This window comes from Meles meles, chromosome 15 (genome assembly GCF_922984935.1).
Source record: "Meles meles chromosome 15, mMelMel3.1 paternal haplotype, whole genome shotgun sequence".
Classification (NCBI taxonomy): Eukaryota; Metazoa; Chordata; class Mammalia; order Carnivora; family Mustelidae; genus Meles; species Meles meles.
Genome location: NC_060080.1, coordinates 68309554 through 68431449, shown reverse-complemented (window position 1 = coordinate 68431449; position 121896 = coordinate 68309554). Strand labels below are relative to the sequence as shown.

The following is a 121896-nucleotide window of genomic DNA, read 5'->3' as shown; positions in this document are numbered from 1 at the left end:
ACCCTGAGATCATGACCCGAGCCGAAGGCAGAGGCTTTAACCCAATGAGCCACCCAGGCGCCCCAATATAGCTTATTTTAGAGAAATCTGTGGTTACTATATAATGTAAAGCCTCACAACTTAAACTGTGGTCTCAGGGCCAGGCATCAATATCATGAACTACCAGCATGAATTTAAATTCACATTTTAACAAAGTCCCCACGTGATTCTTAGGCACATCAATTTGAGAATCAATGATCAAGACCAGTGCTATCCAACAGAACTTTCCGTAATAAAAGCATTCGTCTGTGCTACTCAGTAAGGTAAACCACGAGCCGTTAAGTAGCTAATGAGCACTTGAAATGTGGCTACTGAGGCTGAGGAAATGAGATTTTAATTTATATGTAAATAGTAAATAGTAGCTACTGGCTACTGTACCGGACAGGTCTGATCTAGGTAATGTGGTTTGGTTGGAGGGCATATGCATATATGGATCCGGGTCTACGGATGCAAAAGGAAGGCATAAGAGTCACTGCCTATAGAACTGTCTTCTCTTCTTAATGAAGACAAAAGCCAGGTGTTAAAAACAATCCATTTATTGGGTTTTAAACTAGTTACACAATTGAAATCATCAGTTTGGCACTACTCTATACAGGGATTACGCCTGTGCACGCTGACAATTCAATACTGTACCAGGACCTCTGCTGTGCTTAGGTCTGTATGGAGTCATTCAGCAAGTAGATACTAAAAAATATACTGTAGTGTTCCTTTAAGGAAGACTGTACAGGGTGTGTTGCAAGATGACATTCACCAGCTTGTGAATTACTTTAACCTAGAAGATACCTTGCATTCTATAAACTTGTCCGAGGCAAACATGTGCTGTTTGCATTTAGGGATGCACACAAAATGTTACATAAAAATCCCGACATTCTAAAGATAAATGAACTCAAAACCCCCACACCTCAGCTTCTGTAACATGAAGAGATAGGGAAAATAATTTAAAAACACAAAAAATGGCATTCAATTGGTACAAAAGCCAAAAAGTCACTATAATAAAGAGCTACATGTGAATCTTTACAAATTAATTACACAATGCTGCTGTGTAAAAGGTTGCATCTGTACAAAGTCTTGCCAGTGCTATCTCTACAGTTTATACAGTCTTTTACATCTATATAACATTTATTAATAAACAAGTCAATTAAATATAAAGACTTATTAGTCTCTCAACGATTCTGCAGGCAAAAAAAGAAAAAAGAACAAAAAAAGAAAAAAACGTACAGAATTTCCACAAACACAGCAGTCTTCCATTAGGTGAAATATAACAGTTTTCAAAGAGGGTTGATCAAACAGTATATGTAACGAATACAGGTAAAAATCAACCAGTCAGGGTTTTTATTGTTGTTGTTGTTTATTTTCAAAATCACACACTGTATACACACACAACAATCAATCCAAAATTTATTCACCAAACCCCCAGTTTTTCAGCAACTGCTCTTTCTAACCAGCACCAAAAACTCCAGTCTGTGGGAAGCACGTGGACACAGCCTTCACTTCTGTGTCTTGGTGGAGCACTCCATCAGGTCCTTGGTTACATTTGAGACTCGCCCTCTTTTCCTTCCCTCTTCATGGCTCTCCAGACCCAAGGCTCTCAAAGGCTTCGATTTATGGCTCACAGCCCTACTACCATCTACACCCAACAGCCATTTGGAAAAAATTCAAAATAATTTGAGATGAATGAAATGACAGGACCTGTGTTACAGATAGGTATTTTCCATTACAAGTGAACTGTTTCTTAATGAGTTCCTAGACTCTGTTTGGTCTTGGATGCCATGATCATATTGGGTAATTATTTCTAGTCTGAGACATTGTGGCTTTATCAGATGCCTCAAAGAAAAAGTGATCAATACTCTGGAGACACTTCCAGACAAGTTAGGTAATCAAATGGCAGCTGAGAACCTGTGGAACGGAGACTAATGAGACCAAACACAGAAGCCACCAAAATGATGAGAGCTCAGCGGAGGCAGAGTTTTAAAACCTGCAGAGAGCCGCCACAGATGGCACCTGAGGATCTGGAATTTTTGATGAAAAGAGCTTGAAGTGAGGACTACTCATCTGTATCAGGGAGGGAAAAAAGTCTCCGTTAGACAAAAGGACATGCAACTCTGAAGCTCAGTAAGTGAAATTTCCTTTCCTCTTCTTCACCTAGTGGAAAGGTTTCTGGGTTCTCTTTAGCTCAGGATGCAAAAGAAATACTCAAGAATCCAGATGAAATGTTCTCAAGACTGTATACAGCCTAAGGTCCTTAGGGCAACTAAAATGCCCAGGCCCCACACCGGAGGCAAAGACGAGTAAGATTTCTTTTAACTAACCACTCCCAGGCTAATAAGCACTCTCATCTATAAAGGTCCAAAAGCAGTCATATCAACTCTCTGCTTAATACCTGAAGCAGGGAAAAATTCTCTGGGAACTTATTTACAATGGCCATAGCAAAAATCATATTAACATTTTTAAAAAATCATCTAAATAAGGACATCTAATAATGTCAGCAAAAAGAAAAAACTTATGAACACCCACTTCTCAGTCATCAAACCAAAGATATCTATCTGCCTGAGGATGTCAGACTTCTTTAAACTCAGCATTTTGCCAACTTACCCTTCTATGCATAATAGCACGGGGACACAAGGAGATCGGTGAGAACAAGCAGCTGGTCATCTGTGAATTGCTGTTTGTGTTCCTGCCAGTTGTCATGGTGTGTCCTTCGGAAATTGGATAAGGTCTTTTTTACAGTCATCTGTAGGGTAGGCAACCCACATACATTTTATTTTAACCTCTGCAAGATTAAGATTATATTTAGGATAATCTGAGCTATGTAAAAATCTCTCCAGACTCAGATCTCACACTTCACCGGGTGCTGCAACTTCGCAAAGCCACAGAGCTCACTTTAAAATGACTGGCTGCACTTTAGGACAAGCTCCTGGCATTTGCACTGTATTATTATACCAGTTTCAAGGGGTGCCTGGGTGGCTCAGTGGTTTAAAGCCTCTGCCTTCAGCTCGGGTCATGGTCCCAGGATCCTGGGACTGAGCCCTGCATCGGGCTCTTTGCTCGGTGGGGAGCCTGCTTCCTCCTCTCTCTCTCTCTGCCTGCCTCTCTGCCTACTTGTGATCTCTGTCATATAAAATAAAATAAAATCTTAAAAAAAAAAAAAACAGTTTCAATACACAGCCATGTCTATTTCCCAAGTGAGAAGGACAAAGCCATTGGTCTTTGCAGTGATTTAGACACAGCTGTTCTCTAATACCATCACAATTTCCTATTTAGTATTAGCTCCCAGTTAAATACTTCCTATATATAAAATATTAGTAAAATAAAAGTATAAAGATTAATTATCCGGACAACACTGACAATATTTTACTTCCACTGGGCTGGGAGAGACAGAAGCTTTATTAATTTCCTTGCTACCAAAAGATCTCAAATATACACGAAAGCAAGGCCTCCACAAGATCACTGTTGAGTAGGCTTAGCCCTGGACGACATACTAGTAGCAGCAGCTTTCTCAAAAACATCACTGATATAATATGTGTGCAAAGAAATTAACAAGGAAAAATTTTACCTCAATTGGCTGCGGATCATTCAGGTGTGCACTGAGATTCATGAGGAGCTGGGGCATCCAGGTGGGAACATCGTAGGGACTAGAAAGAACACATGCACCAAGTCCTAGCACCCCAGCATGACGTTTGACCAACTCTGAAAACAAAAACAAAAACAAAAAAACCCCACCAATATATGTGCAAATATTTACAGGACTCTACTGCACATGTCACAGTGAAATAAAATTAGTTTTCGATGAAGCTGTTGTTGATATGTGAATTTCTGCATTTGAAATGCATCTGTGTGTACACACACCAAAGGACATGATTTTCAGGCTGAACTAAAGACATCCGATAGCTGTCCTTCAATGACAATGGAATTACATCTAAGTCAGAAATGCGACACACATTTGTTAGGACTTACACAATAATAGTTTCAATCAATTCATTTCATATGCAAAAGTGCAATTCCTGATCTTAAAACAATCAATTAAAATCAGATCCCACTTTTCTGGATAGATCCACAGAATGGATAGATTCATGAGGTAAACATACTCTATATGAGGAATGTCTGCTTCTCAGAGCTGCAGTATGTCTGTATTCTACAGAGTCTCCTATCTTTCCTTCTTTCTTTCTTTTTTAAGATCTATTCTTTCTCTAGTGACATAAGTTACTGCTTTCAAATTCTCCTGTTTTTTATTAAAGTTGTATGTGTGTATTATATGTGTATACATGAAATATGGTGCCTAGGGAATTGAAGTTAATAAAAAAGGAATACAAAACAGAATTATAAATCATGCCATTTGGGATAACAAAGGTCTAAAAATAAAACTATTTTGGTACTTAATTATTAAATTATTAAAAAACAGTTCTCAAGCAAAGCAACTAGAACATTCATTGTATTAGGTCATTATATGACTTAATTAAAACCCTTTTATAATCAGCACTGAAGAGCTTCACATTCCAAGCACTTCCTGCAAATCCAGTAAGCTTCCTATTAAGAGTTGTTCTATATGTTTTCCATTCTTCCTGTGACTATAGATAGCAGTGGCAAGATCAAATGGCTCTTTGCAACTGTTCATTATTATTTTTTAAAGATTTTATTTATTAATGAGAGACAGCAGAAGCAGGTAGGAGGATTAGAGGTAGAGGGCAGAGGCAGAGGGAGAAGCAGACTCCCTACTGAGCAGGGAGCCTGATGCCAGGCTCAATCCTAGGGCCCTGGGATCATGACCTGAGCTGACTACAGACACTTAACCAACTGAGCCACCCAGATGGCCCTACTTATTTATTTATTTATTTATTTTTAAGATTTTATTTATTTGACAGACAAAGATCACAAGTAGGCAGAGGAAAAGGCAGAGAGAGAGGAGGAAGCAGGCTCCCTGTTGAGGAGAGAGCCTGACGTGGGCTCGATCCCAGGACCCCAGGATCATGACCTGAGCCAAAGGCAGAGGCTTTAACCCACTGAGCCACCCAGGTGCCCCTATTTTTAAAAAAAGATTTTATTTTTAAGTAATCTATGTACCCAACATGGGGCTTGAACTTACAACCTTGAGATCAAGAGTTGTATTCTCCACTAACCGAGTAAGCAAGGCGCCCCACATTTAAATGTCTCTTTAAATATGAGATAGTAGGGTGCCTGGGTGGCTCAGTTGGTTAAGTCACTGCCTTTGGCTCAGGTCATGATCCCAAAGTCCCACATCAGGCTCCCAGCTCTGCAGGGAGCCTGCTTCTCCCTCTGACCTTCTCTCATGCTCTTTCTCACTCTCTCAAATAAATAAAATCTTAAAAAAAAAAAAAGTGACATAGTAATCAGGTCTGATTCTCCTGTTTATCTTCTTGCTTAATTAGAGCAGAAGCTCCTGTGAGGACTTCTCTCACCCTCTCTCCAAATGCCCAAGGAAGTAGTGAACAGTACCCCCTCCAAATAAAAGCAAAGCTTGTTTTGTTTTCTTAGTATTTTTCTTGTACATTTACACCTAAGCTATAAAATCTAAAAACAAGTATTTTACGCTCTCCAAAATAACTCATTCTACACCCCTCTGTATATAAAGCGATTTCATGTGGCCAGGCAGACCTGATTCATTTCACAGGTGTATGCTGCAGCACACAGGTTCCTCTGTGGCTCTCAGTTTTCGCTCTTCTCTTCCAGGCCTGGCCTGCTGTAGGCAAAGCTTATTGAAAGCAATGACAACTATTCCTAGGACCTAGCAAAGACCCAGGTACATACAAGTATTCAATAAATATTTGTTGAGTAAGCCTGGTTAATTCCCAAAAGGACATGCGTACTTTATACCAGCACTGTTACCTGCAGAAGGAATCGTATCTCCTACGGAACCAGGGTCTCGCTTTCTTTTCTTCGGTAGTTTCGTTTTGCAAAGTTGCTCAAAATGAATCTGCATAGGGCTGTCCATGGTAAGGAAGTTACACTGTAATAGACCGCTTAAGGTGGTAGCAGCCATTTCTCGAACCTGTAGAGAAAATCACTTCTTAATTTAGAGCGGAGATCCTCACCCTCAGGGAATACTGGAGGCTGGGAGGGCGGTGGGAATCGGCTAGGGGACTCTCCCAGACTTCTATATGCAAACTGTGAATGCTCTCATGCTGGTTCTTCCGGGAGGTTTCATCAGATTCTCAACAGGTCTGTGACCTCAAAATAGATGAAAGCCACTATATTAGGGCTGCACCAAGTAAATGCTTAACTATTTCATAGAAAATTAAATTTCTCCATAAATTACTTTCCTACTGACCGGCAGCTGTCCTCAGGGCTGGAACTGTAAGCGCAGTGCCAGAGCCCAGCATTAAAATGAATTTTTCCTGGACTCCACACCTCTTATAACTGCTGCTGTTGTTTTCGTTGGGAACACAAATACAGAACAGTCAATCTGCACAACTAGCATATGTTGTAGAGATTTATATCCAGTTTACTTCTTGGGAATTTCCCAGGCTGCCGTCAGACTACAAACACAGTTTACCCAAGTACCAAATGCAGAGTGGAACACAGTCCATTTCAAAATGGAATGGGAACTCATGTTTTGGGAAAACAAAAGACCCCAATAAAATGTTGTCATCTTATAGACATCATAAAATTTCTGCTAACCTTTCATAAAGGTAGGCAATAATAATTTGGGGGGAAAAAAACTCCGCCTAAGTATTTTGCTGTTTATTGCTTCAAAAGGTTTTTTCTTAAATGTTTTGACAGTTTTGGGGGTACTTAACATTTTCATTATACTATTAAATGAATTACATTATAAACTGTTTTACTACATCATACTTGGTTGCATTATTTCCTTTCATACCACGATTCTTTCTTATAGTCAACTATTGATTAGAATGCTTTCATCTTCTCACTACCGTGCTAAAAATATTCTTAATTTATATATATATATTTTCCCATATTGTAATATATTTTTTAAGAACAGATTCTAAGAATTGGGATTACTAAATTTTAATGTACGAACAACTTCACTGTTAACTTTGTGGCTATCAGTTGCTTTTCAAGAGCCAATGCTAACGGACTACGACACAAGACTAAGTGGAGTACTCGCTGCATACCTTGCCAACTCCGTTATCATCATTACACATTTTAAGCAGGCGCTACACCCAATGTGGGGCTTGAACTCACGGCCCTAGAGATTGAGTCACATGCTCTGCTGAGTCAGCCAGGCACCCCTAAACATTTTCCTTCAAATCTAACAGTTTTCTTTAAACATTTCTCATTTAGATTACAAGTGTTTCAGTATTATGAGGTGCTCTTGCTAATTATTACTGATACACAGTATTCTGTTTTAAAAATATGACAGAGGTGCCTGGCTGGCTCAAATGGTAGACATGGTACTCTTGATCTTAGGGTTGTGAGTCTGAGCCCTACATTGGGTACAGAGATTACCTAAAAAAATAAAAAAATCTTTAAAAAAAAAAAATGATAGCTTTGGGGCGCCTGGGTGGCTCAGTGGGTTAGGCCTCTGCCTTCGGCTCAGGTCATGATCCCAGGGTCCTGGGATCGAGCCCCGCATCGGGCTCTCTGCTCGGCAGGGAGCCTGCTTTCTCCTCTCTCTCTCTGCCTGCCTCTCTGCCTACTTGTGATATCTGTCAAATAAATAAACAAAAATCTTAAAAAAAAAAAAGATTAAAAAAAATGATAGCTTTAATGGTTGTCATGGTTTTATTTATAGTAACAGTTATGCTTAAGCCTACTACATGGAATATAAATATAATTCATGAAAAAGTTCTACAACAAGGTCCAGCAAACAATAAATGCAATTTAATGTCACTGATGTAATATGTAAAATTAGGAAACATTGATTTTCAAGATTTCCACCTCATTTCTACTCCTTTAGTTATTAAAAAATACAAGTTAAAAAAATTGCAGATAACTGTAAATATTGTAAGCCTTTTGAAGCTGTTATAACCATATATTGTATATATGGTTATATGTAATACATATATATAACCATATATTACATACATACATACATATAACATGTTATATGTGTGAGTACCTACGGGGCTAACAATATCTACTCCCAGAACACAAGAAAGCTGGATTCCAAAATGAATAGGCTCATTAGGGAGCTGGAAAAATTTCCATTCTCAGTTTCCTATGGATGCAATCTATTTTCAGTGCTCTCAAATAGAATATATAATTACTGGGAGTGCTCCACTACATAGAAAACCCATACAATTAAAAAAGTACAAATTTCACAAAAATTTCAATTACGTTTTCTTTACCTAAGGTCAATTTCAAAAGTTGTAACTTATTCCTTATTTATTATAACACACTTTTCTTATATTATACTATATTGACTAAGAGATTTATCTTTTTGTACAAAATATCAATGTAACCTCACCACAAAGTTGCCTTTAATTTCTCTACCAAGGAAAATAAAAAGGGGCAAAAATTCTAACTTAACTGGATAACAGCATCTGTGGGTAGACTTTTATTCAGAGAGCACAACTGTGTATAAGAGTGGAGGGGGTAGGGCAGAGGGCAAGGGAGACAGAGAATCTCAAGCAGGCTCCACACCCAGCTCAGAGCCTGATGTGAGGCTCAATCTCACAACCCCGAGATTATAACCTGAGATGAAATCAAGAGTCAGATGCTTGACCAAATGAGTGACAGAGGCACCCCTAGATTTTTATTCTCTTAAAACTGAAACTGCCAACATGCCCATTCCTATTAGTCCTTTAGAAATTGGTAAGGTAAGTAAAATATTATCACCTGCAATTTCACATAAGAAAACTTTGGTTCACAAATATTACTTGCCCAACTGCAAAGAGACACCAGAACAAGAACATGCCCAGTGTTTGTTTCATTTGTAGGACAGGAAATCACCATTAGGGTATTAAAATGAATAACAGAGGTTAATGTTAAAATTAAAGTTACTTTTAATAATTTATGCTTAAAAAAACTCATCAACGCATAAATACTTTTTAAAGGGGGGGGAACATGATGCTTTCTCTAAATTAAATTTTGATTTGCTAGATCTTAAATTTTACCTCTAGTTGTTCATCCTCCAAAAGACTTATAACCAGCCACCTGATGTCTTTAACTGCATCTTCATTGTTTAGGAAAATAAAGAGGTTATAAAATACCATGGTCTGGAGGTAGGTCAGCACTGTATATCTAGCATGCCAAGAACTGCTTCTTGCTGTCTGTGAATGAGAAGAAGTAGAAACACTGGGAAGAGTGCTGCCGAGAGCAGGAGGTGACAGACAGGAATGACACACAAATCCTATCATCTTCTCTGACACCTCTACTTCACAGGCACGGTTAGAGCAAGCTCGTGTTACAGTTCCTTCTAAATAGAAGGTTGCACGAACAAGTTCAGGTACAGTTAGTTCTTCAGAATGGTTGAAGATAAAGGGTAAGGAACAGACAGACAAAAGTCAACTTCAGAGAAAATTATAGTTCATACTCTGACTCCTCTAAGAGTTGCACATTATTTCCTTTTACTTCATAGCAGGTAGCGTAGCGGACTGAAAGCAATGATTGAGAATTGCTAAATTCCATCACAGAAAAAACAAACAGACTGAGTTGTTAAAACACGTTTTGCAGGGATAATTCAACTTAAAAATCTGAAGACCATGGGAACAGGTCCACTTTTTATGTAACACATGTATGACCTGGGTAAAGGCTAAGCATATGGTATACTAAAAATGCAGCCAGAAAATAGATAATCACTTAGGTCTTTTTTCCGTCTTTCTTTTTTAAACCAGAGATTGGGAAACAGAAGTGAATAAAATAAAGGCGAAATGGTTAAAGGGAATGACTACCCCTCTTCGCTCATAAGCACTCTGCACCCAAGATGCTTCAATAATTAGCTCTTTGTGTATATAGGAAATTTGGGGGGTTGAATGAGCTCCCCAAGCTCACAGAAGTTGGTGGCAAAGGCAGGTACAGAATCTAGGTCTGTTTCTTTGGTCAATAGATATCTTTTCTCAGACTAAGAGAAAAGTCAAAATGAAAAATAAATTTCTGGTGCTGTGTGCACTACAGCTGACTTTGTGAAATTCTTAGAAAGGGCAACCAAATTCTAGCCAAAACACAAAAATATCCATTAGTCACTCTTACTTGTTTTAGCACCTGAAGTACCAAAGGCACTTGATGAGGATAAAGCAAGCCCTGAGACATTAGCGATAAACATAACTTTGCATCTCTTTTCAGCTCGTCATAGCTATTGTCATTTTCCACTGGGGCAATCTAGAGAACAATAAAACAAATCAAACACATAATTGAAACAACAGCCAGTAAGTACAAAGGCATCCTTACATAAAAGAAATCACATTTTTAATTTTAACAACTTCTATGGGAATTTTAAGATGCGTACAAAACTAGGGAAAGGACAAGGAGTCCCCATGAATCAATCACCACTTCTCCCAGCAAAATCCTCCCATTTCTTGCCCCCCATGTTTCCCCATCCCCTAATTAAATTATTTGAAGCAAATCCCAGACGCATTTCACCCATGATTATCTTATTATGTATCTCTAAAAGATAAAGTCTCTTACTTTAAAAACCTGGAATGACATCAGCCATAAAAATTCATTGCAGTTAAAATATAAAATATACAGTAGTGTTCACATTTCCCCCATTATTTTGTAAACTGGTTGTTGAAGTCTGGTTGAACGTGATGATCTCACACTGCATTTGGTTCATGTGGCTCTTAAGTGTGAAAGGTTCTGTGAAAGATGTATTTTTAAAAAAAATCTCTAAATTCTCCCTACTCTCTTTTTAAATTCCTTGCCCTTAAAAAAAAAAAAGAAAGAAAAAAAGGAGAGGGGGAGGGCCTGGCTACTTGGTTTTGTAGTGTCCTCTACAGTGTCCTTCCTTCTCTGACCACATCCCTGTGGCGGCATTCATTGGCTCCAGTATGTCCTGTAAAGTAGCATTACATCTAGAGCCTTGATTTTATTGAAGTCTAATTCTTTGAGCACAACGTAAGTGGTGTGTACTTCCTTCACTTATGGTCAGTTTTCTCTTTCTGTGATGAACCATTACAAAAAAAGGTTTGCAAAACGGTGACACTCATTTCTTCTTCATTATTACATGGAACAGTTCATACAGAAAAGCCTTCTATCCCTCAGAGGGTTTCCTTCCTCTGATAGTGGCTTCCTTCCTATCCTCCAAAAAGTAAACAATGAATTTTTTAAAACAATGGTCATTATGAGCTAATGAATTTGGACAAACTTAATGGTTTTAGTCTTACTGGTGCTCGAAATGGCTCCTGATTTTTTTTTATTTTATTTTATTTATTCGACAGAGAGAAATCACAACTAGGCAGAGAGGCAGGCAGAGAGCGAGGAGGAAGCAGGCTCCCCGTGGAGCAGAGAGCCCGATGTGGGGCTCGATCCCAGGACCCTAGGATCATGACCTGAGCCGAAGGCAGAGGCTTTAACCCACTGAGCCACCCAGGCGCCCCTAAGCCTATTTTCTAAAGAATTAAGCAGATCATGAGATCATACTGGTATTTTCAAATTTAGGATTACTGAGGTTTTACTAAACTGCTGGATTTTAAAACAGATTGAGCGAGAACACACATGTATGCACAAGTAGTGGTATGGGCAGAGGGCAGACTCTGCAAGCAGACTCCCAAGATGAATTTGGAGCCCGACACCGGCGATCCCACAACCCCACCAGCCATTACCCGAGCTGAAAACAAGTGGATCAACTGACTGAGCCACCCAGGCACCCCAAAACCTGGATTTTTATATCCTGTCACTCATGCTAAAAATTTTAGTTCCTAATGTTAAAAAAGGAATAGGGCCAAAATGAAGTCACTTGGCCCCAACTCTGCAAACTAAGACTTAACTGTAGTTTCAGTCGTTATGGTTCTGAAAGAATGCGACTTCCAACCAGTTAATTAGGAATTAACTGATTAGTAATAGTAAAGTATACCACATGGTAGACCCCTGCTTTGTCTGAAATAATCTTTTGTTTGGCCTTTCTTGTCCCACCCCATTTCTGCCTTTAAAGACCTTCCATTTTGGGAGGTACCTGGATGGCTCAGTCAGTTAAGTGTCTGCCTCTGGCTCAGGTTGTGATCCCAGCGTTCTGGGATCGAGCCCTGTATTGGGCTCCCTGCTCAGAGGGGGAGTCTGCTTCTCCCTCTCTCTCTGTCCCTCCTCACCCTGCTCATCCTCTCCCCCTACCCGCACTATATTTATATACACCTTCCATTTGGTACAGATCCCTGGAGTCCTTTCCATTTTTCACATGGTACTGCCTGATTCATGAATCACTGAATAAAGCCAGTAAGATCTTCGAATTTACTCTGATGAATTTTGGTTTTTTAACACTACTAACAATTATCACTTATTTGCTCTTTATTATTATATAATAGACATGATAGCTTTATTCCAATATTACGGGATGCAGTCCCCAAAGGCATGTGTGATTTTCTGTTTTAAAAGTCAGTGCTTTGTATATTTATCCTTACAACCAGAAACATAGTAAGGTGAAGTTCATTTGTTTCATTTTGCTTTTTTTTTAAAGGCAGAGGTGCCTGGCTGGTTTAGTCGGTGGAACGTGCCATTCTTGATCTCAAGATCATGAGTTCGAGCCCAAGACTGGGTGTAAAGTTTATAAATATTTTAAAAAGTGGGGGGGGGAGTCTTCATTTAATTTTGTTTTATGATCATAAAAGTAGTTTTAGGGCTCTAAAGACAAATTGGTAAAAAGTATGCTCAGCCTTCTTTGTCCCCAGCCCTTAATAAGTATCCTCTAAAACAGTCTATTTTTTTTAAACTTTTTAGAAGATTTTATTTATTTGACAGAGAAAGATCACAAGTTGGCAGAGAAGCAGGCAGAGAGGGCAGGGGAAGCAGGCTCCCCGCTGAGCAGAGAGCCCGATGCGGGGCTCAATCCCAGGACCCCGAGACCACAACCCGAGCCAAAGGCAGAGAGGCTCAACCCACTGAGCCACCCAGGCGCCCCTCCTCTAAAACAGTCCCAATACATTTTCTTGTTTCTTTTTAAAGTATAGTTTTAATATGGGGGTCCCCGGGTGGCTCAGTGGGTCAAGCATCCAACTTTTGATTTCATTTCAGGTTGATCTCAGGGTTGTGAATTCAAGCCCTGTGTTGGACTCTATGCTGGGAACAGAGCCTACTGAAAAACAAGCAACAGTGCCCCTGCTCCAACCACAGTTATAGTTTTAATATGGAAAGAAATTATTTTTCTCTAAAACACTAAGGATTGTATCAACGGAAGTGAAATATTCAAAGCTTAGTATTACCAAATTTCTTTGCATACCCATAACCAATGGGCACTTAACATTGCGTTTACTTTTTTTTTTTTTAAACCATGCCTTTACTTTAACTATCCTTGTTTACCAAACATTAGCCAGGCTCCTCTGAGCCCTCTTTTCTTTTCTTAAAATATTTTATTTATTTGACAGAGAAAAATCACAACTAGGCAGAGAGGCAGGCAGAGAGAGAGGAGGAAGCAGGCTCCCCGCAGAGCAGAGAGCCCGATGTGGGGCTCGATCCCAGGACCCCGGGATCATGACGCGAGCCGAAGGCAGAGGCTTTAACCCACTGAGGCACCCAGGCGCCCCTGAGCCCTCTTTTCATCCGGACCTACTGAGTCCAGTTTTATCAAGAATCCTGATATCTGAGAGAATCTCTCACCTCTGTATCTGATCCAATTTCTCACCTCCACTTTTCGTATGTGATCAACATGGAATGCTTTTGGAAGAGTCCTGTCAAGTTAGTTTACCAAGAATCCCCTATACTTGATGTCTCTCCTATTAGTCATTTTCTTCGCTCTAACACCTCCCCACCGTTCCGCTCATTGGCTAAATATCCCCAGCTGTCTTTGCTGTATTCAGTCTTGACACCTAACCAATAGTTCCAAACGAAGTCTTCCTCACAACTGACATGTGTGAGAATAATTTTTTCTTTAGCAACTAAACCTCCAAGCTCAATATACTAACTCACTGTGATAATCTATCCAAGTTTTATGGAAATAATATCTCTTAGCAGACTTTACTGAAACAAGTATATGAGATTTCATCTCAAATCAAAATGGAGAAAAAATACTTCTTAACATCACTTAAAAATAAAGAAAATTATAAAAATGGAACTCCTTTATAACACAACAGAAAACTTGCAAAATACAGATAGCTGGCAAAAAAATACAAATAGCCAATGTATAAGGAGACATCCTCACTAAAGAAATACAATAATTTTGTTTTATATTTTTATTTACTTATTTATCTATCGTAAGGAAGTACCAAGCCCAGCGTGGGACTTGAATTTACAGCTCTTGAGATTAAGGGTTGCATGCTCTACTGAGTGAGCCAGCTAAGCATCCCAAGAAGTATAATAATCTTTAAAAAAATTTTTATTTAACCATCAAAGATTTAAGAAATGTCCGGGTTAATGGGAAAGAGATAACATAAGACAGGCTCTTTGGAGTGCAGTATCCACTAAAATTACAAATCCAAGCAGATCTTTTACATGGTGATTTAATATACAGTATTTGCCCTACAAATATATGCATATTTACAAAAGACTATTAGTTTTTAACAGCCAAAAACTGGGAATAACCAGTGACTACCCATAGAAAATGGACTGAATAAATGATAATACAATGTAGTCATTAAAGAGGGAGAGGCAGTTATGTGAGAAGATGGTCATTATCAGACTCTAAAAAAAAAATCAGGAGTGCCTGGGTGGCTCAGTGGGTTAAGCCTCTGCCTTCGGCTCAGGTCATGATTCCAGGGTCCTGGGATCGAGCCCCGCATCGGGCTCTCTGTTCAGCGGGAAGCCTGCTTCCCCTTCTCTCTCTGCCTGCCTCTCTGACTACTTGTGATCTCTGTCTGTCAAATAAACAAATGAATAATCTTTAAAAAAATTTTTTTTTAAATTAAAAAAAATCCATTTGTAGAATGAAACATTTCTGTATTTTTATACAATCCGACATCTACACTAATGCAGCATATGGCACAGATGCGCTCACAAAGATATAAAAAAAGACACACACCAAAGAAATTGAAGATAAAAATTATTACAAATACTGAACAGTCCAAATCTCCAGGCAATGTACATGGAATTGTTTTGTCATTTAATTCACCCGTAATAAAAATGTGGTTATTTAGAGTTTGGTTAGTTGAACTCTAGTATAAAAAAAGAAGATATTTGGGGCACTTGGGTGGCTCAGGGGCTTAAAGCCTCTGCCTTCGGCTCAGGTCATGATCCCAGGGTCCTGGGATTGAGCCCCGCATCCGGCTCTCTGTTCAGCAGGGAGCCTCCTTCCCCATCTCTCTCTGCCTGCCTCTCTGCCTACTTGTGATCTCTGTCTGTCATATAATAAATGAAATCTTAAAAAAAAAAAAAGAAAATAAGATTTTCATTTGCTGGCAGGCCTACCATTATCACCAGGAAAATTTAAGGTGACTCACTCACCTATTGAATCAGCAGTCTTTCTTCCTACCATTCTTAAAAAAAAAATGTGTTTTATGAATGAAATTAGGGCATAATGTTCTCATGCTAAGAAGAGGTTAAAATGTTCTACTAAAACCAGCAAAATCCTGAAATCCAATAGGTAAACTTCACTGTAAGGAACAGTATGTTCCAAAGCAGCAAATTAACCATTATTAATTACTAGCACAGGACAACAATCTGTTTGGGCTAGACTACTTTTATGTGCCACTAAAATAAAAATCTCTTAGATATTTTGAAGTTTTTATTGATTTGGTTAAGTAATCTCTACACCCCATAACCCTGAGATCAAGAGTTGCACACTCAGGGCACCTGGGCGGCTCAGTGGGTTAAGGCCTCTGCCTTTGGCTCGGGTCATGATCTCAGGGTCCTGGGATCGAGGCCCGCATCGGGCTCTCTGCTCAGCGGGGAGCCTGCTTCCTCCTCTCTCTCTGCCTGCCTCTCTGCCTATTTGTGATCTCTGTCTGTCAAATAAATAAATAAAATCTTAAAAAAAAAAGAGTTGCATACTCTTCTGACTGAGCCAGCACGGTGCCCCAAAATCTTGGAGATATTTTACTTTGCAGTGATTTTATCTATTAACAACATTACTGTTTGTGGAACGAAAGCCTTTTCTGTTACAAAGCAAAGCTTCTAAGTTTGGAAAAGTACTTTCATTAGTTCATCTCAAGGAATAACCTCGGTATTTCTTGATCAGCAATAACTCTGTAGTCTAGTTTATCTGAATCTTACCAACTCAAACTTTTTAATTTTCAACTTTTAATATTTTCTCAAAAGCATTATTTTTCTTCCCAGATACAACCTTTTTTTTTTTTTTTTAAGATTTAATTTATCTATTTGACAGAGATCACAAGTAGGCAGAGAGGCAGGTTGGTGGTGGGGGAAGCAGGCTCCCTGCTGAGCAAACAGCCTGATGCGGGGCTTGATCCCAGGACCCTGGGATCATGACCTGAGCTAAAGGCAGAGGCTTTAACCCACTGAGCCCCCCAGGAGCCCCCCCAGATACAACTTTTAAAAGAACACATGTGTACACTGTCATAATGTTCCAACTACCACAGTAGTTATAGAAAAATTAAGATTCAGACAACCTTAAAGTTTGGGAATGTTCAACTGGCATTAAGGGTGGTAGATTACAGTCTCTTCATAAAAAGACAAGCTGTAATCCACTTGTATGACATTCCTGAAATGACAATTATAGAGATGGAGAATAATCTCTCCATTGGTTTGCCAGAGTGGTTGCCAGAGGACAGTGGTGCTGAGGGAGAGGAGGAAGGTTGACTATCACGGGGTAACAAAGTAATTCTGGTGATAATGGGAGTACTTCTGTATCATGATTGTGCTGGTGGTTGTAGGAATCTGTGCGATAGAATGACAGAGAATTATACACATGTACTGATTTTAATTTTCTGGTTTTGAAAATGTAACTACTAGAGAAAGATAAGTGAAGGGTACATGAGACTGCTCTGTAGTACCTTGCAACTCCCGTGAAGACTTTCTAATTCAAAATTAAAAGTTTGGGGAAAAAAGTCAATGCCAACGAAATCTAGCGGCTTTCTTCAGGTACTGCCTATTTTTATCTTTTGCTTTCTGGCCATACCACAGGGGAGACTGACATACAGTGATTTGGGTTTTCCTTAAGACCTGAAGTAATAAGGGTGTTTTAATGTCTGTTTTTAGCATTTCCTTGCCAATATCCATCCCTCTTGCTGAAAACAAACATTTTGATTAACTTTTGGAAAATCATTCTTTTCTGTCATTCTGGTGGGTCCGTCAACTGAGGGATCATATTGCGGAGCCAAACTGTATTTCTGGGCATCTGAAATCTTGAAGAGAGAAATGCAAGAAGATGGCACCTGCTGAGGCTGTTTAGCTTCTGTTACCTGTGTCCCTAGGCAGCGAACTGCCTAGATACTTCTACGTAATCTAATTAATTTCCTCCTTCCACTGTCGCAGACATTTAGTTTTCAGTACTTGCAATTAAATATCCTTAACTAATACCGCGATATAAAAAAAGGAGATCTTAATCTTTCTTTTGCTTTGTTTTCACATAATTTATTAATTTTGGTACATCACAGTTAAGATTTAACTGACATTAAACTGTGTTAACCTTACGAAATGCTGCTCTGTGTTAATCTGTACAAAAATTTAGTTAGCAAAAGAACACTCTACAGGGTTTTCCTAATATTTTTTTTTAAGATGTCATTTCTTTATTTATTTGACAGTGAGAGAGGGAACAGAAGCAGCGGGAATGGGAGAGGGAGAAGCAGGCTTCCCGCTGAGCAGGGAGTCTGATGCAGGGCTCGATCCCACATGACCTGAGCCAAAGGCAGATGCTTAATGACCAAGCCACCCAGGTGTCCCTGCTTCCTCTAATTATTAAGAAAAGTAGTTTTTCTGCAGAAATCCTATCAATGGTATGTAATTCTGTACCAGTTGTAACAACATCTGCAAGTTTTTCTCTGAGTCTGACATATACAAACTACTATTCTACAGTAGTGACTTCTGATGAACACTCAAGGAAGTGTGAAACTTAGGATACAACACGTCCTTTCTTCCTCCTCCCTGATCATTGGCATCTGAACTCTTTACTATTCCTAATTAAAATGCAGTTAAAAACTAGTAACAAAACTAATATGCAATAATTATATATAAATATTTTGCACCGTGCTATCTGCTTTACAGACATTATCTCACTTCATCCTTGCAAAAACTTGGTGAGGGACTCTTCAACTAGAAAAGGCAAATTACCTGCAACCTTCACTTTGATATAGATGTCAAGGTGGGTTTTTTTTTTTAATTGATATAAAACTGCTTTTTATGTGATATGTTATAATAACTTCATTTAGAATTTATGAAGCACCTCAAGTGTCCGAAACAGATTTCTGATCTCATCTCCAACTATTTCTGAGTGCGTTCCACAGTTTAATAAGCAACAACTTGCTTTTAGACTCCTTTCTTTATTCTTACTCTACACAGCTGACTGCCTGGAAAGTAACTGTTCATCTATGCTATGGTGTCTTTGTACCCCACACTCCATTCACCATGATGGCCTAAAGCAGATTCTCAACCTCACTATCTGTAGATTCAGGTGAAATGTTAGGCCTGTCAGAAGCAATTCACACAATACAGCTTTCTAATGATTAAAGTTTTTATAAATTTCATGTGGATTCAAAACCTCCTTCTATCAACCTCACTCTCATATACCTTTCTGTTTTTTTTTTTAAGATTTTATTTACTTATTTGACACACTGAGATCACAAGTAGGCAGAGAGGCAGGCAGAGAGAGAGGAGGAAGCAGACTCCATGCTGAGCAGAGCCCGATGGGAGGCTTGATCCCAGGACCCTGAGATCATGACCTGAGCCGAACGCAGAGGCTTAACCCAGTGAGCCACCGAGGTGTCCCTGACTTTTTTTTAAAAGATTTTATTTTGGGACACCTGGATGGCTCAGTCGGTTGGGCGGCTGCCTTCAGCTCATGATCCCAGCGTTCTGGGATCGAGTCCCACATCGGGCTCCATGCTTGCCGGGAGCCTGCTTCTCCCTCTGCCTCTGCCTGCCACTCTGTCTGCCTGTGCTCGCTCGCTCTCTCTCTCACAAATAAATAAATAAAATCTTTAAAAAAAATAAAAGATTTTATTTTTAGGTAATCTCTATTTCACTCAAAAGAAAAGAAAAAATTAGGGGCGCCTGGTTGGCTTAGTCAAAAGGGTGTGTGACTCTTGATCTCAGGGGCGTCAGCATGAGTGGAAGAAGGGGATACAACTCCAACTATACCAACACTCATTTCACATTACCCATTTATGGACATATGAGATCATGTTCTGTATCCACTGCATACGTGGCAGTGGAAAAGTTTAAGCACCACTGCCCTAAAGACAGACCCCATCTACACCAAGGACCTACAAGTAACAAGGATCTATATACACTAATAATTACTGTCTGCTCTTATATCCTGAAAGATTCCAGAGGTACTCATGGGTATCAGGCCCTACACAGCATTCCTGAAAGTATTTTAGTGGTGGATCCTTTGAATATTACCAGTAATCTTTTTTTTTTTAATTTTATTTGAGAGAGAGCACGCGCGTGCGAGCACCAGCAGGGTGATAAGCGGACACCTCTCCCCAAGGGCATCACGACCTGAGCCAAAGGTAAATGCTTAACGACTGACCCACCCAGGTGCCCACTAGAGTTATCTTTTTTTTTTTTTTAAAGATTTTATTTATTTATTCGACAGATAGAGATCACAAATAGGCAGAAAGAGAGAGGAGGAAGCAGGCTCCCTGCGGAGCAGAGAGCCCGATGCGGGGCTCAATCCCAGGACCCTGAGATCATGACCTGAGCCGAAGGCAGAGGCTTAACCCACTGAGCCACCCAGGCGCCCCTAGAGTTATCTTTTTGAGATTTCTTGAAGACAGAGTATACTGTGGCAAATCCAAAGTTTAGCAGACGATTTGCTGAGACACAGTACCAAGGGTGTTCCTTCCAAAATAATATCTGCACCGAACAGTAACTCTCAAGCAGCGGTGACGTTTGTGCCAACCTTTCCAAATGTGCCATAAGACCAGACTGTTTCTGCTAACCACAGCACGACTGCAAACTAGAACTGCGGCAACCAATATACTGATCTGTGACCTTAGTTTTATCAGCTTCATCACCTGCCTAAATGAGGAATTAGACCCACGCAGGCTACACCTTCCATCAAATCAAATCATACTTCAGTGTCTTTGCAGGATTGACTGCTAGAAACAAGCTACTTCTGCAGGTTTTTGTTAAAAGCAGTTACAGTCCCATTTGATACCATAAATACAAATATTGTATGTATAAATATAATACAGCTTTAGATTTCATATATACTGAATAAAACAAATCAGAAATAGCTATATTAAAAAAAATGTCACTATGGCTTTATTTCTTTAGCTGTCAATATTTTCCTTAACTATGCTTGGAAACTGGTTATCAGTATAACAATGCTCTGTCTGTAAACTTTTCATATATCTGTTAAGATACTAGCCTTACCTAATACTGAAAAGATTATTTCAGCAAATATTAAACTGCTATCACCTCATGATTCTCCTATGACTATTCTCCTTAGCGAACCAACCAAGTCACACAGAGTCTGAAAAACTATCCACTATCAGATGATAAATATAAATTCCTTGTGAAGGTCAGAAGGGGATGCATTCTTTTTTTTTTTTAAGACTTTATTTATTTATTTGTCAAAGAGAGAGAGAGAGAGAGAGAGAGAGGGAGAGAGCGAGCACAGGCAGAGGGAGAAGCAGGCTCCCTGCCGAGCAAGGAGCCCAATGCGGGACTCGATCCCAGGACGCTGGGATCATGACCTGAGCCGAAGGCAGCCACTTAACCAACTGAGCCACCCAGGCGTCCCAAGGGGATGCATTCTTTTTTTCTTTCCAGGTTTGTATTTAAATTCCAGTTAGCTGGGGTGCCCGGGTGGCTCAGTCATTAAGTGTCTGGCTCCCTGTTCCACAGGAAACCTGCTTCTCCTTCTCCCACTTCCCCTGCTTGTGTTCCCTCTCTGCAGTCTTTCTGTCAAATAAATGAATAAAATCTTAAAACAAATAAGTAAATTCCAGTTAATTAACATAGGGAGACGCATTCTTAATTTCAGCCATAAACTTACCTTAAAAAACAACGGTAGAAGCTGAAGTTGCTCTGTGACCGCTGTAGAGAAGGATCTTCCTGCACTAGCCATCAGCCATTTCAATACTATTTGAAAATAAACAGGTGGAAATCAGTCTGAGTCAGAGTCAGAGCAAAAACAGAGTAATACTATAGTGCTAGTGTCAGAGAGCCATTATGACAGCTTTGCTAACTCTTCAGTGTTAAGAAAGAGATCATGATGTTACTTCATAAATTTGACACTAAACAGCATTATGACAGGAATCACAATAAAGGGCATCAACCAACTAGGGTACTCAAGTCACTCAAAAAATGAATCAACAAATTAACAGCCTACTAAATATCAACACCAACTATGAATTAACCTACAATAATCCTAATGTAGCAAAAATGTTAACTAAGTTAAGCTGTGTATACTTAGAAGGCTTGAAAAAATTTTAAATTTCTAACAGGACACCCCCAATAATCAAAACAATTTTGAAAAAGAACAAAGTTGGGGGACTCACAGTCCCTGATTTCAAAACTTACTACGAACTACAGTAATTCTCACAGTGTGGCACTGACATAAGGACAGACATACAGACCAATGGCGTACACTGGAGTCCAGAAATAAGCCCTCACACATATGGCCAAGTAATTTCCAGAAATTGCCAAGACTACTCAATCAAGAAATAAGCCTTTTTTAACAAATCGTGCTGGGAAACTGGACATGCTCGAGCAAAAAAATGAAGATGACCCTTAACTTACCTTATATATAAAGATTAACTTAGGGAATTAAAAAGATCTAAACCTGTGAACTAAAAGTGTCAAACTCTGGGATGCCTGGGTGGCTCAGTGGGTTAAGCCTCTGCCTTCCGCTCGGGTCATGATCTCAGGGTCCTGGGATCGAGCCCCGCATCAGGCTCTCTCTCTCTCTGCTTCCCCTCTCTCTCTGCCTGCCTCCCTGCCTACTTGTGATCTCTCTGTCAAATAAATAAATAAACAAACAAATAAATCTTTTTAAAAATAAATAAATAAAAATATAAAACTCTTAGAAAAAAACTTAAGGGAAAAATTTCATAACACGATTTGGCAATAATTTCTTGGATATGACACGAAAAGCAAAGGCAACAAAAGAAAAAATAAATTTGATTTCATCAAAATTAAAAACTTTTTTGCATCAAAGATACTATCAAGACAGTGAAAAAGACAACTCACCAAATAAAATATTTGCAAACCATTTATTAGACAGGGGCTGCTATTCAGAATACAAAAAGAACTGTAACTCAAAAACAACAACACTAAAACCTAACTCAAAAATTGGCAGGGGATGTGAAGAGACAATTCTCCAAAGAAGATTAAAAAAAAAAAAAAAAAGGCAAATAAACAAATGAAAAAATGTTTAACCACTAATCATTAGAGAAATGCAAATCAAAACCACAGATACCCTCTTCACACTCATTTGGATAGCTGTTAAGTCATAAAAACAGAAAAAAGTATTGGCATGAGTATGAAAAAAATGGCAACCTCCTTGTACTACTGATTGGAAGGTAAAATGGGGCAGCTACCGGGGAAGATAGTTTGGTGGCTTTTAAAAAAGTTAAGCATAGAATTACCACATGGTCCAGCAATTCTACTTCCAATAGCCCACAGAAGTGAAAACAGGGGACTCAAAACGGAACGTCTACATCACTTCTCACAGCAGCACTAGTCACAGCAGCTGAGAGGCAGAAACGACCTAAATGTCCATTAACAAATAGATGGATAAATACTGAAAACACAATGCAGAATTAAAACGTCCAACTTAAAAGGACGAATGTATGATCCCACTTATATGAAATACTTAAAATTGGCAAATTCTGAGGCTAAGTAGAACGGTGGCTGCAGGGGCGAGGGAAGTGTAGAACAAGGTCATTACAGATCTTCAGTGTTGCAATTTGAAGAGTGCTGGAGATGGACGACGGTGATGGTTGTACAACAATGTGAATGTATTTAATGTCACCCAACTATAAACTCCGTTATCATGTGCGTGTTACCACAATAAAAATAGGAACAAAACATCCCAAAGGATAATCTAAATAAATGTCTATTTTGTTTTTCCCTGGTAATAAATGTCTGTTTTTAAGCAAGTTTCCATTAATTTTTAGCCACTCACTAGTTTTTAAGAGTTTAATGCCCTGAGTTCGTTCATCTTCTTCACCAATTCCATTTTCTTCCATAACATGGTTCTGAATTTCTTCATCTACATCCATAAGGGGTTTCAATCTCTCTAGAATTCGAGCGGTAAACTCAGGGACTCGGGGGGATGCTGTTGGCGCAGTGTTTGGCAAAGAAACATCGATCATAAATATGTAGGTCAGCACGCTATAAAATGAAATACACGCAGGAGTAAGAAGAGATGCCACGTTATCAATAAAACTAAGGTTCAAAAGCAATGACCCAACCAAAGTAAATATTTGAACGACTCCTGGAGAGTTTCTTGTGCTGTGCCCGTAATTCGGAGACACTGAGAACTGGCCAAATGCGCACCTCTGGCTCGTGAGCTCACTGCTGCCCTGTTTTACATTAGAGCCTCATGGACTAGTGTCCCAAACACAATATAAAACAAAATTTGAAGACGAGGATCCACGAAACCCAACAGTAACATAACCAGTATGTACTACTAAATATTAAAATATAAAAGAACTCAAGAACTGTACCATACCACAGGGAAGAGAATACCAACCTCCCTATTCTTTCCCTGACATTTTTGTAAACCTGGGTGAGTTTGGGTTCCAAGTACTTCAGTAGTCTGTGCAACAGCTCAGGTACTCTCCACTCTTGCTGGGCGAGGCCACCTTGCAGTACATAGAGTCGACTAGAATGAAAGCACAGCAGAGTTAGAGCCCTTCCCTGCCTTTACATATGACAGTGTAGACTAATGGAGTCTGTATACCACTTAAAACTGCTACATTTTGAGCCCTGCATCGGGCTCTTTGCTCCACAGGGAGCCTGCTTCCCCCCCTTTCTCTCTGCCTGCCTCTCTGCCTACTTGTGATCACTGTCAAAGAAATAAATAAAATCTTAAAAAAAAAAAAACTGCTAATTTTCTCACCCAATAAATATTAAAACTGACAATTCAAAACAGCACCTTTATGAAGATCTTATTTTTACTGCATCATTTTCGCTGTATTCTCATTCTCTCCATTCCCATACAATCAAGAGAAATACTGACTTGAGAATACTCATTGATTTCAAAGCATCAGAAACTTCTCCACTATTTACTATATAGTAACACTAACTTACTATTGTTGTTAACCGGATTACCTTGATTCCCTTCTCTAGCCTACTAATTCTTTCCAACTCTTTTTATCCCAACAAGAATATTTTTCCTTGAATGGATTACTGGTTTTTTCCCAATAAGGAAGAGTGAAAAAAGAGATGATGTGATGAGAAAGTTAGTACTGTCATGGTATAAAAAAAGCCGCTCCAAGAGGGAGAAGGTTAAATCTAAATTACGTTTGACTTGCTCAGGTTGTCTCCATTTCTACTGCTTCCCCACTGAGAAATAACTCTACTTAGTATCATAAAGTGTACTGAATTGGATCACTCATCTCTCAGAAGAAAACAGTTACATTATCAGTCCTTTAGGAGTATAGACAGTTCACTTCTATTTACACATCAAGAGCAAAGCTGTTATCTTTTGTTGTGAAATCTTTCCTTAACCTTCTAAGTTTTCTTTTTATTTACCATGCATCTACAAAGGATCCTCCTTCACCACTCAGTGGTGATTCTAACAGCAGCTCAAAAAGCCAATGAAGTTTCCGGGGATCTCTGCTTTCCTGTGTTGAAAATACAAAATAACAATTAAAACAGGGGTCCTATAATTCTGTATATAAATCAGATCCTGTTATTTGAGTATTATAAATAAATATAAGTGAAGAAAACAAAAAAAACCACCTCGTACTTTACTCAAATCCAAGTTTTACAGTTCATGTGAGAAAGGCAGATAGTAAGAAACTTTGTTAGCTAAAGGGATTATCTTTAAATCAAAGTATACAAGCTATAGACACATTTAGTGTAGAAAGTAACACCTACCTTATATCATCTGGCTTTTACTACATGTAGGTTACATTTCCGGATATATACATGATTTGCATTTAATATAAGAATGCATTATCATGACAGAGAAGATGTAATAATCACTTAAGAGGTACCACTCAAGGCTTATTTGAAAGGCTGAACAGAACCAATTTCACTTATATAAGATGACAAAACTATGAAGAAAATTGCTATGAAGAAGAAAAGACTCAAGAGGTATGAGATTTCACAGATTTTGAGAAAGGGTATGAAACAGTTTAAGTAGATGAGTAAACACAAAAAAGAAATAGAACTTACACAGGATGTTGCTATACAAGTTCCCCAGTCGTTGTAAGTTTCTACTGTAATGTTGGACAGCGCTATTCTAAGCAGTGGGCAAAGAAGCTCCCAAAGCTTCTCCACCTACTCAAAACAAAATATATGGGGAAAAGTTAATGATACTCACATTTTTCTTCAACTGCCTTTCCCTGGAAATACACACATACAAACACACAACCCAATACTTACTCAAATTCTTTCTTAGAACACCCAAATAATCCAGGAAAGTAACTTCACCATATTATCATCATACCCACATATAAAAGTGAATTTTTTCCCCAAAAAATTATTCAGAAGAGAGGAGACACCATATATGGTTCCTTACAAAATCTCATACTACTGAAAAAAATTTTGAAAATGCTGAGTAATAAAGTACACTGGAGTCAAACAAAACCTCATTTTATAAGTTTCACATGCTTATTAAGGTCACTTGAAGTCCCAATATAGGAAGCAATGACTTTTTAATACAATTTAGTATTAGCCTGAAGCATAATCTTCAAATTCCAAGTTCTGCAGTTCCAAATACACTACTGAGCTATAACCTCCAAATTCCAAGTTTTGGATTACTATAAATAACCTTTTAAAAGTGTTTACCTATACAGAGATGTGAATCTATGTGTATAGATGCTTTTCACAGTTTACTGAGAATACAAATCATCTTGAGATTTTCTTAAAATTAATAAAATGCAGATTCTGATTCATTTGATCAAGGTGGGACCTGAGATCCTATTTTTCTAACAAGCTCTCAAGTGATGCCCATGCTGGAGGTCCATGGACTGCACTTTAGTCAAAAGGACTTATATAGGACAAATGAGGAGGGAGGGCTTGGGATAAAATTTCCAGTGGTAACGCCAGGTGTTGAGGAGGAGGAGGAAGGGAAGAAGGGAGAGAAGAGGGAAAGGGAGGCGAGCAGAAAAGCTATATCTTAAACAACATATAAAGAAAGGAGAGGTGGAGAGGTATTCTGGAAAAGAGTTAACTTAATGACAGAGACTAGATGACAAGGATACGTGTGACTTCTTTAAACCAAACTGTTCATGTTATGTGAGGAAGAAAAAGGTAATATTACACATCAACAAATACTTTAATAAGTGATTTGAATATGTATAACTAGGGGCACCTGGATGACTCAGTGGGTTAAGCCTCCGCCTTCCGCTCATGTCATGATCCCAGCATCCTGGGATTGAGCCTCATATCGGGCTCCCTGCTCTGTGGGAAGCCTGCTTCTCCTTCTCCCACTCCCCCTGCTTGTGTTCCCTCTCTCGCTGTGTCTCTCTGTGTCACATAAGTAAGTAAAATCTTAAAAAAAAATGTATAAAAAAAAGAATATGTATAACTAAATTAATGTATTAAAAAGTGTTCATAGTCCAAAAAGAATGTGTAACGAAGTCTACCAAAACCAGTGTCTGTGCCTTTTCTTTGAGGAAATGGTGGCCTACCTTGTATTTCGGCATTCTGGGTATTTTCAGTCCAGTTATTTTCAAGCTAGTGCATTTTGCTAAGAAACTAACCTTAGGGTAGGTGTGTTAAAACTAAGTCTTACAATTAAAGAGGGATACTTAAAAAAAAAAAAAAAAGGGATGTCAAACTCAAACTATCTGTGAGGCAAAATGAGTCATGTAGATGAACAAGGAGGCAAAGAGAAAGATTTAATGAGAGGCCAGAGAGTGACTCAGGAAGGGGAAGCCCATGCGCAGCATGCTAGTCAATTGATACAGGGCAGTAATGAGGATCAGTTCCAGGATCTTCCCACTGATCAGGAGAAAATGAAATCTTTTCTTAGGGTTCTTCCCCTAATGTTGGCAAATAATTCAAATTTTGAAAGATACTAAATGTTGACTATGCATTAGTCTGTAACCTACACTCAAAAGCAGTATGGAATTTGAACATTTCCTTTTTCAAGTATTAATATTTACTGTGCTGGGAATTGCTACATAAATGGGTATTACAGCTTTAACAGGGAATGTGCTGTACAAATACATCACCTTTTCAAACGTCCAATGCTTAGAACCTCTGATTAAACCAGCTATAATTTCTGCAACACATCGCTGGGTGCTTTCATGTGAATCTGCAACCAAACGTTCTAAATGGGGCTTCAGAATTGGCAGAAACGCATCATCGAAATTTCTGAATATGCCCTATATATATACATATAAAAAAGAAAGTTCTTCAGTACTCAAATGACTATCATCTCCATTATAATTCTAATATGCTTGTGTTCATTTACATTAATACTGTGCTCACAAAACCCCAAGAGTTCTACCCTTTAGAAATGCTTTAACAATGTCTATAAGTTAAAATAAAAATACTGTTATATCACAGTAAAATATAATCAATGAAATCACAATTAATAATCTTTCTGACCTTAAAATTTCACACATCTCAAAAAACTCAAATGCATAGTCTTGTTGGTTTTTTTCCTATTGCTAATTATAAATATTAGAGCTAAATACGAAAAAGCTTCTTTTTCTTGGGCTGCCTGGGTGGCGCAGTGGGTTAAGCCTCTGCCTTGGGCTCAGGTCATGATCTCAGGGTCCTGGGATCAAGGCCTGCACTGGGCTCTCTGCTCAGCAGGGAGCCTGCTTCCCCTCTCTCTCTGCCTGCCTCTCTGCCTACTTGTGATCTCTCTATGTGTCAAACAAATAAATAAAATCTTAAAAATAAAAAAAAGCTTCTTTTTCTTAAAAACTCCTAGATCTTAAGCCAAGATCAATCTGACTGGCATAACATTCACAGCCATTTTAGATGAAGACAACAGATAACCAAACTCAAACTTTGACTTTAAAACTTATGCACCAACAAACTGATAGTCAGTAAGCTATGAAGAGGGATATTAAATAACATATTTACCTTAAAGAGGCAAAAACGGCGAGGATTAAACTTATCTTTTCCTTTTCTGTCTTCTAAAGATAGAAAAGTAATTAACTGTTCAACAAATTTAGGATCAGAAAAATGATCAAATATAATCTGTTCAGCCTATAAAGTTAAAAAAAAAAACAACATTCAGGGTTTAAGATCTATTTAAAAACATGATTCTAAAACATCAAAATTCAACTGTGAAGTTTTGATTATCAACAGTAGGCTGTTTTAAAAATTTTTATTTCTCATAGAGGCTTTCAACAACCAAAATTTCTCCTAAAAATGTTAAATCCATAAGAATTGAAAGTTTTCCTTCAGATCTTCAAGTTTGAATTCCCTTTCTGAAACTGAATTAAAACCCACAGTCTGCTTGAAGATGGTACATAAAGACAGTACCATTGTGCCATCTGGTGTATAACTGAGGAAAATATTCTAAACTGTAAACGCCAACAAATTATTTCTATATTTATAAAACATCAGAAGTTAAAAGGTAAACTTTGTTGAATTAGAAAATAAGTGCTAGGGGTACCTGGCTGGTTCAGTTAGTACAGCATGTGACTTTTGATCTCAGGGTCCTGAGTTCAAGGCCCACATACAGCACAGAGCTTACTTAGAAGTTAATACACACATAAATAAAATAAAAAGCTATGTTATTAACTTTACTGAGAAAGACACTAAAAGTCCTTAACTTTTAAAATGGTAAAGAAATAAACTTTATTGACAACTAAGGAGTTTTGACTTGAATCTTCAAACTTCTGTTTACTGAGTGCTCATCATTTATATGAAATAAAAAACTAAAAGCCAACAGCAACAACAAGCAACAAAACCCAATCTCTGCCCTCAAGAAGCTTGTTACCATAGAGAACGCATAGGAGAAACATTCAGATGACTATGTAAAGCAGGACCCAGGGAAAGTGGGGCAGTACATGAGCAACCTTAAATACAAAGACTTGTGCCAACTGGACCAAACAGAATTCAGGGGGTGGGCAGATAAAGGGGGTGGAGAAAGGGAGTACACATTTACCAGTATTTACCCAGTGCTATCCCGAAATACACTGACTGGGGGAAAAAACCATGACCTCCGTTTGAAATAAATCAGAGGCCAAAAGTAAGATGCATGTGAACCATGATTAAGTGTTTACAGATAGTGAAAATGGAATGCTTACCTCTGTCAAATCCTCCCTGCTTCTGCCAAGCTTAGGCTGCTCTTCCACACCAGCGTAAACAACCATATTCCTACAAAGAGTTTATATTTGTAATATATATAGAAAAAAAAAACAAAAACAGGAGAGCTTCATGGAGAGAAAGCATTAGAAGGCACTTTTAATGAACTCTAATCAGATGCTGTGTCCTAGTGACATAAGTTATTGGAGTCAACAGTGAGACAAGTGAGAATTTCTCTGGGCTGGTGTAGGCATATGTAATACTGATAGGTAAGCATATAATTTAGAGCAGCTATTCACAAACTCCTTAAATGTATAATGGTGGAAATAAGAAGTCTAAGGGTTTCGGTGGAAATACAAAGAATGAGGCAAGACTGAGGCATAGCACTGGCAGGAACAGAAGAAAAAGAGGAAGAGGAAGAAGAAAAAAGCTAGAGATTGTGTGGTTTTGGTGGCAGGGTCCTCCATATCTGCTTCACGTGTCTCTGAACCTCTCCACAAATCCAAAATGATAAAAAAAATTACATCAAAGATAAGCTGTTTAATAAGAAGGTGCAACTTGCAACTTACTGAGGCCAGGTGTAGTATCCCCAATGAGTTTTTTCCACGAAGCAGCTTGACTCCCATTCTTTTTTGGTTCTTGGTATACTTTTGCTGTCATAATGCAACCAATGATTATCAGGCCTATCCCCAGCAAGAATTTGGGTAGGTTTAGAATATCCACCTTAAGGAAAAGACAATTACATCTGATAAACTTAAAAATATCCATGCAATAATTGCTCTCAACTTTCAATCAATAGTACTGGTTTGACTTTGTCTTTATAACAAGATTATCAAAATCTGTTCAAAGCAAGACCGCATATGTATGATTTCTTTTGAGCTGTTTAAGAACACCAGCCACTGCTGAGATTGCCATCTAGGAAAGAAACACGTAAAGTACATGTATCAACAATGTAAAATTCTTGAATGGGATACTTATCTGGGGCAAAAAAAAAAAAAAAAATCAAGTATGATCCACACTTCATTCTTTTCACCAAAATTAAAAGGATTAATTTTGTTAAAACTCTTAAGATTTGAATTAATTTCAGGCTTAAAGAGCTCAAAGAATTCCCATGTATTCTTCACCCAGAAGCCCCAAACTTTAACATTTTACCATATGTACTTTGACATTCTTTCTACATAATATACGTTTTTTGGGAACCGTTAAACATTCATTTACTACGGGAACTACGAATGTGTCTCCAGTGAGGATACAGCAGGATTAGGAGCACATGAGTGGCTCAGTTGGTTAAGCATCCGACTCTTGATTTTGGCTCAGGTCACGATCTCAGGGTTGTGCGACCCACCGAGCCCTGGGATGCAGCTCTGCACCAGGTGTGGAGCCTGCTTGAGATTCCCCTCTCTAAAAAGGCAAATAAGATTAGTGGTAGGGCGTATAATGAAAGGCTTTCCCACATTTTGTTAACACCATTTTATCGTGTTCCCAGATAAAGATGGTGTTGCACAGCTATACTCCCCTCCCAAAGGGGGTGTGAGGTGGTGGTGGACTGAAAATAGCTGTTTGAGTATCACAGAAGGTATCGGAGATAAAAAATGTGGAAGCCAGAGGAATAAAAATGACACCCCCCCCATCAAGTTAGTTCATTATTTTTTCTGACCATTATTCTGATTAGATTACTGTTCAGAAAATCTGATAATACAATAAGGTATACAGAAGAAAACTAACCTTGCCTCTAAACCTACACCCAGAGAGAAACACTTAACATACTGATGTATTATGATAAAGGTCTCTGGTAATTATTGCGAATTTTAAGTCTCTGAAAGTCAGTCTGATAAATAATTACTGTAATTGCTTGCTTGGTGAGAGAAGTAGAAGACATGTTTGTGGAGAGTGTGCAAAAGGTACGTGTATTATAAAGACACAGTCCCTCTTTTTAATTTATATTTTTAGCAATCTCCATACCTAATGTGGAGTTTGAACACACAACCGCAAGACCAAGAGTCGCATGCTCTTCCTACTAAGCCAGTCAGGTGTTTCAGAGTCCATCTAGTTGTATAAATACTGTTTATCACTAGTTTTCACTGAGTCAATTATTTTTCCTCATATTATTCATGCTTTGTGTGCTGAGATCTATGCTTCTAAACTTTGTATAGAAAAATATTTGAGCTCCAGAACCATTAATTTATACATTTCAAAGGAGCTTTCCAAGTTTAACTGAGAAGCATAGTAATCACATTTGGTAGTACTTACTCATTTCATAGGGGCTGATCGTCAACTTTTTGTGGGTTCTTTTGAGCTGTTTAAGAATACCAGCCACAGCTGAGATTGCCATCTAGAAAACAAACACGTAAAGTACATGTGTCAACAATCTAAAATTCTTGAATGGCTGCTGCCTGCCTTGAACAAAGCAGAAGCTGGCTTCCACTTCTTTTAAAAGCAGATTAACTACCTCACCTGTTGACATTTGGCAGCATAGCCATGTGAGTGCTAAATCTAACTTGGAATGAGTCACTTCAAATGAGTACTTTCATCCAAGCTAATCTGCCTAGAAACTTTGATCCTTTCTTTATTCTGCTCATTCTTCAAATCTCAGCCTAGAATCTTAAAGGTCTTTCTCTAATGCACCAGGCTAGGTCAGCCCCATCTTGCACTCCACCTCTAATACTTTGTGACTAAAACCCAAAAGCTGTATCCTCACGTATCTTTCCCTTCCTATAACACTTCATAGCTGTCAATTAATTTTTCAAAGTCAGGATTTCCCATGAGTCTATAAACTTGCTCCCTGCTGTATCCCCAGTGTTGAAATGCATAGTGCCAGAACATGTCCTCATATACTGGTTGCTGAATTATTATCTCTGAACCAACAAGTGATAGATTCTGAATCAACACACTTCAAGGCATTTATTAAATGTATCCTGTGAAGACTTTAAAGGCTTCAGGTGGGTAAAAACTCTCGAACTCAAGACTGTAGCTACAATAAAATATCTACCTTTCGAACTACAATTGCATCATGATTGAGATTCTCAACAAAAAAACGTATGGCACGAAGAGGTAACACTCGGTCATCTCTCAAAAGTAGAGACAGAAGCCCAATGCCTATATGTTCAAATTTCCAAGGCCTGAAAGGGGAGGGAGGAAAAAAAAAATCACAAAATGTATCACTCATAAAACCACTTTTAGAAGAAAACTGTATTGAAATATTGTAAGTTTTCTAAGAATTAATATAGGTTTACTGATGAGCACCACTCCTACCATTAGCCCAAAAGTTTACCTCTCATTCTTCTAAACTCATGAATCAGACAATAAATTTTTGAGATACAGCCATTCATGGCTTTCAGGGTAGAAACCTCCTATAGTATTTAAGGTAAAAGCTTTGAGAATTTTTTAAAAATTGCACTTACAGATTTCTCTGCTCCACACCATCTAATAAAGTGTTTACCAAATTTTCATAGTTCCTTAAAAAAAAAACACACACACACACACAATAAAAACAAACACTTTAGGTGAGGTATTGTTTTAATACAGTAGTTAAGATGATCACCAAATAATGCAACAGAAACTCACATTCTAGTAAAATTCACTCCCCTCTTATGCATCATCACCAGACTATAAAAGGCCTGGTGAGAACCAAGCCAGAGTGAGAGCAACTGGTGAAGAGAGATATGGGGAAAAGAACATGAAGGGCAGAGAGAACAAAAAAAACTGCTAGGCACACTGAGCACCTCAACTGGCCCCAAGCAGGAGGCTTCCTAGCTTGATTTTGTTTTTGCCTTATGAATATGCTTATTATTTTTTTCCTAACGTGTCTATAGAAGTAATGAACTGTTAGACCACTTCTGAGTACTACTCACAGATTAAATCTGTGATTTAATCTAGATTAATTAGATTAATTAATCTTTACAGGTTAGGAAAAAATAGTAAGTATATTCACAAGGCAAAGACAAAATCAAGCTAGGAAGGCTCCTGCTTGAGTGCTATCACTGAAGCACGGAATTGGGTTCCAAAAACCTAAAACCAGTTGTCATTGTCTTCTTTTTTTTTTTTTTTAAAGATTTTTATTTATTTATTTGACAGACAGAGATCACAAGTAGGGAGAGAGGCAGGCATAGAGAGAGAGAGAGAGAGAGAGAGAGAGAGAGGAGGAAGCAGGCTCCCCGCCAAGCAGAGAGCCCAATGCGGGGCTCGATCCCAGGACCCTAGGATCATGACCTGAGCGAAAGGCAGAGGCTTTAACCCACTGAGCCACCCAGGCGCCCCGTCTTCTTTTTTTTAATTAAAGATTTTATTTATTTATTTGAGAAGAGAGACACACAGGGAACAGAGAGCGCACACGTGCAGGGTGTTAAGGGCAGAGGGAGAGGAAGAAGCAGGCTCCCCGCTGAGCAGCGAGTCTCACTAGGAGCTCAATCCAGCACCCTGGGATCATGGCCTGAGCTGACAGCAGACTCTTAACTGACTGAGCCACCCAGGTACGCCTAAAATCAGTTTTGTTAAGACAAGTTTTAAGATGGTATATTCCACTTCTGTAGCTGAAAGTGAAAATCCAGGACCTTCACAATAATGATCTAACGTTTTGTATTTTTTCAGAATCAACGTGTAAATTTCATGAGATAAATATGGGCACATCTATATCTCAGAGATATTCAAAACCTGCTACCCATAATTCTATCTATCTTGAGAAGCGGGCATTCATAATTACCTTAGGGCATCAGCATTCTTTTCTTGTTGGCGTTTAAGTCCTTCTTTAATTTCTTCTGAACTAAGCATTGTCTGGTTGGAGGAGGGGTTTTTTGATTGTTGAAGTAGTTCTGCTATTTCAACACAGGACTTTGGAATCTTATAAAAAAGAAGAGAGAGGACACAAAATGAAGTACTGACACATGCCAGAACATGGAGAAATCTTGACAACGTTAGGCTGCGTGAGAGGAGCCAGATATAAAGACCACCTATTGAGTGATTCCATTTATATGAAATGTCCATAATAGGCAAATTCAGAGATAAGGGAAGTAGATTTGTGATCTCCAGGGTCTAGGGATGCTGGGGGAATGGGAGTCACTGTTCCCTGGTACAGGCTTTCTTTCCGAGCAACGGTTGCAGAGCCCAGGGCATATACTATTGTGAATATACAATATACTACTGTATTATGTAAGGGTGAAATTTTTGTCTTGTGAATTATGAACTCATTAAAAAAAAAAACCTTTAGTTAAAAACATTAAAAAAAATTTTTTTTAAAGTAATCTCTACACGCAATATGGGGCTCAAACTCACAACCTCAAGATCAAGAGTCACATGCTCTCAGCCAGGCTCCCCACCAAAAAAACCTTAAAAAAAATTTTATTCACTTATTTAAGAGAGAGAGCGAGCAAGCATGATAGAGACAGAACCTGACTACTAATTCAGTGACTACTATGGGGGTGGGGGAGAGTGCAGAGGGAGAGGGAAAAGCAGACTCCCCTCTAAGCAGGGAGCCCAGTGTGGGGCTCAATCCCAGGACCATAACCTGGGCAAAGACACTTAACTGACTGTGCCACCCAGGCACCCCCAAAAAATCTTTTTTATTTATTTTTAAAATTTTATTTTATTTTATTTTATTTAAGATTATTTATTTATTTGACAGACAGAGATCATAGGTAGGCCGAGAGGCAGAAAGAGAGAGAGGGGGAAGCAGGCTCCCCGCCGAGCAGAGAGCCCGATGTGAGGCTCGATCCCAGGACCCTGGGATCATGACCTGAGCCAAAGGCAGAGGCTTTAACCCACTGAGCCACCCAGCCACCCCGCCAAAAAATCTTTTTTAAAGCATAAATCCGGGGCACCTGTCTGGCTAGTCAAAAAGCATGTGACTCTTGATCTTGGCTGGGGTTGTGAGTTCGAGCCACTTTGGATGTAGACATTACTTAATAAAAATCTAAAAAAAAAGCATTATCCAATGACAGTTGTAAATAGCAAGACTGTGTTTTATAGAAAAGGAGTACGTTTAGAGCAGTGATTTTAAAACCAAAGGATGGGTGTCAAACACAATTACCTTAGAGAGGAGGGCAATTCACTTGCACTCACACCACTTTCATCCATCCTGTTATGACAGATGTGGACATACACATCTGCTACATCTCCCCAAACAATGATCACTGACACAGGTATTCTTCATTTTCTCATTTGTCAAATCATCCAATTTTAATTTTTGTCACTATAAATTATGAACCTATGGCCAAACTTTTATGACTTTGGCTAGTAAGAGTGACCTCCTAAAATACAATCAACTCTTTGAAAAATGAGACCATGGATATATAGATAATCATGGTAAATGCAACGGTGTAATAGCCCTTTGTTGCCTCTTAGTAGAAAACAACCCAGCTCTCTCCTGGCCATGCTCCAAATTCAGTGATTACTAAAGTACAAATAGGAAACAGAAAGCTAATACTAATTTCCACTAAAATTTGAATTAAAAAAAAAAATGGTTTTGCTCACTGCGAAATCCAAGCCAATTGTTTCATACTGCCGATGAATCTTTTCTGCAAGATCATCAAACAGTCTCACGATTGATGGCTTTTCCAGGGACATCGCTTTGCTAAGTCCGGAAGAAACAATTGCTGGCCACGTCTGTACAATACAGTCCCAGTCATGAAGGTTTGCCAAACATACACCACTGTGATTTCCAAGGAGACAATACAAGGCACCCTGCAGGTAAAAATAATTAATGTAGGGGATAAGAGGCACTGTATAGTTGTAGCCAGTTCACTTATATCTTTTTAAATGTACTAAACACTGATTCTTTAAGTGCTTGATACTGGTTAGTAAATAGGCTCACACATTTAACAGGTTACTTTCAGAAACTTGAACTCGACATTTAACTGTCATCCAGTAATATTTTCCCTAAGTCATCTAATAAAGAGTTAGCTCAAAGAGCAGCTATGAATACAATAATATAGAAATTTAAGGCTGCTGTTTTTAAGGATACAGCTTCCATTCCAATTCTCTTCTACTACAATTGTTAACACAAAGGCCACAAACATTTGCCACTCTTACCATCTTAGGGGCATCTGGGATAATTTCTAAAATCTGATTGAGTTCTTAAGTTTTTCTCAAACTAGTTAACTATACTGTAAGCTTTTTACTCATAAAGGCTCAATTAATCAGAACGACACCCCATTTTAATGAAAAGAGCCATTACGTTACTTTTTAAACATTCACCATAACTCAATTCTGATCTGGCTTATTACCCACTGTGTGCTCTACTCCTCTTTACAGGTTCTCATAAGATCACTGGTAACTTCGATTTTACTGACCTAACAGATGTTTTTAAATTTTGATCTTACTTGGCCAATTTGATTGTGTCCATTTAAACCATTCCCAACGTGGTCAACAACATACTACCCTAAGAATCAGAAATTCCACAACACTCTTGAATTATACATCTACATTGGAGGCCAGCAAATTTTTTCTATAAAGGGTCAAATAGTAAATAGTTGGCCATATGGTCTCTGTTCCAACTCCTTATCAATGCTCTTGCAGCAGGAAAGCAGCTACAGACAAAATACAGAAAGGAATGGACGTGGCTATGTTCCGACACAACTTTACTTACTAAAGCAAGTAACTGAGCCCAAGCTATAGTTTACTGACCTGTCTTAGGAGACAACTTCCAAGAACGTGTTTAGTTGTCATCTTAACTCTCTCCAGAAATCAAATGATACTGCTAAGTCTCCCTTCTTTCAGGGAATGATCTCTCCTTGGCTTCTGTAACTCCGCGTATCTTGGTATCTTTCTGATCTTTCCCTTCTTTCCCTTCCTCTTTCTCCTCTTACTCTCCTCCTAGGCTCTCTTACCAGTGCCCAAAGATTTCAGTTATCATCAACACACACTGAAATGGTGTGTTGAGTGAAATGGTTTCTAACTACCTACTTGACATCCCCTCTTAGTTTATAGGGAATACTTCATATATTACTTACCCAAACAAATTCATCATCTATTTTCCCTTTTGTCTCCCTCTGATGTACCCAATAACCAGCTATACAATCCAGAACCTTAATAATTTTGATACCTCCTTTTTTCAGTTCCTTCATACTCAACCACCAAATCTCATCAATTCTCCCTCCTAAATCACTTTCAATCAATCCACTTCTATCTGATAGCAAAAGCATTATGTTTCACTTATACTCTCCTGCACCCCTGTGAGATATACTATTTTCCTTATCTTATTCATTTCCTTCCTTCTCTGCTCTACTCATACAAGCTCTCATTCAGTTGCTCAAACTTACATATTTCTTCCTGTCTCAGGCCTTCTAATATGCTGTTCACATTACTCTAAAGCTTTTGGTCTTGCAGCCCCCCCTCCTACAGGCCAGCTAGGCTCTTTATCCACTGGTGCTCAACTCAAACTGCAGCCTACATTTTCTCCCCATCATAACGCTAATCATAAACACAGGAAGAACAATAATAGGGAGGAAAAAAGACTATGTTTAAAGGTGTAGGACAGTGATGTCTTCAACTGATTTGAAATACATTAAAAAAACAAGATGGATATAGATAAATACATCCAAATGTATTTATTTATATGTACAAATATATCAAAATATTAAATACAGAATCTGAGTGGTGGACATATGTATATTTAATGTAAAATTCTTTCAACTTTCTGTATATCTGAAAATTTTCATAATTAAAAAAAAAAAAAAACCCTATACCTTGAACTGTTGTTGTGTGACATCTTGTCTATCAGGCCGTAAGAACTCCAAAACCAAGGGAATGATATCTCTGCAACAGAAGTTATATGCACCCAAAGCAGCAAAAAACGTTTGCTGAGCCTTATTTCTGACCTGAAGAAAGTATTATTAACAAAGAACTTTTATTATACAGTAGACACAAAAAGTTTCTAAAGAAATTACCAAAAATAAAATAATTTAAATATTGCTGTAACAGAAAAATATATTAAAGCATATACCTTAACTAAAATAAGTAAATGATTATCTTTTTACCAAAAGGAAAAGCATATTACCACCAACCACATCCATGGTTTAGGTTACAGAGGTTCAAATATTTTTGATAAAGGAGAGACTGAACAGAACTGATATGCATTTGTCCTGTAACATAATCAGCAGACTATTTAGCTTTCTATTCTGAATTACTTTTGATGAGAAGAGTTAGATTTTCTCTTGTATTTATGCAAAGAAAATCAAAGACTTTCTAAAACACAGAACTTCACCTTTTCAATGCAAATCGTAAGTAGAGCCCATATGTTTTGAACCCAGACAAAAGATTCAGTATAAGATTATAGCCCATGAACTAAATTGTAATGAATAACCAAATATAGTAAAAGTAACACACTGTACGTATTTCAAACTCTTTAGGTGAAATCTTTGAGTTAGAGACTGTGTCCTAACTTAACATTATTTATTAAAGACAGAATAATTAGCTATTCATGAATTTTGCTTTTCCAGTTCTCTGTGCTTGAAGAGATCGTCTCTTGGTCCTTTGCTTCCTTAAAGGATGAACCCCAGAATTCATATGGTAGCAGGTTGCTGAAACCCGACCATAACATCTAGAAAGAATCGTACAGCCTTCACAGACCGGCTTTCACAGTGTGATCTGATTAAGCTGTAGCAACACTGCACTTGTGCTATCTATCAACTCTGCATTTTTTAAAAAAGATTTTATTTATTTATTTGACAGAGAGAGAGACAAAGAGAGAGGGAACATAAGCAGGGAGGTGGGCAGAGGGAGAAGCAGGCTTCCTTCGGAGCAGGGAGCTTGATGCGGGCTCCATTCCAGGACCCTGGGATCATGATCTGAGCCGAAGGCAGCCCCTTCAACGACTGAGCCACCAAGGAGCCCCTATCAACTTTACATTTAAAAAAAACTTGAGAAGCAACAACAAACAGTAAACATAAACACTGTTTTTAAATGACTACTAAAATTAGCTTGAAAATATCTGTAATTTGAAAAGTGCATTCTATGCCAATAAATAATAATTATTATTATTTTAAGTAGGTTCCATGCAAAGCTTGAACTCACGACCCCAAGATCAAGACCTGAGGTAAAACCAAGAGTTGGACGCTCAACCAAATGAGCCACCCAGGCACCCCTCCAATAAATTATTTAAACTTCCTTGTATTTGAAATGGGGCTATTTAGATTGCCGAGTAGTAAATCGGGGAAAAGTAAAATGGGGAAGTGGGGCTGGGGAGGGGTGCAGAGGGGATGAGACTTACCTGACTATATGAACTTGTAGATAAACGAAGAAGATCTCGGATCATATCTTGATGTACCCGTTTGTATTCACAACCCTCAACAGTCAGTGTTCGTAGCTACAAAAAGAAAACAATGTAAAAATCAAATCTCTAAATTTTTACTGAAAAGTTCATTCAACTATGAAGTAACACAAATAATTACATATGGAAAACTGTCATTTAAAAAAGTCATCATGATTTTTTTTTTTTTTTTTAAGATTTTATTTATTTATTTGACAGACAGAAATCACAAGTAAGCAGAGAGGCAGGCAGAGTGAGAGGAAGGGAAGCAAGCTCCCCACTGAGCAGAGAGCCCAATGCGGGGCTCCATCCCAGAACCCTGGGATCATGACCTGAGCTGAAGGCAGAGGCTTTAACCCACTGAGCCACCCAGGCACCCCAAGTTATCATGATTTTAAAGAGATTTACCTCATGCTGCAACATTACTCTGTCAATCAGTAGGGCTCTGATATGTTGTTTTTTCCCATGTAGCTAAAAAACAAAGTAAAAAACAAAGACGCTCAACATTGTTCCTAATTGACCGCACCCATGGGTTCCCCTGAATCCTTACTGACAAATTTTTACTGAACTGTAGAGGTTCACACTGGGCTGGTGAGTACTAGAGGTATTTCATTTATTCTAAAGTGATCAGGCTTATGTTAAAAGATACTCTTTCAATTAATTTTATGGCTAATAGTAGAAGTAGCCCCTTTAAATAGCTCAAACAACACCATGTTTTCCTCTGGTAATTTATTAATGGATCTATGCACAGGAGAGAAACTGAGCTGGTCCTTATTCAGTCAAATATTGAAAGTACAAAAAGAGACAACTAAGAAAATTGCTTAACTCTGTTATATTTATAAATAGCCTTTCCAGGTAACTGTGTATGTTTGCTGTAGAATATATACCTTTTACTTTTCTAAAAATTATCTTTAATGGTCTCCCCTTCTACCCAATCTTCTACCCGGTCACTGAAGGCAGATACCTGGAAGTGAGAGACTGCTCCTCTTTCACACCTTTATCTCACTAGCCATCAAGTCTCTACAAAGTCTTCTTTTTCAAAACATCTTATTTCCATCCCAACACCAGTGACTTGATTCAGGTTGTGTTTTTCCATCAGGACTATTGTGATAGTTTAACTACCCTCCCCTGCTTGCAGTCTCAAACTCCTACTGCTGTTTTCTTCCTCAGCAGTGATGGAGCTTTTCAAAAGTCACTGAATATTGAATAAGCCAATATTCAAATCAGATCTACTTCAGAACCTTTAATGACTCCTCCATGCTGAATATAAAACTGAAGCACTTTCTGGGGATACAACTATAAACAACCTATGGGCGTCTGGCTGGCTCAGTTGGAAAGGCATGCGACTCCTGATCTTAGGGTCTTAGGGTCATTGAGTTCCAGCCCCACATGGGGTTAGAGATTCCTTAAATAAACAAATGAACTTAAAAAAAAACAAAACCCAAAAAACAAACTATAAATGACCCAGTTGTCACCTGCTGTTTCTGCCCTACAGCCACTGTTCCCTAACGTATGCCATGTTTGTATGTTTCCCTGCCCTTTCACATGCCACTCCCTCTAAAATATGTAGCGACCCTTGCCTAAACAATAAACTCCTACAACCTTTTTAGACTCAGTTTCCATAAAAGTTTCCTAAAGAACACTTACTATCAACATCGAATGGCTGGCCTAAGTACTCTTCTTCTATGCTCCTGAGAATACTATACTCCACAGAAGTACCGACTTCTCTTGGACACAAAGATAACGTTAAGAGGTAATTTTTCTAAGATCCATAAAGTGAGATGCTTTAAATCCACATGCGTGGACAACTCCTCCTATCTTTTATTCCCTCAAGTTCTTACGCGGCAGCCTGCCACATTACCACACTCCAAATTCCCAATGAGAGTTCAGACACTGTCCTGGAATGGAAACTCACAGAAGAGTTTGTAGGAGTAAACATTTCCCCAGCATTCTTTTGATTATACCGTGATATAATATTTGAAAATCTATTTTACTTACAGGGAAACTTTCTCCGTATGCTGAATAATCCTTAAATCAAGTGACTATTTCAGTATTACACACATTTTAAAAAATTAATTCATAGTTTTTTAGGTGAAAATACTGACCCGGTTTTCCATTGATTTCTTTACTAGGTTAAAGCTTTTCCAGCGGGAGTCAAATTCATGTTTGTGAGATCCTTGGAACTGCAAGAGGTCTCCAATAATCTGTTTCAAAGAATTTCAAATTATATATTTACAAGCCATCATGTCAAAACTAGTCACATTAATAATCATGTAACTATTAAAGGACAACTGTACCTTTATGATAAGAAATAAAGACTTAGTATCATCTTCTGAATTGTTAAGTATGTGGTCTACAACAGAAAAAAATGGATTTTGGTCAAAATACTTTGAGTTACTACAGGACTCTAGATATATCAGTTAAGAATCTCTTAGTTAAGGAAAAAAACGCTGCTCTATTTAGAATTTAAACAAAGTTGAGTAAAAGCACATATGCTATAAAATTCCTAAATATTAATTAGTAAAAATAAGTTAAATCATATATGTACTCACTAAGAAGTTTCCTTATGACCCTAGCAATTGCTTCTCGGTGGTTCTCTCTGGATAGATCTATTTTTTAAAAAAGAGAAAAGGCATTTTAGACACACTGAATGCTCCCCAGCTGTTGAAGCGTACTTATATCAACAGTTTATACCAAGAATAAATCATGTAGGGGCACCTGGGTGGTTCAGTCATTAAACATCTGCCTTCAGCTCAGGTCATGATCCCAGGGTCCTGGGATCCAGCCCCACATCAGGCTCCCTGCTCGGTGGGAAGCCTGCTTCTCCCTCTCCTACTCCCCCTGCTTCTGTTCCCTCTCTCACTGTGTCTCTCTCTATCAAATAAATAAATAAAATCTTAAAAAAAAGAAAAAGAATATATCATGTATCCAGGAAAAAAAACCAAGTAGGCCTGCCTTAATCATAGCTGGATTAGTTTCCAGGCATGATAGAGTAATTTTTAAAACCTTCACATTTACAAAGACCTGCTTATAAAACTTTCTTGGGCAGGCAAGGAAGAGGGAGAAAAAAATCTTTGCCAAAATTTCAAAGGTTCTATTCACTAATTAGAGATCTTAAGTGCACAGGATTCTTTAATTGGTTATGGGTGACCCAAACAAGCCAACAAAAGTTATACCTTAGCAATTAATCTATGCAATTAATTCTACTGTTAATCCAACAATAAGGAAATGTATTAAGTTTCTATTAATGTTAGATTCAGAACATTAAGTTAACACAATGTTTTACATATTTATATGAAATTTAATTCACTATGACAGGAAGACACAAAGATAAAGGTTATAATATTCCCACATTCACATCTAGTATAATGTGTCAGTTCTAAAACAATTCTAAAGATAAATGAACATGATGATATATGAAAAATCCGCCTTTGCACACAGAAAGCATCCAGATATTAATTTACCTGGTCCAATTTCTAACTTTCTTGGCTATTCTTTTTTTTAAATTTTATTTATTTATTTCACACACAGAGAGAGAAATCACAAGTAGGCAGAGAGGCAGACAGAAAGAGAGGGGAAGCAGGCTCTCTGCTGAGCAGAGAGCCCGATGCGGGACTTGATCCCAGGACCCTGGGAGATCATGACCTGAGCTGAAGGCAGAGGCTTAACCCACTGAGCCACCCAGGCGCCTTTGGCTATTCTTTATATAAATAATTTTCCAATTTCTCCAAGGAAAGCAAAGATAGCTATGGCATAATTTTCATTTTATATGTGAAAAAGAGACTAGGAAAATTCTAACTACATATTACTTACTCCATTTTAACTTTTTAAAAAAATTATTTAAATTCAAAAATTATTTAAATTCATTAGTTAATATATAGTATATTAGTTTCAGAGGTGAAGTTCACTGATTCATCAGCTGTATATAACACCCAATGCTCATTACACCCTGTGCCCTCCTTAATGTCCATCACTCAGTTACTCCATCCCCCCATCACCCATCCTCCTCTAGCAACCCTCTTTGTTCCCTATAATTAAGAGTCTCTTATAGTTTGTCTCCCTTTCCGATGTTGTTTCATTTTTCCCTCCCTTCCCCATAATCCTCCTTTGTTTCTTAAATTCCACTTATGAGTGAAATCATATAATTCTTCTCTCTTGAGTCGTTTCGCTTAGCGTAATACCCTCTCTTCCATCCACATCATTGCAAATGGCAGGACTCCATTATTTTGTGGCTGAGTAAAATTCCATTGTGTGTGTCTTCCTTATTCATTCATCTGTCGATGGACATCTTGACTCGTCCCCAGTTTGGCTATCGTGGACACTGCTGCTCTAAACATTGGGGTGCAGGTACCCCTTCAGATCACTACATTTGTATCTTCGGGGTAAACACCTAGTAGTACAATTGCTGGGTCGTATTTTCAACTTTTTTTTTTTTTTTTAAGATTTTATCTATTTACTTGACAGAGAGAGACACAGCGAGAGAAGGAACAAGCAGGGGGAGTGGGAGAGGGGGAAGCAGGCTTCCCACCGAGCAGGGAGCCTGATGTGGGGCTCGATCCCAGGACCCTGGGATGCTTAATGACTGAGCCACCCAGGTGCCCTGATTTTTTTTTTTAAGATTTTATTTATTTATTTGACAAAGAGAGATCACAAGTAGGCAGAGAGGCAGGCAGAGAGAGAGGAAGGGAAGCAGGCTCCCTGCTGAGCAGAGAGCCCATGCAAAGCACTATCCCAGGACCCTGGGATCATGACCTGAGCCAAAGGCAGAGGCTTTAACCCACTTAGCCACCCAGGTGCCCCAGGAGCCCCTAATTTAACTTTTTGAAAAACCTCCATACTGTTTTGCAGAGTGGCTATATTAACTTTTTTTAATTCCTTACTTTAAATTCAATTTAGTTGATATATACTATATCATTAGTTACCAGAGTAGAATTTAATGACTCGGACGCCTGGGTGGCTGTGGGTTAGGCCTCTGCCTTTGGCTCAGTTGTGTTCTTGGGGTCCTGGGATAGAACCCCGCATCGCATCGGGCTCTCTGCTCAGCGGGGAGCCTGCTTCTCCCTCTCTCTCTGCCTCTGTCTACCTCTCTGCCTACTTGTGATCTCTCTCTCTGATAAAAAAATAAAATCTTAAAAAAAAAAAAAAAGAATTTAGTGACTCATCAGTTGCATATCACATCCAGTGCTCATTATATCAAATGCCCTCCTTAATGCCCATCACCCAATAACCCCTTCTCCCCACCTACCACCCCTCCAGCAACCCTCAGTTTGTTTCCTGGAGTTCAGGGTCTCTTATGATTTGCCTTCCTCTCTATTTTCATCTTATTTTATTTTATTTTACTTTCCCTTCCCCTATGTTCATCTATTTTGTTTCTTAAATTCCACGTATGAGTGAAATCATATGGTATTTATCTTTTTCTAACCATTTTAACCCTTAGAGAGTAACTGACAAAAACTGTCCATACAAGATTTACTCAGATTATAATTTACATACCATATTCAAGTCCAGTATACAACTTTGTCTCTTCCAAGGACACCATACTTGGTACCCTGTATAAAAACAAGAGTGCTTGCATTTATTAATAATATCAATAAGAAAGATTAAAGGGAAGTGTCATTGTTAGAATGTTTAAATCAAAACAAAGATGATGTTCTTTTAACAAACAAATTTCTCATCTTCAATACTTCAACTCTCTACTCTGTCCTTCTGAAGATTAATGTTATGTGTCAGTAAGGACAGTATTGTTCATCTTAAAGAAAATGTTAATTAAATTTGATGACTTTATGGGGGAAAATTCACCAGCCAAATAAACATAATAATGACGTTCAATATTCAAGTGTAAAAGCTTAAATCTGATGATAAACTCTTATATACATTTATACAAAGAAAAGTCAGTTTTATAATGGTATAATAAAGGTTAAAACTGGACACCAAAAACTCAAGTCAAATTTTATCATAAAATACATAGCAGACAAACTTCTTTAAATAATCATTACCTCTCCTCTAAAAGCCACCCAAACTGATCTCTCCTAACACCTACAGTTAAAATGCCATGACTTTCTTTTGAATATGATCAGATAAAAAAACACTGCATTTTCTAATTAAAGATCTGCCACAAAGAATTATATTAATAGAACCAGACCCAGCTAGTTAAACTCATTAAGCAATTAAAAGCCACTTTTAAGGTATGTAAGAACAGATTTTACTAGGGAATACAAACCTTTATATCTGAAATCTAAATTTTCTTCAATGAAAAATGTAATTTTCAACATTTCAAGATATAGTATCAATTCAACAACTTTTCTAAGAGGAAGAATATAGGCATAAATGCCAAGGAAACATGGGGTAAGCTTATCTAATACAAAGCTAATTAGTTATAAAAAGAAATTTTATAGTGACTGGTTACTCATCACTCATGAACTACATAGCACTTGTAATGAAGAAAAAACTATTTTTAAATCAACATACCCCCATTTATATTATATTTTCTTAAGTTGAATTAAGCAAGTTATCCCTATCTTAACATTTGGTAGATATGAATTCTTGGATTTCTCTAAATGGGTAATAATATTAAGATTACTAAACTGCCAATGATTTAACTATGTTCCTCACCATAATCTAGGACCTAGGATGGCAACGATACTGTCTCGTGTTTCAAACCAAGCCTACAGAGTACAAACAAAGAATGGTTATATTTTAGAATATAAAATACTGATTTGCTTTTCAGAGACTTTGAGGTTCAAATTTAAATTTGTAAAATTTGGTTTTCATTCTATAAAACTGCAGCCTTCGGCAACATCTTGCAAACTTGAGCATTCTGTAAAACTGTGTATGATTAATTAATATAGAAGTACCCAGAATCTAGTCAGTTAAAAATAAAATCAGATTCCTTTACAATGAACGTCAAGGAGTCTAACATCTCTACTGAAATTAGATTTTGCCACCAAAGAGGAAAAGACTATGCTTAAACAGTAACAAGCATAAAGCATAAGATTTTAACCCCCACCCACGCATCCTTCCTTCCCTATATAGCACAGGAAAAGGCTTGCCATGAGCTATCACATGAGAGTTGATGTCTCCTCACTGCAGCTGTAAACATCAGTAGTTGCGTGAAGAATGCTATTGTACCTTACCCAGTTCATGTTCTGAATTGTTTCCCTACTTAGACAAACTGAAAATTATCACTGATTCACAAGTATTTTAAAATATCTCAACCAATATGGGATTTTGAAGTACAAAATTGAAGTACAATATGGGATTTAAGAAGTACATTTAAATAAACCCAGCTTTGGCTTGCCTTTTGAAATGTGAACTAAAACACATCTTTCATATCTCAAGTGTACAAAAGGCGTCTAACGGGTAGACATATATTCCAGCTTTATTTGTTCTTATCCATCACAAAGTCCTTTTATGTTTATTTGTCTAAGACTCAGTTTTAATAGATCACTTCTTCTCTAACAATTTAATTAAACTCTCCTTGGACTGACAGGTTTTACACTAAATGTTTCTCAGCAAGCTTAAATACATAAACTAAATATTTCGTCTAGGCTTTAGAAGAATAATTTTCTAAAAGAAATCTGTATCCATTACCCGAGTAAGACTTTATGATTGTATCTTTTCGTGGCCACACTAAGTCCATGTGTGCTGCCCTACACTTTGATACTTAAAACTGCTTGTTGTCACTTTTGTTATGCACAGAATCTGAACTGAACATATTTAAAGTGCCATCAACATTTACAGATGTGAGTTCTGATTTAAAGCTACAGTAGCCATATACAGAATTTAAATCAAATACCATCACTGCCCCACTATAACTGAAATTCATTTTTCTCATTCCCTGGTACATTTTACAAACAGTAATAATTTGACCTCAAGAACTAAATAAAATTCTAACAATTCCTACACAACATATTTTAAATAATTCCATTTATATGAAAGCAAAGTTAAATCAGCTTCAAAGCACTAGACAGCACCAGGCCACCTAATTTATAACAATATGTGTTCAATATTTGTGCCACCAAAAAAAAAAAAAAGAAAGAAAAGAAAAAAAAAAGCCCTAGAAGTTTGACAGCTATGTTATTTATACCACTAGATGGCAATCTTCTCCAGATTTGATTAGAGCAGAACTATGAAAATAACCACTTGTGGGAGAGAAAGGACGGGGAAAAAGGAAGAAATGACTAATAACACAAAAACAAAATATACAATGCAAATCCAATATGCAAACGAAGGCTAGTGAACTGTCATGAAACTAGTGTAGTCAATACTTCTTGTCTACAGCTGGAAGAACAGCCTATACTTCCCAATAACCAACCCCCCGCCCCCAGAAGAAAGCAAACATAAAAGGTATAAAACCAAGCCACTAATACTAACATTTTGTTTTCCAATCAAGGTTACAAGTGTTTTCACAAGGAACAATTGGCCTATTTCTGTGTTCTGTTATCCAATTCAAACCTAGGCATCAATAATAGCTATAAACACAAATGAAAAACTGGCTCTTGCTCTACCGTGTGAACAAAAGGTTGCTAGGTTTAAAATTAACTCTGAGCATAAGAACTATTTCCATGTCTGACACACAAGCTTTAAAAAATCAATGAAAACAGTCAGAAGGTGAAATAAGGAGAAAACAGGGTTACTCACCGTGGAGTAGTAACTGTTTCCTTTTCTGTGTGCAGCTCCCCCAGCAGAGCTGGGTAGTTTCCTGGAGGTGCCAAGAGAGGTTAGCTAGCCCTGCCCCTCATCGCAGAACATCACATCCTTTCACATATTAATGAAATGGTCTCAACTCTTAGACCTTAACTATGAAGTTTTCTTTGCCTCAGAGGTTAGTATAAGCTGAGATCCTAAGAATGATTTTAACTAAGAATGGCTTAACAGATCTATCAGAGGAAAGGGGCACAAAGTAAAGAAGAAATATCGGAGATGAAAAATGATGACTCCTCTACCTTGAGTAACCCTGTTTTTATAGATGTTAGTTTTTTGCATCTTGTGATAGCTGGTTAGACCTAAAAGATTATAAAGAGTGGACTGCAAAAGGAGAAATTAATGACGATTTCAGGATTAAAGGCAAGTGTCCAAATTCCTGTATGACCCTGAAAAGACATAATCCAACTTCCACATCTATAAAGGTAGAACTAGGAGTGTAAACTATACCACACATATTTCTATTAAGTCATTAACTAAAGGTTCCAAAAGCAAAATGGAGAGGTTCCATTTTAAGATTAATTCAGCAACCTTGGTATCTGACAAAACTGCCAAAAAGTCAAATTGTACTGAAGAAATTTACACTTAATTACCCTCAAGGGACCCTAGTTTACCCCTCTGAAAACAGTAAAATTTATAATATATACAACAAGATATTTAGTAATCCTATATTGCCAAAGGCCAAAAAAAATACTATGAAGATACCATGAGGTTCATCATTACTTTCTACTTACGACAATCAACTCAGATATCTAAGTTTTTATATTTTGTCAGTCTCTAATACAATGCAGAGAAAATTGGTTTGCACATTTAGTAGCCATTTACCTGAACAATGGGATTCTAAGACTATGCCATATACTCTACTAGGAACTAAATTAGATTTTCTTACAGGAAAACTCAGAACTGAACCAAGTTTCCAGTTTCTCATTATTGCAATTTTCTAGAGGACAAATACTACTAATACATGTGCAAGGCAAAGTTAATAATGAAAGGTCTGACCAAAAAAATTAAGCAGCTAGAATATTTTTACTTAACTGAGATTTATATATAAGAAAAATATAAGACTAATTTTAAAGAAAACTGAGTTGCTACATGCTTCCAAAAACCGGTCTGGTATTTCAGAAAATACATACTATCCCACAATATCCCAGCCAAATTGTTTGTTATTAACAAGAGTGACTTCCTCAGGCACCTCAGGCATTACAATAATTAGTGAACTTGTCACAAGTATATGTTTCCTTTTCTCCCCCACCTGGTATATTTTACTCTATTTTTTATGGAGACCTGCTGCTAATAATCTCCAAGAATTATGCTACAGATATTCCTTCTTCACACTAGGATGGATGTATGATATGTTATCACAGAACAGTGGCACCACTGATTGAAATGACTTGATTAGTTTTGTCTTTTTTTTTTTTAAGTTTTATTTATTTAAGTAATCTCTGTACCCATGTGGGGCTTAAATTCACGACACCAAGGATCAAGAGTCACATGCTCCTCTGACTAAGCCAGCCAAGAACCCCCAATTAGCTTTTTCAAATCAATTTACATTTAGAAATCTTAACAACTATAGACCTATATTAAAATAAGCATTTCTGAATTTAATTTAAAAAGCTAACTTTATTTTATGATACTTTAGTAAGAACTAATTTGCTACCTGCAAAAAAAGTTGAGATTTATATAAAGAAAATGTAAATATAAGTTAAGATTTCAGATGAAGGAGGTATCAGTTAGAAACTGGTTTTAAAGGAAGGGATTCTGGTAAGAATTATTTAAAAGTCCAGGAAAGACTTTTTAAACCCTCTCTTTGACGATTCAAAGGCAAAGGGCTGCTCATTAATCTCTGATTCTACTTCATATAATCATTATCCCTGCCTAGATGTAACTATATAAAAAGAGTCCTAAAAATGTGTATTGTTCAATGATTAAAACAACTGAAGTTTTCGTTCTGTATTTATTATGCATTATTAAATACACCAGAAAACATTTCATATTTATACTTGTAAATTATTAAAATATATTAACTTTATATATTTATAGTGAATGTAATTTTGTATTACCTCATTATGTCTTATTACATTAAATTTTCACCCTAAAAGTGAAAATTCTGAAACACAAAACTTTTCAGTCTAAATTACCTTTCTTTCTCAACTTTTCTGGGAAAAACCTACAAAGGATACTCAGGATCAATTTTAAAGCTAATAACGTCCATTCATAAAATATTTGTAACACCATATTCTTTTCCTTATTTACAAACCTAACTGGTTTCATCATAACCAATTATAAGGAACTTTTGTCCCAATGCACTTTTATTTCAAAGGGATAAAGACCTTGTTTCAGCTTGCTAGTGTAGGGCACGTGGCATAAACATTAAATATGTTCATAGTAAAGAATTGCACCAGAAACCTCTCTGCCTCCTGAGGGGACCCTGCAGCTGTGCGTCCTAAGGATCACTTAAAACTAAACATCTTCTAATCATATATACAGAAGACACATCCTTTCGCTCTTAATGGATTAAATTCCCAAAACTCCATTGTTAACATGTTCAAGCAGAACTAAATTTACTGATGTAATAGATCTGTTACGTACAAAAGAGGTTTTCAGCATGCCATAAGAATTCAATTCCCACCATATTATACACTGTTAAGATCATTAGGAAAATCAAAACCATTTTTGTGAGTCTCTCATTTTTAAATAATGTTTAAAATCAACCTCTCTTAAAAAAGATGAATTTTGGTAAAATTGCCTCTAAATCAAACTATAATACTGATGAAAACCAAAAGTGCTTTCAAAGAACTCAGCAAATTCCTAGACAAACTTAAAACAGATTTCCTTACCTGAGATGACCCTACTTCTCCCTTTCAAATCTAACAAGCAATCTAAAGTTCAATGCCTAGGAACAGGTTTTAGAGTGAAGTAAGTAGGAACCAGGAGAAAGTATGACCCCAAACAATGATTATACAAAATATGGAAAAGACAAGCAAGCCACATTTTAAAACCACTCCTTGAAGTTTTTAAGATTTTTGTTGCAAATCAACAAATAATTCTTCCCTTTGTGTTTTTTGAGGGGGCAGGGGTTACACTTCCTCGTTTTTATGTGATTTTCATGAACTTGCTCAGCAATGAGATGTTGATGTCGAGAGAAAACGATCTGAGGTAGTATACTGAAACTAGGCCTGCAACTAGCATCTCACTACTAAGTAAGTTGAGCTCACATTACACATTGCTGATTTCATTTAAGCTCAATTTTTTCCAACTTAAATGACCGCACTGACAATGGACCACATCAAGGCATTCATTCAAAACTGTAAGTCTGAAAAGCACTTAAGTTGTGAACTTAAGTTCATAAAAACAATGTAGTACAATTTTAAAGCTCAAAATAACACAACAAATTTTTATGTAAAAACACTCAGATTTTTCCTATAAAATCCCTAATGAACACTGATTGCAGACCAAAAAAAAAAAAAAGATTTTTTTTTCTTGTTTTAAAAAAGAGCACTTATCTTAACTCAGAAACTAGAGGATAAACTTAATATTGATATTTTTAAACTGATTAACATTCAAAATTATCCTATCCTGGTACCATATGAAAATCAGGTTAAAGCCTTACAGTTTATAGACCTATATTCTGTCTCAGGTATTTTTGGTCTAATAATGACCAAAAGGTTAAAGTGATACAGAAAGAACACCAATAATAAAACCAGTGACTCATTATGTGACTAAGACTTAAAATACATGCCAAATGGCAAAACAGCAAAATATGTAAAGTAGTTATTTTTACTTACAAGTTAGTAACTGGCTCTCCTTTCAATGGAGGTAGGAGGTTTCCTGAGCCAATTAAACAGTTGTGCACTATAGTTAGACTCTGTAGAACATCATCTCTGGAAAAGATAAAGGTATTTTCATATTTTAGGAGACTCCAAATTGCTGTCTAACAAAAGGCTTTGGAGAGTCTAGGGTGAAGTACAAGAACCTTAAGTGGGGATATACAAAATTAAGGCCAAGAAATGGCAAATGTTTTCAGTTTACCCACTTAATAATACAAGGTAATCAACAGTGTTTATATTGGTAATATAGTACAGACCTACTCAGGATTAAATAGGTCCTAAATAATCAGAAACAATGGCAACTGACTGCCTCTGTGAATCAGTTCTGAATGTCATCACCTATGTACCCAAAGATCGCTGCCAGTAACAAAAAGGGAAAACAGTATTACAGAAGCTCTTCCAGCATACTCTAACTTTTAAAAAATGGACAGTTAGGGGTGCCTGGGTGGCTCAGTGGGTTAAAGCCTCTGCCTTGAGCTCGGGTCATGATCTCAGGGTCCTGGGATCGGGCCCCACATCGGGCTCTCTGCTCAGCGGGAGCCTGCTTCCCCTTCTCTCTCTGCCTGCCTCTTTGCCTACTTGTGATCTCTCTCTGTCAAAATAATAAAAATAAAATTAAATAAATAAATAAAGGACTAGTTAAACATTTACTCCAAAAAGCCGTTCAGACATCATCAGTCATACTTCTTTCCTTCTCCAAACCATTCCTACTGATTTTGCTTATTAAAATTTCCTGGTATTTCACACATTGTAATTTTCTTACTATTATTTTAGGAATGACCAAAGAGTCAAACTATAAAAGTCAAATGATCTTATAACTATTTTTTGTTAAAGCTTCTTAGGAAAGAAAAAAAAGCTCACAGAAATATTTCACTAATTTTTCATTATTAATATAATGAAATATATATTATATATAATATATATAATATAATGAGGGGCGCCTGGGTGGCTCAGTGGGTTAAGCCTCTGCCTTTGGCTCAGGGCATGATCCCAGAGTCCTGGGATCAAGCCCCACATCGGGCTCTCTGCTCTGTAGGGAGCCTGCTTCCTCCTCTCTCTCTGCCTGCCTCTCTGCCTAGTTGTGATTTCTCTCTGTCAAATAAATAAAATATTTTAAAAATTTAAAAAATATATATATAATATAATGAAACATAAAATATATTTTTATTATATTATATATATTATATATTTATTATTATATTATTATATATAATAATATTTATTATATATACTATTATGTTAATATATTATATATAATAATATTTATTATATATTTATTTTATATTATATAACAATTATATAATAATATTTATATATAATATATTATATATAATATATTATTGTATATTATACATTATATATAATAATTATTCTTTTTATATTTATTTATTATATATAAATATATTATATATATTTCATTATATTATTTCATTTTCAATATTTCATTAATATTTCATTAATGTCAATAATATGAATTACAAAAACAAACAAAAAAACCCCCAAAATCTAATCTGAATCTAAAAAACAAGCATTTCCATATACCTCCCAAAAGATGCACAAGTCAAACTGCTAAGCAAAAGTCACAAAAAGCAAACAAAAATGAGTTTTTCTATTTAAAAGGTTTAAAAAAAATTTTTTTTTAAGATTTTATTTATTTATTTGACAGAGAGAGATCACAACTAGGCACAGAGGCAGGCAGAGAGAAAGGGGGAAGTAGGCTCTCTGCTGAGCAGAGAGCCCGATGCAGGGCTTGATCCCAGGACCCTGGGATCATGCCCTGAGCCAAAGGCAGAGGCTTAACCCACTGAGCCACTCAGGTGCCCCTGAAAGGTTTAAATATTATGACAAAATTTGTTACACACCATATTAAATGGTTTTTAAATTATATGTATGGCAGATAAAAACAAACACCGAAAATGAATACATCAGATATGGCAAAGAGAAAGGGAAAGACAACACTAAGTGATTATGAAAGCAAACTAACCTAGACATTTCAAGTTCTCCGTCACCACAGTGCTGGAGTTTGATGAGCTCAGGCTGAAGAAAAGAGTCCAACAGATAGAAGGCAAAAGCCACTTCTTCTGAAGAAGGAACATGCCACTGGATGCCCAGATTCCACAAGTCCCCTGGTTTACCCCAGTCCTACAAAAGAACAGCATTTGTTCAGCAAGCTGTGAAACTGGAGAAAAAAACAAATAAATGTATACATGTAACTTAAAAGGTCTTCCAGGAAGAGGCGCCTGGGTGGCTCAGTTGGTTGTGCTCTCTCAGGGTTATGAGATCGAGTCCCAGAGCTGGACAAAGAGCCAGCTTAAGATTCCCTCTCTGATCCTCCCCACCTTTTCTCCCTCTCTCTCTACAAAAGAGGCACAAAACTCACTACCCCTTCATTATCACTCCAGAAAAGTCTCCTGGAAGAGCCACTCAAATATGAGTTTACTTAAGAGTCACAGTAAGCTTATCAAGTTACTGAGTTTCCCAATAAAATCATATGGAATATACAAGTTACATACAGCATACCAACCTGATTCATAGCCCAACAGAAAAGAAAAAAACTAGGCTGCTTCTGTGCTGTGTTACACTTGCCAAGTTTAAAACATTCCAGTAATTTTAATGATCTACTTCAAAAATAAAAAAGTGACCCAACACGGAAGAAAAAAAACCCACTCTGGATCCTTAGAAAAATAACCCAGTATGTACTTGGATTCTTAATTATTGAAAATGCTTGCCTTAATGGGAAAGTATTCGGAAGGAGGCTTGTCAAAGCCTCCCGGCACACTGCAGTACTCTGTCGGGTAGATAAGGGTAGTAGAGCGAAGGAGGTGATGCAGAAGATTACAAGACAGAGTGTAACCCTGCTTACAGGTTAGACGGAGGGTTCTTTGAAGAATCTTTACAAGTTGCTCCTTATAAAGAAGCAACTTCTTCCCATCCACTCGAGTAATCTAAAAGAGGAAGAAAATGGTTGAAGACATTTTGGTGAAAAGATTAAGAATCAATAACCAATGCCACAGACAATGTTTAGCTACTAGTCTAAAACAGTAACAGTGTCTCTTAAAATGACTTCAATTAATTTTAGAATTGTCATTTTAACTATATTCGTACAATTCTTTCTCAAGATCAAAACAAATTCTCTGAATTCAGGCCCTCATATGCCACAGTACCATCCTTTTCAAACAATCTATTTCCTCAAAGAGACAAAATTAACTTTTGGTGAGCCAACCCATAAAGGAAAATGAAGTTTGACTGACAGCTCAACTTATGGAGAGAGAGAGAAAAAAAATCGGGAGAAGAAAAAAAGGAACTGCCAAATCTGATGAGATTTTCAAGTAATGAGTTACTAATATCAGAATTAATCAGTAAAAAGTACTTCGCTGCTCATGAAGCCATCAACAATTATCAGACTCGCTTGATACCAAGAAAATGCCATTATCTTACTTTTTGTAGCTGTATCAAGAAAATCTAAAACTGAGAACTTTTCAGTATCAGGGTGCCTGGTTGGCTGTCAGTAGAGCATGCAACTCTTAATCATGGGGTCATGAGTTCAAGCCCCACACAGGGTGGAGAGATTACTCAAATAAATAAATAAATAAATCTCTGGGGTGCCTGGGTGGCTCAGTTGGTTAAACATCCAAACTCTTGATCGCTGGGTTGGAGCTCAGGCCCTGCACTGGGCTCCATGCTAAGCATGGAGCCTACTTAAAAACAAACAAACAAATATGGGGCACCAGGGTGGCTCAGTCAATTAAGTGTTTGCTTTCATCTCAGGTCATGATCCTGGGGTCTTGGGAGTGACTGTGTCAGGCTCCCTGCTTCTCCCCCTCCCTTTACCCCCATCCCACTTGCATTCACTTATGCTCTTTCTCTCTCTCCAAATAAATGGTAAACAAAAATCTTAAAAACAAAAACCAGACTTTTCATATTTTTTAAAGTCAATTTAAAAATATTCTAAAACCAAATCATCTTCACAGTAATATTTCCTTATTACTACAAAGATTTACAATACCTCAGACAAAAGTTGAAGATTCCACAGCAACTCCTTATCTAGCTCTTCTTCATTTAATACATCATCATCTAAAAAAGGCAAAAGAGTATGAGGGAAAAAGAACGACACATCTAACTAAATGCATCATTTTCAAATATTTGTCTTCAGTATCTCTAATTGCTAAGAAAAGTCTCATTCCTTTTTCATGAAGCTAAACTTGCTCCAGAGGAGGTGAAAATTGCATTTTCAAGAAAATAAACACATCAAATCAGAGCACCTGCTCCTCCACATCTCACAAATTGACTGATATTTTCTTATGGCCACCTCTACACGGTTCCTGCATGCAGGAAAATGCTAACTTAATAAAGTAAAATTTCTAAGCTGTCACCTGGATGATACCTTAATTCAAATAATTCCCACCACAAACTACAAAATTAAATACTGTATAGCTTATAGAATCTATTTTCACCCCCAGAGTTCTAGAAACAAAAAAAAAATTTTCTTACCTAAAATTATAAATACAGAATAATAACCTTATGACTTACTCATTGTAAGCTGAGTTATAACACTGCAGCAGTGAGGAACAAATAACTTCAAAGACTCTTCTGGGCAGCACTGAAAACACATTTGTGTAAGTAAGTTTTTGGAAGGCCAGTCACAAAGTATACCCTGACACTATTTTCAGAGGCAAATAAGGGTTGTAATTTGCTATTGAAACAATGTTTTAAGTATAACAAGCATGTATAAAATAATTAACCACATAAACCTGTTGGTTACTGACTCATTAATTCATCAGTCCAAAAACCCCAAACTCACCTTTACAGCAGCACGGCACATGTCTGCCACCATGCGGCCTGCTACTCTTGTTTCAAATATATGCGAAATAGAAAAATTAAAAACCTTCTGAAGGGCCACCTGTTAAGATATTTAAGAAATGAAAAGGTCTTATCAGCAATTTTAAAAAAGATTTTATTTATTTATTTGACATACAGAGAGAGATCTTAAGTAGGCAGAGAGTCAGGCAGAGAGAGAGGAAGCAGGCTCCCTGCTGAGCAGAGAGCCCGATGCAGGGCTCGATCCCAGGACCCTGGGATCATGACCTGAGCCGAAGTCAGAGGCTCAACCCACTGAGCCACCCAGGCGCCCCTCTGCTTACATTTTCATCCACTGATAAAATTTTATAATTTCGTTTTATGTGCATTTAATATGTATTGTTAACTCACTAACATGGAACTCAGCCAACAGCACTATAACTCATGCCTGAATAAAGCTTATCTAAAACATGTTACTTTCGGGCGCCTGGGTTACTTTAGTGCCTGGCACTTAAAAGACACAAAAGCATGATTCCATCAGAGCTGAAACAAGAAGGCAGAGCGTTACCTTATTCCACCTCAGCCGAACATGTGTAACTCACGTTTTTTTTACCATATTTACACATCTACACAAGAGCACCACGAGTACTGATTTGGGGATTACAAATAAATTTTAGCAAGCAGATGAATTCGCAAATATGAAATTTGCGAATATAATGAGAATCCACTGTTTATCTTTCTCAAAATTTAATATGAGAAAAAGGATAAATGGTATAATACCTAAAGTAACTTCAGTTTTTAAAACACACAAATAAACCTACAAGACTGGGATTTAATTTTTTGTAGCAATGCGACTCTTACCATAAATATTTCTTTGGAACATTGTGTGAGGATTGTACTAAATGTAGAAGACAGACCTAATTCGACCAAACTCTCCAAGTGAGTCATTTTCTCAGTTTCCGTCTCTTCTCTTGTTTGCTCCAATGTGCTACTTTCTATAAGTCCAAAACATCTAAACAATCCAAAGAAAGTATAAGTTTAGCAACTAAAAACTAGTTTCATGTTTTTGATGATTACATAAGTCTTCACTGTCATGACTATTCAAGTGATAGCTATTCCACCATTTGGGCATGGCTCACTATCAACTGTCTTCTTTTTTTTTTAAAAGATTTTATTTATTTATTTGACAGAGAGAGATCACAAGTAGATAGAGAGACAGCCAGAGAGAGAGAGAGGGAGAGGGAAGCAGGCTCCCCGCTGAGCAGAGAGCCCGATGCGGGACTCGATCCCAGGACCCCGAGATCATGACCTGAGCCAAAGGCAGCGGCTTAACCCACTGAGCCACCCAGGCGCCCTATCGATTGTCTTCTTATAAATTCAGGTGTTCAGTCCTGAGACAGTGGCTATGTACAGGCTGCAAGTTGCTGGGACACGACAGTCATCTCTGAATATCTAATAAAGGGCAGGTCTGGGGTACATACTCACCGGTCCATAAACTGTAAGACAAAATCTTCAAATTCAGCTGTGGCTGAACAAAGTTCTCGTTCCACCTATGACATTTCAATGTGGAGAAAAATTAAACATAGTCCTTGAATTTTTCTCATGACTATTAAAACTCAATTATTGTCTATAGAATAGATTTAACACTCTATTATTGGACTGAGTATGGTAAGAAAGAGCACCATAACTGTGCATCAATTTAGAGTAACTCAATCTACTACTTTCCAGGAACCAAAGTAAGAACTAATTAACATATTTTATAAGGGCCAAAACCAGAAGTCAAACAGCCATCTTTATCAACTATGGTTTTCAAGTTTCTGGTGTATGTATACAATAGGATTCTCTCCAACTACCTGAACATCCAAACAACAAAAGTAGAAACATGCTTACAATAAAGGAAACAGTTCTAAAAGAACCAGTCTGTAATGAAGAAAATGTCTGTTCATTAGGTATCAATCCTCTCAATGAATTTATTCCTAAATTCAAAAAACCAGAAAAACCAAAACCAAACCAAATCAACCAACCAACCAACCAACAAAAACCCACCACTATCTCCACTTAACAAAAAATTAAAAGTGACAAAAATGTAAATACACCTCTAGATATCACTTGTTTACAAAAATTACCTATTTTTGACCTATATTCTTTGGTGGGCGCTCTGCCAGACTATCTTACCAATGACCTGGTCCTCTATTTGTATCATTTTAGTCACGAAAGAGTCATTTTAAACTACTAGTATTTAAACTATCAAATATTACTATGCATTTACAATAAGAGTTACAACTCAGTTAACCAATCCTTTTACAAGTAGAAAGCATCCTTACTTCTGTGAGGTCATTTCTTTCTTGTAGTACAGATGAACAATCTACTAAAGGCACCAGAGTGGAAAATGTTGCTATAAACTGGAATGTGATCTGTGGGAAGATGCAAAAAAATTTTAACAATAATTATATAACTATAGTTCAAAAATACAAGCACACCATAAGCTACAATAAAGTACCCAAATGAATTATTATTTTTTTTATAAAGCTTTTTTCCCTTTAATTTTATTTACTTATTTGGCAGAGAAAGAGAGAGATCACAAGGAAGCAGAGAGGCAGGCAGAGAGAGAGGGGGAAGCAGGCTCCCTGCTGAGCAGAGAGCCCGATGCGGGGTTCGATCCCAGGACCCTGAGATTGTGATCTGAGTGAGCCAAAAGCAGAGGCTTAACCCACTGAGCCATCCAGGCGCTCCCCAAATAAATTATTTTGAGGGAAATCCCACAGTAGTCTTTCTGGAAATTTTTCACCTAGAATTGAGTATTTTTTTTTTTTTTTTTTTTTTTTTTTTTAGATTTTATTTATTTATTTGACAGACAGAGATCACAAGTAGGCAGAGAGGCAGGCAGAGAGAGAGGAGGGGAAGCAGGCTCCCTGCTGAGCAGAGAGCCCGATGCAGGGCTCGATCCCAGGACCCTGGGAACATGACCTGAGCCGAAAGCAGAGGCTTTAACCCACTGAGCCACCCAGGCGCCCCTAGAATTGAGTATTTTAAGGCTCCTCATAATTAAGCAGCTGTTACTTTAGTAATGAAGTTATACTAAGTTTATTTTCATAGTTATTTATTAGGTTTAAGCACAACATTCTCCAACCTTTTGTCAATGAAAAGTTACTTCCCCCCCCACCTTAAGATGTAACATTAGCAGAATACACTGAAGCAAAAGCAAGAGATTGGGCAAGAGGGAAGGTGAGCAATTCTTAAGTCAAGAGACATGTGTATAAAACAGGACCTGGCATTTTGCACCCAGCAGCTTTTATCATGCCTCCTGTCACCAGTGTAGACAGAGGGAAGTACAAATGATCATATGCTAAGATTTTTAAGGTTTTTGCTCAAGGAAAATAGTAAATATATAACGAGCTTCAAAAATATCTTACGATCATTAAACATATCCAGGTTATGGCAAATTACTTACAAAGGATGACATATAGATCAACTAACCATCCACTAGCAAATTTACATTGAATGATGTTCTAAAAAGTCTGAACAAAACCTGAAAGAATGCCTATTCACACAATTAGAACTCAGACACAAAACAGAATAATAAATATGCTTACCATGCATTTACTAAAGTCATTTGGATCCACCCCAGGCAATGCTCTCATCAACAGAGGTAGCATGTGTGTTGGACCTTCAGGAAACCACTTGCCCCCTGATACCAAACTTCGGGCTACTCCAATTACACAACTTAAAGTAGCTGTCAGCTGGTGAGGTTCTGTTAAAGTCTCTAGTGCAGGATACGTTCTACAGTTTAAAACACAATTAAAAAACAAAAACCAAAAAACAGTTCCATTATAAACATGCACAATACATTAAATCTACCAAATTCATAAACTGCCTGTTAGCCTTAAGGCTGGTAGCTAGCAGAATATTTTGAACGAATACCTGGTTTCGAGGCTAACAAAATCACACACATAAAGGAAAGGCACGAGTTTCCCCAACCCCCATCCCCTCACCACCTTTCTCCACGCAAACTCCACAGTGAAAAAGAACATGAACTGGCAGATTTTGCATTATTTCAGCCATCTGAATCCACATCCACATTCCAATAACTGATTCTAATCTGATGGTCAGCAATTATTAGAAATCAGGAGGAACAAGTGGCAACCATCCTATTCTTCCCTTTTACAGGAAAAACAATCTTTACTAAAATGCTGAAATTTCCCCTATTTTACACTTTAGAAAATATTGATATTTTCAAATTAGACATCAGCTCTAGAAACATATGCGAAGATTCCTGATTTAATAAACAAGGGAGAATAATACAAATACAATCTTTGATCACCAAGTAAGACAAGAACATTCACACAGCAATTTCATTTTTAAGAATCTGTTCTATAGGAAGAAAAAAATCTAAAATGTAGTCATTTAAAGTTTCTCTTATGCAGAAAAAATAAGGGAAATTTCATTTTAAGTAGGAAAAAAAAAGAGTATTTATAATCACAATTAAAAAAAAACAACTAAGCTTAGGCTTTAGAAGGTAAAGAAAGCAAACCAGCTCTTTAACAGAGGCTGTCCTTAGGAGATACAAATTCAGGACCTAAAATTTATTTTCTCCATTTTTATCTTTTAAAGGACTTTTGCTTTTTTTTTTTTTTTTTTTTTAAGAAGAGAGAGAGAGCACAGGCACACAGGGGAAAGGCAGAGGGGGAGGGAAAGGGGGGAGAGGGAGGGACAGAAAGAGAGCAAGAGCGAGAGCGAGAGAGAGGAGAGACAGAGAGAATCTTAAGCAGGCTCCCCACCAAGGAGAAAGGCTAAGGCAGGGCTCCATCTTATGACCCTGAGATCGTGACCTGAGTCAGACTCTTAACTGATGGAGCCACCTTGGTGCCCCCAAAGGACTTTTGCTTTCATAAAGAGAAAAAAAGCCTTCAAAATACTTCTCTTGGCCAAGCATGTATCATTTAATATGCTATTAAATTTGTCCCGAAATTGAAAACTAAAGAAAAACATAATAGATAATTTTACTTGTATTTATTTTTTTAATTTAACTTCATTTAAATTCAATTGAGTAACATACAGTGTATTATTAGTGTCAGAGGTAGAGTTCATGATTCATCATTTACTTGTCTTTGTAAGCTTTGTTTCTTCTACTAAAAATATACCTCTCTATTCATAATTTGTCAGCTGGAAAACATTAAAATAAGGCAAAACAAAGGGAAAGCCAAGAATTACGAAAACACTCCAATCTTCAAAATTTTAACTATGCAAGAAAATGAAGTCCCTCCTTAGAGTCAAGTCTCTCCTCAACAAGCAACGTCAAGGGACGTGCCACTGAACTGTTAGCTTCTGCTACCACATGAAGGCCAAAGAGCAAAGAATACTGGGGGTTCAGACCATAGAAACTGCCTAACTTCCCCATTTCATTTCCTAATTATCTGCGCTGGAAGAGTTTCTGTACCCACAAAGTGCACACAGAAAGGGAGAGGTTTGGAAAATGATGTACAGCTTAACTTGAGTATTTATGGCAATGAGGACAGGGCAAGATAAGATGAGCAACTCAAATTTATAAATAATGGAGCCCTATTTTGGTCAAGACCTTTGGCAGGATATCTAACTCCAAGCAAATGTGCCCAATTATCCCATTTTAATTTTAAGTCAGAAAATAGGCTGTCACTTGCATTCTGTCACTAAGGATCTTCGACAAATCTGTTTTATGGAACTCAAACTGTTAGACCCTTCCGGGCCCTAAAAACTAACATTCTTCTTCTATTTTTGGGTAAGACATTAAGAGAGAAATCATAAAGCTCAAGTTCAGGCAGGAGAGGAAATAAGAGAAAGCTAAAGTAATATTATATAAGCACAGACGGCCTATATTTTGACAGTAACTCGGCAAAGGGAAAATTATTTTTGTTACTAGTTCAACGTATGCAACAAAATGAATGCAATAAAATTCACACTGGAAATACACATGAGATTATGCATATATTAAAATAATAAAGATAGTCAAATTTTCTTCTCTATCACTGCTTCTAAGAAATAAAAGACATCCAAAATCACTTCTTAATATTTAGTGATACGCTTTAATGTAAAAGCAGCCATAGCTTAATTAATTAGCTTATTAATTAATTTTTTAGGATCTTATTTTTTTAAGATCTTATTTTTTAGTAATCTCTACACCCCACATGGGGCTCAAACTCACAACCCCAAGATCAAAAGTTACATGCTCCACCGAGTAAGCCTGCCAAGCGCCCCATAATTTATGAGTAAAAATGTGCCAATAATCCAAAAATATTTTATCCATTTTGTGTCAACTTTCTCTTATCTCTAGTAAACCTTTATCAAGTTACCAATCAGTATGTTAAAATGCCTTGCTTCTCCTATGAATAAGCACCGAGAAAGCAAAACAGAAGCCACAAAAGAAAACCATGCAGAATGGAAGAGGAGAAGGAAGGGATAACCAGAACAGCTGCAGCCACAGCTGAGGCTTCAACCAAACATGTAAAACTCCACTTACCTTTCAAGTACAGGAGGTATTACTAACTCAGGTCTCATGAGTGCAAGATTCTGCAGAGCCTGGGCTGCTTCTAAACTACCAGTTTTGCTAAACATAGCCAAGAGGACAGGTTGAATAATGCATCGTACAAAGTCTGTAACATCTTGATCAGTAAGCTTATGGCTATCAGGCACAGGAGTTAACCAAGAAGGCTTCTTGTATCTTTCACGATGCAATCTTCTAACAACACTGTTTGGCAACCGCTGAAGTAGTTTCATTAACTTGTTCTGGAGACACAGAAGCAGAAAGTCCAAGGTAGGTTCTCTTTCCCACACAGATATTTATGGTTCCTTTCTAGTCTCCAGATAAAGATTCTTAAAATAACACTCTTACAATCTATTACAAAGACATAAATGGCATAACTAGCTAGAATAAAATGCTATTGTCAATTAAATTACTGATAATAAAAATGCATTTCAAACATCAATTTTAATTTCCAACACCAGATGAATTTTCCATTACATGAAAAACCATTTTAACCAGGCAATGTGGAAAAAAACCAAAAAAAACAGAAACCACAACTGACATTCCTTTCTTTCGCCAGAATGTGACATTTTGTCACCAGTTATTGGACCAGAATTATCCTCATTTATTTTTATGTTCTATGAATATGGTAACTTAATTTGAACGTAATGACCTATATATAGCAAATTTATATGAAGAACAGAAAATGTATTATAGGTTTTATACAATAGGTAATGTGTAACCATTTTTTTTTTTTTTAAAGAAATGTGTGGCCATATCTTTAAAAATTTCCAAACTCTACAATGAAAAATGAACATACTTACCAGCCAGCGCCCATTATTTGAGGGATGGTAAAAAGATGTGATGCTATTAAACAAACCAGACAAGTGTTTTTGCACTAGTTTACTTGGTCCACCCTATTCAAATAAAAGTACAAAATATCAGTACCCACGGTACACTGGAAAACTGAAGGAATCAATAGGCCCACGCCTACACATACCTCTCTAACGTGGTACACATCCGTTCTGCTGACAAAAACCAATTCTACCCCAATGTAGGAGTCAAAAACAATTCCCCAGTGAACTTCCTACAACCTTCCATTTAAAACACTCTACTAAAAATAAGGACAACTGACACCAGATTAGCTAAGTGAAAAGAGATCTTTCAATTTAGAGTATCAGCATATTTTAGTCTTCCGCAGTGAAATAACTTTTGTCACTAAGACTGTTTTAAAATAACCAAGAGGGGTAAATCAGGCATAAAAAGCATTCCTTAAAGGATTTAAGAAGTGACTTTCTTAATGCAGGAAATGAGGAAGTGAGATTTAATTAATACATTCAAATATTTTATTTTTACTCCTAAATGTTTCAAATTATTAAACCTGTTATATTTGACCACATTTTGACTCAAAAGAAAAATTTTTCTTAATCTATTACCAAAACAAATACACCAAACAAGAATACACCCTGGTGGAAAAAAATGAAGAAAAAAATTTATCATTCATCTTACCAAGTTTGATAGCCCTAAAGAACTACAATTTAGTTTTAAAATCTTTCATTTTTCACGATCTTTCTTTTTTTCTTAAGGATTTTATTTACTTGACAGAGAGAGAGAGAACAAGCAGGGGGAGCAGCAGAGGAATGGGAGAAGCAGGCTCTCCACTGACAAGGGAGGCCAATGCATGGCTCGATCTCAGGTCTCTGGGATCATGACCTAAGCCACAGGCAAATGCTTTAATAACTGAGCCACCCGGGTGCCCTTCAGGATGATCTTTCAAGAAAGAGCAAAGACCTAAGGTAGACTCTTGAGTTACATTAAGAACATGTCTTCCTGCTCAAATGAAATCCATGTACCTATTCCCAAATGAGAACAGGTCGACTAATAAAGAGATCATAATTCCATAGCAAAAAAATAAAAACCAACAAAAAATGTCAATATTTTAACACAGTAATTAGCATTTGAATGTATATTTATAAATAATTAAAATTTATTATGTTCAATATTCATGTTTAACACAAAATAAAACTGTCAATGGGAAAAACTGCGTGAGAAAGAACAGCAATATTAACTAAAATAAGCTGATATTAATCATGATATAACTCTGTGGCTTCTAAAAAATGAATTCCAACTCATTGCTTATGTAAGACAGTAAATACCCAAATGTTTTTGCTCTTATGGGGTATAAGAAAGAAAATGTGATTTTCCCTGTTTAATAACGAAAGGGCAAAAACAGAGGGAGAATGGAGAATGAATTTCTTTTTTTTTAAATCTAAAAATAGTATTTAAGAAACTTCTCACAACCATCCTGCCTTTTCCACAAAAAAAAACCAACCAAACAATATAACCTGGGAGAAAATATCAAACACAGAATAATAATTTTAAAAAGGGACAGCAGAAGCAAAATAAATGACAATCCAGAAAATCATAGTACAAAATTGTTCTAATATTCCTATCTGCAAGTTGACACTGAAACCCAAGCATGCAGATGTATTTTTACTTCCCTTCAAGGATGTCAGTAATCATGCATACTTCTCCCATCACCAAGATTACTTCGTTTGTTTACTAAGCTTTGTGTTGTTCAGTGTGATCTTCGACAATGAATGCATTCGTACTGAGCATATGTAACATTCTAATTCCACGATTTTCATTATCAATTTGACCTTTCTTTTGTGAGTCTGGTTCTTGACCTGTAAGACTGCTATCACTCTGAATCTCTCAAAACTCTAAACTTTGACTCCATTGTTAAGAACCACTGGCTAGAGAAATAGTGTGTATTTCTACATGCTCGGTCTGATAAACATTAGCTTACTACATCAGAAAATATCCAAGACTCAAATGACCAACTAAGATACTAATATAGCCTTATGTGATTATACAGAATTTCCATATAGTTAACACAGAATTTAGATGAACTGATGTGTTACAAACCATCATAGCGGTGATCCATATCACAGCATGTCCTATGTCATAAGCATTTGTTAAAAATCTTGGGACTAACACTTGACTGCTTCCCACTGGGAGGTTCAAGCTTCTCAGAATTCTCGTAAATATCTTTAAAAAGAAAAAAAGAACTAAGGATAAATATTTATAAGTATCAAGTAACTCTTTAAATAACTGAAGTGTTATATATATTATTGTTATTGGATATATTCTCACTGGATCAGGTTTTAAGCAAAATTACCAAGAAAATTAAGCATTTGGTAGCTTTAGTCCATAAAAATTACATAGAAATATCTACTTTTTAAAAATTTTTAAACATTTTATTCATTTTTTAGAAGTTTATTTATTTAAGTAATATCTACACCCAACATGGGGCTCAAACTCAAAACCCAGGTATCGAGAGCTGCATGCTCTAATGACTGAGCCAGTCAGGCATCCCTATTTACTTTCTTTCAAACGACACTGAGGTCAAAAAGGGGTGGATAAGAAGCAGCTGTATCCATGTACCCATAAGCAAACCAATGAGATACAGTTTAAACATAAAAAGGTAAAAAGTAGGTAAGTACAGTTAAACATGAAATATTTTGACTTCTGTTTCTTTAAATACATATAAAACTATTTTTCCTACACACTCACTCCATGTCAAGAAAATACAAAATGCAAATACCTATCTTCTAGTGGATTACTTTCCTTTTCAAAATTCTATCACTGATGTTTCCCCAGGAATTTGCATTTTCATCTCTCATTTAATAACTGTATTTTATTTTTATTTATGTTTTTTGAAAAGATTTGACTTATTTCTTAGAGAGGGGAGAGAGAGAGAGAGCACGCACAAGCAGATGGAGCAGAGGGCAGAGGAAAAGGAAGTAGACTCCCCCACAAGCAGAGAGCCCGCCACAGGGCTCCATCCCAGGATCCTGGGGACCATGATCTGAGCCGAAGGCAGATGCTTAACCGACTGAGCCACCCAGGCACCCCTAATAATTGCATTTTAATATAATTGAAATTATATTTAAAATCTGTCATTAGTAACAGGGAGCCCAATAGTGGAAGAAAATAACTTTTCCTCCTTAGTTTCTACTGGACAGCGCAGCCAAGGTAAGCAGAGTATTTGTCTGCTGCTGCTCTCCAGCCCTGCTCTACTGTCAGCATGTGCATCAGAATCACCTGGATGCCCCATGCCAGCCCTCCTGAACCCACTGCAGGAGAAACAATCTGGAAGCTGCAATGTTAAAAACACTGCACCTAGAGACACTCTAGCTTTATTTACTCTAGGAAAATGTGATCTAAAAAGTAGAGAACACTCTAGAATAGCAATCAAATACAATATCCAAACTCTGCTGAAAGGTATGAATATAAGATACCCTGAATAATATACTTAGTACTTTCTAAATTACTCACTCTGAAACTTCTATTTCATGTCCTACATAGGCAAGAAAAAAAAAATCACACATTTATGATTACCTTTGTATGATGCAATTAGTTTTTGAAAATAAATGATCTACCCTGGTAAACTGTTATGTTTTTACTAGTGGTCAAGAAATACTTTAGGGATTAGCATACAAAACACACTACTTAAAGACACAATAAGTGCTGTCGGTGTTACTGTATGCTGTATGTTCAAAAGTTCTTAATTACCTTTGGTACATACGGATCCCAATCTATGTACCCTATATTATCTGTAGCCAATCGAGCAAAGAGATTTACTAGTTGCTGAAAGTAAACAAAAAAAGAAAGAGTTAAGGAAATACACTTGTCTTAAGTGTCACAGTCACATCCCCTATCCATTTCTGGTTCTCAGCTGCCATCATTAGCACAACTTAATATACGGTTTATGACTCATTTTTTAAAAATATCCAAATTCTCATTTCTTGTCACCCATTTAAAATCAAATGCAGCTGACATGCTTATTAGAAGGGAAATGACAAAGCATCATCCACAATGCTAACAGAAGAAATTTTAATCTAATAAGCATATAGGAAACATCCACTATGTGTCTAGCAACATGCTAGTGATAATAGGAAACAACAGTCTTACATTTCATACATTTCATAATACATGCACATGCTTCTAGGTATCAATAAAACCAAAAGAGTGTCTGTTTCTGTTAGAAACAGCAAACCAAATTTTAAAAAAACAATTACAATATTGCTAAAAGCCAATTCTAAGGAACTGAGGTTACTTATCAAATGATCTGATAGTAAAGAAGGAAAAAATAGGATACTCACCCCCTCCCACTGTGGGAGATTTTGCACTGAAACCCAAAGGCCAATTAATTCATCAAACCAAAGTCTGAAGAAGAAAAATGTTGTTATGAATAGCAAGTGATTTATAGAAAGTGGTTCAAAGCCAGGTATCCTTTGCATTTTTTAATCTATTATTCTTACTAATAACTACACAACCTAGAAAAAATAATACTGAATGTTACAAACTTAATGGAACAAATGACTACTTCTGTCTGAATATTCCCCTTGCAATATATTTATGATAGAGTCATCTCATCAAACCTCTACACTTCATTGTTAGGGGTACTTGGGTGGCTCAGCGGGTTAGTGCCCAACTCTTAGTTTCTCCTTGGGTCATGCATGGTCCTGGCACTTTTTGTGTTTTTAAAAAGTCCTACTTTATTTTTTCCTTTCTTTTTTTGAGAGAGAGAGCACAGGGGAGGAAGGGCAGAGGGAGAGAGAATCTTAAGCAGGCTCCACACCCAGGGTGGAACCCAGCACAGGGCTCAATCTCACACCCTGAGATCACAACCCCGAGCACAAATCAAGAGTCAAGACGTTTAACTGACTGAGCTACCCAGGATCCCCTAAATACTCTCATTCTAGGATTTGCTATATACTTAAGAGTCATCTAGAGAAAACAGTTCTTAAAAACAGTGCAAAGACTAGAATGAGTAGAGAAAAAGAATTATAAAAAAGACCTAAGAAAAACAAGTGATGAATGAAACCAAGTTTTCGGAAAACACTTTTCCTTTCCCTAAACGCCACACAATTTAACATTTCTTACCATTGCCTATTTACTGATATTTTCTATTTCCTTTTGTATTTTTTATTCTTTCTCTCTTGATTCCTTAAATTAAAGCCTTTAGCTTTACTTTTGCTTTTAAGTCATCTCTATACCCAACATGGGGCTCAGACTCACAAACCCAAGATGAAGAATCACATGCTCTACCAACTGAGCCAGCCACGTGCCCCATTAAGCCCTCATATTTGGCTTGACATACAAGCATTATTCACTCCTCATTTACAATCATATGTTTAACTTTCAGCCTTCACACACTTCAAAAGTGTAATCAACACAATGGTTGAGTTAGTCAATTTTTGTTTACTTATTATTGATTTACAAGTTGGCTTACATACCTCCACTTCTTGTTCTATTCTATAATTTGTCGAGACAGATAAAGAGATAGATAGATATACTTACTTAAAACCTTTATGATGAAGTTCTGGAGGAAGGGAGGTAGGAAGAAATATTTCAAAATAAGTTATGGCCTTTTGCATTGTTACATCAAAAGGGCACATCAAGGGCCGCCATTCTTCTAGCATCTCAGCTGTGGCATCTGCTGGAAAGTATCTAATAAAAATGAAAGTATTTATCTGATCATTGGCTAAAAGGTCTACAACATCAACATATGACCAACATATGACCAAAAAGGGGGGAGATAGGGAATGGATTTCATAAGGTACAATATACACTATAAATGTCAAGTAAACTTAAACACACTTGTGTAACTCAGAAATAAATACCTGTCACACTAAAATGTAAATTTTCTTCTTGTCTATAGGACTTTGAAAAATGCTATAAAATGCTATATATAAAAAAATGGAATAAAAAATGCTATAAAATACAAAGTCACTTAAATCACCTACAAATTTATACATGGTGGTTGTATTTTTTCTCTCCTGTGTGCTATATAATAGCAATATGAAAAAAAAATCTAGTCACAGAGAATCCAGTCTATATAAGAAAGGGATAATCAGTGAAATGAGAAAGAGAACATTAGCCCACGCTTATTTGGATCAACCATTTACTCTCACTGTACCACAGAGCTCTCTTGTATATAAGAGCTGACTAGACTAGATTGTCTGGTGCAAACATTCTGCAAGTCTATGAAATGGGCAGGAGAGCCCCTGGGGTAGAGAATATTCACAAAATGGAAATCTGAAGTATACATCCACACACAAAACAGAAGTAAATGGAAAACGAGGACCCATGTATAATTACCAAATACCCATTAAGGAGGTTTAAAAATAACCAAAAAAGCACATGACAAATTCGGATTTGGGCATGGCCAAAAAAGTGAGGGAACCCTTTCAAATACACTTGTAGGTTTGGGCTACATGTCACATTATTAATACAACTATATCTCTGTCCATCTGTATTAATTAGAATCACACTTCATTCATTAATGTGAAAAATAAAACTACATTTCTAGTAATACTTCTTTGGATTCATCAAGCATCAATGTACCAGGTCATTATGTCACCAGGTGGAACAAAACAAAACACACAGACTTTAAATATCTCATACATCAATTCTCCTTCCTAATTTTTCAGAGTCAACTGTTAGCCTTAGGTGTTCTATGAATTACCCAAGAACCTAAAAACCACTAAGTACACCCTAGTGACGATGAAGTTTCAGTTTCCAGTGAGGAAACACATGCCAAGAGGTCATTGCCTAGCACGAAATGACATAGCTCATTGGTGGCTTATGACTCAGGTTAAGTCTTAAGCCTCAATCTTAAAAGGGAAACGATATATCCTAAAAATACATTTGCCCAAGAAAGAGAATATAGTAGGTCAGCAACAAATACCTGATTTATAAAACCATTTATAACATTAACTTATATTATAAGAATATGATAAAACAGAAATTTCCATTCAAAAGGAATTCACTGCATCCATACACAGCAGGATAAGCAGTCTTAGAACAGCCTAATAATAGTTCAAGTCCATAGAACTGGGTTTCTCTTTATTTCATTAAGCTCTATGCTCAATATGGGGTTCAAACTCCTAATTTCAAGATCAAAAATCCATGCACTACTGATTTAGCTAGCCAGGTGCCTCAAGTCCACAGAATTGGACTTTAAGTGATTAAAACTAAATTCAACCCATATTATCTTTAAACATCAGAATATGGACTATTTCTGTATGTTCTACTGAAAGAGAAGATTTTTTTTAAAAGTCTGCACAGCTTCTTGTTATTATTCACATTTTACTACAATACCTATAATGCTCATTTTGGAAAATATTTTTGATCTAATGATATTCCAGGAAAATCTTTCAAATAAAGACAATTATATATAAATTACGACATTCTAACTTCATAATAGGTAACTGACGCCCACACCACTTAAAAATTTTTTAATTTATAAATGAAATCTGAATAATTCAGTTCAAGAGTATGATACATTGTGCCCAGTGACTAACATCACAGTGTTAGAAACGATTTATACCTTTAATTTCCTCTTCAAAGCATACTAGGGATGGGAAAAAGCCCAGAGAAATAAAGAGGTATTATAAATTGAGAAGCTACTTACGGTCGGCAGCTTTTCACGAGTGTTTTGAGAACATTTTCTACAGAACTAGGGGGAAAAAGCCATTTGATAAATTAGGTTGGTTTATTTTGAAAATGCACCTAGTCCAATTAATAAATATTTCTAAGAAATACTCACACATTTAAAAATTATTTGTGTACATGCAATAACTAATCCTTCTCTTTCATACAGACAGAACTTTTAAAGATTAACTACCTAAACTCTGTAATCTACCCTTTCCTTTGCCCTCGGTTTGCTCATTCTCTGTTCTAAACTAAAGGAAAGAAAACTGGGAAAACGACAAATCATTTTCAATCTTTACAAAGGAGGCAGCAATGATCATACTTAACAGCACATCAAGAAGTATGCTCAGTGACTTAAAACTTCAAATACTAATTTTTATTTTTATTAAAGTGTATTTACATTGAAACACAAACAGAAGACAAAATCTGGTGTGCTTATATCAGCAACTGCCAGAAACTAGCTTTCTGTAAGCAATGGTGAGAGTTCTATAACTCTACAAGGTTACTTTCCTGCCAGCAACAATGATCAAAAATACCAAGAGCCATCTTTTTGACCAGCTACTTAGAAAGTTACTTGAGGGGGCACCTGGGTGGCTCAGTGGATTAAGCCACTGCCTTCGGCTCAGGTCATGATCCCAGGGTCCTGGGATCGAGCCCCGCATCGGGCTCTCTGCTCCGCAGGGAGCCTGCTTCCTCCTCTCTCTCTGCCCGCCTCTCTGCCTACTTGTGATCTCTCTCTCTGTCAAATAAATAAATAAAAATCTTTAAAAAAAAAAAAAAGAAAGTTACTTGAGTAACATTAAAAAGCTGTAACTTATTTTCCAACTTTGTAGGTGGTTCAAGTGAATTTAAGAAAACAACGTAAGGGGGCGCCTGGGTGGCTCAGTCAGTTAAGCGACTGCCTTCGGCTCAGGTCATGATCCTGGGGTCCTGGGATCGAGCCCCACATGGGGCTCCCTGCTCAGTGGAGAGCCTGCTTCTCCCTCTCCCTCTGACTGCCCCTCTGCCTACTTGTGCGCTCTCTCTCTCTGTCAAATAAATAAATAAAATCCTAAAAAAGAAAAAGGATTGAGAAAAGAAAAAAGAAAACAATGTAAGTATTTGTAAATGGATTTAAATAAATGTTTGTCTAAATGAAAATGCCACTGTGTACTTGTTTAAACATACATGGCCAGAATGGAATATTTAAATTAATTAGATCACAGTCAAAAGAGATAAAATGCAAGTAAAACAATGGGCACAAGGTAATTTTGGACTGGAATTTTAAGCAAAATGTGTGACTACTTACAATATGATGTATACAAGTAAATAAAATAAGTTCCCAAATCTCAAGAAAAAAATTATGAGGGAAAGGGGTATCTTTCAGACAGTGCTTCCACCTGATACTTTCTCATTAAGCTTCTTTTAAATTGTTAAGTCCAGAGTCTATCCAACTTCTATGAAAACTTAAGAACTAATCTGTAAAGAAATTCCAAGGAATAACACAAACCAAACTCAGCACAAGTAATCAATTATACAACCACGAGAGGAAACTCTGATTTCATTATGAGAAATCCTCTTTAATTTCAAAACTAGTCTGAAAAAAATTAACTGAAGAGGAAACCAGACTACAACACATAAGGTAATTCTACAATAAAAAAGATGACCATATGGCCAGACAGACATGGAACATTTTCTCTGATTATGAGGGAGCAATTCTACCTTCTCTCATAAAAAAGTTAAGCAACTGAAAAACAATTAGTTTAGAGAACATCTAAGTGCCTGCTTAAAAAGGAGTAAACTTCTCTCCAACTACATTTAAACTCCCTGAAGACCACAACTATGATTTTTACTTCCAGGTATTTCCAAAGTACTTTTAAAAGGCTCTATGTTGGGGCACCTGGGTGGCTCAGTGGGTTAAAGCCTCTGCCTTCGACTCAGGTTGTGTTCTCAGGGTCCTGGGATGGAGCCCTGCATCGGGCTCTCTGCTTATCAGGGAGCCTGCTTCCCTCTCTCTCTCTGCCTACTTGTGATCTCTGTCTGTCAAATAAATAAATAAAATCTTTTTTTTAAAAAGGCTCTATGTTCATATATATATATTTATGCATATTTATATTTATTAATTTACAATACACAATAAACATTTTCTATCAGAGCAACAAAGAGCACAGATCTTTGGATCTTCTTTTCGTTTGGTCTGAAGAACCCCATTTAGAAACAACTTATAGCCAAGGTTTAAAGAACCATCTAGTTCCAAACTAAATAATAGATCAACTTAAATGCAGATTTAAAAGATAAGTCTAAAATTGCAAACTTTGTGTCTAAGGAAATAAGCAGAAGATCTATAATTCTACCAGTTTCTAAAGTTTGTGTTCATGTGAACTTCACATTTATTTTACTGTTTCTGTGGCAACTCGTTTGAGAGTACAACACAGAAAACCTGCTGTTTTCATTGGTAACTTTTCTATTCTACCAACAAACTTTCATATAAAGTCAAAAATGATTCTAGGAAGCAGTCAAAAGGCTGCAGAGCTACCTGTCTTCTCCAGTTCCCTTCAAAAGAATATGAAGTTAATTATAATACTTCATAGCTGTCACTTCACTCATTAGAGGAATAGGGCATGTAGGAATGTGCTTTAGTTCATCTAAATAAAGTCAATTTCAACCCCTCCTTATATATAAGGCCTATGCCAATGGATTTATGCTCTTTATCCAGAAAAGGGTACAATCTCTCTAACCTGTGATATCTGTATAGTGACCTTTTGTGATTCTTGTAATCTCTCAAGATGAAGGGAACAATGTTTCTGTTTAAAAATAAAATAAAAGGTTAAGGCTAGATGCTACTGGACTATATTTCAATAATTTTTAGAGGGAGTGAATAATCACTATGTACTTTCCCAATTGTTGGAAATTTACAATACTAAAGTGATTACAATTCAAAACACTTAAAAAAATCAAAAGGGATCTACAGAAGGAATAAGCTTTGGATGGGTTTTCTCATACCCTACCTCCTCTTAGAAAAGGCATGTTAAGTTGAAAAGAAAGCCATAAGTATATCATGCAATAGTTCGCAACTTGGGCTTAGAGTTATAAATTTGATTACCAATTCTGCTACTTACTTTCAGTTCAACATTATAACCTGTTTTTCCATCTATGTAATAGTAATAATACCTACCTCTCAGAAGGCTGTTACAAAAATTAAATGAGATAATGTAAGGAAAACAGTTACCTGGCCCAGAATTAAGCATAAAAATTGTTAACTATAATTATTAGTTAATACTATCCAAAACAAATTCAATCTCCTTAAGAACTAATATTTTGTGCCCATTTTGCTTTCACATTTATTTTACTGTCTCTCAACACTTATTAATTTATGATTTAGGAAATCACATCAACATAGGAAATTCTTCCCCCAATTTCCACCCCATTTATTAGGGCAGAAAATAAGTTCTTGTACCAGTTCTTGAACTCTGGTCCCAGTTTCAACAAAAGACTTTGTGGGACTTTTCCTCTCTGGGCCACAATTTCCTTACGCTGTATGATGACATAAGTAAATACCAAACATGTAGCAAAGAAGTCTGAGGAAAGCCAAAAACCTTAGCTTCCGTTACACCAGTTACTGAGATAGGAGACTTATATAAACCTCGAGGTTTATGCTTGCTACCTCCTTGGTCTCACCTAATTATCAGGACAATATTCACTTCTCAACCAGAGAAATATACAGCAAATGATATATTTGAGATGAAAGTAGTATGGACTGCTCACTCATTGCCAGAAGTACTTTCAGCTTCACCTGACAATTCTTGAACTAAGTTTTAGCTTCAGAATTATATTTGCTTTTTTATAAATGAACAGGGAAACTGCAACACTGAAATATTCTATGTAACCTCTGCCTTAACTTCCTTGTAACTTCATGGTAATTACCTACATGATATTTTCTTTCTTAAGAATGTACTTCATTTCATCCCCAAATCTCAGTTTTACCTGCTTTCTCTATATCTAAACAAGCACAACCATCAGTTCATCAACACGATGCACCTTATATCTAATTTTTCACAACCTAATACTGCATAGTTAAATCAGCCAGTACTCATTTTTCACAGCCACTTTATAAGAAACTAGGGTCAAGATAATTCTACCATAAGAAAGGTTTAAGTAAAGTATAATACGTTCAATACTGAAGTAGCATTAACATTGATTCTTCATTATAACTACTTTCAGAAAAAGTATGCCTCCATGGCTAGTGTTAAGAAGTTGTAATAATCCTGATCACTCAGGTAAAAAGAACATACATAACTGCTGAGAGTGATAATAAGCCAGGTAAGTGTGCACTAAGTATTTTTTTTTAAATGCTATAAAAAGGGGCTCCTGGGTGGCTCAGTGGGTTAAGCCTCTGCCTTCGGCTCAGGTCATGATCTCAGGGTCCTGGGATCGAGCCCCGCATTGGGCTCTCTGCTTAGCGAGGAGGCTGCTTTCCCCCTCCCCCTGCCTGCTTGTAATATCTCTCTCTCTGTTAAATAAATAAATAAAATCTTTAATAATTTTTTAAAAAGCTTTAAAAAGAGCAGTTTCTAGGGGCGCCTGGGTGGCTCAGTGAGTTAAAGCCTCTGCCTTTGGCTCGGGTTGTGATCCCAGGGTCCTGGGATCGAGCGGCACATCGGGCTCTCTGCTCGGCGGGGAGCCTGCTTTCTCCTCTCTCTCTCTGCCTGCCTCTCTGCCTACTTGTGATCTCTGTCTGTCAAATAAATAAATAAAATCTTAAAAAAAAAGAGCAGTTTTCAAAGAAAGATCATTATAACACAGATATAACTTTTGGGAGAAACATTACCAAAGTCATTAATAAAAACTGACTACCTATTTTCACATTTCCAAATAAAAGCGAAAGTGGTATTTTTAAAAGAGCAAATAGAATGTCCCTCAGATAACATGTTAAAAATCAATCCATCAAAGCTGGTGCAGCCCGTCTGTAAAACAGTATGGAGTTTCCTCAAAAAAGTTGAAAACAGAGCTACCCTATGACCCAGCAATCGCACTACTGGGTATTCACCCCGAAGATACAAATATAGTGATCCGAAGGGGCATGTGCACCTGAATGTTTATAGCAGCAATGTCCACAACAGCCAAACTATGGAAAGAGCCTAGATGTCCAAAAACAGGTGAATGGATAAAGAAGATGTGGTATATATACACAATGGCATACTATGCAGCCATCCAAAAAACCGCAATCTTGCTATCTGCAATGATGTGGACGGAACTAGAGGGTATTATGGTAAGAGAAGTAAGTCAGAGAAACACAATTATCATATGGTCTCTCTGATATGAGGAATTTGAGAGGAAGGGCAGGGGGTAGTGGGGGAAGGGAGGGAAAAAATGAAAACAAGATGGAACCAGGAAGGGAGACAAACCATAAAAAATTCTTCATCTCAGGAAACAAAATGAAGGTTGCTGGGGCGGGGGAGGGATAGGGTGGCTGGGATATGGACATTGGGGAGGGTACATGTTATGGTGAGTGCTGTGAACTGTATAAGACTGATGATTTACAAACCTGTACCCCTGGGGCAAACAAATCATTTTATGTTAAAAAAAAAATCCCACCATTTACCTTATTAATAATCATGGGTTATTAACAAAATAACCATAAACTATTTTAAATTTCAACAGATCCTCAGAGAAATCACTTTCATCATTTCATTATGTTAAATTCTGTGGCTAGAGATCATTCTTGAGCTGATGATAGTAACTTAAGCTTAGCAGAGTAAGAACATGTCACTTCCATGTGTTAAAGGGGGAACAAAGGATTAGCTATATCTTAGAGATAAGAACACCAAACCAAAGTCCTTTGTCAGATCAAATGAGAAACAAATACCATCAAGAACAAATACCAGAAAAGGGAAATAATCAAGCTTCTCCAAAGGCAGATTAATATGATAAATGAAAATGTTTAATACTCTATGAACCCCTTAGACAATGATATAGTGAGAAAAACAGATCTTAAAAAATTATTTTTTAAAAAAGTAAATTGAGTTATCTAGGTCCAAACTGCTGGTGATGCAAATATGTAAACTGTTAACATCAAACAACTCACAAAAGGCAAACTGACAGTGACAAAATTCAACAAATATTTACACATACCAATTCAAATATGGATTGTCCATGCCCATCTGTAAAAGCTGATCTATGCATAATTCCTTCACATCTTGTTATTAGCAACAGTCTTCATTGGTAACTTGGAATACGCCACTCCAATTTAAGTGGATAGGACATCATTTTAGGAAATAAAACTAGACCCCTAACATTTAAATGCTTCTTATATAACATAAACAAGAAGTGATTCTTATGTTGTTATGAAGTTCAAACTACCTAACTCCTTTCCAAATGTCTTTTTTTTTTTTAAACATTTTATTTATTTATTTGACAGACAGAGATCACAAGTAGGCAGAGAGGCAGGCAGAGAGAGGAAGGGAAGCAGGCTCCCCACTGGGCAGAGAGCCCAAAGCGGGCTCGATCACAGGACTCCGGGATCATGACCAGAGCCAAAGGCAGAGGCTTTAATCCACTGAGCCACCCAGGTGCCCCCCAATTGTCTTTTTTATTATTAGAAAAACAAAGCAAAACAAAACCCTACAATTTGTTTCTCTAGTAGAACCTAGGAAAAGAGAAGAGTGAGAAAGACAGAAGAAGTAAAGTAGGGAGAAAGATAAGGGAAAAAGAGAAAGGAAAGAAGAAAGTTAAATAATCCTTGCTCAAAGATATAGAACCAGCTTTTAAAATCATGTTGAAATGCAAGGCACCCTAAGCTGTAGTTTCAAATAAAGACAAACACATAAGGCACATAAGTTTAAGACTTGAAAGGCAGTTAACAAATGAAGCAACCTTTCACTTTTGATTATAAAAATAGTAATCTAAAAATAGTATGAACACATGCAGTCAGCTGACAAAACTGTTTCAAAATGAGTCAGAATACATCTAAGATGAAAATACTCAAAGCAAAATACCAATGCCAAAAGCATGCCATATTGAAGGATTTTCAGGGGTTTCTGAAATAAAATGTTTGTGAAGTTGTAACTTTATCCCTTGATTATAAACACTTGCTATACTTGTACACTAAATAGAAACTCTTAAAATTTTTATTTTTATTTATTATTTTATTTGTCAGAGAGAGAGAGCACAAACAGGGGGAGCAGCAGGCAGAAGGAGAAACAGGTTCCCCGCCTAGCAGGAAGCCTGATGTGGGACTCGATTCCAGGACCCTGGGATTATGACCTGAGCCGAAGGCAGACACTTAACCAACTGAGCCACCCAGGCATCCCCCCCCCCTCTTTTTTTAAACTAAATAGAAACTTAAGAAGCAGAGTAAATTTTAAAATGTTCAAAATGGTTCCTTATTAGAAATTCAGTGGACACAGAATAGCTCAGAGGAACAAAAACTTAAAAGTTCTGCTGTATGGCTGACTCTCCAACTGATTTCTCTAAAGTTTTTCTTTCTTTCTTTCTCCCTCTTTCTCTTTCTTCTTAAAGATTTTATTTAAGAGTGGGGCGCCTGGGTGGCTCAGTGGTTTAAGCCGCTGCCTTCGGCTCAGGTCATGATCTCGGGGTCCTGGGATTGAGTCCTGCATCGGGCTCTCTGCTTGGCGGGGAGCCTGCTTCCCTCTCACTCTCTCTGCCTGCCTCTCTGCCTACTTGTGATTTCTCTCTGTCAAATAAATAAATAAAATCTTTAAAAAAAAAAAAAAGATTTTATTTATTTAAGAGAGAGAGAGAGAGAGAGCACACAGATGGAGAATAAGAGGGAGAGGTAAACTCCCCGCTAAGCAGAAAACTGACAAGGGGCTCGATCCCAGGACCCTGAGATCATGGCCTGAGCCAAAGGCAAACACTTAACCAAATGAGCCACCCAGGCACCCCTTTCTAACATTTCTGCATAAAAACTAGTAAGACCACTAGATTTCTCTGATTTTAAAAACAAGGCAAGTGTGATGAAAAAATTCCAAGAACCAAAGAATCAGATAAACCTTCAAAGGTGAATTTTTATAACTATACATAGCCTGACCTGAATGGAAATAAGATAACAGGTACTCCTTTCAAAAGGTGGTAAATATCTGATAACAGTAAAAAGATTACAGAAGAACAAAGAATTACAATCCTGACAAATGTTTTAAGTACAATTTTTAATTTTTTTTTTTTACAGAGACATTAAGTTTCTAACTTTGTCCTACAGGGCTGTCTCTCACCAAGCAAGAGCCCCTTCAAGAGTGGTTCAAGATCTTCAGATTTCTTTGTGATCCGCTTAAACTGAACAACACATTGTTTTTAAAAAAGAGTCTGCATCAACAGAGCTGCACTTCACAATGACTACTCCAGGAGAGGCACACAGCCTTGGGTGTGAGCACTCTAAGCCACAGACCCAATAGGGTTCATCTTCCTGGAGCAGCAATTTTAGTCAACAGATACAGAGAAGAAAAATTTTACTTATGAAAACATTACTTAATAAGCCCAATAAAGATATGAATGTTTAAAGTAACGTGAAATTTCCAAGAAACTTCTCACACCAGACTGCTTTAAGAAACACTTGAGAGGGGCGCCTGGGTGGCTCAGGCTCAGCTGCCTTCAGCTCAGGTTGTGATCCCAGGGGTCTTGGGATTGAGCCCCACATCAGACTCTCCGCTTAGTGGGGAGCCTGGTCTCCCCCCCCCCACGCCTGCCTCTCGGCATGCCTACTTGTGATCTCTGTCAAAGAAATAAATAAAATCTTAAAAAAGAAAGGAAGGAAGGAAGGAAGGAACACTTGGGAGCCTTGAGGAAAGAGAAGGAGGTATTAAGTGGATAGCTTGATTGACAGTATTAGTACAGGAAAAAAACACACTCATTTGGAAACTAGAAGACCCAGGTCTTACAGAAGTTAAAACAGGGGAAAAACGGAAAGAAAAGAGCACAGAAAGAAAACATGAGGGACTGAGTAATGAGGCAGACAACTTTAGATTGCAGGGATACAAGGTAAGTGGTGGCAAATCTATGTGGCTGTAACTACATGGAGGAACATTTGGAAATGTATGGGGTATTTTTTTTTTAAGATTTTATTTATTTATTTGAGATGGAGAGAGTGACAGCATGAGCTAGGAGACAGAGGGAGAGGGAAAAGCAGGTTCCCTGCTGAGCAGAGAGCCCGATGTGGGGCTCGATCCCAGGACCCTGAGATCATGACCTAAGCCGAAGGCAGAGGCTTAACCCACTGAGCCACCCAGGTGTCCCTTTTTGCAGTTTTTTAAAAAAGATTTATTCATTTATTTGAGAAAGACCAAACATACAAGGTAGTTTGAGGGGGTGGAGGGAGGGGCACAGGGAGAGAGAGAACCTCAAGCAGATGTTGAGCCAGGGAGCCAGGAGACCCATGTGGAGCTCAATCTCATGACCTGAGATCATGACCCGAGCTAAAGGCAGACACTTAACCAACTGAGCCACCCAAGCACCCCAAGACTTAAGACTATTTCAACAGTCTAGAATCAACTGTCATTACACTGGCAATAAGCAGACATAAAACAAGCACTATCACAGAATTTCATTAGTAATTTTGTTGTTAAAATGCTTCATGTTACTGTCATCCTTTCTGGTATGACACAAAAGGCAATTTATGTTGTAAAAATTAGACACAGACATTACTAATTTATTGCTTGTTAGTTTTCTATCTTATGATAGAAGCCCACTGCACAAATTCTCTCTGACTTGATATGTCAATGTTTTTCCCAATTCTTCCTTTTCCTCTATTCCTGAACAATGTTCAAAAATAATGTTCTGTGATACTAAGTAACTACTGCATTCCATATCATTTCATAAAGGATTACTGTGACACTCTATTATAGATAAGGTCAGTTTATCTGCAAGAATATAATACTTCCTTTCCCCCAGCTTAATACTCTAAAATTAAACTTACTTCCCTCTTTTTTATCATATTTAAGTAAGTCATACCTATTATTCTTCATCCTAGCACTGGGTTTTTGTTTCTTTTTTTTAAAGATTTTATTTATTTGTCAGAGAGAGAGAGAGCACACAAGCAGGGGGACGGGCAGGCAGAGCGAGAAGCAGGCTCCCCACTGAACAACAAGCCTGATGTTGGACTTGATCCCAGGACCCTAGGATTATGACCTAAGCTGAAGGCAGATGCTTGACTGACTGAGCCACCCAGGAGTCCTACTAAGTTTTTATTTTAATGTCTACTCATAATGCTTCTATTTTCTTGTATGTCTTACACAAAATGTATTTTTTTTAAAGAGTTTATTTATTTATTTGACAGAAAGAGATCACAAGTAGGCAGAGAGGCAGGCAGAGAGAGTGAGAGGGAAGCAGGCTCCCTGCCGAGCAGAGATCCCGATGCGGGACTCGATCCCAGGACCCTGAGATCATGACCCGAGCCGAAGGCAGCGGCTTAAACCACTGAGCCACCCAGGCGCCCCCACAAAATGTATTTTGACCATTTTAAAATTTAAACTTACTCATTATAAGTAGAAGCAAAACCTGAAAACCATTTTGAATCTTTAGTGTAATGCTGCCTGCATGTTTGAAATACATTTGTTTTATAATAAACTACCGTCCCATTACGGGAACATTTTATGGTTAGGCATTATTTGTATTTACGGAGTCCAAGATGGCGGTGGTAGAGGAGACCTTAGTTTCCTTTGGTCCCAGGAATTCAGCTAGATAGCTATCAAATCATTCTAAACAACCTGTGAAGTCAACTGGAGATCTAAGAAAAGAATAGCTGTAACTCTACAAAAAAGAAAAGCAACCACTTTCTGCAAGGTGGGAGGTGTGGAAAAGTGAATCTGAGGTGATATATGGCAAGATAAAATGCAGGGTTAGGGAGTCTCCAACAGCCAGCTACTGGAAAGTGATAGAGCAGCAGAGCACAAAATCAGAACTTTAAGAAGTCTGCTCTGGTGAGGGACATCCCAGTCTGAAAGGCACTCAGGCAGTAAAGTGGGGGCAGAATCCCAGGTGGGACAGTGTGGTCTCAGGACCCTCGGTGTCACAGAAAGATCGGCGTTGCCTATTGAGTTAGAGCTCCCAAGTAACAGAGCTGGGAAGCCAGCTGCAGAGAGTAAGCCCAAGAGTAGACTATTAGCTCGGGTTGCCATAAACCATGAACTGCACACACTGGGGCCACGGTTCTCTGAGCAGGGGCCCAATAAGCAGCACAACTGGGAAGATTCCCCCTTCCTTCCCTGGGAGCAGCAGCATGGGAGCACACCACAAGAGTCTACAGGATTTGGCGACTCAAAACAGAGTCATGTGCCTAAGATAGAAATGCTTGGTCACAGGCTGGGGGAGGATGGATGTGGACTGAGACCAGGGAGATAGGAGTGACTGACTGCTTTTCTCTAAGGGCTCAATGAGAAGTGGGACCACAAGCTCTCTGCTCCCAGACTGGAGATCGGGAAGTTAAGTTCATTCTCATCACCTGAAACTGCTCAGAAAGCCTTCAGGGAACAAAAGACACAAAGAGCACACCTGAGCAGATTATTTAGCCTAGCCCTCTGACAAGCACAGCACAATTCCACCTCCGGCAAAGACATCTGAGAATTAAGGCAACAGGCCCCTCCCCCAGAAGGTCAGCAAGAAAATCTAGCCAAGACCAAGTTTACCAATCAAAGGGAACTGCAAAACTCCAGCACTAAGGGAATACAGCATATAGAATTCATGTTTTTTTTTCCCCCCACAATTCTTCAGTCCTTCACAATTTAAAACATTCTTTTCTCTTTCCTTTTTCAATTTCTTATTTTATCAACTCTTGTTAAAATCTTTATTAATTTTCATTTTTACAGTTACATTCAGTCCTTTCATTGTATTTAATTTTATTTTTGCATATATGTAAGTTTTTTTTCTTTACAATTTTGGGATGCAGTTTATTCTACAGATTAAAGTATACCCAAAATCTAGTGTACAACTCTGTTCTCTTCACCTGCCTAATCGTATTCTTTTTTTTTTAAGTTTTTTTTTCCTGTTTTGTTGTTTTTAAATTTTCATCTTTACAGTTACAGTCTAATCCTTCAATGTATTTAATCTTATATTTGTATAAATATAAGGTTTTCTTTCTTTACAATTTTGGGATCTAGTTTTCAAACAAAGGGACCTGTAAAATACAGATGGAATCTGTTCTATTCACCTATCTGATAATATTCTCTTTTTTGGTTGTTTATTTTATTTTTTTCAGTTTCGCATCTCTTCTGATTTCTTTAGCTTCTATTTCTCTGGGGTCGTTTTGCCATTTTAGTATTTTGTTCTCTCACTCACCTATTCTTCTGTGGACAGAATGACAAGATGGAAAAACTCACCTCAAAAAGGAGAAGGGTCAGTACTGACTGCCAGGGACCTAATCAGTATCGACATAAGTAAGATGTTGGAACAAGAGTTCAGAGTAACAATTATAAAGATACTAGCCAGGCTTGAAAAAAGCCTAGAAGACACCAGAGAATCCCTTTCTGGAGAAATAAAGGAACTAAAATCTAATCAAGTCAAAATAAAAAAGGCTACTAAAGAGATGCAATAAAAAAATGGATGCTCTGCCTGCTAGGATAAATGAGGGAGAAGAAAGAATTAATGATATAGAAGACCAAATGCTGGAGAATAAAGAAGCTGAGAAAAAGTGAGACAAACAACTACTGGATTATGAGGAGAGAATGAGATATAAGTGATGCCATTAAGCAAACAATATTAGAATAACTGGGATCCCAGAAGATGGTGGGGGTGGGGCAGACAGAAGGCATATTGGAGCAAAATTATAGCTAAGACCTTCTCTAATCTGGGGAAGGAAACAGGCAAACAAATCCAGGAGGCACAGAGAAATTCCCTCAGAATCAATAAAATAGGTCAACACATCAAGATATTACAGTGAAACTCGCAAATCTCAGAGACAAAGAGAACATCCTAAAAGCAGCCCAGGGACAAAAGGGCTATAACCTATAAGGGCAGAAACATTACACTGACAGCGTAACTGTCCACAGAGACCTGGCAAGTCAGAAAAGACATGTATCATACATTCAAGATGCTAAATGAGAAAATGCACAACTAAGAATACTTTATCCAGCTAGGATGTTTCAAAATAGGAGAGATAAAAAACTTCCAGGTCAGGGACACCTAGGTGGCTCAGTGGGTTGAGCATCTGCCTTCAGCTCAGGTCATGATCCCGGGGTCATGGGACTGAGTCCCGTACCAGGCTCCCTGCTTGGCGAGGAGCCTACTTCTAACTCTGCTCATGCTCACTCTCTCTCTCCCTCTGATAAATAAATAACATCTTAAAAACAAAACAAAAACAAAAGCAAAAACACTTCCAAGACAAATAAGAACTGAAACAATTTGTGATTACTAAACCAGCCCTACAGGAAATATTAAAAGGGATCCTCTAAGTAGAGACAGCACAAAAGTAAACAGACTAGAAAGGAACAGAGACAACATACAGAAACAGTGAGATACAGATAACAGAATGGCACTAAATTCGTATCTTTCAATAATTACTCTGAATGTAAATGGACTAAATGGTAGCACCTGGGTGGCTCGGTTAATTAAGCCTCTGCCTTCAGCTCAGGTCATGATCCCAGAGTCCTGAGATCAAGCTCCACGTCAGGCTCCCTGCCCAGTGGGGAGCCTGCTTTTCCCTCTCCTCCATGCTCATGTTCTCTCTCATTATCTCTGGCACTATGTGTGTGTGTTTGTCTCTCTCTCTCAAATAAGTAAATAAAATATTTAATTTAAAAAATGGTCTATAACGGCACAATCAAAGGACACAGGGAATCAGACTAGATAAAAAAGCAGGACCATCAATAAGCTGTCTGCAATGGGGCGCCTAGGTGGCTCAGTGGGTTAAAGACTCTGCCTTCGGCTCAGGTCATGGTCCCAGGGTCCTGGGATCGAGCCCCGCATCAGGGCTATATGACATATTGGACAAGGAAGACTTCACAGATATATTCAGAATATTCCATCCTAAAGCAACAGAATACATGCATTCTTCTCAAGTATACATGGAACATTCTCCATAATAGATCACATATGGGTCACAAATCAGATCTCAACCAGTACCAAGTGACTGGGATTATTCCCTGCGTATTTTCAGACCATAATGCTCTGAAACTTGAACTCAATCACAAGAGGAAATTTGAAAAGAACTCAAATACATGGAGGCTAAAGAGCATCCTACTAAAGAATGAAAGGGTCAACCAGAAAATTAAAGAATTTTTAAAAATTCATGGGAACAAATGAAAAGGAAAACAAAACGTTCAATTTTGGGATGCAACAAAGGCAGTCAAAAGGAAGTATATAGCAATACAAGCCTTTCTCAAGAAATAAGAAAGGTCTCGGGGTGCCTAGGTGGCTCAGTGGATTAAAGCCTCTGCCTTCAGCTTGGGTCATGATCCCAGGGTCCTGGGATCAAGCCCCGCATCGGGCTCTCTGCTTGGCAGGGAGCCTGTTTCCTCCTCTCTCTCTCTTTCTGCCTGCCTCTCTGCCTACTTGTGATCTCTGTCTGTCAAATAAATAAATAAAAATGTTTAAAGAAAAAAAAAAGGAAATAAAAAAGGTCTCAAATACATAACTTAAACTTACACCTAAAGGAGCTGGAGAAAGAACAGCAAATAAAGCCTAAATTCAGCAATAGAAGAGAATTAATAAAGATTAGAGCAGAAATCAATGATATAGAAACCAAAAGTACAGTAGAACATATCAATGAAACTAGGAGCTGGTTTCTGAAAGAATTAGTTAAGACTGATAAACCTGTGGCCTGACTTAACAAAAAGAAAAGAGAAGAGACCCAAATAAATAAAATCATGAATGAAAGAGGAGAGATCACAACCAACACCAAAGAAATATAAACAATTGTAAGAACATATTATGAGCAGCTCAGTGGGTTAAAGCCTCTGCCTTCGGCTCAGGTCATGATCCCAGGGTCCTGGGATCGAGCCCCGCATCGGGCTCTCTGCTCAGCAGGGAGCCTGCTTCCTCCTCTCTCTCTCTCTGCCTACTTGTAATTTCTGTCTTTCAAATAAATGAATAAAATCTTAAAAAAAAAAAAAAGAACATATTATGAGCAACTATATGCCAATAAATTAGGCCACCTGGAAGAAATGGATGTATTCCTAGAGATGTATAAACTATCAAAACTGAAATGGGAAGAAATAGAAAACTGGAACAGATCCAAAACCAGCAAGAAAACTGAAGAAGTAGTCAAAAATCTCCCAATAAACAAGAGCCCAGGGCCACATGGCTTCCAAGGGGAATTCTACTAAACATTTAAAGAACTAATGCCTATTCTTCTGAAGCTGTTTCAGAAAACAGAAATGGAAGGAAAACTTCCAAACTCTTTCTATGAGGTCAGCATTACCCTGATCCCAAAACCAGACAAAGATCCCACCAAAAAGAAGAAATATAGACCAATATATCCCTGATAAACATAGATGCAAAAATTCTCACCAAAATACTAGCCAATAGGATCCAACAGTACATTAAAAGGATTATTTACCACAACCCAGTGGGATTTATTCCTGGGCTGCAAGGTTGGTTCAACATCCACAAATCAATGTGATACAACACATTTATAAAAGAAAGGATGAGAACCATGTGATCCTCTTAACAGATGCAGAGAAAACATTTTGCAAAGTACAGTATCCTTTCAGGATGAAAACTCTACAGTGCAAGGATAGAGGGAACATACCTCAAGACCATAAAAGCCATATATGAAAAGCCTGCAGGAAATATTATTCTCAGTGGAACTGAGAGCTTTTCCCCTAATGTTAGGAACACGGCAGGGATGTCCACTATTACCACTACTGTTTAACATAGTACTAGAAGTCCTAGCCTCAGCAATCAGACAACAAAAAGAAATAAAAGGCATCTGAATCAGCAAAGACGTCAAACTCTCACTCTTCCCAGATGACATGATACTTTAGGTGGAAACCCCAAAAGACTCCACCCCAAAATTGCTAGAACTCATACAGGAAGTTAGTAAACTGGCAGGATATAAAATCAAGGCACAGAAATCAGTTGCATTTCTATACACCAACGAGGAGGAAGAAAGAAATTAAAGAGTCAATCCTATTTACAAATGTCCCCAAAACCATAAGATACCCATGAATAAATCTAACCAAAGAGGCAAAGAATCTGTACTCAGAAAACTATAGAAACTCACGAAATTAACTGATGAAGACACCAAGAAATGGAAAAATGTTCCATACTCATAGATTGGAAGAACAAATATTCTTAAAATGTGTATGGTACCTAGAGTAATCTATACATTCAATGCAATCCCTATCAAAATACCATCAGCTTTTCTCATAGAACTGGAACAAATTATGCTAAAATTTGCATAGATCCAGAAAAGACCCCAAGTAGCCACAGGAATGTTGAAGAAGAAAAACCAAAACCACTGGCATCACAATTCTGGACTTCAAGCTCTATTACAAAGCTGTAACAATCAAGACAGTATGGTACTGACACGAAAACAGACACACAGACCAATGGAACCAGAAATAGACCCTCAACTCTATGGTCAACTAATCTTCGACAAAGCAGGAAAGAATGTCCAATGGAAAAAGACAGTCTCTTCAACAAAGGGTGTTGGGAAAATTTGACAGTCACATGCAGAAAAATGAAACTGGACCATTTCTTTATACCATACCAACGGATGAAAGACCTAACTGTGAGATAGGAATTCATCAAAATCCTAGAGGAGAATATAGGCAGCAACCTTTGTGAAATCAGCCACAGCAACTTCTTGCTAGACACATCTCATCTACAAAGGCAAAAATGAACTTTTGGGACTTTATCAAGATAAAAAACTTTTGCACGGTAAAGGAAACAGTTGGCAAAACCAAAAGACAACCGACAGAATGCAAGAAGATACTTGCAAATGACATATCAGATAAAGGGCTACTATCCAAAATCTATAAAAAAAACTCATCAAATGGAACACCCAAAGAATAAATAATCCAATCAAGAAATGGGCAGAAGACATGAACCGAGATTTCTCTAAAGAAGACATCCAGACGGCCAACAGACACATGAAAATATGCTCCACATCACCTGTCATCAGGGAAATACAAATCAAAACCACAATGAGATACCACCTTGCAACATTCAAAATGGCTAAAATTAACAAGTCAGGAAACAACAGATGTGGCCAAGGATATGGAAAAACGGTAACCCTCTTACACTGTTGGTGGGAATACAAGCTGGTGCAGCTGCTCAGGAAACAGTATGGAAGTCCCTCAAAGAGTTGAAAATAGAGCTAAACAGAGCTACCCTATGACATAGCAATTGCACTACTGGATATTTACCCTAAAGTTACAAATGTCGTGATCCAAAGGGGCATATGCACCCCAATGTTTAGAGCAGCAATGTCCACAATAGCCAAACTATGGAAAGAGCCCAGATGCCCACTGACAGAATGGATAAAGATGATGTGATATATACGTATGTAATGGAATACTACTCAACCATCAAAAAGGGGAAATCTTGCTATTTGCAATGATGTGGATGGAACTAGAGGGTATTATGCTAAGCAGAATAAGTCAATCAAAGAAAGATAATTATCATATGATCTCACTCATATGTGGAATTTAAGAAACAAAACAGGGGATCATAGGGGAAGAAAGGAAAAAAAAACAAAATGAAATCAGACAGGGAGACAAACTATAAGAGACTCTTGATTGAAAACAAAGTGACAGTTGTTGGAGGGGAGCTGGGTGGGGGGATGGGGTAACTGGGTGATGGACATTAAGGAGGGCATGTGATGTAATGAGCACTAGGTGTTATATAACACTGATGAATCACTAACCTCTACCTCTGAAACCCATAACAAATATATATATGTTAATAAATTTAATTTAAATTTTAAAAAGACATTATTTATATTTATTTTTGTCACTGAGTGTGGATAAAGTATATAGGTAAATTATATTACTTAAAATTTCATTTGAGAATAACTACTCAATACAAAAGGTGGTGCTGCCTGCTTTAAAACTAGCAAAGATTTCAGCAAAGACACGATGTTTCTTCAAAAGACCAGGAACAGCCATAGTGAGACTTCTAAGGTTTCCATGAGAGCAAGAATGATGGGATGCTTCAGGAAAAGACATGGTAATAAGCAGAGTATCAAGATGCAGGGGAGAACTATAAGCACTGACTGACACTAACAATGATAAGCTCTGACAAAAATTTCCAGGAAAGAAGAAAGCCATAGATACATATTAGCGACCATGCAGGACTTAAAAGGAACCGGCTGCCTTTGTAAAGGTATACCTCAGGGCAGGAAATAAGACGCTTGATTATAAAAAAGCAAGTAAAGGACTTACTTAAGAAGAAATTATTGAAGAAATTGCCTTCTCTCTCCTAGCATTCACCAAAGACTTTCTGAATCAGTCAAAATCAGCCAGGAAAATTTCAAAAAGATAAATTATTGGGGTGCCTGGGTGGCTTAGCGGGTTAAGCCTTTGCTTTCAGCTCAGGTCATGATCTCGGAGTCCTAGGATTGATCCCCGCATCGGGCTCTCTGCTCAGCAGGGATACTGCTTACCCCCGCCCCTGCCTGCCTCTCTGCCTACTTGTAATTTCTCTGTCAAATAAAAAAATAAATAAAATCTTTAAAAAAAAAGATAACTTATTTTGAACATAATTAAAAGGTCCCTGAAATCTAAAGACAGTGATTCCAGTCAAAGCCTAAATGGCCTCATATTTTAAGAAGGCCCAATCAATCTAGTCCATGCCATGTTTCCTCCAGCAGAATTAATACTCAAAAGCTTAATACTCAAAAGCTTTACCACAATACTTTTATGCTAAATTTTGGGTTTTCATAATAAATATTTGTAAAAATATATTTGAAGATGTACCCTTTAGCTCCATGGTGAATTTTGTTCTTTTTATGGTTGAAATGGGTTTCCTTGTTCTAACCCCATAAAATCTTCAGGAAAGAAATGATCTCTTACCACTCTATTTGTGACCACTGTCCAAAAACCAATTAGGAGCTAAATTCAGGATGATCTATAGTCATTTTTTAAAAATTCTTCTCATTTGGGGCACCAGAGTGACTCAGTGGGTTAAGCCTCTGCCTTCGGCGCGGGTCGTGGTCTCAGGGTCCTGGGATGGAGCCCCGTGTCAGGCTCTCTGCTCAGCAGGGAGTCTGCTTCCCTCTCTCTCTGCTTGTCTCTCCACCTACTTGTGATCTCTGTCAATGGATAGATAAAATCTTAAAAAAAAAATTCCTTTTCATTTGTATCTTTCACTATTTACTTATGACCTAAGAATCTTTTGAAGTCTGCCATCCTGCCATCTGCAGTCATTTTCAAAAAATTCAATGGTAAGGGTGTAACAAAGGCCACTGACTTCAGTGAAGCCTGAGAAATGATCAGGATTAAAAGAACTGAACTGAGGAGGCTATAAGAAGTCACGAAATAGGGGCACCTGGGTGGCTCAGTGGGTTAAGCCTCTGCCTTCAGCTCAGGTCATGATCTCAGGGTCCTGGGATCGAGCCCCACATGGGGCTCTCTGCTCAGCGGGGAGCCCGCTTCCCCTTCTCTCTCTGCCTGCCTCTCTGCCCACTTGTGATCTCTCTCTCTGTCAAATAAATAAATAAAATCTTTAAAAAAATTTTTTTAAATAAAAAAATAAAAAAAGAAGTCACGAAATAATGAAAACATGCCTAGAATTGAGACAGAAAAATCACAGAAATAAATCTTAAAGGACTTAATTTATAAAAAAGAAAGAAGAAAATAACACAAGTATATAAAATGGTGCTCTTCAGGGAACAAGTTCATGTGTGTATGACAAAGAACTCTAGGTAATAAAAAAAACAAAACAAAAAAAAAACAACAAAAAAAAAGTACTCTAGGTAATGAGAGGAAAGGTAAATTGAAAAAAATTGTAGAAACTTTCCTAAACATAAACCTCAATCACAAATAGTTTAGGAGATTTTTCTTAGGGGCGCCTGGGTGGATCAGTCAGTTAAGTGTCGGACCCTTGATTTCAACTCAGGTGTTATCTCAGTGTTGTGGGTTCAAGGCCCAAGTTGTAGAGCCTACTTATTAAAAAGAAGAAGATTCTGAGCCCAGCCTGGTGCGGAGCACGGAAGCTCAGGAAGCTCCACAGGTGCTGAGGCATGAGCTGCTGGGCAGCTGGTTCCCTCCCGCTCTCTCCTTCCCCACACATCAGCATGAAAGCCTTTAGTCCGGTGATGCCCATTAGAAAAACGAGTCTTTTAGACCACAGCCAGGTCATCTCCTGGAGCAAAGCCTTGGTGGAGGACACGCTGAGCCTGCTGTACAACATGACTGCTATTCCAAACTCATGGAGCTGGTGCCCAAGCATCCCCAGAACAAGAAGATGAGCAAGATGAAAACCCTGCAACAAGATACCTTGGACCTGCACATTACCCTGGACTTGCACCCCACTGTTGTCAGTCCATTCCACTAGTGACCTGGGCAAAGCCAGGCATCCAGGGCACCACTGACCACCCTAAACATGGGCATCAGCATCCTGTCCTTGCAGGCTTCTGAATTCCGTTCTGAATTAATGTCAAATGACAGCAAAGCGCTCTGTGGCTGAATTACACGGTGTTCATGACTTTCCTTTTCTTTGCAAAACAACAAATCCACAGAATTCGTTCTTTTAAGACACTGAACTACTTATTTTTCCAAGATTTTATGTATTTATTTAGAGAGAGAGGAAGACAGGGAGACCATCTGTGCACACGAGGCGGGGAGCGGCAGAAGGAGAAGCAGACTCATGAGATTACAATGCTGAGATCGTGACCCCAGATGTGGGCAGACGCTTAACCGAATGAGCCACCCAGGCACCCCTGAACTTATTTTTCAACCATTTCACAGTGAGAACAAGTTGAATGGACATTTTTTAAAAATGGAAAGAAAACTAAGACCATCTTCCCCAGGGTATTCTCTGACCTGGACTGTGATATTAGTTATTTATGAAAAAGACTTTTAAATGCCCTTTCTGCAGTTGGAAGATTTTCTTTATATACTATTTTCACCATGGGGAGTGAAAACACTAAAATCCTAAGGAATTTGCCAATTTATTTATTTATTTTATTTTTATTTTATTTTATTATTTTTTTAAGATTTTATTCATTTCTACAGAGAGAGAGAGAGAGATCACAGGCTGAGAGACAGGGGGAAGCAGGCTCCCTGCTGAGCAGAGAGCCCGATGCGGGGCTCGATCCCAGGACCCTGAGATCATGACCTGAGCCGAAGGCAGAGGCTTAACCCACTGAGCCACCCAGGTGCCCCAGGAATTTGCCAATTTAAAGAGACTTTGCCTTTTTTCAAAGGTGGAACATGAATACCAGAAGAATCCAGTGTTCAGTTACTTAAATGAAGTCTTTTGGCCAGAAATGACCCTTTTGATGTAAGCCTAATGAATGCTGTATGTGTGGGGTGGTGGGGGGGGCGCGGTAAAAGCTTGTGATCTCTTTAGAGTTTTCTTGTATAGTAGCAGAGATGTATATTTCTGCATACAAAGAAAGCGTAATCATGTACTTACGCTAGTAAACTTAACCCTTTTATACAAAATAAATCATGTGTTTGCTGAATGGTGAGATGGTGAGTGGTTGTTTTATTTCAGAAGACCAGTGCTTGGGTTTTTTTTTTTTTTTTAAAGATTGTATTTATTTATTTGATAGAGAGAGAGGGATCACAAGTAGGCAAAGAGGCAGGCGGGGGGGTGGGGTGGGGGGGGCGGGGAAGCAGGCTCCCTGCTGAGCAGAGAGCCGGATGTGGGGCTCGATCCCAGAACCCTGAGATCATGACCTGAGCTGAAGGCAGAGGCTTAACCCACTGAGCCACCCAGGTGCCCCTAGTGCTTAGATTTTTATTATACTATGTTATAACTGAACCCAAATAAATACAAGTGCAAATTTATGTAAACTGTATAAGATTATAATAAACATGTCTGAAGTTAAAAAAAAGAAAAAATGGGTTTTGTTTGTTTTTTTTAAGTAGCCCAATGCAAGGCTTGAACCCAAGGCCCTAAGTTCAAAAGTCAGACACTTAACCAGATGAGTCAAAGTTTAAGAGTATTTTAAGACAAATATGCTAAGACTAAAAATTAAGAGCTAGATCACAACTAGATAAAGCCTTGTTAACAGGGAGAAATGATACCATAACTAGATAAAGCCTTGTTAACAGGGAGAAATGATACTTCGCAGTCAAGTCTAAAATCACTATTTACCAAAAAGGACAGATCATCATACCGTACTCTGTAAATTCAGAATACAAAACGTACCAGAATTAGAGATCTGGAAGAGTTAGGATGTACGTAAAAGAAGTTATAATCAGTCAGACATTCATAATCCTAGTATGTCTAAACATTACCTTCTAGTGTGTCTAAACCAAGAAGCCATGCATGTGAATAGCTTGCATTCCATGAACAGTCACTAAAACTAATGCTTCTTTAACTGGGATGTGGGCACCCTCTGGAATATGCCAAGCTCCTCTCCTTGAGGCATTCATTTTACTTGAAGAATTAAAACACATGTGAATATATAATGAAGAACACCAAATGTGTACTACTTTCAATGATAAAATACTAGATTTCAAACAAAAATCTGCTATCTTTGGCCACTATGGTAATGTTAACTGTCAGATATCTTGGTAGGAAATTCTTAAGTGAAATTTCAGGTATAATTTAAAGAGGGCAATAAATTGTTTTAAGAGTCAAGTTTCAAAGAAATGAGCACACTGAAATGTATATTTGCTTATCTCATATACTCCAATTATTTCTCAATTATGACCAAATTCTAAAAGCCCCCAAGTGTTCCCAAAGAAGTACTTTAAAAGGAAACTTACTTAGGAAACCAATTTAATCCCAGATGTTCTGTCTTGGAATATAATATTCTTTCCACCATGTCATAAAGTGGTCTCCAAGGTAACTCCAAATCATCTCTTGAAAGAAGTTCCTTTTTCCTAATTAAAAAAAAAAAAAGAAAGAAAGTAAACATATATGAGTATACTCATGTACAGCTGTTTATATATTACATCTACTACACAGGGAGGACAGTTGTTAAATGCTACTGTCATCCTGGTGGGCCTTGCTTTTCCCTATCCACAGCAACTCACTGGTAGAATGCAGCAGTAGGAAAAATAATGCATCAGATTCTTATTGCTGCTCAAATCTCAAAGAGCACCAGGTAAAAGGGGGATTTAAATTTGTGCCACCATTACTGCCAATGAATTTCCTATTCTCCCATGTTAGCTATGAAGCATTTAATGTTTCCAGCATTGTGCTGGGTACCTAGGAGTAAAGAATAAATGATTCATGACTCCTCTAGGATCTTACCACATATAAAACGGAAGAGAACCAGTTTAAACGAACAACAGGTGATGTATGTTTCCATGTGTGATACAAAACAGAAGGCCTTACAGAGGAGACAGAATTCTAATTAATTAACACATATGGCTTAAACTTATGATAAAATTTTCTGCAACCTTTTTGCAAACTGGCAATTTGGGACTTGGGTCTTCTTACCAAAGAACACTTAGCTTGTGTTGCCTAAAACCTTGAAGAAACAAACCAAAAACTGTTAGGAGAAATCACAGGAAATTTACTTACTTTAACAGGTTGATCAAGAGACGGGCAAATCCCTGCATCATGCTGATTTCCAGTTTTGGAATTGATACCAGCTCATACAATAACTTGATAAAAAGAACATGATCTTCTTTGCTAAATTTTCTCCCATAAAGTCGGATATATCTGCAACAAAAAAGCCAATATAGCCTTTAAAAATAAGTATGGTGATATACCCATATTCATTGCAGCATTATTCATAATAGCCAAAGTGTAAAAGCAACATGGATGTCCATCAACGGATAAATGAATAAACAAAATGCAGTGTGTATTTGTGTATGCATATATATGCATGTGAAATTAGCCAATCACAAAAGACAAATACTGCATGATTCCACTTATATGCAGTATCTAAAATAACCAAACTCACTGAAACAAAAAGTGGAATAGTAGTTGCCAGGGACAAATGGAGGTGGGGCACACAAGGAAACCAGTTATTCAAGGAGTATGGGATTTCAGTAATGTTAAAATGAAAAAGTTCTGAAGATCGTTGTACAACAATGTACATATCGCTAATAATACTGTACATTTAAAAATTGTTAAGAGTAAATTTATGTTTTTGCCACAATAAAAAAAAGTGTATTGTGACACCTTAATTTCAAATGTCCTTGATTTTAAGCATTTTATGTATCTACTCATTATGTAGGAAAAATTATTCTGTTTTAATTAAGACTACCAATATTAATTTAATTAACAAAAGGCTTATAATTATAACTGAATTCTCATCAAGAGTCAATGACCAATTACAATACTGTTGTCTTACTGTTGTTTGGTCTTCACTGTCCTTTGGTAATTAGTCACTCTGAAAGGCGTTTCCCTGCCCCCTTCCTTTTATTAAGCAAGAGCTCATTCAAGAGAATGATCTGTGTATATATAACTCCTAAAACTACTTAAAAACAGCATATCACAATATAAAGAATAAAACAGAACAAAATACAGATATATAAAAGTTTACTGTTTAACCACAGAATCTTTGAAGAAATAATAATGGTTTGCTTAGAATCCTAAAACAATACACCAAGTTACATAACTCATAATACCATGTCTGTGAGTTAACTCATAGTTATAGTAAAATTAAGTTACTATCAAAAATCATATAGTATTTTACCTCAAAGTTGTACACTTCCAGTTTTTTAACTTTAGATAACCAAGGTAATCAAAAGCATCAACTTTAAGTAAAGGAAAAGGTGTCCCAAAAATAATGTCTAATTATAGACTATTTTGAGGATGCCTAAGTAACAAAAACTTAAATAACCAAAAACTTACTTAGAACAAATTAGTGGACACTTAAAAATCATAAATTCCCTTGAGAAATAATCATTTCACAGACAAATATATAAACCAACAGAAAATTAATATTTCTTATATGGTCTTTAGCACTTCCCCAATAGCTAGGATCAAAATGAACACTTAACTTCGAAAATTAGGATATCTAACTGCTTTTCCTTTCCATAAATTCCTCAAAATTCTTGGTCCACTAAAAACATACTTTTTCATTTTCTCACACTGCTGTGTATTTATTTATTCATTCAGCTCTTTTCTGTTGTTTCAAGATACAATCCCACGATTTCACCTTAGTACCCTGTGACCCCACAGTACAGACAACAGAGCAACGAGAGCAAGATACTGCTTTGCTTCCGCCAGTAATCACCATGCAAGTTTCTTAACTACAGTGGGCTGGTAAAGCAAATGGAATAGCGAAGGCAATATATAAAAATCCTAAGCCCAGGGCTACCAGAGGTATTTGAAGATGCTGAATAAATGTGGTATGGCCTCCTGCAGCCTCCCCTCAAGTTCACTCTAAATTCTGAAGTAAAAGAATCATGCTACTTTCAAATGAAAGCAAACTATACTCCTAAAAACTAGACGGAGCAGAGTTCAAAGAGCCATCCTTTGCTTTCAGTGGCTACTTTAGGTCTAGCCAGGACTCGGGATGCCCCTGGGGTTCTGTACTTACTCTCCTCTGTGGCTAGGATACTTCTGGGGGAAAAATGGGGAAACATGGCTCTAAGCCACTGAAATAACTTAGCTACAGTCCATTGCATTTACTGCAGTAGAAAGACAACTACATGCTTAACATTAGGAACACAAAATTCAGAGCCTCAAATTTAGTATTATGAAAGGAAGAGACCAACAGGGGGATTCCTAGAGGAGGTAGAACTGCTGACAAAACTAGAGATGTTAGGGGATTACTCAGAAAGAAACCTATTTTCCCTGTCAACCAGGAAACAGCTCTTGTCAACCAGAAAGTGGTTCTTGTCTCAGCATTTCTCAAAATGCAGTCCAAGAAAAATTTGTTCTGAAGAGCACAAAAAGTACAAGAAGAAAATAATTGTTTTTCATAAAAATTGAGAAATTCAGGGGGCACCTGGGTGGCTCAGTCAGTTAAGCACCTGCTTTTGGCTCAGGTCCCAGGGGGCTGGGATCAGGTCTCACACTGGCTGCCTGCTCAGTGGGGAGCCTGCTTCTCTTTCTCCCTCTCCCTCTGTGTGTTCTCTCTCTCTAGCTTTCACTCAAATAAATAAATAAAATCTTTTTTAAAATTGAGAAATTCTGTTCACAATAAAACACTATTAATAATAAAGTGATAAGCCCAGGGGCTCCTGGGTGGCTCAGTCGGTTCTGTGTCTGCCTTGGGCTCAGGTCATGGTCCCAGGGTCCTGGGATCGAGCCTCACTTAGGGCTTCTTGCTCAGTGGGGAGCCTGCTTCCCTCTCTCCCTCTGCTACTTCCCCTGCTTGTGCTCTCTCTCTCTCTCAAATAAATAAATAAATTCTTAGTGTATGTGCTGCCAAAGCGAGCACTAAATAAAATCTTAAAAAAAAAAATAATGAAAAGCCCAATCCGATATATAGATACAACCACCTGAGAACTCCCCATTACATAAGGATTCCTTCAAATCAGTAAAAGACAAACCATTTAATTTTATTTTTTATTTTATTTTTTTTTTTTAATTTTTTATTTATTTATTTGACAGAGAGAGAGCTCACAAGTAGGCAGAGAGGCAGGCAGAGAGAGAGGAGGAAGCAGGCTCCCCGCGGAGCAGAGAGCCCGATGCGGGGCTCGATCCCAGGACCCTGAGATCATGACCTGAGCCAAAGGCAGTGGCTTAATCCACTGAGCCACCCAGGTGCCCCTAATTTTATTTTTTAAAAGATTTTATTTATTTATTTGACAGACAGAGATCACAAGCAGGCAGAGAGGCAGGCAGAGGCGGGGGGGGGGGGGAGAAGGCTCCCCACTGAGCAGAGAGCCCAATCGGGGGCTCTATCCCAGGGCCCTGGGATGACGACCTGAGCTGAAGGCTTTAACCCACTGAGCCACCCAGGCGCCCCAAAGATGCAAAAGATTCAGGTAGGCATTTCTGAGAAGACAACATACAGATGACTAATAAGCATATGTATGTAAAGATACTCAACAACCTTACTCACCAGTAAAAGCAAATTAAAAACAACAGTAATCTACCACTTCACACCCACCAGACTGGCTAAAACTAAAAAGCCTAATAGTATCTGGTTTGGATGAGAATGTAGAACAACTGGACCTTTCATATGTGAATGTGGGTGTATAAACTCGTATACCCGCTTTGGAAAAAGTGCCTTGATATTACCTAGTAAATGTCTATTAGACTGTTTAAAATGCATATCCCTGAGTTCCATCTTAAATCTAGACCATTAAAATACCAGGAATGTGAAATGCAATAAAATTGTCTAAAAAAAAAAAAAAAGGAAATTAAAAAAAATACTCAGGGTGGAGACTAAGAACCCTCATTTTTCAAGAACTACTCCAGTTGGTTTTCCCGTATATTTATGTTCAAAAATCCTACTTTTGACCATATTAAGAGATAATCTTTTCTTTTTCCAATTAATTTTCACTTCAGGTTTCAGAACTAAAAATTACTATTAGATGTCTCAAATTACTTGAAAACCTTGGTAACAATCATGATTGATCTTTTAAACAGAATATTTCTTAAATTATCCAAAATATACAGATGATGTCATTATGTTCCATCCTCCCCCAGGAGCAAAAAACTATGAAAGGTAATACAAAAGCATTTTTTACCTGTTTCCTTCCTCCTCCCAATCTTATAGTGTATAAATCAAATGCTATAATTTTTAATCTCAAGGAAAGAAAGGCAGTAGCATACCAGGAACAGTAGTTATTTAATAAAGCATGGAATACTGTCAAGGTTTTTTCTACTATACATCCTGAAGATAGTTTACTATTCATTACAAGGAAGTTTAAAGTAATATAAAATTATACATTACTGAAATGAACTAAGAATTAGAGCTTGACGAGAGGCTAAAAATACTGGTTTTCAATACAAGCTTTGTCATTCACCAGTTATTTTTCTTCAAGGCAATCACTGGGTTTCTAAGGTTCTAACTATATCCATCAATCAAGTAAAATTAACATCATTTCAGAACTTTAAGACTATTTGTAATTATAAAACATGTGCAACACTTAGTAATGACATTTAATCTTAAGTAAACACTTTATTTTGGGTAGTCCTAGTCAAAAGACAAAAAAAAAGGAATTTTACCTATAAAATTTAAAAACCAGAATTTAACTATATTCATTTAAAACACTTATAAATTTTTTTGAAAGATTTTATTTATTTGAGAGAGAGAGACCACAAGCGGGGGGGGGGGGGAGCAGAGGGAGAAGCAGGCTCCCCAGTGAGCAGGGAACCCCATACTGCACTCAATCGCTTTTTTTTTTTTTTTAAAGATTTTATTTATTTATTTGACAGAGAGCAGAGAGAGAGAGGTCACAAGTAGACAGAGAGGCAGAGAGAGGGGGAAGCAGGCTCCCTGCTGAGCAGAGAGCCGGATGCGGGGCTCAATCCCAGGACCCTGGGATCATGACCTGAGCTGAAGGCAGAGGCTTTAACCCACTGAGCCACCCAGGCGCCCCTGCACTCAATCGCTTTTAAAAAATTCTACATCTAGGCTTGCCTGGGTGGCTCAGTCAGTTGAGTGGCTGAGCATCTGATTCTGGATTTTGGCTCCGCACTCAGTAGAGAATCTGCTTGAGATCCTCTCCCTCTTCCTCTGCCCCCCTCCCAGCCTTGTTCGTGCTCTCTCTCTCTAATAAATAAATAAATCTTAAGGGAAAACAAGACAACACAAAACAACCCACATCTAGCAGTACGTCCTAAGTAATAACCTAGAAAATCACAGTTATAATGCCAACACACATGTGCAGTAAAATTCTCCTGGGGGAAAAGAAAAGGAAGCTGACGTAAGCGAATAGTTTGTTAAATTGTACTTTATGCCTTTAGATAAAATGTAGTCATTTAAAATTATGGTTTTAAGGAACTTTAGTGGATATGAAATGAAACGTCATATAAAGAAAAAAAGCAGGATACAAGGGGCACCTGGGTGGCTCAGCAGGTTCAGCATCTGCCTTTGTGTCAGGTCATGATCTGGGGGTTCTGGGACCAAAAACCGAGAGCAGGGAGCCTGCTTTTCCCTTTCCCTCTGCCCTGATCGCATTCTCTCTCTCAAATAAATAAAATCTTTCTTGTTGTTTAAGATTTATTTATTTATTTGAGAGAACATGGAAGGAGAGCAATGTGGGGTTCAATCCTAGGACCCTGGGATCATGACCTGAGCTGAAGGCAGACGCTTAACCAACTAAGCCACCCTGGTGCCTCAATAAAATATTTTTTTTAAAAAGCAGGATACAAAACATATATGAATATAACCAGAGAAAAATACATAATCATACATTAAGATTAAAAGATAAAATAAACACCATAACACATTACCTCTATATGTGGTAAAACAGTGATTTTCATGTTCTCCTATATAACTTTGTTTATTCTAACTTTCTAAAGTAAGAAGGCATTATTTTTGTAATTAGAATTAACATGTAAAAACATTTCATATCAAATTTCTGTTATAAAATACAATGTTTAAGATCAGGTAATGAATATTTCTGCATTTCTACATTTCCCTTAATAAAAACAGCCCTTATCAAAGATTACTAAAGTCCTACTTAAAACAGCACAGGAGTCAAGTTGTATGGTTCTCACTAACCAAAAATGACATCAGAGCATGAACCATGGTAACTGACTGCAATGTATGTTTAAATCCATTGAGTTCATAATGAAACTAAAAAATATTAAATACAAACAAAAAAACCCCCCACAGGTTATGCCCTTGAAGAATGGTATCAAACCAAATCATTATCTTAAAAACTGGTAAATAGGGCGCCCGGGTGGCTCAATCTGTTAAGCCTCGGACTTTGGATTTCAGCTCAGGTTGTGATCTCTGCGGTTAGATTCAGCACTCCCTCCAAGGAGCCCACGCACAGCTGAGAGTCAGCTTGAGATTCTCTCCTTCTCCCCTACCCCTGCTTGCATGGGCATGTGCTCTCCTCCCCCTCTCACTCTAAAATTAATAAATCTTAAAAAAAAACCAAACTGGCAAATAAAGAGAACCAATGAAACATTTATCCTGGCTTCTATAGGAATTGTACTGTACCTCAGGGTAAACAATAGTTCAGGTGTAAAAGTTTTTTAGAGAACTTCAGCTAATAAGCAAAAAACCATTTTGCAATCTCTAAAGAATGTGCAATGGCTATTAACATCACCAAAAGAGAGCCAGGGATTATGTGTCTCCTGATAAAAGTATACCATATACCTGATAACTAGTCTTGATAAAGAAAATGAAATTTTATGTGCTGAATAGCAGCAACAAAATCAATGATTGTGTGTCTCTAACATTTCAATCAGACTTCAACTAAAAGTAATTAAAATTATGTAATTAATAGAGCTGACTTTAAAAGACAAAAACTGAGATTACAAAAACTATGCCCTCTCTATGGAATACCTAGAAAACTGGTCACAAACTCACTTAATTCTAATACGGACATTATTCCGGCCAAAAAGTCTAATTATAATAAAATATAAATTAGAAAATATTAACACAGTATAACAAAAAGAAACCAAATTATTTAAAAACACAGTCTTAAAAACTCAATAACCAATATCTGATTTAGGGCATTCTCCCCTCTAAGAACCACTTCCTTTAAAACCAAAAACCTTTAAAGGCACAACCTTTAAAAACAGATTCAAGACAATAATGACTATTCTTACTATTATTATTTTTTTTCCATTTTATTTATTTTTTCAGCGTAACAGTATTCATTGTTTTTGCACAACACCCAGTGCTCCATGCAAAACGTGCCCTCCCCATTACCTGTTCCCCCAATCTCCCAGCCCTGACCCTATTCTTACTATTATTATTTAGCATTATTCTGAATCTAGGGATTAAAGAGCAAACTAGGAAACACAAACAGGGGTAACTGTTTCAGGAAGGGTAAAACAATGTCGTCAATGCTATGATTTTCCCTAAAACATCTAAAATCAGCAACAAAAAACCCCACTTTTAGACTAAATAAGAAAATCCATAGTCTATGTTTCTTGAAATCGGCAGCCTTCCTTACAATAACCAGATAAAAAATAGTGGTGAAAAAGATTAATTAGAAATTTCTCTGAAAGAGGGCGCCTGAGTGGCTCAGTTGGTTAAGTGTCTGACTCTGGCTAGGTCATGGTCTCAGAGTCCTGGGACTGAGCCCTATATGGGGCTCCCTGCTCAGCAGGGAGTTTGCTTCTCCCTGTCCCTCCCCCAGCCCCCTGCTCGTTCTCTCTCTCTCTCAGATAGATAAATAAATAAAATCTTTTTAAAAAGGAAATTTCTCTAAAAGAAATGTACAGGAATTACATTTTAAAACAATAAAACTGTACTAAAATGTAAAATATCTGAATAAATGGTGAGACATAAGAATTTTTAAAACTATGTCTTCATACCTTACAATGGTCATGGTCATTTTATTTGCTTTAAAATACTTTTCAATGAGATACCTAAAAAAACTCTTCCCTCTAACCAGAACAAAACAAAACAAAACAAAACCAACCTTCCTCCGCACTTTACTGTCTTTTCCTTCTGTTCCTAAGATACCACCAATGAAAAAATTAAAAAAGGCAAAGTGTGCGGAGAAAGCCAGAAGAACAGGAATTAATTGCTCTCACTTGATTACGGGACTAACTCCTTCATCGTAACACATAGTATTAAAAATGCAGATACAGCTTCTCATTACTAGGAAGAGTGAATGAACAGATAAAATGTAGGCTTTTCTCATAAATCCCCCTTTCTCTTTTCACTCAATACCCCATGTATTCAAAATGCCTTTCTCGATGTGACAAAAATGTACTGGAAAACGAAATATACAGAAATAAGGGAGACAAATGAAGTAGAGTTTTGTGATTTTTTTTTTTAAACCAATGTTTCATCATAGATGAGTGTCCACTGAACTGAATCTTGAAAGATCAGAAAGCCATCATCACTCTGAATAAGCAACCGAGGGTCAAGAAAATCTGAGCCATTTGAGGAAAGAGGCAGGAACAGGCACAGGCGACGGGTCTAGGGAGAAGAAGAGGAAAAACAGCATTCTTCTGTGACAAAAAGACACAACCAAGAGAATGTTCCTTACTCTTTCATTTCACTTCCAAAGAGGTCAAGCTGAGGATCAAGAAAAGGAATATACCATCACAAAACAAAACAAAAAACAATAAAGGCTATCAATTCCAAGTGTCTGCTAATATGGAAGAAAAGCAAATTAGGACTTATCTAAAGTGGAGAATATCTTATGTTGCTATGCTCTAAATTACTTTGCAACTCCCAATATTATAATCAACTCTGAGTAGCCAGAATACTTATTTTTTTCAGATGTTTTTATATTTTTTTAAATTTATTTATTTTTTCAGCGTAACAGTATTTATTGTTTTTGCACAACACCCAGTGCTCCATGCAATACGTGCCCTCCCTATTACTCACCACCTGGGTCCCCAACCTCCCACCCCCCGCCCCTTCAAAACCCTCAGGTTCTTTTTCAGAGTCCATAGTCTCTCATGGTTCGCCTCCCCTTCCAATTTCCCTCAACTTCCTTCTCCTCTCCATCTCCCAATATCCTCCATGTCATTTGTTATGCTCCACAAATAAGTGAAACCATATGATACTTGACTCTCTCTGCTTGACTTATTTCACTCAGCATAATCTCTTCCAGTCCCGTCCAATGTTGCTACAAAAGTTGGGTATTCATCCTTTCTGATGGAGGCATAATACTCCATTGTGCATATGGACCACATTTTCCTTATCCATTCATCCGTTGAAGGGCATCTTGGTTCTTTCCACAGTTTGGCGACCGTGGCCATTGCTGCTATAAACATTGGGGTACAGATGGCCCTTCTTTTCACTACAAGCCAGAATACTTATTGATTTCAACACAACAGCCAAGCCAGCAGGATCAGCAAGGTTCTACAAATTTGCAGAGAATTCAAAGTGCTCTAGGCCAGTCCCTTGGGCAAGTCAGTTAATCTATTTGTAAAGCCTGGGTTTCTTCACAAGGCTATGGTGGTGAGTAACTGACTAATGTACAAGAAAGACATTCTGATTTAACTGATCTGCAGTGGAGCCCCAAGGACCAGTTGTTTCTATGCTTCCCGGGCGTTTCACTACATTTGAGAACCACTGCACCTTTGCAGACTGTATGGAGTACAGATATGGTTTAAAATCGATTTAAATCATTAAAAATAAAATATAATCTGCTTCAAATAATATTTCTTCAGTAAGAGTCTAAGTATACCTTAAGATATTTGCTTACTATATAGTTTCTTGTGAATTAGTTGTTCATATCCTTACAAGCCTAGCTATCCTTTAGGTCTTCCTCTTTTGCAGTCTTCCTCCATTCCCAACTAAAATTGCTATCTCTGTCCTCTCTGTCCTTTAATAGCTTATACCAAACTTGAGTGTTTTCCACATTCTATTTCTTACTGGAGTTATACATGTATACATTATTGTATTTCTTTAGATGACTGACAGGTAAGGATGACAGGGACATACCTATATACACACGTAACCCTCAACTCTAACCGAAGACTGAAACAAGGTGGGCGTTCTGAGAAACATTTTTTTGGCTGACCAAATGTATATCTTGAGAAATATACTGGCTTTTATAATTAAAAAGAGCTCACGAGAACTAGTTCTATCTTTAAAAGAAAAAAAATCGTTTTAAACTAACAATAAATATTTTACCAAATTAAGCAAATTGGCCTTAAAATACTGAGTAGGTTTCCGAAACACACTATAAAACAGGTCTATTATCTTTACCAAGTATAGTATCTCTGGAGGAAGGCTCTAAATAGACAAGGAGGTCTGAGGTACACACTCTTCTCTTTATCCCCATCTATACCACAGGCTAAACATTCTCACCAGAGCTTCAGCATATTGTATTTCAGAGTTATATTCTTTATGACTTATTAAAACTGACCTGACAATTTCTGGAGTAATACAGTCATTCACTATTAATATCTAATAATGATCCCTCTCTTCTTTTCCCAGTTGCTTCTCTCTGGAGTCATGGACAAGGGGCACTCATCTCTTGAAATGCTTTACTGAATGTCAGTTAAGAGCCAGACATGGCAAAAGGGAATGGAAAGTAACAAATGGTCCTGGAGCATAAAGCCTAGAGGGACACAGACAACTTAAGTCTTTCAGTATAATGCTCCAAGTACCTACTTTAACAGTTACGTGGTCAACTTGTTCATATCTGTTCCCCCATGTTAAATGGCTTTCTCAAAATTCCTGCTTACCTAACCAAATTCTACCTCAAGACTCAGGTGCAGTTCTTCCCCGGGGTGCCTTCCCAGGCTATACAGCCTGAGAGTTTGCTTCCTCTGGGACACATAAGCCCTGTGGTCATCAGACAAATCAGCTAATACATTACCTCACTAAGTTTCATTTCTTCAAGGGTAAAACTGGGATAACAAACGTACCTACAATTCATGGGTTGTTTGTGAAAATTAAGTGAAACACTGAATGTAAAGTCATTAGCATAGTGCTGGCACACTGAGGCCTCAACATATGGTAGGTCGTATCTATGCCACTCATTCAATAATCTATTAACTAATGCTCTCCCATAAGATCTCCCAGTTGACTGATTTTTTTAAACTGTTGCAACTTTTCATTTTTACCCCTTTTATCTTTGTGGTTCAAGGTGTAGGTGTTGACCCGATGATCTGAATTACAGAAACCTGTAAAATCAGTAGCTTTCATATTTTGGGAGCCACAATCCACTGTTATAAATATATAACCCAGTACATACATAAACATGTACAAAACTGGGGGGAAAAAAAAAGCTCATATAAAAACGTGAAATTACGGTCATAAACATTCACCCTTATTACTTCTAAGTTTACTCTAATAATTCTAATTTAGTTTACTAAAAAACAAACGCCTCAAAAGAAAAAACTAAAATGATTTCACAACCCTTTGGTCATAACACACAAACGAAAAATTCTCTATTAAGCACTAATGAATGAACATACAGATGAAAAATTGTGAGACCATACAAACTACAAAAAAAAAAAAAGCCCCACAAAATGAAAAGGTTTTAAAGATACTTGCCTATTTAATTATGATTTTTTAAAAAATCACATCTTAGGGGTGCCTGGGTGGCTCAGTGGGTTAAGCCTCTGCCTTCGGCTCAGGTCATAATCTCAGGGTCCTGGGATCGAGCCCCGCATTGGGCTCTTTGCTTAGCGGGGAGCCTGCTTCCCCCTCTCCTTGCTTGTCTCTCTGCCTACTTGTGATCCCTCTCTCTGTCAAATAAATAAATAAAATCTTTTTAAAAATAAAATCACATTTTAAATCATTCCGGAATTTGTTAAATGATAACTGTTTTCCTGCCATACACAAAATAGAGACCTCTGTTTGGTATATGTTGGCAGAAATTTGACAATATTTTAATTACTGGGATGTCTGGAAGTAACCCACCTTCCTTCATAACTAAACTCTTTAGGAATCTGCCCAAAATATAAACACTCTAATGCAAAAGATTGCATTCATAAAGTTTCTTACTCTAAAAGCTTCTATTTCATCCTTGGCTTAAAAAAGAAATACGTTAGAAAACAAGATGAAATACTCATACTTGAGAGCCCAAAGATCACTAACACATTTCTTTTAGAGTACCTACCATTAGGAGATTAGAAAGCATTTTTAATAATTCTTAAGCAGTTTCCAATTTATTTGAACTACAATACTATTCTCAAATCCATTTCACAGCTGCAATAGTGTTAGTTTTTTTTCCATGGGAAGGGAAAAATATTTATCATATTTTGATTTTTTTTAAGCTTTTTTTTCTTTTTAAGTAATCTCTTACACCTAATGTGGGGCTCGAACTCACCACCCTGAGATCAAGAATTAATTGCAGGCTCTTCTAATTGAACCAGACAGGCACCTCTTTATTTTTAGACTCTAAAATTTAGGGTCTAATTATTTTTGGGGAAAAAAAAAGTCAAACTAGCATAAAAAGGTGATGATCACTACCAAAACTGTATGGTTCACCTATTCACAAATTGTATTAACTACACTCTAAATTAGTGTAGTATTAAATATTCAGTATTAAAGATTTAAGCATAACAATTTAGTATTAAATATTTAGCATAACAATTTTTATTTAGTATAAAATATTTAAGCATAACAATTATTACAGATTTATTTTAAAATAAAGTCTCAAACTCATCAATGCAACCAATATAATCTGCTTTCTTCTCTAATTAACTTTGCTAAACCCACTCCCCCAGACTCCCACTTTTGATTATGAAACACACCATTCTCCTCTTTAAACAAAGTGCTCCTTCCCTCCGTTTCTTTTACTAAATATGTAACTTTCTTTTGAATCCCATATTAAACTAGATCTCATCCCATATTTGTTTTCTCCATTTTGACTGTGTAAGTAGTAATTTCTTAGAATTCCATAACACTTTAGTTTACAAAGAACAAAAAAAATTAATTACAATATCATTGAGTACAAAGGAATGTACACGCACTGCTGTACCGCTCTAGTAAATGCTGGGAGAGGAGAAAAGGAAGTAAACAGAGAGGACACTGACCTCAAGAAAGCTCACAGTAGAGAGAGAGAAGATAATACACAAAGACTAGGAAAGCACTAACAAGGGATCAAGAGAGTACACGAAAAGGGAAGAAATGCTGAGTGTAGGCCGAATATGGAAGTAGCCAACCTCAAGGTTCCAAATGGGAATATTTTTTTAACATTCCAGTGGCCGTGTCAATGAATATTAAAGATTTTTTCGGTTGTTGTTTGCTTGTTGTTGCTTTTATTATCCAGTTCTCAGCTTGCCATTCACACTGTATGAGATTTTGATCTAATTTTCTACACAGCTTAGAAAAAAATACAGATTTGGATTTTGTATTAAAAAGGAGAAAAGGAGAGCAGTGAGAGAAGATTCACTAGAAATGTTTCATTTAACAGAAAAGTTAACACCCAGGTTTCAAAATGAGAAAATGGGTGAAGAAGTTGTACCCTTATTTACTACTAAATAAATAAGCATCCCTTAAAAAAACAAGAAACTGCCTCCATTTTACTTCAGTCAAGAACATGTACCTCAAAGACAATTTACTGCAGCAAGACCACTTGGGAAAATTGTTTTTAAATGATACATTCACATTTCTGAACAAGAAATAGTACTGTTTCACTAATTTTTTCCCCTAACTGCCCTTCTCAGTGCCTCCATTTAGGGCATTAAAACATACTGGTCAGAAAAAGAATTTTTTTTAAGAAATGCACTTAGAATTCATATTTTCTTTCCTCAAGTTTCTTGATGGAGCTACTACTTGTCAAGGCTGTCCTTAAAGAACAAAAATGCGTGCTTAAGAGAAAAGCACTGGAACTTCCCAAGAGGGCAGAAATCTTTCACTAACATATCCCAAGGGCCAAAACCAGTGCCTGCCCCCCCACAAAGCACTCAGAAAATATTTGTTCAAGACTCCTGCCGCTACTCCTTTGCATCCAACTATGTATTAACCTAATAAGAAACTCAGTATCTTTGTTTTTAAAATGGAGAATTCAAGGAAGTCCTGGTTGCCCCAGGACAGATTCTATGTCTCCGCAGTTAAGAGGGGGAGAAGAAAGATGCCAAAATACACAAATGTTCATTAATAAGCTGTATTATAAATCATTGTCCATGGGGTCTGTCTGCAGTAAACCTTAGACAAAACAATGCAAATGGAAACTCAGAATTAAAACCACAAATTCTGCAAGTAGAATTTCATGAGATTGATCAAAGTGATGTTGGATTATTGTTCATTTTCCTAAGCTTGAGAATGGCATCACTATTGACTTTTTTGGTTTAATTCCTTTTCCTTTGTGGATACATACTGGAAGCACTTATGAATGGAATAATATGCTTCAAACACAATGTGGGGGGGTGGGGTGCATGGGAGTGGAAGGAACATGACTGTCCATGAGTTGATAATTGAAGACAGATGATGGGTACCTGGAGTTCACTAAACTATTGTCTTCCTTTGTACATGTCTGGTATGTTCCACGATAAAAAAAAAGTTTAAAGCAAAATAAATTTAAAAAGTGTCCAAAAACTAAAAAAAAAAAAAAAGTGTTCAAAAACTATTCAAATCATATATATTGACAAATGAGATTCTCCAAAAACATCCTCACTAGTTATAGTGAGGAGAAGAAATTGACAAAGTGTTTTAAAAGAATGATTAAGAGAGGTTCTTGAGGGAAGTCTGACTGGCTCAGTCAATGGAGGATGTGACTCTTAATCTAAGTCGTGAGTTCAAGCCCCAAATCAGGCATGGCACCTACTTGAAAAAGAAAAAAAGAAAGAATGAATGAATGAAAGTAAGGCAAGAAAGAAACTAAAAAGGTGTTTGAAAAATGGGAAGGGCCTCAAATATACATATATAAAATATCTAAGTTTGAGATTGCTATGAAAAATTAAATGTGTACATGTGTAGGTACAGGGGATATCTTATTATCTGCTCAATTTTGCTCTGAACCTAAGGCTGCTCTAAAAACTAAAGTTAGTTAATTTAAAGAAAAAAAAGGGAAAGAGGGGTGCCTGGGTGGCTCAGCCTCTGCATTTGGCTCGGGTCGTGATCTCAGGGTCCTGGAGTCAAGCCCCGCATCGGGCTCTCTGCTTAGTGGGGAGATTGCATCCTCCCTCTCTCTCTGCCTACTTGTGATCTCTGTCAAATAAATAAATAAAATCTTTAAAAAAAAAAAAAAAGAAAGAAAGAAACGTGAAGGACCGTTTATTGTACTGTTATACAACTCTATCAGAAAAATTCATGTCCCCCAAAATAATTTAATTAATTTACTTTGCTTTTTCTATGGAAAATCAGCTTTCAAATCAATTTGACAAAGAAATTCTAGTTCCTGTTTTGAGTGGGGTCATATAATAACAAAGGGCAAACTTTTCCACTATTTTCCCTAACTGGTTCTCACTGATCAATGTGGTAATCTGTCAAGATTTCAAGACTTTTTACTAGTAAAAAGCACTTCTATTTATCGTGTACTTCACTATTTCAACACTTAAACATTAGATATCCAAATAAGTATATCATGTTAATAGCTGAGATTCAGTGGTTAGCATTTTCTACTTTCTCCCCCAACACAGAGATGATACAAATTTGGGTGCTCTTGTGGTCAGATTATTACTTTCCACAAAAGAAGTTCAGTGTATTTGATAATTCATATCTTGACTAAACTTAAGTTTCCGGTGGTTATATAATCTAATTAAAAACATGCAGTTTCAACTGGGATAATCCAATTCCTATCCAGGAAGGCTAATCATGCTCTTAGTAATAATTAAACAAGGAAGTTACAGTTTAATAAGCAAATGAAATGATTTGTCAGTATAATAGAGTCATTTCATTGTAATAAAACAGCACAGAATATAACATTTCATTATAACAAATAAGACATTTAAATTTGTTTCTTAATACACCAAGTGCACATCCTTCACTAAGATTAAAATTCTTCTTAAAAAAAAAAAAAAAAGAAAGAAACACGAAAGAAAGAAAGCATTATGGATGGGGTAAACTTGTAGGAAATAGTAGGCTATTCACTTGTTTTCCCTCCTCCAGATCATTTTAAAGGAACAGAAAGCTAGAAAGGCCCTCTGGGACTAACTCAATGATTTTTCAAACAGTATGTTTTAGAGACCTGAGCAGCTTTAGGGGGTTATATGATCAGTGAACTGTTAAAAAGAAAGAAAAAAAAATCAGTGCAACTTTATCCTGTCCAAGGAGCCCAATACCAGGTTTAAGATTTTGCTTTTACAGAACAGTCCATGGATAAGTTTTAAGTTTGAAAAACCACAAAAAGTCTACACTCCTCCCACTTTCCAAAAGAGGACCCTAAAGCTGAGAGAGATGGTAACAAGACCAAGATGGTAAGAATGTTTGCAGCAAAGCCAGGTATAGATAACTGATGTCTTTTTTTTTTTTTTTTTTTTTTTTTTATGTATTTGTTTGACAGACAGATTACAAGTAGGGAGAGAGGCAGGCAGAGAGAGAGAGAGAGAGAGGAGGAAGCAGGCTGCCCGCTGAGCAGGGAGCCCCAGGCAGGGCTCGATCCCAGAACCCTGAGATCATGACCTGAGCCCAAGGCAGAGGCTTTAACCCACTGAGCCACCCAGGTGCCCCGATAACTGATGTCTTTAAACTAGACCTTACTACCTCACATGAAAGGTCCAGAGAGACAAGGGGGAAGAAAGCAAGTTTCAGGATTATCCTTCTTCAACTCCGTCATTCTCTACACGGACCATCAGTTATCCACCAACATCTTTCACTGTGAGTCCAGGAAACTGTCTTTACTGCTATTTCCCAAAGACCATTAGGTTTGTGCCTCTCTTCTCCCAATTTGTTTCCCTGCTTCTTAAAAACATTCCCTCTGATATTACCTCACATAATGTCTCTAATACTTCAGCTTGTCCATACAAGAGAGCTTGTATTTTACCACAGGGCCAATTTTTAAAGCATGCAGAAATAACCTTTCTTCACAGAGATGTTACACGGACCCATTGTCTCGGAAATGGATCAAAACAGAATGATGGTAAGTACCTAAGTGAGGTAAAAAGTTAAAAAAGGGAGCTGGAGCCTGAGTATCCCCAAACCAGAACTCTACCCGACACAGACCTGTGATGCCCAGATTACGGGTGTACACTTCTGGTCCGGATCCAGTCCCAGTGCCTCTGAACAGCATTTACACTCTGGTCTTCTTTAGGAACGGACTTGATCTATATATACAACTATTTCCAGTACTTTACAAGCTGCTCAAATAGTCCTTGCAGAAAGATACACACTGGCCTATTTGAGGCTCTACAGGATAAAAAAAAAAAGTCACAAAATACCAGACCAGGAATGTTTCTCAGGAATTACTTAGTCCAACCCCTCATTTCTTTCACAAGAATACCGAAACACACGATTAAAGGAACCTTCCCACAGTCACAGAGCTACTGGTAGAAGTTAGATTTTATTTTCACTACTACTTTCCGTTCTTCTACAAAGTGCTAAATATGATCACTGCTCAGGTAATTGACAGCTGTCAACACATGTTTTGTCATCATTTAAATGTAAACTTGTGCAACACACAGGCTCATTAAAAAACAAGTGCAACTATAAACAGGTCACCTTAACATGACTTAGGAAAAAAAAAAAAATACAACCAAGATCACAACATGTCCCACCAAGTTCAAAATGTCTCATAGTGCAATCCTGAGAATCAGTTTGCAGCATTTAACCACTGTTCCAAAATAAAATTCTGACAGCATTGAATGGTTCGGGGTTCACAGGCTAATAAGACTTATTAACTGCAATCTAGCCTAAACACCAAGGACTGTCTCCACTGTATTTTTAGCCATTTCTAGGTAAAAGCTGCTTATACTTAATAAGCCCAAAATAATCCAACTCTAGGTGCTAATTTACCAAGCTTAGTAATATGTCAGAAAACAATGCTTAAATCTGTGTAGATTCCAGATTCAGAAATCCAAACCAGATATGCATTCACACACTGGTATACTTATACACTGTGCATTTAAAAGCTGTGCCCTCCAAAATGGTTATTCTCTGGTAAATCTAACAAGAGTGATCAAAATGCGGGAATTACTGGAACTAACAAAATAACTTTATTTTTATTGTGCCTAAGTAACACAAACACATAGGAAGTTCACTTGAAAAATCATTTGATGTTAATCAATTATAAAACATTTCTCTGTTTTGACTGAAAGTGTTTCTTCCCCCGGTTGCATTTCTTTTTTCCCCAAAGTCTCCTATTAATCCTAAATACACAAACTTCTCCATTCTCTAATCAGGGAAGAGCTGTTAACCTTGACATTTTATGTCAGTCTTTGAAAAGGGTAAATTAAGTGTTTTAGTTCTGTCTTCATTAAAAAGGTATTACTACCCCCAATACCATCGTCTAGAGGAGATGAGAAATTTGTCAGAGGCTCCCTAATAACTGGCAGATAAGAATCATCCTGTGAGGAAATGTTGAGAAGACTATGGCATTACAAAACCCTGAGTCATCACCCAGTTCACTCAGCAGATTTGGGTAAACACTGGAGAAGTAACTTATGTCTTGTGTGTTTATCCATCCAGACCCACATGCATGAACATACAATGTTACCAGATTTTGTGTACAGTTAACCAAACAAGATATAGCACAACTTTCCTAAAAAGTTCTTCTGACAGTGAAGATGCCCATCTTGCTGGTTATTTGGACATAAATGGATATATATAGTCTCTAACCTTTCCTCCCAGACTGTATTTTTACTTCTTTCCCCCTTACTTTCAGTGGCACTAAAGTCTGCCGAGTGTTTGTACAAAAACAAACAAAAAACCAGTAACAATAATAAAAGAATATAACAACTGAAAGTGATTTAGGTCATCTATATCCATCTGAGAGACTCAAAAATTAACACAAGCCAGGTACTCATAATGCCCTAGACAAACTGACAGCTCTCTTCTCTATTTTCCTTAGGGTTGCGCATTTCCAAAGAAAATGTCACAACTGGAGAAACACACTTCCCGGAGGTTCTAAGACTCAACATTCCCAACATTAACGTCTAGTATACAGCCCGAGAATGTGGTTAAGGGCTGATTTTAAACCAATTTCAATCAAAGCCACAAAGACCGAGCAGGCCCAAAAAAAGCAGAACCTACAAGTTCCCTACGGCCTCCTACCCATTCAGAAAGTTACGAGACACGAATAGAGGGATACGAAGAGGCGGAGACCGAAGAGGAAAAGCCGGAGCAAACACCAGGAAAAGTCAATAGTTGCTCCCCCATAGATGAATCCTGTCTCTCCTCCCCCATTAGTCTTTAAAGGTCTAAGGAGGACCTTTGGGGGACCGCTCATCTCTTTCCCTGGGAGCCCGGTACCCTCCGGCTCCCCAGGGCCCCGCAGGTCGGAAGACAACAATCCGAATCCTTGGGGGAGAGGCAGCTGGGGAGGACGTAGAGGGCTCGTGAGGACCGAGGAGGTCCGGCAGAAAAGTGGCAGGGAGGGCACTTGGGTGCTTCCCAGGCTTCTTGTCGCGATTCTCAGACTAATGCTCCCAGACCACTGGCTAGAGTCGGGGCAGAGTTGAGTCCAGCGGTCCGGTACCGACAAAGAGACACCTCCCCCTCACCACGGACGCCCCCCACCCCCAAGACTTTGCTCCCCACCCCACCCCCGCCCACCCTACAGGCCCGTACACACTTACGTGGAGAGTTTCCTGGTCCAGAAAAGGCCCCCGGGCCACAGCTCTTGGAGCTGCACGGCCCGGCCCAGGTTGCTTTTGATCTGGGCCAGCTGCAAGTCTGACTCGGCGTCCAGCCGCTCGGCATAGGGCAGCAGCTTGTTGTAGACGATCTCCTTTTGAGGGACGAAGCCCCGCGGGTCCGGGCCGGGCCGCCCACCGGGCTCCGGGGGATCCCTGCCGTCCACTCGTTCGGCCGGCTCCATGAGCCTAGGGACACCCCCCCTACCCCCTCCCACCCTAACCCTCCCCGGCCCCCACCCCTCTCCGGGCTCCGCCTCCTCCGCGTCGTCGTCGCCCCGCGCCCGCCGGCGGCCCGTCGCCCTCGGCCCGACCGCTGGGCCCCCTCCCCTGGCCGGCGCGCTGCTGGCCTCCGCGCGATCCCGGTTCGTTGGCGGCGGCAGCGGCCGCTCAGCCCGCCCCGCACCGGCTCGGCTGGTGACGCTGCAGCAGCCGGGCCCGCAGGTTCCGGACGGGCCTCAAGTCACTTCCGGGGCGGGGCGGGGCGGAGCGACGGTGTCGGAGGAGGTGGTGGCCGCCAGTGGCGGCGGTGGCGGCGCCTCCCTCGCGGTGGGGCCGGCTCGGAGCCCCCACCCCCGGGCCTCACTCGCGGAGCGCGAGGCTGCCCCACCGGAAACACGAGGCGGAATTCCAAGCTATTGTCCTTTCTCGCTTGGGGTCGCGCGCTCCCTGCGGCTGCCGGTAGTCGCCGTGCCTTCCGACAAGGCAGTGGGCCTAGTCCCCCACCTCGAGTGTGTGGAAAAACCTAGGTACTCTGTATCCATCTCACTTGTTATTTATAGATTTGTTTGCTCAGTCACCTTTAAGCCCTCCACTTTCTGGTATTCTTCTGGCCGCCCTCATTCCAAAAAAGTGAATAGTTACTCATTTAACAAATACTAAGTGAACTACTATTTTGTGTGTCAGATGCTCCTTTTAGGTCCTTGAGATGAGAAGAGCAAGTGGTTTCTGCCCTCCAGGGTTTTGCAGTCAACTGGAGTTTTAGTCCAAGGAATAAGCAGTTAAAAGACAATAGTCTTAATTGCTGGATAAGTACAGGATGCCTTGGGAACACCTAAAAGGTTATTTCAAACTGGAGGGGTGTCAAGTAGCTTCCTAGACATGATACATAAAGTTGAGGTTAAAGGCGTTGAGTGCAAAGGTATAGTTTAGCTGAAGAAAAATCTTAGAGGCTGCAAGCAGGAACTCTAGGAATTCAAAGTTCTGAATGGCTGCATATTGCTTGGAAGAAGAGCACAGGATTGAAACCTAGAAAGGACTACTAGGGCGTTTTCAGAACTTTAAAACCTAAAAGCAACAAAAAACTCTGAAACATTTTAGGCAGAGGAACAGCATGATATAATTTACATTTTTGAAGAATCACTCTGACTTTATGTAGAGAGTAAATTAAAACAGACTCGAGTTGGAAACTGGAGGACTCTTTAAGAAGCTGTGACATACCGATGGCATGGATGATAGTTGAAATAATGTGAGAACTATTGCGGTAGGAAGAATGGCCTGGGCTTGGTAGCTGATTGAACATGAAGAGTGAAACAATGGGAAGAAACAGGATGAGTTCAGATTTCTGGTTTGAGAAGTTGGATAGATAATGAAGTCCTTCTTGGAGATAGCAGAAACATATTTGGAGGCTGAATCCGTAAAGGATGGAAAAGTACTTTGATATATGGATCAAGACAATACAGGCTATTGTCTTTTTTTTTTTTTATTTGACAGAGAGAGATCACAAGTAGGCCGAGAGGCAGGCAGAGAGAGGGGGAAGCAGGCTCCCTGCTAAGCAGAGAGCCTGATGCGGGGCTTGATCCCAGGACCCTGAGATCATGACCTGCGATGAAGGCAGAAACTTAACCCACTGAGCCACCCAGGCGCCCATGATACAGACTGTTGTTAAAAGATAACTGAGACTTACTAACAATTTTAAGAGTTTATTGAATAAAAACCTATTGGAATTGGGCAGGGCCAAACCAGAAGTAGTTAGGAGCCCTGACAGGGAAAGACTTAAGTAGAGAAGGTGTGGAGACAAAGAAAGGAGATTATTGGATTGGCCATAGCTTTTTTTTTTTTTTTTTAAGATTTTATTTATATATTTGACAGAGAGAGAGATCACAAGTAGGCAGAGAAGCAGGCAGAGAGAGAGGAGGAAGCAGGCTCCCTGCCGACCGGAGAGCCCGACGCGGGGCTTGATCCCAGGACCCTGGGATCATGACCCAAGCTGAAGGCAGAGGTTTTAACCCACTGAGCCACCCAGGCACCCCCCTGGATTGGCCATAGCTTTAAACCCAATTGGCTGTTTGTGACTTTAGTGTTTAGATTTCATAACCTTGAAGTTTAGTGTTTAGATTTCATAACCTTGAAGTTTTTACACAGACTTTGAACAAAGACATTAGAGCCACTTCAGTCTAAGGGACTTTATTAATTAGTTTAAAAGTACAAAAAGAATAGGGCCCTTGACCAAACTCTCAGGAGTACCATATTCAAGGATGGATAGAGAGCAGAGAGAGACCACAAAGAATACTCACGAGAAGCAGTCAGAGAAGTAGGAGTTTTAGGAAGGCGGGCATTCCTAAAGATGGAGTGTTTCAGATGGAGGAAATAATCAATGTGCCAAAAGTGGTTGACCGACTAGTCAAATGAAATGAGACCTGAGGAGAATTTATGGGAGTTACTGATACAACAGATAACAACAGTTTCAGGAGACCTACAGTAGAAACCAGGTTACAATGACAACGGGAAAAAAAAAAAGAAATAAATAACTACAGGCAGTAAAAGCGGACAATCTTTTTTTTTTTCAAAGTTTGGGTGGGAAGAAAAAGAGGTAAGGAGGTGGCTGGAATAAAAAGGAAATTTTGAAGATGGGATATGTTTTAAATATTAATGAGGAGGAGCCAATGGAGTAAGGTTGAAGATACGTGGGTGAGGATGACAGAGAGTGGGAGAGAATGTGGAGAGTAATTGGCCTCTAGCAAAAAACCAGACTGTGCTTCCATTGTCAGAGGAGAAAAGCAGGGGAGGAAAGCACAAAGGCAGAAAGGTTTGCAGATTTGGTGACTGGAGGTTGGAGAAGTTCTTTCTGATTCTTTCTCTCTCTCTTTCTTAATTTCTTTTTCTGTCAAATACGAGCATAAGAATGATGGGAGGAGGTGGGGCAAAGGAGATCTGAGGAGACTGGAGAAGGTTTCGAGTAGTCTCAAATTAGTTCAGAGTAGAGTAGTCTCAAAATTCAGAAAACTCATTAGAGAACCAATTACTTATCAGTTAAGTCTGGAAGCATGAATTTTATTGTCATCTGTGTGAACAATTTCGTGATTTAACCCAATAGTGTTTAGCAGCCTAGGATTATATGCTATGCAGTCTGGTATGATACACTGAGAAAGGAATAAGAATATATGTTCGTGGGGGGCACCTGGGTGGCTCAGTAGGTTAAAGCCTCTGCCTTCGGCTCGGGTCATGATCCCAGGGTCCTGGGATTGAGCCCCGCATCAGGCTCTCTGCTCAGCAGGGAGCCTGCTTCCTCCTCTCTCTCTCTGCCTGCCTCTCTGCCTACTTGTGATCTCTGTCTGTCAGGTAGATAAATAAAATCTTTAAAAAAAAAAAAAAAGAGGGGCGCCTGGGTGGCTCAGTGGGTTAAGCCGCTGCCTTCGGCTCAGGTCATGATCTCGGGGTCCTGGGATCGAGTCCCGCATCGGGCTCTCTGCTCAGCAGGGAGCCTGCTTCCCTCTCTCTCTCTCTGCCTGCCTCTCTATCTGCTTGTGATCTCTCTCTGTCAAATAAATAAATAAAATCTTTAAAAAAAAAAAGAATATATGTTGGTGGTAGTGAAGGTAATGGTGTTAGCTACCACTATTGAGCACTTCTCTCAGCAAGTGCTTTACGTACAATATCTCACTGAATTCTCTTTTCTAAGTAGAGATCATTGGGTTGAGAATATTTTTTTATAAAGATTTTATTTATTTGACAGACAGAGTCCCAAGTGGGCAGAGAGGCAGGCAGAGAGAGGGGGAAGCAGGCTCCCTGCTGAGCAGAGAGCCCGATGCGGGACTCGATCACAGGACCCTGGGATCATGCCCTGAGCCAAAGGCAGAGGCTTTAACTCACTGAGCCACCCAGGCGCCCCTGGGTTGAAAATATTTAAAAGAGAGTGGTTACTGTCAAAATTGGTTGAAGTCTGAATGAAGAGAGAAGAGGGCTGATAGAGAGGTCAAGGGACTCAGATCCTGATGATGTGCAAGAGCAATGTCAAAGGATTAGCTTGAGCGAGGGATCTGGAGGAACGGGCATATTTGGATTTAAGATTTCAAAGAGGCCCTTCCAATGATGTCAGTTCCCCTGGAAATGGACGTGGGAATTGGAAAGGTCAAAAGAATTACCGGAACAAAAAAGACAACATCTCTGTATGAGGCTTAATGGAAAACACTAGTGAAATCTCTTCAGGTGAGAAAGTTGGGAGACCTTAAGTTTCTCTGGGGGGCCCAGTCTACTCATCATTGGAGATAGTAACCCAAAGCCTGGGGTTAATTTTCTCTTCTCAGACTAACTCCCAAGCATTTTTTTTTTTTTTAATCTTTTAGAGCTCAGGATACTCCACCAAAAGATAACAACACGTTATACTTTCAGTCAGACCCTGAGGGAGACGTTGACGTCTTATCAGACCCCTCCAGAAGGCTGACTAAAATCGCCATTCCTGGCAAGTGCAGTAGCCCTTCGTGGAAAATATTCTGAAGACAGAGGTTTCTCCTCAAGCTAGAGGAACAGCTGGGGATAATTACCAATCAAATGTTTACATCTCTGGTTCACTACTTGGTAATCCACTTAGTAGTAAGAAAAATGACAGGTTGTTAGTTTCCTGCCTTTAGAAGTATTTGAGTTGTATTAGAATGACTCATTCTAATATAATCAAATGTCCAAAGGCCTGCTGTATTGCAGTTACTAAAGGCACAAGAATATTGGACCTGAGAAATAAGGGGTTTTTACCCTAGTTCCTATATGATTTTTTTTTTTAAATAGGCTCCATGCCCAACATGGGGCTCGAACTCAAAACCCTGAGATCAAGAGTTACATGATCTACCTAACAATCCAACCAGGCACCCCATAGTTCCTATATGATTTTTTTAAAAGACTTTATTTATTTATTTATTTGAGAGAGACTTTATTATTTATTTATTTATTTATTTTTATTTATTTGAGAGAAACACTTTCAAGCAGGGGAGGGGCAGAAGGAGATGGAAAGAATCTCAAGCAGATTCTCAATCTCACAATCCTGAGATCGTGACCTGACCTGAAACCAAGAGTCAGATGCTCAACCAACTGAGCCACCCAAGTGCCCCTCCTATATGATTTTTAAGTTTTGGAGTTTTTGTCCAAAAGCCCTTCTTATGCAGTATGGCATCCACGTTACTTCAATAGAGTATATTTGGAATTCATTTTTTACTAAAGAGGAAATCACAGCTAAAGCAATGAATTTTTCTATGATTACTGCTGTACAGTCTCTGTTAGGCATTTTGCCATTTTACTATGACATAACTAGATGTAGACATTTTTTATCTTGCAGGGGATTTGTGTTTCTTAAATGAAAAGATTCATATCATTCATCAGTCATGCAAAATTTTTGGCTATTATCTGTTCATAATTTTTCTGTTTCTCTTCTCTCTTTGTAGAATTCCCATTAGACTTATGTTATAGCTTCTCATTCTTATCTCTGTATTTGTTACCTCCATTTTGCAAGTCTTCATTTCTTTACCTCATTCTGGATAACTTTATGAGACCTATTTCTAATTCACAGAATTTTTTGCTACTCTGCATCTGATCTGTTTAACCTATCCATTGAGCTTCTAATTCTAATGATTATTTTTTAATTTTAGAAGTTCTATTTTGTTCCTTTTCAAACCTGCTATACTATTTTCATTGACTTTTGTTCTTTATGGTTCCAATGACTTCTTTAATGATTTTAGATGTGTTTATTTGTTTTAGACAATTATATTTATTTTTATTTTATTTATATACTTGTGAGAAAGTGAGAGAGAGAGAGAAAGAGAGAGCACAAGTGGGGGGAGGGGCAGAGGGAGAGGGAGAAGCAGATTCCCCACCAAGCAGGGAGCCCAGCTTGGGGCTCAATCCCAGGACCCCAGGATCATGACCTGAGCAAAGGCAGACGCCTATCGGACTGAGCCACCCAGGCGCCCCTAGACAATAATATTTAGATAATCCTTTTTGTTATTTTAGATTTTTAGGGGTGTTATGTGTTTGTTGACTTTTGTTCATGCCAGTTCATTTGGTTGTGTTATACAATTTTTTATATTATGAGACTATCTTCATATGGCTTTCTGTTTCTGTGTAAATCCCATGTGACCCAGAGCATTTTGTTTGTTTGCTGGCACCAGATCCACAGAAATAGCACAGGCCTAGTACCAATCAATATTTATGTTCATTTTTCAGCTAGTGTAAATTTGAATTTCTTTTTTTTTTTTTAAGATTTTATTTATTTATTTGACAGACAGAGATCACAAGTAGGCAGAGAGGCAGGCAGAGAGAGA

The 121896-nt window shown here is 37.8% G+C and overlaps 1 protein-coding gene and 1 pseudogene across 5 annotated transcripts; one reads left to right on the top strand and one right to left on the bottom strand.

Annotated features, from left to right (window-relative positions):
- Positions 1-569: 569 nt before the first annotated feature.
- PSME4 (proteasome activator subunit 4) lies at positions 570-115591 on the bottom strand. 5 transcript variants are annotated; one of them, XM_045979071.1, is made up of 49 exons: positions 115313-115591; positions 95699-95839; positions 94936-95052; positions 72105-72149; positions 69989-70138; positions 68788-68851; positions 68198-68272; positions 66548-66670; positions 64444-64536; positions 63617-63882; positions 60717-60903; positions 59448-59537; positions 58609-58673; positions 57985-58135; positions 57128-57226; positions 56857-56926; positions 56333-56400; positions 55056-55271; positions 54311-54468; positions 52285-52380; positions 48437-48497; positions 46409-46461; positions 45290-45345; positions 42349-42405; positions 42094-42149; positions 41902-42000; positions 40205-40267; positions 39758-39853; positions 38235-38366; positions 36022-36231; positions 34256-34392; positions 32958-33011; positions 32546-32675; positions 31807-31888; positions 30126-30279; positions 29559-29628; positions 28384-28509; positions 27519-27671; positions 25513-25617; positions 24865-24956; positions 23861-23992; positions 23291-23499; positions 21158-21243; positions 10147-10275; positions 9072-9227; positions 5881-6043; positions 3593-3726; positions 2632-2770; positions 570-2091 (listed from the first exon to the last, which is right to left on the bottom strand). In XM_045979071.1, exons 1-48 carry the CDS (start codon positions 115552-115554, stop codon positions 2636-2638), a joined length of 5646 nt encoding a protein of 1881 aa, XP_045835027.1. In that variant the 5' UTR covers positions 115555-115591; the 3' UTR covers positions 570-2091; positions 2632-2635. The 5 variants fall into 5 exon arrangements, with proteins under 5 accessions (XP_045835027.1, XP_045835029.1, XP_045835030.1 ...); XM_045979073.1 differs by lacking the exon at positions 9072-9227; XM_045979074.1 differs by lacking the exons at positions 9072-9227; positions 10147-10275.
- Positions 92289-93104, top strand: LOC123925706 (annotated as a pseudogene).
- Positions 115592-121896: the final 6305 nt, after the last annotated feature.

Coding starts and splice junctions, on each gene's coding strand:
- PSME4 (XM_045979071.1), bottom strand. CDS start 115,554: ATGGAGCCGGCCGAACGAGTGGACGGCAGGGATCCCCCGGAGCCCGGT. Junction 57,227..57,984: donor GTTCCAAAGAAATATTTATG/GTAAGAGTCGCA, acceptor ATATCTTAACAG/GTGGCCCTTCAGAAGGTTTT. Junction 34,393..36,021: donor CAATTGGCTTGGATTTCGCA/GTGAGCAAAACC, acceptor CTTTTTTATAAG/ATTCCAAAGTCCTGTGTTGA.